The sequence below is a fragment of the Meriones unguiculatus genome, chromosome X, assembly GCF_030254825.1.
Source record: "Meriones unguiculatus strain TT.TT164.6M chromosome X, Bangor_MerUng_6.1, whole genome shotgun sequence".
NCBI lineage: Eukaryota > Metazoa > Chordata > Mammalia > Rodentia > Muridae > Meriones > Meriones unguiculatus.
The window spans coordinates 28,889,513-28,991,227 of NC_083369.1; the positions used below are offsets into that span (position 1 = coordinate 28,889,513).

Genomic DNA, 101,715 nt, shown 5'->3' on the forward strand with positions numbered 1-101,715 from the left:
CAGAGTAGCCTGGAACTTATTATGTATACCAGGCTGGTCTTGAATTCACAGACATGCCTACCTCAGCTTCCTATGCCAGGCAAAATCAAGTAATTAAAAAAAAATCCTGGGAATTGAACCTAGGTCTTAGAACTCCTGTGTACTGGCAAGCCCTCTGCCAGTGAGCTGTAACTCCAGGTCTTCATAATTACTTTCTCCCTCCACTCCCCTGTCCCCTTCCTCCTCCCTCCCCTCCCTCCCTTCTCTCTCCTGCTGTTTCTTTCCTCTCTCCCAGCTTTTATAATATCTATCATTTTATCTATGTTGGCGCTGGGAGCCAAACCTAGGGCTATGACCACTAGTGCTCAGAAAAAAAAAAAAGCCATGAAATTGTTAATGTTTGTGAATGTTGAAGTTTCGGCAGTTCGCTTCACTTAGCTTCACATTTTCCTAAGGAAAAATGTAAATCCAGGATAAGTAAGTAGCAACCCACCTCTAGCACAATTCTACGAAGCGTTCCTTTGGGGAAGCGGCACAATCCGGAAAATCCGGTTCCAATCCTTACTTCTGTGTATTGTGACCTGTGACCCGAGGGCAAAAGTCATGCGGCCTCAGAACTTCTTTCTTATTGGAGGAAAATCCGCCGCTGTTACCCCAGCAACCTGAAGGGTGTTTGTTTGTTTGTTTGTTTGTTTGTTTGTTTGTGCCGTTTGGGTGGACCAATCACAAACAGTGAAGTGGCGCTCCTTAGTCTCAGGTCTGGAAGGACGGCCCACTCTCTCCGGTGTTTTTCTTTTCAGCTTCCGGAAGGATCTGTAGGTCGCGGAGCTGGCCAAGTCACTTTCCTGCGACTGATATATTTGTTTCCGGCCCATGGAGCCCGGCTGGGCGGCGAGGCTGTCCGCGCCCCGTGCTGGCACCCCTGCCGCCTTGTCGGACACGGACAGCGACGAGGACTCTGCCCGAGGAGGCCCGTTTTCTTTAATGGGCTTCCTGTTCGGCAACATCAACGGAGCAGGGCAGCTGGAGGGCGAAAGCGTCCTGGATGATGTGAGACGCGGGCGTGGGCCTGAGGCGGAGGGCGGCGGCGCTTGGGACGTCGGGTGGAAGAGTCCAGGCTGTTTGCGAAACTGTAGTAGTAGAGGGCGTTTCAGCCCGTTCTGGGTGCAGGGGTTCAGCCTTCTCTTGGGTTTGGGGACTACTGGAGAGAGAGGCGGGCTCAACTCTGAGGAAGAACCGGGAGAAAAGAGGAAAACGGTTAAGTGCCGGTCATTTATCCTGAGGGTTTGTTTGAACGTAACATTCTACTTGCCTGGTTGGAAAACTAAGATTTAAACCTCGTAGAGTTCTCAGAACCGCTACTGGGTAAGATCCTTCTTGACGACTTTTGGAACTCTTGCTTTTCTGGCTTTTGCTGATGTGGAGTGGCTGAAAAAAGCCAGGACTATGGATGAAACCTGTGTTGTTTGGATTTGATCTACATGGAGTTTAGTGGGTTTCCTATGCAATATTTTGATGTGGTGTTCCTTTGAGCACATTGTGGAATAATTTCTTAAATGGATTAGTGACTTTATTATGAGCAAGGGAAATAGACCTTGTGTAGGACCTTCAGGTTTAGTTGTTACTTTCAAGTCTTGTGTTGTCCCTTTTCCAGGAGTGTAAGAAACATCTTGCAGGCTTGGGGGCTTTAGGTCTGGGCAGCCTGATCACTGAACTCACCGCGAATGAAGAATTGGCTGGGACTGGTGGTGCCTTGAAGGTGAAGTATGGAGCATGGAGAGTATTGTGGGTATTGTGGAGCATGGGAGTATTAGGGTCAGGGGAGGAGGCTAGCAATTGTACACTTACTTTTAAGTGAGGATTAGCTAAAAAAAAAAAAAGTATAATTACTTGCCTTTTCTCATCTCCGTTTTTTTATCCATAGGGTGGATTAGAAGTAGAGAAGATGCTGTGGACTATTCAGACATCAGCGAGGTGGCAGAAGATGAAAGCCGAAGATATCAGCAGACAATGGGGAGCTTGCAACCCCTTTGCCGAGGTCTCTCAACATAGCTCTGCTTGTTCTGGAACTCACTGTGTATGCCATATGGTCTCAAGCTGGCAGAGATCCTCCTGCCTGTTTCTCAAGGGCTGGGATTAAAGATGCCCAGCATTCTTTAATGTTGTAAATTTGTGGGGTAGTGCATTTTCCTCCTGTATAAGTCTGTTTTGGCTCTGACTTCTATAATTGATTTCTGCCATTGTTTTTGACTGCCCATACATTTGCTCTGCTTGCTATTCCCATTGTCAGTTCAGTTCCAAGTAGCAGGTATCCTCTTTCACCAAACGCAGGCTTTCAGTTTTGTAATGTTCAGCCTCAAATTGTTGATTAATGACAAGGGTGGTGATGATTTCTTCTCATCTGATATATTTAAGTGCCTGCAGGTTTGAGATAATGTTCTTAGATTCTCTTCAAAGTTAGAGGTTAGAACAACCTCAGTCTTTGCCATTAAAGAGGTTATAGATTAAGAAGGATTGAATTTACAATCTCCTGTCAGTCGGCAAACGTATTTTGGCTCAAAACATTCCACTACTAATTCTGTTTGTTTGCTTTCAAGACAGGGTTTCCCTGTGTAGCCCTGGCTGTCCTGGAACTTGCTCTGTAGACCAGGCTGGCCTTGAAGTTAGAGAGCTCCACTTGCCTCCGAGTGCTGGGGTAAAAGTCATGTGCTACTTTGTCCTGCTGTGGAGCAGATTTTTGAAAGGAGAAACAGGTTTAGTGGAGATCACCCAGCATTTCTGTTTTGTTTTGTTTTGGGATAGGATCTCACGTGTCACAAGCTGGCCTCAAGCTTCGTATACAGCTGAGAATGACTTGAAGGGTTGGTCCTCCTGCTCCTGTGTCCTTTGTCTTGGGATTAAAGACATAGTGACTCAGACATTTGGTGTAAAGATATGACTTGTCTAGAGAGTTGAGAAAATGAGAGATAAAGTAATGGGATGTGGTGACTGTAACCAGCACTCTAGAGGCAGAGACAGGTGGATCTCTGTAAGTTAGAGATCAACCTGGTGGTCTACAATAGTGAGTTCCAGGACAGCCAGAGCTACACAGGGAAACCCTGACTTGAAAACAAACAAACAAAAAAGTAATGGGGAAATTAGCCATTGTTGTTTTGAGACAGGGTAGGGTCTCATTGTGTAGCTAGAGTGCCTGGAGTGCTTACTATGTAGACAGACTGGCCTTGACATCACAGAGATCTATTTGCTTCTGCCTCCCATGTGTTGGGATTAAACATATTTGAGTATTGGGATTTAGCAGGCTTTTTTTGTTTATTTGTTTTTTGTTTTAAGACATCAGAAATAATACTGCTAAGTAGCAAAAACCAAAGGTAAAACAAATTTTGTAACTTTTTATATATACATTATTTGAGATTTGATGCCATAATGAGGTGCTAGCCAGCATGATTGTTAAATAATGTAATAGAATGGAAAGAACAGATTTCAGGGTCAGAATGCTAAAGGTTCTAATCCCAACTCCATATCACATTTATTATCTGACACTTGAATTTGTCATTTTCAGTAATCACCCAGTTTTCTTCTGTAATCCATAAAATTGTTAGTGCTTTTTGGGAATATAAGTTTTTGGTCACATGATGGGAAAGCATCTAGTAACCTCCCTTACCCCCATACACAGCCCCCACCAGCAAAGGAGCCTTGATAATCTGACTGGAAAGGTTCCTTTAGGCAACCAAGTTGTGGTAAAATTATAGAAATAAGGTGAGTCAGGGCAAAATACACCTATTTAGATTAAAATTAGGGTGGGGAGCAGAGATAGGTGGATTTGGCCCAGGTTCTATTTTTTGTTATTTTAAAAATTACATTTATTTGTGTGTGGAAGCACATGATCCAACGCACAGCTTAAAATAATCAGTTCTTTCCTTCTACCATGTGGGCCCTGGGGATCAAACTCAGGTTGTTAGGATTAGTGGTAGGTGCTTTTACCCACTGAGCCATCTTGCCAGCTCCCTTTGGGGTTTTTGATTGCTGTCTGGAGCCATTATGTTATATACTTTAGACCAGCCTTGAACTTGGTATGTAGTTAAGGATGGCCTTGAACACTAATCATCCAACCTCTCACTCCCAAGCGTTGAGATTACAGGCATGCTCCACCATACTGGCTGGTAAGCGTGATTGTTGAAAAAGGTATTATTTAAAACAAAAGAATATTCGGGCAGGCAAGGTAGTGCATGCCTGTAATCCCGATATTTAAGCTACAGAAGACTTTGTATCAAAACATTAAATACAGAATATGGTGTGCTGGAGAGATGACTCAGCAGTTAAGAGGTCTTTCAGAGGTTCTAAGATTGATTTCCAGCAACCACATGTCAACTTACAACCATCTATAATGGGATCCAAGGCCCTCTTCTGGTGTGCAGATGTACATGCAGAAAAGCACCCATATACATAAAACATATTAACAGACCTTTGCCCAGTTGTGGTAGTGTTCATCTTTAATCCACAGCAGTTGGGAGGCAGAGGCAGGTGGATCTCTGAATTCAGGGCCACCATCATGTACAGAGCAAGTTCCAAGACAGTGAGGACTATATAGAAACCTTGTCTTGAAAAAGCAAAACAAGAGGCTGGAGAGATGGATCAGTGGTTAAGAGCACTAGCTGCACTTCCAAATGGACCCGGGTTCAATTCCCAGCAACCACATGGAAGCTCACAAGTATCCATAACTCCAGTCCCATGTGTTCTGACACCTTCTTGCCAACACACAGAGAATTAAATTATATAAATTATTTTTTAAAAGAACATAACAAAATATATTGTTTAGGACCAATTACTGAATATGGCCAGTAGTTTAAAACACTTGATAAGAGTGATCAGCTGCCAATGATAGACAGAAAAAGTATATTAAGGACTTGGGAACTGTGAAGAAAAATCTAGATTTTGTTTGTTTAATTTCTTTTTAAACTGGGAAGGAATATTCAACTACATTGAACAATGGAAGACAAAACCCAGTATGATAAGTAAAACATTTCAAACAGTTCCTGGAAGCTCTCATACCCCGTGTAAGAAAGGAAAGTTTGGCTATAACATATCTTTCCGAAGGCAGAAGGTACATCCTCTGTATTGTTTTGTTGATTTGTTTGTTTGTATTTAGAGATGGGTTCTTACTATGTGGCCCTGGTTAGCCTCAGTCTCAGTTCTACCTGCTTCTGCCTCCTTAATGCTGAGGTTAAAGGCAAATGGCACACACACACACACACACACACACACACGACTGTTTTGTGTATTCTTAAAGGGTACATAGTACTTCTGTGGTGCTTTGAATTCTTGAGTGTTGAAGGGAGCTCCAGGGTATATTATATGGCATTCTTCATACTAAGGAGATAACCTTGGTTTTACCAGATTATGATGAAGATTACTCTGATGCTGACTGTGAAGATATTGATTGCAAGTTGATGCCTTCCAGGACCAGTGAAGAAAGAGATGAACCAAGATGGTGTTACTAGTGGTAAGTAAAAACTGTCTCCTTTTAGGAAAGAGTTCTATTCATAAAATCAGGCTTTTGGCATGTTTAAGGGGCTTAAAATATGTTAGAAAAGGATGGTACTTATAGAAAAAATATATAGCGTTAAATGCTGATACTGAATAGAAATTTTCCTTTTAAAATGTTCCGTAACAGACAGTCAAGAAATAATAAATTAACTCAGTGCTTCTCAAATTAGGCTGCTCATCACAGTTACCTAGATACCTGGTTCTTCTGCAGTGTTTGATTCAGAAGAGTTTCCCAAGAATCTTTTTTAAGACATGGTCTTACTATGAAGCCCCTCACTGGAGTTTTGTATAATAGGCGAGACTTCCTTCAAACCTGTAGTAGCAATCCTTGTATTTCTGCCTTCTTAGTGCTGGGATTACATGTACGAGCTACCACATTCTTTGATCCACCAAGACTTTCTGGTGCAACTGAATTATATACTTGTACTTGGAAATTATGTGTTTTGAAAAAAGAAAAAGCGTTTAATGTGGGCATGGTAGTGGACACTTATGTTCCCAGGACTCTGAAGGCAGGAGGATGACTGCTAGTTTGAGGCTACCTAGGACTATGTAACAAAGCACTGTCTCAAAAATGGAGCAACCTTCTGGAATGCAGAATCACTTATATTCAGAAATTTCAAAGATTGATAAGGTCTTGAGCTGTCGTTTCACCATTCTTATCCCTGTAATGGTATTAATCCTGTCATAGGTCAGACAATAGGGAAAGAACATTTTTTTTTTTTTTATACAGAGCCTCACTGTATTGCTGGCTGGCCTTGAACTCACAGAGATTTGCTTGCCTCTACTTCCTGAGTGCTGGGATCAAAGGTGTGTGCCACCATGCCCAGCCTTGTTCTTTATTTTGAGGCTATGTTAACCTAAATTCTCTAGTTGGAACTTTGAGCCATTTTCTGTAGTTTTTAGAGTAAATGTTATTTAACTTTGTATATAGAATTCATTTTCTGTTATTCTGTGTGCTTTCAATATTCTCCATCCTATAGATCTCTGAACTCTTAGCTGAACATAACAGGGCCTGATTAATGTGAAGTATTAACATCATTTTGCTATTGATCACAGTATTGGGCACAGTCTTGGTCATTTATGGAAAGTAGTAAATGTAGTATAGTGTTTGTTTTCTCTTGTCACAACCCTGGGTTACCAGGTCCAAGGTGAGTTGGGGATGGCGGGAAATAACAAGTTGGATGAGTTTTCTGGCCTGCATACTAGCAGTGTGATTGCTTGGGGTTATATCCCCTGCACAGGGCCATGCATAGTATCTTAGAAAGGGTTGTTGGCTGAATTTGAGGAAATGTGTTCACAGTTCCATACCAAAGGGTTTTCTCTTCCTTTTGCAGTGTCTGAAGATGGAGAAGGCATTATCTTGCCTTCCATCATTGCCCCTTCCACTTTGGCCTCAGAGAAAGTGGACTTCAGTAGTTCCTCTGACTCAGAATCTGAGATGGGAGCTCAGGAAACAACACAGGCAGAATCTAAGGATGGAAAGCTGACGTTACCATTGGCTGGGATTATGCAACATGATGCCACCAAGCTGTTGCCAAATGTCACAGAACTTTTTCCAGAATTTAGTCCTGGAAAGGTACTTTGCATGGAGAATGTCCATAATGAAAACTGACTTTTTCCAGATTCCAAGTTTTGTTGTTATAGTGCTGAATATACAGTGCTTGAGAGTTAATGATATCCTTACTTAGTGGCAGATAATTGTTTATGTAGGAACTTTTTACGCTGTATAAGGTCATTTGTAAAGTTGTATGTATTCATGGGAAATGGGGCTTAGAATGTTTGCATTAAAACCCGTCCTGTTAAAAAAACCAAAAAAAAATACTGTCCTCTTACCAAACATGATTGTGAATTCATTTAATCTCAACTTGAGAGGTAGAGGCAGGTGGGTCTCTTGAGTTGTAGGCCAGTTTGGTCAACATAGTGAGTTCCAGGATAGCCAAGGCTGTTAAAGAGTCCTGTATTAAACAATAGCAACAACAACAAAGTTGTCCTGTTAGCAGCTGCTGAGATGGTTCATTGGTTAAGGGCACTTGCATGCATACCTAAGGGTCTTCCCAGATTCCACAAATTGCTCAGAGAACCAACTCTAGATACTTGTTCTCTGACCTCCACACCTGTATTATGGCATGTACACCTGTACATGCATACACACACACACACACACACACACAAATTCATGACTAAAAATATAAATTTCCTGTTAGAACAAAAAAGGAGACCAAGTGTCATAGTTATTGTTCTATTGCCATGAAGAGACATGATGACCAAAGCTTTCATTGGATGCTTCCAGTTTCAGAGGGTTAATCCATGAACATTATGGCAGGGAGCACAGTGGCATCTAAGCAGTAGCTGAGAGCTTATGTCTGGATCTGCAAGCAGAGAGAGCTTGAGACTGGGTCTGGCCTGGATTTCTGAAACCTCAAAGCCCACCCCCTGTGACACACCTTCTCCAATAAGGCCATACCCTTTAATCCTTCTCAAACAGTTTCACTAATTGGGAACACAACATTCAAATATATGACTCTGTGGGGACCATTCTCTTTCAGACCATCACATCAAACCTGAAAGTGTAGACCTTTGATCCCAGCAACTAGGGAGCTAAGACAGGAGGATCATAAGTTCAAGGCTTCCTGGGCTTCAGAGTGAGTTCAGGAACAATCTGGGCAGCTTAGTGCGACCCTGTCTTAAGAAGATGAAGACTAGCCAGGGATGGTGGTGCATGCCTTTAAATGCAGGTGGAGGCAAGTAGATCTCCGAGTCTGAGGCCAGCCTGTTCTACACAGAAAGTTCCAGGCCAAGGTTTCATATTGAGACCCTGTCTCAGAAAACAAAAAGGAAACAAAGCTAAGGATTGGGAATGTAGCTCAGTGGTAGAATGCAAATCCCTAGGTTCATATCCCAGTACAGCCCTCCCCTCAAAAGGAAAAAGAAAAAGAAGAAGAAATTATTCTATTCAGGTACAACACTTTTGTGGTTTTACTTTAACATTCCTTCATTTTCTTTCCTGCAACTGAATAGATCACTTGATAGTCTTTCAGATAGTGAATCTCTGACATAATAGTATATTCTCTGACATAATAGTATATAATAGTGTTACCCTTTTTACGGCTTTTTGGACCAGGGAAGAATATCCCATTTGTTTGCAGGAGTGCTCAGAGAAAGAGGAAAAAGAAGCACCGTGAACTTATAATACAGGAAGAGCAGACCCAGGAGGAGTGCTCAGTAGAATTAGAAGTCAACCAGAAATCTCTGTGGAAATATGAATATGCTTCACCTCTCCCCCCAGAGCAATGTCTCTCTGATGATGAAGTAGGCAAAGTAGACATGGGTTTAATGTGTACAAGGGGACACATAGAAAGCTCTCTAGTTTATGTCAAAGTTGGAACTAACACTTTCACATGAGTTCTTTGTTAATTTTCAATGAATAATTATGAATTAAATCCAGTGGTCTCACCTTCCCTGTTCTAACGGATAGTATTTGGTGAATAGGTCAATGCATGGTAAGGGTGATACATTGCTGAATACAAAGCTATGACTCATGGACAGAGCATGCCATGATGTTTTTTCATAGTCTAACATCAGGTTAAAATTCCTGTTCAGGAATCATCCTTGTGGTTCTCCTAAATCACCTTATAATTGTTAATTCTCTGTAGCCTCAGGTCATTTGCTACAGGGAACCCTAACTACATCTTTGACTCTGTTACAGATCACAATGATGGCTCCTGTGGAATCCAAGTTTTCCCAGTCAACTGGAGACACCGATAAAATGATGGATACCAAACCGAGAGTGGCAGAATGGCATTATGGACCTGCCCGGTTGTGGTATGATATGCTAGGAGTCCCTGAAAATGGCAGTGGGTTTGACTATGGCTTCAAAATGAGGAAGACTGAACATGAACCTACAAAAAAATGTGGCCTGGTGAAGGTAATCAACTCTGGTATATGAGAGAGGAATTAGTGTGCTTCGGGTTCTATCATTTTTTTCTTTTTTTTGTTATATATATATATATATACAATATTTATATATAATATAAAATATTTTAATATATAATATATTTAATATATAATATAATATATTAATTAATATATTATATTCACATATTATATTATTATATATATTATATATATAATTTTTCATATTAATCATAGGTTATTCACTTTGTATCCCAGCTGTATCCTGCTCCCTCATTCCCTCCCAATTCTACCCTCCCTCCCTTATCTCCTCCCTGCCCCTTTCGAAGTCCACTGATAGGGGAGGACCTCCTCCCCTTCTAGGATTCTGTCATTTTTAGAAACTTCTCAGCTGGGAACTTCTTGGGTAGAATCTTTAGTAGTAGGTTTACGACTACTAAATCATCTTATAACTAGTCCCTATGTCAAGGATTCTGTTTTTGAAATGGGAGCTGTTCCAAAGTAAGAGTTGGAGAGGGGACAGATACTTTTTCAGTATCAGGTAATTTGCACAAGTAAAACATCACTTTTTTTCCCTTGCTGGAGATTGCAGGGTCTTACACATGCTGGGCAAGCACTCTACGGCTGGGCTAAATTGCCAATCCTTGGCTTTTGAAACAAGGTTCCACTGTGTATCCTGCGATGACCTCAAACTTGGAATTCTGTTAGTTTTACAAGTGCTAGTGCTGCAAGTATTGGACACTAAGCCTGGAAAAGCACCACTTGAGATATCTCATGAATCATTTAGGCTCTGCATTGTGGACTTTGACCAGTACTGGTTGATTCATTATTCTTTCTACTTGTACAGAAATTAAGAAAACCTGAGGAAAGCAATGGTGCTGATCTTCTGGCAGATGAAAACTTCCTAATGGTGACACAACTACATTGGGAAGATGATATCATCTGGGATGGGGAGGATGTGAAGCACAAAGTAACAAAACCTCAGCGTGCAAGTTTGGCAGGCTGGCTTCCTTCCAGTATGACTAGGAATGCTATGGCTTACAATGTTCAGCAAGGTGTGTCTCTGTGCTGGCAGTACCTAGCACACAGTTCTTCATCTCATTCATCATAACTAATCCTAGTTACTCTCTTTTAGGCTGCTGAGGGATAGTGAAATCCTTTAAATTTCATCCCTGATTTTTTTTAAATTGTTCATATAGGCAATTTATCATTTTATAATTTTTTTCTACCAGGTTAAAATAAAGAATACTGTTTTTAGCTGGGCAGTTGCTGGCGCACGCCTTTAATCCCAGCACTAGGGAGACAGAGGCAGGGTGATCTCTGAGAGTTTGAGGCCATCCTGGGCTACAGAGTGAGTTCTGGGATAGCCAGGGCTACAAAGAGAAACCCTGCACTGAAAACCCAACCAACAAACCAATCAAACAAAATCAACCTTCCACCATCACCTCCCCACGCCCCCCCAACACAAACTGTGTGTAACAAACTGTGTTTAACAGAGTCAGAAAGGAAAATTCTCACATTCTAAAGGTTATTAGTTATATTAACTTTCTGATATTTTGTTTTCTGAATGTATATGGTTAAGCTTAGGTACTTGATTCATGTTGAGACAAGGTCCTGCTTTATATATGGAGCTCACTGTGTAGCCCAGGCTGTCCTTAATCTCACCATCTTCCCAAATACTACGATTACAGGTATTTATTGCCATGCCTGGTGTGATTCAGTGTAATAATGCTGTTTTGTTGTTTTGTTTTTTGTTTTTGTTTTTGATCTGGTTGCTATATAAACCAAACTGGCCTGGAACTCACAGAGATCCATCTGACTCTGTCTCCTGAGTGCTGTGGTGGTGGTGGTTTTTGAGATAGGGTCTTGCCTATCTTGAATACAGATTAGCATCAAATTTGCTGTAGTCTTTTTACTTCAGCCCCACAAGTGCTGGGATTACATGTGTAAGCCACCACATCCCACCATATATACTGTGGTTTTTCTCTTGCTTTTGTTGTTTTTTATTATTAAATTTTCATTTTTTATATTTATTACAGTGTATTCACTTTGTATCCCAGCTGTAGCTCCCTTCTTCAGCCCTCCCAATCCCATCTTTCCTCCCACTCATCTCCTCCCATGCCCCTCTCGAAGTCTTCTGATAGGGGAGTCCTCTTCTCCTTCCATCTGACCCTGGCTTATCAGTTCTCATCAGGACTGGCTGCATTGTCCTCCTCTGTGACCTGGTAAGGCTGCTCCCCACTCTGGGGGAGGTGATCAAAGAGCCAGCCAATGAGTTCATTTGAGAGACAGGCCCTGTTCTCCTTATTTGGGAACCCATTTGGAGACTGAGTTGTCATGGGCTACATCTGTGTAGGGGTTCTAGGTTATTTCCATGCATGGTACTTGGTTGGAGTATAAGTCTCAGAAAAGACCCCTGTGCCAAGATATTTTGGTTCTGTTGTTCTTCTTGTGGAGCTCCTGTTGTCTCTATGTCTTACTGTCTCCTCCTTCTTTCATAAGATTCCCTGTACTCTGCCCAAAGTTTGGTTATGAGTCTCAGCGTCTGCTTTGATACACTGCTGGGTACAGTCTTTCAGAGGCCCTCTGTGGTAGGCTCCTGTTCTGTTTCCTGTTTTGTTCTTCTTTCAGTGTCCATCACATTTGTCATTGATCATCTTACCTAGGGTCCTCCTTCCTGCTTAGTTTCTTTAGTTGTACAGATTTTAGTATGTTTTTCTTAAATTATATGTCCAATATCCAGTTATAAGTGAGTATATACCGGGTGTGTCTTCTTCTGGGATACCTCACTCAGGATGATCTTTTCTAGATCCCACCAATTGCCTGAAAATTTAATGATTTTTCTTGTTTTTAATTACTGAGTAGTATTCCATTGTGTAAATATACTACAGTTTCTGAATCCATTCCTCAGTTGAGGGACATCTGGGTTTTTTTTCCAGGTTCTGGATATTATGAATAAAGCTGCTATGAAAATGATTGAACAAATGTCCTTGTTGTACACTAGAGCATATTTTGGATATATGCCTAGTAGTGGTATAGCTGGATCTTGAGTTAGCACTATTCCTAATTTTCTGAGAAAGTGCCAGATTGATTTCTAAAGTGGTTGTAGAAGTTTACATTTCCATCAGCAGTAGAGGAGGGTTCCCCTTTCTCCACATCCTCTCCAGCATGTATTGTCACTTGAGTTTTTTATCTTAGCCATTCTGATGGGTGTAAGATGAAATCTTAGGGTCATTTTGATTTGCATCTCCCTGATGTCTAAGGACGGTACACATTTCTGTGTTTCTCTGCCATTCTATATTATTCTACAGAGAATTCTTTGTTTAGGTCTGTATCTCATTTTTTAATTGGATTACTTGATTTGCTGCTTTTAAATTCTTTAGTTCTTTATGTATTCTGGATAGTAACCCTTTGTCAGATATAGGGTTGGTGAAGATACTTTCCCAGTCTGTAGGCTGTCGTTTTGTTCTGATGTTGTTGTTTTTTGAGACAAGTCCTCACTGTGTAGTCCTGGTTGTCCTGAAACTTAGAGAGATCTGCCTGCCACTCCATCCCAAGTGCTGGGATTAAAGGTGTGTGACACTGTGCCTTGTTGATTTTCTTTTAACATATGTAAGGTTTCAAAGTCGTGTATGTAAATGTTAGTGACATGGGAAACATTCATTATTTACGAATTTTCAGAAGAAAAATGGTTTTAAATATCTCCATGTTAGCTATGTCAGAACTATCAGTCAGACATGAAAGCACTTTTTTTAAGTCCTTGGCAATCTCTAAATTTTTCTTGGTGATCTTGCTAACCCTTTGACCAACACTGAGGTCAGAGGGACATATTAAAAAGTAACCTTTATTTTTTGGATTTCTGAGACAGGATTTCACTCTGTATCCTTTGCTGGCCTTGTATTTGCCAGGCATGTACTTCAACTGAAAGTATTCCTTCTGAAATATCAGCCTCTTGAGTATATGTGATAACATTAAATTCCAGAAAACATTTAAAATGGAAAGAAAACAATATTTGAACCAGGCTATTTGGTATTCCATTTCTAAAAATGAAAAACTTAGAACTGTGTAAACAAAACTCTGACTAAAAATATTTTAAAACATTTGCAATTGTTCCTTTCGTTTCTTCAGTTTTCTTTATATCGTTCTGTATTCTCCATACTTTCTCTGTTACCCTGGAATCATTTCACAATTCACACCACACACCATCACCCAACAATTGACTTTTTTTTTTTTTTGAGACATTTTCACTATATATAGCTCTGGCTGTCCTGGAACTCACTCTCTACCTCTTGAGTGCCGGGATTATACATATATACCACCACAGCCAACTCAAAAACTGCCCACACTTTCCAGGTCTATTCCACAGAGAAACTCTGTCTAGAAAAAAATAAACAAACAAAAAAACCCATAATTTTGTTTTGGTTTTTCGAGACAGGATTCTCTCTGTATCCCTGGCTGTCTTTAAACTCTGTAGACCAAGGTGGCCTTGAACTCAGAGATCCACTGCATCTGCCTCCCAAATGCTGGGATTAAAGGTGTGTGCTGCTACCACCTAGTTAAAAATGCCTTAAATTTTAAAATTGTGTGAAAGGTTGTTTCTCCTTATTTGTAGTTAAATTCTTTATGGGTTGCATAGTTTCTTGAGACAAAGTCTCACTGTGCATCAGTGGCTGCCCTCCCCCTGTCTCTGCTTGGCAAGTTCTAAGGTTAAATGAGAATGCTACCATGTCCAAGTCAGTTACATTGTATTTGCCATGGACCGGGCGCAGTTGGGCTCCTGTTGTCCACAGGAGAACAAGGCTTTGGACAGGAAGACACAGTTTCTGCGAAGAATTGACAGACAGAGACACCTTGATGGTTTTGACTCTGCTGCAACTTTACTGAAATCAAGCTAGTATTTTTATAATGATTTCACAAAAGGCACCTTAAAATTGGAATACTTCCCAGAACATTCAGACTTTACCAAAGGATAAAAAGTTTATGTTTTAACATAGGGCAGTGCCCACAATAAATCTTTGCCTAGAAACTTTCTGATCAACGCAAACAAGAAACAAAAGCCTCTAACTATGGTTTCATTATCACTGACTAGTGAAGAGGAAAGTCAGGAGCTGTAATAGTCCTGAGCCAAGTCGAATACCTGCCAAAGTCTAAACACACCTTTGTCAACCATTCTCCCTTATGTCCTGCTAAAGATTTATGATCTTCCCTAGGAACAAGACACTGAAGGGAGGGGAAACTCCCGCCAGCTGCACCTCTCATGCTACTTTTTCTTAAGAAGGAGCCTATTATTATTTCACTATTCTTAACGCCTATTAATACTAAATCTAATTCATTACCTTTCTTAAACTTATTATTTTTATTAAAGCCTTTAACAATCTACTAATAATAAATTTTTTTATATAATTAGTTGTGCTGTTTTAGGAGTCACAGAGAAAGATCAAAGAATTTATTATTCCAGCCCCAGAGCCACAACTGAAAAAGCGTAGAAATCTCAGAATATGTCTCTTTTCCAAGTGGGATGAGTCTGCCAGGGACCTTCCAGGGGGCCAATTTCCGGAGAAAGCATATCCCCCGCCCTGTAGCTTATGCTACTATGGCGACACTGGTGTGGGTGTTGGCAGTATTCTTTTTGTTGTTGTTGTTTGTGTGTGTGTGTGTGTGTGTGTGTGTGTGTGTGTGTGTGTTTGAGACAGTGTTTCTTCGTGTAGCCATGGTTGTCCTGGAACTAACTCTGTAGACCAGAGTGATGGGATTACAGGTGTGCACCACTGCATTCTCTCTCTCTCTCTCTCTCTCTCTCTCTCTCTCTGTTAGACACACACACACATATACACACACAAAGTCTTGCTGCAAATCACTTGCTGGCCTCCCTCTGTCCCTGCTTCCCAAATTGTAGGATTAGAGGAGATGGCTTCCACACTCAATTCAAGTACATACTATTTTTGATACAAGATCTTGATGTGTAGCCAGTCAACCCTTAAGTTCACAATCATTGTCTCAGTCTCCTGAGTGCATAGTATTTGTGTTTTATGCATAATGTTCTTAGAAATGCATTTTCCTTACTTAACTAATAATTTCTTAATTTGCTAATATTTTTAAAACCAGTATTTATCACCATAGTTTTTTTAATAATTTGTTTATTGTTTATTTTTGTGCATTGGAGTTTTGCCTGCATGTATGTCTGTGTGATTCCCCTGAATTCCCTGAATCTGGAGTAAGTGTTGTACGCTACCATGTGGGTGTTAGAAATTGAACCTCGGTCCTCTGGAAAAAATAATCTAGTGCTGTTAACTGCTGAGCCATCTCTCTAGTCTCTCACCATAATTATTTGGCTAGTCCCATATTAAGAAGACTGTTTAAGTTTAAACTATTACAACAATATTGTAATGGACATTTTGTCAACAGTGGTTTCTGTCAGGTGAGATATACATGATCTCTAGTAGATTCCTTTTGAATGTTATATGAATAACTGCACTAATTAGTTCTTTTTCTTTTTGCTAGAATCATGACTGAAAGGAGCATTAATGTTTTGTTTGTTAACTCTTCTGTCTATTGACCGTTTTGTCTTCCTATTTGGCCAGGTTTTGTAGCCACATTGGATGATGATAAACCTTGGTACTCCATTTTCCCCATTGATAATGAAGATCTGGTGTATAGACGTTGGGAGGATAATATCATTTGGGATGCTCAGGCCATGCCTAGGATTTTGGAGCTTCCTGTCTTGGCACTTGATCCCAATGATGGAAACTTGGTTTTTGGGTATGTTGGTGGCAGAAGCCAGTGTTCTCTTATCTTTGACATCATACTAAATTAATGTCAAAGGGCAAGAGGAAATAAAAATGTTAGAGAAGGCAAAAACTAGGAACTGTTAGGTGATGATTTTTTAAAAGCAGAGCTGTAGCTGCCAGTTTCTAGTGTTTGCCTATTGTTTATGAAAAACCCAATCAGGAATGTTGAAATTTGTATCTCTTAAGACATCGGGCATAGCTGGGCAGTGGTGGCAAACACCTAAAATCCCAACACTTGGGAGGCAGAGGCAGGTGGATCCCGGAGTTTGAGGCCTGCCTTATCTACATAGTAATTTCTAGGACACCCAGGACTACACAGATGAACTGTCTCAAAACCCACCAAACAAAAGATGTCAGACATGTAGTTTAGCTGAAACAAATTGCCAAGTAAAAGTAGTCTGGAAGTGAAGTGAGAGATCTACTTAGAAACTCCAAAAATATCAGTGGGAAAGGTGAATTTTCGCTGGACCTGGTAGCATGGGTCCCAGTTACTTAGGAGGCCAAGGCAAGAAGACTCTTAAGTTCAAGGCTACAGAGTGTGTTCTAGGGCAGGTTTGGCAACTTAGTGAGATTCTGTCTAAAACTAATGCAAAAAGATGTCAAGAGGGCTGGAGATAAAGATCAGTTGTAGAGTCCTTGCCTAGCCTGTGTTATACCTTAGTTTTAATAGTTAGTATTACACAGAAGGGGTGGGGAAGAGGGGGCAAGAAGAAGGGAAGAAGAAGAAGAGAAGGAAGAGGAAGAAAGAAAGAAAATGAGCCTTTAGGGATAGCAAGGAAGAGGAGGAAAGAAAATGAGCATTCAAGGATAGTAATTGCAAAGTCATTTCTTATTATAGCCTCAGAGATCCCTGATGAGAAGGAAGAAGCTACTTTTGATTCCCCTTCCAAGGAGAGTAAGAAAGAATCATCTCTAAAGAAGAGTCGAATTCTCTTAGGAAAAACAGGAGTCATCAAGGAAGAGCCACAGCAGGTTGGCGAAAAGAAAAGGACTTGGTGTTTAGAAGAACAAAGAAAGGTATTAGGAAAGGGTAGTCTGATGATGCTTATTTGATCTGCCATTAGAACATGTCTCAGCCAGAAGTGAAAGATCCATGGAATCTCTCCAATGATGAGTATTACTATCCCAAGCAACAAGGTCTTCAAGGTACTTTTGGAGGGAATATCATCCAGGTACAAAGAGCTGCTTTGTTTGATGGGGGATATGGGTAGATACTGCCTGGGAAGGAATAGGTATTTGCTTTTAACTCTTCTGCTTCCTGTTTAGCACTCAATTCCAGCTATAGAATTATGGCAGCCCTTCTTTCCCACCCACATAGGACCCATGAAACTCTGAAAGTTCCATCACCCACCTCTAAAATAGTACTCCTTTGGTGCATTATCTCAGCCAGGACCACCACACTCAGTCCAGCCTTTGCTGAAGCACATCAAGAAGAAGGCAAAGGTAAAATTGACTTCTGGTTAGAAGAAAAGGTCTATAAGATAATTGGGGTACAAATTGGGGGACTATACTGGAATTAGATTATATTAGGGAATTGTTTTCTCAGATGTAATACAGTTTTATTTTGGTTATTCAGAAGAATGTCCTTATTCTTAGAAGATACATATGGTTATACTTAAGGCTAAAATATTGCAGCTTTCAAAACTGGTTTACTAAAATCTGTAGAAAATTTACAGATAAGTAGGGAAAATGTTCAATTAGTGAGATAAAAGATATTCAGAGTACTAGTCTTTGAACTTTAATGAAATTGAAAAAATGACATGCAAAGAATGTTTTGGTTTTGTCTCAGATTGGATGATAACAATGTGTGTAGTTAATTTTCTTGCGGGAAATAGGCTGTATTGTCTTCATTCTGGACAGATGAGAGAAAAAGTGAGGCAAGCCTCAGGTGGTGGAGGGATGTTTTTTATGCGCACACCTCAGGACCTCACAGGCAAAGATGGAGACCTCATTCTTGCAGAATACAGTGAGGAAAATGGACCATCAATGATGCAAGTTGGCATGGCAACTAAGATAAAAAAAAAACTACTAGAAATGAGTGAGACTGTACTCAAATAATTTTTTACTTTTTTCCCCCTCTATTCCTATTATTCTTAGGTTTTGTCTTTTTATGTTGTCTTGGATTTCTTGGACGGTTTGTGCTAGGAATTTTTAGATTTAGCATTTTCTTTGATGGATACATTGATTTCTTCCATTGCATCTTCCACACCTGAGATTCTTTCTTCTATCTTTTGTAGTCTGTTGGTTATGCTTACCTCTGTAGTTGCTGTTTTCTTCCCTAAGTTCTTTCTCTCCACAATTTCCTCCATTTGTGTTTTCTTTAATTTTTCTAATTCTGTCTTCAGATCTTGAATCTTTTGTTGATTTCCTTCATCTAACTATATTTTACTTCAATTCCTTTACCTGTTTGTTTGAACATTCCTCTGTTTCTTTTATTTCTTTCAGTGACTAAAGTATTACCTCTCTGAAGGCCACAAAGTGTTTGGCTGCATCTTCCTGTGTTTCTTTACGGATGGCCATACTCTGTTTGTCTTTACCTTCCTCTTATTCTTTACTCATTCATTTCTTTCCTCCATTAAGCTCTTCATAAGCATAGATGTAAGGTCATCTTCTTGTGATAAGGTGTCCAGGGCTGCTTGCTCCTGGATAACTGGGTTCTGGAAATGCCATATGTCTTTGGCTTTTGTTGGTTGTGATTTTATGCTGGCCTCTACCCTTCTGTCTGTCTCAGGTGTTGGCTGTTTGTTTCTGGTACTTCCTGGAATCCTGGGGGTGGGGAGAATCCCCTTAGTAGAAAGATGGTTGTTCCTGAAGGAGGCCTCCTCAGCTTTTGGGGTATCATCACCAAATGGCCAGTGCTTCTCAGGAATTGCCACAGCTCACCTCAGACATATGGACCTGTGTGGTAACTGTGGTCATTGGTACTCAGGGTGGCTCTCCTCTCACCAGGAGAAATCCTAGAGACAACTTCCTTGCCACTAGGCTACTTGCTCTGAATTTAGTGAGATGCTGCTGCTCCTTTTACTCTGTGTTTGCTTGGCGCAGCCCTCTTGAAGAAGCAGTAAGCCCCACGGTTTGGTCTGTTTAGCCTTGGTGCAGTGTCTGGAGCTGAACTCATAGATCCCAGGCTTCTGTAGGTCTGAGATTGGAGCTCTGTGCCCTAGTACCCAAGTAGTAATCAGTAGGAGGTGAGCACAGCACTCATGCATATAGCAGGAGGCTAGAATCTGGAGCCTGGAAGAGCCCAGAAACTTATTTGGAGCTGGGTGTGGTGAGGTTGGACCTGTTATTTCCCCAACTGTGGAGTTTCCTTTCCACAGGGATTCCCAGTCTGTTGTGTTTTGGGGGCCACAGTTTAGTCTGGGATGGTGATCAGAACACACAGGTATGTGGCTCTGGGCTGGCAACCCAGCTCCTGCCGGAACCCAGGAACTCTTCCAGGTTTAGCTGGGTGACCTGAGAATGGACACAATTGCTTCCCACACTGTGGCGTTTCCTCTCACCTGGGAAACACAATCATTGGTGTTTTAGGGCCCAGAGTTCAATCTGGTGGTCACAGTGCAGTCACTGCTGTCCTGTTCATCAGACGCAGTGTCCTCTTGGTGCTGCCATCTTGCATCTCCCACTGGCACACTCCTTTAACTCCAGCAAAAGTCAGCTAATCTCTGAGTTCGAGGCCAGCCTACCTGGTCTACAGAGTGAGTTCCAGGAAAACCAGGGCTGCTGTCGGTGGTGCCAGCTTGTAATCCCTGTACTAGAAAGTCACAAGCAGGAGGACACAATTTTGAATAGAGCCTTGGCTATAAAGTAAGACCATGTCTCAAAAATGAAAAAAAGAAAAAGAAAAAAAGCACACCAGGGTGTCTACATAGAATTAATGTAGGTTATGACTATTTTAAATTCTTTTTCTGAAATTAGTATGCTTGAGGGGCTACGGATGTTGTTCAGTGGTAGTGGTAGAGTGTATATGTAGCTTGTTCAAGGCCCTGGGTTGGTATCTACCACTGCTACAAGTGGTACATTTTGATGATAATTAGTTGTGGCCGTTGGGAATACTGAGCCCTACTTGAATGTTAGAGTCTTGCCTAGATAAAGTGCTACTTTTTGTGCTTTCTTCTGAAGGTTATAGTAGGGTCCTTTAGTAATAGCTTTGAAAAAGAATTATGGAAGTCCACAAATGATGTGGAACTGCCTAACTCCAGAACTGCCTAAGTTTCCCCCTAACCCCCGTTTCATTTCTTATGCTAATCTTTTCCTTTTTTCTTTCTTCTTTCTTTCTTTCTTTCTTTCTTTCTTTCTTTTTCTCTCTCTTTCTTTCTTTTTCTCTCTCTTTCTTTCTCTCTTTCTTTCTTTCTCTTTTTCTCTCTTTCTCTCTCTTTCTTTCATTCATTCAACAGGGACTTACTCTGTAGTCTAGAAGCAGCTGTGAACTTGGCATATGGACAAGTCTGGCCTTGAACTTGTAGCAATCCTCCTGGTTTAGTCTCCCAAGTGATAGGATTACAGGTGTGATAGGATTTAAGTGTGTGGCAGTGTCCATAGCAACCTTAATAAAGCATTCCTTTATTCTTACATCTTGTTTATTTATTTCACTGTTACTATTGCTAGCTCATGTGTGCTGCAAAGTTCCTTTTTTAATCATTTCCTTCTAGGTTTGTGGGGGCAGGTAGTGCTGGAGGATTAAACCTAGAGCCTTGTGTACGGAAAGCAATTGATCTACTACAGAGTCACACCCTTAGCCCCTCTCAGCAGATTCTGATTATAGTTGGCTTGCCTGTTACTGTACTTTTCTTTGAGGTTTCTTGTGGTTGGTTTTTAACCAGCCCATCTCCTTTAGTGACAACATTTATAGATTTTTTTCTTTCTTTACACTGTGTATGTGTATGAGTGTGTAGATACATGTGCACACAGAAGGCAGCTGGATTTTCCCTTTTGTGGTTCTTCAAAATATCACACAAATTGCCCTGATAGTCTTTGAGGGATTTGTAAACTTCTGTCTAAAACTTGAGAAGCCATGTCCCCATCATCTGCACTGTCCTCTGCATTATCTTCAGAGTTTCCATAGAACAGCTGCTTAGACTCTGAGCGCTCAGGAGCTTTCCCAGTCCAATGTTCCAAACCCTTTTTACAATCCTCCAAAAAAACACATAGTCAGGTATGTCACAGCCATAGCTTATGATCCTGGTGCCTGTTTCTGTCTTAAGATTTCTGTTGCTGTGATACAGTACCATGATATACTAGGATTTACATGGTGCAAAGAGAGAATTGACTCATGCAAGCTGTCCACTTGGCTTATACTCTGTTAACATACATGTGCTCTCTTGTGTACATGTACACACATATAGACAATGTAAATAAATGAAAAATGTAATTAAAATTGGAAGATTATTTACTATCTTTGGTAATTCCATCTACAATGAATGATTAGAATTTAATTTCTCAGTCAGGTGGTGGTGGCTCATACCTTAAGTGCCAGCACTTAAGTGACAGAGGCAGGTGTATCTCTGAGTTGGAGGCCAATCTGGTCTACAGAGCTAGTTCCAGGATAGCCAGGACTGTACACAGAATCTTTGTCTCAAAACCACCCACCAAAAAAAGCATTTAAAATTTCCACCAGTGTTCATTATTAGGATTTTTAAAAAGGGATTTTTTTTTAATTCTGAATTTGTTGTTCTGTCTCTGTGAGGGAACTGGATCACTTGGAACTGGAGGTACAGAAAGTTGTGAGCTGCCGTGTGGGTGTTGGGAATTGAACTTGGGTCCCCTGGAAAATCAGCAAGTACTCTTAACCGCTGAGCCATCCCTCCAACACTCATTATTAGGATTTTAAAACAATTTACCTTTAAGCTGTGGGGTGGTGATGACAACTTTAATCCCATCATCCAAAAAGCAGAGGCAGGTGGATCTCTCTGAGTTTAAGACCAGCCTGGTCTACAGACTAAGTTCCACGATAGCCAGGGCTGTTACACAGAGAAATCCTGTTACGAAAAAACAAAAAAAATATTATTTGGGTATGCATGCATGTGAGTTCACCTGTGGAGATAGAAGAGGATATGTCTGATTCCTTGCATCTAAAATTATGGGTATTTGTGAGCTGTCAGATGTGGGTGATGAGATTAGAACTCCAGGCCTCAGAATAGAGCAGCACTCGCTTTTAACTACTTAGCCATCTCTCTACCTCTCTTAGGACTTTTTGGTGGTGGGAGATGCCTCTCTTTTGATTCAAAGCCTATAACAGTTAATCCCTATCTAGCTTCTACTTTTATCTCAAATATTTCTTATAACTGCACTTCTATGGTTTTGTTTGTTGTATCCTCTTAGCATACATACTTTGCTTCATTGATTTTTTTTTAATTAATCAGCTAATGTATAAGAAAGTCTTCTGAAGGCAGGTATGCTGGTACCATGCCTGTAATCCTAATTTCAACAGTCTGAGTGATACAGGAGAATTGTCTTGATTTTGAATCTCTCTGGGCTTCAGTAGGACCACATCTTTCTAAATTATTTCATCATCACCTCTTGTGTGTGAGACTGTAGTTTAGGAGAATATTACTGTGTTAATTATGAAGCTCTTCAAAACAGACCTATGGAATATAGACAATTTTAAGTGTCCTGCACTGCACAGCTAAGAAAACTTAAGCTCAGAAACTTTGACTTGTGTGATTTCATACAGTGACTGGCAAAGGCTGTTTGTTCTGAATCTAAACTGTTTGTGTCAAGAACTCTCTCATATAGCCTGTGTTGCCTCAGACTTGCTATGTAGCCATCATGGATGACCTTGAACTCCTGATCCTCTTGCTTCTACTTTGCAAATGCTAGGATTATAGCTATGTGTCGTAACACCTTTCCTCCAGTACCATTAATTAGTGTGTGTGTGTGTGTGTGTGTGTGTGTGTGTGTGTGCGTGTGTGTGTGTGTGTGTGTGTGCGCGCATGCTTGCTATCTGCATGGGAAGAAGCCAGAGGTCAATGTTGGTATCTTCCTGTATTACTCTCTACCTTATGTTTTGAGATGGCATCATCTCTCATAGATCCAAGAGTTCACAGTTCTGCTTAGGCTAGCAGGCTTATAGGATCTTCTTGTCTCCACAGTTCCTCTTTCTTCCACCACCAGAATAATAACCCTCTGTGCTCAGTTTTTTTACGTGACTGCTGGGGATGTAAACTCATGTTCTTATACTTGTACAATAAGCGCTTGACCCACTAAATCATCTCTCAGCCCCATTTTTTTTCTTTTTTGTGGGAGGGGTTTCCTCACGCAACCAGGCTGGTCTCAAATTTACTGTATAGTCAAAGCTGGCTTTGAGGCCTAATCTTCCTGGCTTTCATAACAAAGTCTGGCATTACAGAATATACCATTATGCCAGGCTTTGACTCATTTCTTTCTTGAGAGACAATCTCCTACCATAGCTCAGGCTGAGCTGGAACTTACTATGTAGCTCAGGATGGCCTTGATCCTCCTGCCTTCCCTCCCGCCCCCAAATGGTGGATTTCAAGCATACATTTCCATTCCTGGCTCTGTTTTTAAAGTTTTTCTTGTTGACTGTTAGATTCTAAAAGACAATGGGTAGAAGAAAAATTTTTAAAAAATCTTGTTTTTTATCTTCCATTTAATTTGCTTATTTTGTTGTACAGACTTTAGATCAAAGATATAGATCAAAGTAAATTCTTTCCATTTTCAATAGTTGGCTGAATTTTCTAGAGCTTCTCTGTAAATGACTTTTGGATTTACTTTCATTAGGCATTTAAGAACAACCTTTTTCCTGCTCCAATTTATCTTCATAAAATGCCAGAGAATGACTTCCTGATCATTCAAACAAGGCAGGACTACTATATTTGAGAATTAGTGGATATTTTTGTGGTGGGCCAGCAGTGTCCCTTGTTTGAAGCTCCTGGTCCTAACTCCAAAAGGGCCAATACACATATCCAAGACTTTCTGCAGGTAAGGTTAGAGTTGGTCTAAGATGCCTGTGCTAATAGAAAGATGAAAACACATCTGAGCTTAGTTTGGGGAAGGGACCCTGGTGAGGACTTTTATCCTTTATCTAGTAAAATGTTTTTGGCTCATTAGATGGGTTTTTATTTATTGCCTGTTTTGGAAGAGTAAAGATAGGCCACGGAGGATCCAGATGGAAGATATAAAGAAAGCCTTTTCATTGCATTCAGAAAGCAACATCCAGAAGAGGCTAAAGCTCTGTGCTGACTTCAGACATACAGGTCATCAGTGTGACTGTGTATCTTCTCTGATGCGCTCATAATCCCAAAGATTGACAACTTTCAGTTAAAAGAAATTATAGCTAATAGAATAGAAATTAATGGCTGTCAAAATGAGAAGGCTTTTTTGATAATTTGATGATAATTGGTTACTAATAAAGTCCATGTGAGTATTTGCATATCTTACATAAGATGTAAGAAGCCTTGCAGCAGGGGGTTTGTTGAATAGTATATAGGACACTAGTTGGTTCAGTGTCTGTTTACTATACTATTGCTTTTGGGTGTTTAGAATTCAGAACAGTTTCCCTGTATCTTTTCCAGGGATGGATTCAAACTGGTGGGTGCTGAAGTCTGATTTTCGTTTACCAATGGAAGAGGAGATCAGAGCTATGGTATCCCCAGAACAGTGCTGTGCTTATTATAGCATGAGAGCTGCAGAGCAGAGACTAAAGGTGAGCCTCTTCTTCTTAGAGACTGCTTATGTCCATATTTGTTTTCAGAGAGATAGAATAGAATACTGTAGAGATGATAGTTACTAGATTATTTCCAATTAGTCAACAATTTAAACTGTATGAGGTACTTTCTGTCACCATAGATTCTAAGGAAAGCTACAGTGCAGGTAAATGCCAATGTGAGGCTCATTGAGGGACTTAAGTCATAGTGCCTTGTCTTAGAAATGATCAGGTTCTTTCTGGGACCATGGATTCTAAGGAAAGATACATCGTAGCTAAATGCCAGTGTGAAGCTCATTGAGGGACTTAAGTCATAGTGCCTTTTCTTAGAAATGATCAGCTCATTCAAATGAGTTATACCTCTTTTGTAAAACAAGCAGGGAAAGGTCTTTTCAGATTCCCTGGTAGATGAGAGCTGGAAGTATGGGTTAGAGATGCACAGCATATGAGTCTCTCTTAGTTAGGGTTTCTGTTGCTGTGAAGAGACACCACGACCATGGTTAGTCTTACAAAGGAAAACATTTACCTGGAGTTGGCTTACAGTTTCAGAGGTTTAGTCCATATCATCATGACAGGAAGCATGACAACATGCAGGCAGACATGGTGCTAAAGAGGTGGCCGGAAGTTCTATATCCAGGTTGGCAGGCAGCAGGAAGAGACTGTGACACTGGTGCTGGCTTCAGCATTTGAGACCTCAAAGCCCACTTGCACTGACACACTTCTTCCAACAAGGTCACACCTACTCTAGCAAGGCCACATCTCCCAGTAGTGCCACTCCCTCTGAGCCTATGGGGGCCATTTTCATTGAGGCAACTACAAAGCCAAAACAGAAAAAGTACAACTGAAAAATTCTGTAGTTAGGATTTTAGTTTGTTTGCTTTTTAAATGGACCCTAACTATCTACACGTCCACATAAGTTCCTTGAAAACTTTTTTATAAGTGATGGAGAGATGGTTCAGTGGTTAAGAGCACTGACTGCTTTTCCAGAGGATCCAGGTTCCATTCCCAACACCCACATGGTAGCTCACAACTGTCTGTAACTCCAGTTCCAGGGATCCAACACAGACACATATGCAGGTAAAACACCAATTCACATAAAATAAAATATAAATTATTTAAAAGGAGATTCTAGAGAAAACAAACTGTTGCTTGAACCCAGGGCCTTGAACATGGTAGGCAAGCACTCGACCACTGAACTATATCCCTAGTGTGTCAGAATTCCTTGAAATTTGGCATATTTTCTGGTAGCTCAAGGATGCATAACTGTAACACATACATTATGAATTACAGAATCCATTTTCCATACAGAAGATGGTCTGGTTTTTTATACATTTGATAATCAGTGAAACTGTTTCTAGAAAAAAAAAAAAAGAACCTGTTTTTTTTTTTTTTTTTTCCGTTGAATTTCTTTATGCAGAGAATTGTCCTCTTTCAGGATGCTGGCTATGGAGAGAAGTCCTTTCTTGGTCCTGAGGAAGAAAATGAAGATGATTTCCAGATGAAGATTGATTATGAAGTAGGACTTTACTATTTTTTTTTCTGAGACAGAATATTTCTTTGTTAGACAGTCTGGCCTGAAATTTTAAATCTTCTACCACTGCCTCCCAAGTTTCGAGAGTACAGACACAACACCATGCCAGGAAACGCTTGTTTTTATCTTTAATTGTATATATGGGAGTCTGTGTGTGAGTGTGTGCACATAAGTAAGTGAATGTAGGTGCCTATGGAAGACCAGAGACAGTGGTTTCTCTGTAGGTAGAGTTGGTTGTAAGCTACCTGACATGGGCATTGGGAAGTGAAACCAAGTCCTCTGAAAAAACAGCAAGCTTTCTTAATCTCTAAGCCATCTCTCCAGCCCCTGTTTTCTCTCTGTGTCTGTCTCTGTCCCTCTTTTGTTTCTCACTCTCTTTCTTTCCTCCCTACCTCCTTCTCTCCCTCCCCCTCTCTCTCTTTCTCTCTTTTTGTGACAGGATTCTTGCTGGTTTATAATTCACTATGTAGACCAGACTCGCTTAGAATTCACAAAGATCTGCCTGCCTCTGGCTCCTAAGTGCTGGGATTAAAGGTGTTTACCACTCACTACACCTGGATCTGCATTTTTTCTTAATTCAAAGAAGATTTTTAAAGATTTTTTTATTTGAGTGTACCTGTGTACATAGTCCAAAAAGGGGATCATATAGATCCTGTAGAGCTGTAGTTATGGGCTTTTGAGGACAGGAGGCTTGTTATGTGGGTGCTTGGATCCAATATCTAGTCTTTATGATTGTACAGCAAATGCTTTTAATCACTGAGCCATCTCTCTGGCCCTCAGTACCCACTTTTATTACTGCTTCTCATTATCTCTTTTAAAATGAAGGTTTGTAGCTTGTGAGATAGCTCACATCTGTAATCCTAGCACTCTGGAAACAGGAAGATCAGATATTCAAGGTTGAGCCCTAATACATAGAGAGTTTCAGGCCAAACTGGGATAGAGACCCTACTATAAAATAAATATGAATAAGGAAGCCATTTGAATAATTGAACAGTCAAATGCTGTTGTCCTTCTAACTATGGGCATCATGAATGTGGGTACAACACTACAAACGGAAGTTCTAGGGATAATGGACTGAAGAACCTCTCTGTTCCACATAGTTCTTATTCTCGTTGCACTCGGACTCTATTTAATACCATGATTTAAGTACCAGAGAAGAGAGCTGAGTGATGGATGGCTGCTGAATTTAAGTTGATATTTGGATAATTTAAGAAACCATGAACATGATCAGGGTAATTATTCTACCGGTTTAAGGTAGTAGCTAGGCATGAACCAATGTTTCCCAGAACACTGAGACTCCTTTTCTTTATATCAGGTTTGTACTGCTCCTTGGAATACTACAAGGGCTTTCATTTCTGCCATGAATGGCAAATGTCTCCTGGAGGTGACTAGAGTAGCAGATCCTACAGGCTGTGGTGAAGGGTTCTCCTATGTGAAGATTCCAAACAAACCAACACAGCAGAAGGTGAGAGTCTTAGGATTGCTAGAAATCAAAAGGGGAAGGAAGGAGATTTGGACAGTAGAGGTGAATAGAGTGGAGGGCCTGGAATTGCTTCATTTGCCAGAATGGAATAGACGCTTACTGTTACGAGTTCACCTTCACATTTTCACTTGTTTTGTTTGAGATAGGATGATAAGGAGCGTCAGCCAGTGAAAAAGACAGTCACGGGAACAGATGTAGACCTTCGTCGCCTGTCTCTGAAAAACGTCAAGCAAATTTCTTCGTAAATTTGGTGTGCCTGAGGAGGAGGTGAGTGTAGATGAGGGAAACTCTGAGTAAGAGTCTTTGTATAGAGACAAAAAGGGTAGGAAGGTGTTGTACAGGTTCATCTGGGGTTTATACACGGGGTAGATCTCCTACATACTTGACCAAAACTTTCTAAACTTCATTTAGGTTCTGTGTTTTTGCCTATATTTCTAACCGTGGCACTGTTGTGTCCTTTTACATCCCTGAATGACTTACTTATGTGAAGCTTTGTGTTTTTCTCAGATTAAAAAGTTGTCCCACTGGGAAGTTATTGATGTAGTACGCACAGTGCCAACAGAACAGGCTCGCTCTGGAGAGGGCCCCATGAGCAAATTTGCCCGTGGATCAAGGTTTTCTATGGCTGAGCATCAAGAGCGTTACAAAGAGGAATGTCAGCGCATCTTTGACTTACAAAACAAGTACGCTGATTCAGTAGTATAGAAAGTTTAAGGTGGAAAGGGGAGGTTTCGTGGACATGTTTTGTTTTGAACTAATGGTCTTATACATGCAAGATAAATACTTTACCACTACACTCTGTCTACAACTCCCAGGGACTATGTTTCCATTTAGGGATGACGTCTTATTATGTAGCCCTGCTGATCTGGAACCTCCTGCTATGTAGGATAGGCTGGCCTCAAACATTTGGTGATCCTCCTGTATCTATCTCCTAAATTCTGGGCCACAGGTATTCATTCTCTACCAGATGCTATATAATGAAGATGTCACCTAAAAATGTAACTAGGTAGTGTTGGGCATCTAAAGTATCACGCACTGTCTGTAATAATGCTGCCAGAGTACGTGATACTGTTTTTAAAGACAAAGCTTCACTATTTAACTCTGGCTGCCCTGGAACTCACTATGGAGACCCAGCTGGCCCGGAACCAATCACCTGGCGTTTTATCTCCTGAGTTCTGGGATTAAAGGCATGGACTACCATGCACAACTTTTTCTTAAAGCTTTTTTTTTTTTTCAGGTAGGGGTTTTCTAGGTAACTTATATTGGTTTCAAATCATTGGCAGTCAACTTGCCTTTGCCTTCTGAGTCCTGGGATTAAAGGAATGTGCCACCACACCTGCTAAACCTCCTGTTTTCAAAGTAATTTACCAAGAATGTTGAATGTCAGGAAATGCTAAACTTGAGCTCTTGGTTCTGTGATGGTTCCTGTGTCCTACTTGAGCTGGGCCTAGTTGTTTTAAGTGTGGTGATGGGTATATTGTTTCTCTGGTGACTTAGTTATGAAAGAATAGTAATGTGCTATTAAAATGATCCGTGAATGTAAATGTTGTGGTATGCTGGAGAGCTGAGCAGTGCTTGGGAGGCTGACGTAGGAATAATAACACAATTTAAGGCATACTTGCAGATGGGGTGAGAGATAGAGCAAACAGTGAGAGTCTCTTTCAAGAAAATAAACAAAAATGGCCTGTGTGCCAGCTTTTCTCCAGGAATTCTGAAAAAGCTACTGCAATTTTGCAAATCTCTGAAATGTCTAGAAAGACATAGTTTTTCTGTTATGAGTTCCATGTCTTTGGGGATATACCCATTCTGAGTATATCATTTTAAGGTTGAATTCTCAGTTTTCTACTAAATCCTCCTTCTTTGTACATTCGTATTTCCCCCTGATCTTTAATATTTTTCCTCTCTTGCCAGGGTTTTGTCATCAACTGAAGTCTTATCCACAGACACAGACAGCAGCTCAGCTGAAGACAGTGACTTTGAGGAAATGGGAAAGAACATAGAGCACATGCTGCAGAACAAGAAAACAAGCTCTCAGCTATCTCGGGAGCAGGAGGAGCAGGAACGGAAGGAACTCCAGCGGATGCTACTGGGTGAGGGGCTGCTCAGACAAGAAAAGGATCAAAAATGGAGCTTGGGTACCTGCAGGCTATAACTGAGTCCAAGCTGGAGACAAAGTAGGGAATGAGTATAGAGAAACCTGTAGATGAGGTGGTAACATTTCTACAAACTGGACTGCAGTCTGTGGGAGCAGACCAGGGTGTGTGTTCTTGTAGCTAGTAACAACTCTGTTTTTAGTAGAAGCGTAGTTTTGTGGTCTCCATTCAACCCCAAGAAGTGGCCATTTGGGTGTTAGGGGGAATGTTTTGGAAAAAAAATTTTTTTTAGTCCTTGCAGCAGCAGGCTCAGCAGCAGCAGTAAACAGTCAGAGAGATGATGAGACACCTTCGGTGACTAGCCTTAACTCTTCTGCCACTGGCCGCTGTTTCAAAATTTATCGAACATTTCGAGAGGAAGAGGGAAAAATATATGTTCGTTCTGAGACAGTCCGAAAACCAGCTGTTATTGATGCTTATATGCGCATACAGACCACAAAAGATGAAGAATTCATGTGAGTTTGATGTGCTGCTTTTGAGTGTGGAAGGGAAAATGATGATGGAGACACAGTATGTGCGTGAGCTGTAGTGATAGGAATACACACTGTTATCCCTCAAACCTGCTGTACATTAGGACCTTCTTGCCTTTAGATCTTTGGATTTGAACAGAGCCAAATCTCTGGGAAAATAACCATGTTTGCTATCTCTGGATTATGGCGGTTTGGCTTTGCAAAAGTCATCTCTATAATGGGGGGATTCAGCAGAAGGAGCACGGATTCTAGACCAGTCTGGGTTGTAAAACATTGTCTCAAAATCAACAGCAAAACCTTTATTCAGGGCTTTGACTGAGAAATATTACTCTATACATGTGGGGGACTGACTAGCAAGGAAGATGAAGTTTATCTCACTTCAGCCTGGGTGAATTACTCATGTTCTGAGTTGGGAGCTTTCAGGACAGTCATCTTAATTTAGGTTGCTTATGATCCCGTATTTTTTTCTGTTCTTTAGTCAAAACTTTGCCCTTTTTGATGAGCAACATTGAGAAGAGATGCAAAAAGAACGTCGCAGGATTCAAGAGCAATTGAGGAGACTTAAACGGAACCAGGAAAAGGAGAAGCTGAATGGTCCTCCTGAGAAAAAGCCCAAAAAAATGAAGGAAAGTCCTGACTTAAAAGTAAGTAGAGTAATACGGGCCAATCAGATTATGTCAGAGGCAGTCCCTCTTCCCATTACTATGTAACCCACTTGGACACTGAACTGCCATGGGCTACATCTGTGCAGGGGTTCTAGGTTATCTCCATGAATAGTCCTTGGTTGGAGTATGAGTCTCTGGGAAGTTCCCTGTGTTCAAATTTTCTTGTTCTGTTGCTCTCCTTGTGGAGACCCTGTCCTCTCCAGCTCTTACTATTTTCCACTTCTTACATAAAATTCCATTCACTCTGCCCAACAGTTGCCCATCAGGCTCAGCATCTGCTTTGATAGTCTGCAGGGCAGAGGCTTTCAGAGGCCCTCTGTGGTAGGTTCCTAGTTTGTTTCCTGTTTTTTCTTCTGGCTTTCAGAAGCCCTCTGTAAAAGGTTCCTAGGTTGTTTCCTGTTTTCTTCTTCTTGTGATGTCCATCCTCTTTGCCTTTCAGGATGGGGATTGACCATTTTAGTTAGGGTGCTCTCTCTTGCTTAGTTTCTTTAGATGCACAGAATTTAGTGGGTTTGTCCTATGTTGTATATCTATATGAGTGAGTATATACCCTGTGTGTCTTTTGCTTCTGGGACAACTCACTCAGGATAATCCTTTCCAGGTCCCACCATTTACCTGCAAATTTCATGATTTCCTTATTTTTCATTACTGAGTAATACTCCATTGTGTAGATGTACCACAATTTCTGCATCCATTCTTCAGTTGAGGGGCATCTGAGTTGTTTCCAGCTTCTGGCTATTTTATAAATAAAGCTGCTACAAACATGGTTGAGCAAAAGTCCTTTTTGTGTACTTGCGCCTCTTTTGGATATATGCCTAGGTGTGGTATGGCTGGATCTTGGGGAAGCGCTATTCCTAGTTGTCTGAGAAAGTGCCAGATTGATTTCCAGAGTGGTTGTACAAGTTTACATTCCCACTAGCAGTGGAGGAGGGTTCCCCTTTCTCCACAACCTCTCCAGCATGTGTTGTCACTTGAGTTTTTGATCTTGGCCATTCTCATGGGTGTAAGGTGAAATCTCAGGGTTGTTTTGATTTGCATTTCCCTAATAGCTAATGAGGTTGAGCATTTCTTTAAATGATTCTCTGCCATTCGATATTCCTCTACAGAGAATTCTCTGTTTAGCTCTATTCCCCATTTTTTAAGTGGATTACTTGGTTTGCTGCTTTTCAGCTTCTTTAGTTCTTTATACATAGTGAGTTTTAAACCAGCCTAGGATACATGCAACTCTTTCTCTTTGTCTTTCTTTCTTTCTTTCTTTCTTTCTTTCTTTCTTTCTTTCTTTCTGTCTCTCTCTCTCTCTCTCTCTCTCTCTCTCTCTCCTCTCTCTCTCCTTCTTTCTTTTTCTTACATTTTTATTATTATCATTTATTACAATTTATTCAATTTGTATCCAGGCTGTGGCCCCCCTCCCTCATCTCAGCAGATGAGATCTCACCCTCCAGCCCTCTTCTCCACTGATGCCCCTCCTGTAGTGCACTGCTAGGGGAGGTCCTCCTCCCCTTCTATTTGACCCTATCCTATCAGGTTTAATCAGTACTGGTTGCATTGTCCTTCTATCTGGCCTGGCAAGGCTGCACACCCAGGGAGAGGTGATCAGAGAGCCTATCACTGATTTCATGCCAGAAACAGCTCCTGTTCCCCTTACTAAGGAACCCACTTGGCAAATCAGTCTATGCGGTACATCTGAACAGGTGTTTTAGATCCCTTCCATGCTTTGTCCTTGGTAGGGGTATCACTCTCTGCAGGGCCCCAGGGCTCAGTTTTATTGGCTCCTTTGGTCTGGAGCTCCCCTCCAGATCTCCTTTCATAAGACTCCCTGCACTCTGCCCAAAGTTTGGCAATGATTCTCAGCCCCTACTTTGATACCTCAATTAGTAGAGTCTTTCAGAGGCCCTCTGTGGTAGTCTCCTGTCCTGTTCCCTGTCTTCTCCTGCTTCCAATATCTATCACGGTTGTCCTTCTGAGTGAGGATTGAGCATCTTCCCTAGGGTCTTCCTTGTTGTGTAGCTTCTTTAGGAGTGTAGGTTTTAATATGTTTATCCTGTATTATGTGGCTAATATCCACTTATGAGTGAGTATATACCATGTTTGTCTTTCTGCTTCTGGATTACTTCACTCGAGATGATCTTTTCTAGTTCCCACCATTTGCCTGCAGATTTCATGATTTCCTTGTTTTTAATAACTGAGTAGTATTCCATTGTGTGAGTGTACCACAATTTCTGTATCCATTCTTCAACTGAGGGGCATCTGGGCTATTTCCAGCTTCTGGCTATTATGCATAGACCTGCTACGAACGTGGTTGAACAAATGTCCTTGTTATATACTTGAGCATATTTGGATATATGACTAGGAGTAGTGTAGCTGGATCTTGAGATAGCACTATTGATTTCCAAAGTAGTTGTACAAGTTTACACTCTCACCAGCAATGTAGGAGGGTCCCCCTTTCTCCACATCCTCTCCAGCATGTGTAGTCACTTGATTTTTTTTTTATCTTAGCCATTCTGAAGGGTGTAACGTAAACTCTCAGGGTTGTTTTGATTTGCATCTCCCTGATGACTAAGGACGTTGAGCATTTCTTTAAGTGTTTCTCTGCCATTCGATATTCCTCTATTAAGAATTCTCTAACTCTGTACCACATTTATTAATTGGATTACTTGGTTTGTTGGTGTTTAACTTTTTAAGTTATTTACATATTCTGGATATTAGCCCTCTGTCAGGTATAGTGTTGGTGAAGATCCTTTCCCAGGTCGTTTTGTTCTGACAACAATGTACTTTGCTTTACAAAAGCTATTCCATTTCATGATGTCCCATTTATTGATTGTTGCTCTTAGAGCCTGTGTTGTTGTTCTGTTCAGGAAGTTGTCTCCTGTGCCAATGAGCTCAAGGCTCTTCTCCAATTTTTCTTCTAACAGGTTTAGTGTGTCTAGTTTTATGTTGAGGTCTTTGATCCACGTAGGCTTTAATGTTGTTCAGGGTGATAAATATGGATCTATTTGCATTTTTTCTACATGTAGATATCCATTTAGACCAGCAACATTTGTTGAAGATGCTGTCTTTTTTCCATTGTATGCTTTTGGCTTCTTTGTCAGAAATCAGGTGTCCATAACTGTGTGGGTTTATTTCTGGGTCTTCTGTTCAATTCTATTGATCCACCATTCTCTTTCTATGCCAGTACCATGCAGTTTTTATTAATGATGCTCTATAGTACAGTTTGAAATCAGGGATGGAGATACCTCCAGAAGATCTTTGTAGATTATTGTATAGGTTTGTTTTTTGTAGATTATTGTATAGGTTTGTTTTAGCATTTTTCTGTCGTTGTTGTTTTCCCATATGAAGTTGAGAATTGTTCTTTCAAGTTCTCTAAAGAATTGTGTTGTTATTTTGATGGAGATTGCATTGAATCTGTAGATGGCAGGATGGTCATTTTCACCATGTTAATCCTACTGATCCATGAGAATGGGATATCTTTCCACCTTCTGGTATCTTCCTCGATTTCTTTCTTCAGAGACCTGAAGTTTTTGTTTTGTTTTGTTTTGTTTTGTTTTTTTATACAGGGCTTTTACATGCTTGGTTAGAATCACACCAAGATACTTTATGTTATTAGTGGCTATTGTGAAGGATGTTGTTTCCTTAATTTCTTTCTAATCCCTTTTGTCATATATAGGAGGTATATGATATTTTTGTGTTATTTTCTATCCAGCCACTTTGCTGGAGGCGTTTATTAGCTGAAGGGGTTCTCTAGTAGAATTTTTGAGGTCACTCATGTATATTATCATATTATCTGCGAATAGTGAAACTTTGACTTCTTCCTTTCCGATTTGTATTCCCTTGATCTCCTTTAGTTGTCTTATTGCTCTAGCTCGAACTTCAAGTACTATGTTGAAGAGATATGGAGAGAGTGGGTAGCCTTGCCTTATCCCTGATTTCAGTGGGATTGATTTAAGTTTCTCTCCATTTAGTTTGTTGTTGGCTATAGGCTTGCTGTATATTGCCTTTACTATGTTTAGGTATGTGCCTTGTATCCCTGATCTCTCCAGAATGTGTGTTGGATTTTGTCAAATTCTTTTTCTGCACTTAAGATGATCATATGGGATTTTTTTTTCTTCTGCTTGTTTATGTGGTGGATTATACTCATGGATTTCTATATATTGAACCACCCCTGCATACCTGGGATGAAACCTACTTGGTCATGGTGGATGATATCTTTGATGTGTTCTTGTATTCAGTTTGTGAGTATTTTATTGAGTATTTTTGCATCAATGCTCATAAGAGGATAGGTCTGAAATTCTCCTTTTTTGTTGGGTCTTTGTGTGGTTTAGGTATCAAGGTGACTGTAGCTTCATAGAATGAGTTTTGTTATGTTCCTTCTGTTTCAGTTTTGTGTAATATTTTGAAGTGTTGGCATCAGCTCATCTTTAATGGTCTGGTGCAATTCTGTGCTGAATCCATCAGGCCCTGGGTTTTGTTTGTTTGGTTTTTTGTTTTGTTTTAGTTTGTTTTTTGACAGGGAGACTTTGATAACATCTATTTCCTTGGGGGATACAGGACTGTTAATCTATTTAACTGATCTTGGTTTAGCTTTGGTAAATGAAATCTATCAAGAAAAGTGTCTGCTTAATTTAGATTTTCAAATTTTGTTGCGTATACGCTTTTGAAGTAAGACCTAATGATTCTTTATAGTGTCTATTATGTCTGTTATATCCACCTTTTCATTTCTGATTTTGCTGATTTGGATAGTTTCTCTCTGCCTTTTAGTTAGTTTGGATAAGGGTTTGTCTATCTTGTTGATTTTTCTCAAAGAACCAGCTCTTGGTTTCATTGATTCTTTGAATTGTTTTATTTCTTTCTAATTTATTGATTAGAGCCCTGAGTTTGATTATATTGAATGGTCTACTCCTCTTGGGTGTTTCTGCTTGTTTTTCTTGGGCTTTTAAGTGTGCTGTTAGTTGCACCTCTGATATGTCTCAAACTTCTTTCTGAAGGCAGTTAGTGCTATGAGCTTTCCTCTTAGCACCGTTTTCATTGTGTCCCATAAATTTGGGTAAGTTACGCCTTCATTTTCATTCAATTTTAGGAAGTCTCCAATTTCTTTTTTTTTTATTTCTTCCCTGACCCAGCTGTCATTCAGTAGAGAGTTGTTTAGTTTCCATATATGTGTAGGCTTTTTGTTATATCTGTTGTTGTTGTTGAGGTCTAGTTTTAGGCCATGGTGGTTTGATAAGATAAGATACAATGGATTATGTCAATCTTCTTGTATCTGTTGATAAATAAAAAAGGGAAAGACTGGTATGTCTACCTAACTTAGTTTCTAGGCTGGTGCCTGGTACATTTTTGGGTCCTTTAGTAAATGTGTTAAGTGTTGGAAACATGTGGCACCTTTGAGCTGCCATTTATAATGGTCATTTCTTATCCGTCGGTAGGGCCAAAACACTCACTGACTCTGATTTCTCAATCCATGCTGCATCTCTGTGATGAAAAAACTCAAAGAGGTAAGAATTAAAGATAAGACAAAGTAGTGGGCATAGTGATATGCACCTATAATCCTACCACTTGGGAATTGGAGATAGGAGGATTGGTAGCTTAAAATTATCCTCAGGTACTTATGGAGTTTAAAATCAGCCTAAGGTACATGGGACTTTGACTCAAAAAATCAAAGTAAGAAAATTTTAAAAAATGAGAAATGCTGTGGTATATGAAGGGGAAGAATAGTGGAGTTTAAGAACTAGAATATTTAATAGAAAGAACAGTATCTGAGGGAATGACAAATCTCTGGTGTATTTGAGGGTAGAGATATAGATATTATATAGACACTATCTTCTGTAAATGGGAAAGCCAAGTCCAATGAGGAAAATTACTTTCTCTGGAATTGTGCAGGATTAAGATCTAGAAGCTAGTCACTTTAGGAAGGATGATGGAAAATTATTTCCCCGGAGATCTCCTGTTGCTTACATTACAGTTCATTGCTATACCAGAAAAGCATATTAAAAAAAATTTTTTTTGAGCTACTGCCTAATCTAGCTTAGGCCGGCATGGAACTCACTGTGTCTAATAGTTGGCCTTAAATTCATGATGCTCCTTCCCCCCTCAGCTTCCTGAGTTCTAGGATTATAGGTCTGTCTGAGCTACCAGGCCTAGGGACAGTTTAATTTTTAAAAAGTAATCTAAAAAAGTTAAAGGATAATGTTTTGGGCTGTTTTTGGTTTGTTTGTTTTCTTTCTCTGTGTGTTAGAAACTGAACCAGGGTCTTGCCTCAGTACGTAAGTACTTTACCACTAAGTTACATCCTCAGGCTCTCTATAAACCCCTGTTCTTACCAGAGAAGGTCGTGGACCCTTCTAGGTTTGTAAACTCCAGGTAATAACTAAACTTGATATTGACATAGATATTTCACCAAAGAAAACATGACTGATAAACATGGAAAACTTTCTCAACTTGGTTGACATAAATTTCATGTTTAAGCCACAGTTAGCTGAGCATTGTAATACATACCTGTAATTGTAGCACTTGAGAGTCAGAGGCAGGGTGAACACAAGTTCTGGGCCAGCCTGGGCTACACATTGAGACCCTGTCTCAAAATTAACAAAACACCCTCTCCCATTTAGATTTCTCTTTGTGTCTGTTAGAAGGCTAAAGTCCTGTATCCAGTATGGAAATTCAGTATTGGTACACAGTGGAGGTGGAGATTCAGAAATCCAAGGTAATCTGTGCCAACATTTCAAGTTCAAGGTTAGCCTGTGACTTAGGAGACCCTGTCTTTAAAAGAGAAGAGAGAGAGAGAGAGAGAGAGAGAGAGAGAGAGAGAGAGAGAGAGGCTACTGAGACTAAGGATTGAAGATACAGGCAATGAGAATACAGAAGTTTTCATAGTATATAGACTAAAATGAAATTATTGGATTAAGTTTCCTTACATAGAACTGGAGAGATGGCTCACAATTTAAGAACATGAGCTGTTCTTCTAAAGGTCCTGAATTCAATTCCCAGTAACCACATGGTGGCTTGTAACCATCTATAGTGAGATCTGGTGCCCTCTTCTGGTGTGCAGGCAGAACACTGTATACATAATAAATAAATAAACCTTTTAAAAAGAAGTTTCTTTATATAAGTCACTGATCAAGCTGGGTTTATATACTGAATGTAAAGGCAGCCTGGAATTAATCAGATACATGCTCTATTAGAAATGCAAACAAAAAGAGCCATTAAGTAATAGTAATGTTCTGTAGTCTCAGTATTCATTTTGTAGAGAAGACAATGTTATAAAAGCCAAATTTGCCAAAGATAATTCTTATTGTTACTAAACTAGAGATGTCTTGGGCTTTCTATTCTTGTTATTATACAAGAAAAGAATGTAGAATACTGTATTTTCTGACATATCTGTTTGTGATTCTTTAGCTAAAGTATCATTTATCTAGATTGGCCTAAAATTGAATAGTAGAAAATTCAAAAGTAAATTTTTATGGGCTGAAGTCATACACAACTATCTGGACTTTAAACTATATTTAGCTTTTTTTGGTGATAACACTTTAGGAAAACTGCCTTCATTTTGCTTTGTTTCATTTCAGAAAGAGGATAAGTTGGCACGTTTAGAGAAAGCTATCAACCCTTTGCTTGATGATGATGACCAAGTAGTATTTTCTTTTATTCTGGATAACATTCTCACTCAGAACATGGTGGCAGTTCCAGATGTAAGTAAATTTCATGCCAAATATTGTACAGATAGTCCTAAGGGACAGAAAGAAGTATATAGATTAAGGGTTAAGTATATAGATTAAGGCATTAACAGATTCTCTATAATAGTGTATGTCATAGGAACTGGTGTGTAGTTTTAAATATCAACCTTTTGCTGTATGAATTCATTAACATTGAAAGCAAAGATGCCAAGTGTCTTTGAATATTAAGAGATTCTTACTTCCTTTTGTCAGTATTTGTATTTACATTCTCTTGAATAGCCTGGGAGGGAGAAGCTGTCAACTAATAGTATGTTCTTGATGTAGAAATGCTCCTATACAAATAACATTTCCAACATTTTTTATTACATTTATTTATGTATGCACATGGGGGAGTATGGCTGCGTGGTGTGTGTGGTCAGAACAACTTGGTTAGGTGTGGTGATAAAACCTTTCATCCCAGTACTTGGGAGGCAGAAAGTGGGTACCTACACAGTAAGGCCTTGTCTTTAAAAAGGAACAGTCAGGGGCTAGAGAGATGGCTCAGTGGTTAAGAGCACTTGAATACTTTTCCAGAGGTCCTGAGTTCAATTCCAAGCAACAACATGGTGACTCCCAACCATCTATATTGAAATCTAATGCCCTCTGCTGGCATATAGGTGCACATGCAGATAGACGATTCATACACATAAATAAATTAAAATATTTCAAACAAAGAAATAAAAAAACAAAAAACCTTGGGGATTTCGGCCTCCCTTCTATCCTCTGGCTTCTGGCAATTAAATTCAGGTCACTGGGCTTCTTGGTTAGCATCTCTACTCACTAGGGCATCTTGCCTGTTCACAGACAACACTTTGGTAATTACTCAATGTTTGTTGTCCTTTTTGTTTTCTTTTCTTCAAGTTTTATGGCAAGACTATCATCTATCCTACTGGTTCTTTTGGCTATTTTGCGATACTGGTCCCCCCAGAAATTCTGAATTAAATTTTCTGTTGCATATAGTCATAGTGTTCTGTCTACAGTGCTGTTGTAAAATTCCTAGGTGGAATAACAGAATAAGGAATTTTATTCTATTTTTGCAAAACTTAGTCTTTAACACACAAACAAAAAAGACTTTATTTGTAAGTTTAGAGGATGGAGTCTTACTTTATCAGGCTGTAATAATCCTTAATGAGCTCTTTAAATGGCAGACAATTCTCTGTGTGGATATGTATTTCTGTGGAATGAGTCTATAGTTTTTAGCATCAATATTTGTAACTCAATGAAAATTGGGACTTTCTGGTATAAGTAATGGTTTTCATTTGACTTTCCATGCTTTCTTTTTACTAGTCTTGGCCATTCCATCACCCAGTTAATACATTTGTTCAAGATTATTACAAAGTGATTGTCAGTCCAGTGGACTTGGAGACTATACGTAAGGTAAGTGATCTTTATAATCAATGCCTTTTAATAATCAATGCTTATGTATAGATAGCCAAGTACCTGATTGTTTTTTTTTATTATAGAATATCTTCAAGCACAAGTACCAGAGTCGACAGAGCTTTCTAGATGATGTAAACCTGATTCTGGCCAACAGTGTTAAGTACAATGGTGGGTATTAATTTATTTCTCTTTCATTAGTCTTAACTATCCAGTATTAATTTGCATTATTAACATTTTAAGGCTTAAGCAGCTTTGAGTAGCGATAGCTAAATCAAGTAACTAACTTTACTTCATAAATTCTGTGTTTACATTTATCTTTTTGTTGCAAGGGTGGGAATGCTGTTCAGGTATGCTTTTAGAAGTTAGAGGACAACTAACAGAGAGTTGGTTCTCTGTTTCCACTATGTGGGTTCCGGGGACTGAACCTAGGTTGTCAGGTTTGGCGCTGATCCATTGAATCTGCTCTCAGTTCAGTTATTGCTTTTTTAAAGTAGGCACATATTTTAGTGTGTGTGTGTTGTAAGAATCACTATTAAGCTTTTAATCATGGAAATCAATCTATGCTTCCTTTAGGAATTGTAGAAAGCATAGGAAAATGAGGCATTGATAAAACTCAAGTGGATGTTTCTTGTCCTTTTAGACATCATTGTGTTTCTGTAAGATTAGAGAAGTTACATCCCAACCCTACATGGAACTGAGGCTGAACTGTGTAGCTGGCTATAGACCATGGCAAACATTGGTGTATGGAATTTTGCTCAGCACCTAAACTGATGCAATAATATGTGCTAAACTCTTTGCTAGCTGCTTAATCTTCTGATAGGAAGGATGGTCTCTGTGTTTAAGTACTTCATACTTCATTTGATAGCTTGTCAAGGGCTATAATAGAAGGATATACAAAGTGCATTAGAGAGAAAACAATACTTTAATCTTAGGGCTAGGAAAGGCTTCATAAGTAGTAAAAGTTAAAAGTTTTTGTTAGCCAGGTGTGGTGGTGCAAGTCTGTAATCCCAGCACTTGGGGAGGGAGAGGCAGGCAGATCTCTGTGAGTTTGAGAACAGCCTGGTCTACAAAGTGAGTCTAGGACAGCCAAGGCTACACAGAAACCCTGTCTCAGAAAAAAATAAAATAAAAATAAATAAAAACACAGAAACAATAAAAGTTTTTGTTTTTGAGTCATGGTCTCATATATCCCAGGCTGACCTTGAACCTGATGTAGACTTGAGGATGACCCTGTATTCATCTTCCTGCTTCCACTTTTCAAGTTTGTGTAGCATCAAGCATGGCTCAGTTAAAAAAGAGAGAGAGAGAGAAAGAAAGACAGTCTCACTAGGTAGCTCTGGCTGGCCTGGAACTCACTATGTAGAGACCACAAAGCCCCACCTGCCTCTGCCTCTGCCTCTGCCTCTGCCTCTGCCTCTGCCTCTGCCTCTGCCTCTGCCACTGCCTCTCTGCATTCTCTGCCTCTGCTAGGATTAAAGACACATGCAAAATCACATTCCACCCAAAAATTTATTGTAATTAAAAAACCTGTTTTAGGGCTGGGCATGGTAACACATGCCGTGGTGGCAGGGGCAGGTAGATCTCTGTGAGTTCAAGGCCAACCTGGTCTACAAAGTGAGTCTAGGACAACCAGGCCTGTGTTATGCAGGGAAACTGTGTCTTGAAAATAATTTTTAAAACATCTTTAAACATTTATATTTTAATAATGTAAATGTGGGGGTATGTATATGTAAGCCCCTGTGGAGGCCAGAGAGGAGCATCAACTCCCTTGGTGCTGGAGTTATAGGTGGTTGTGCGCTGCTTAACATGGGTGCTGGGAACAGAACTCAGGACTTCTCCAAGAGCAGCAGATGCTCTTCGCCATTTGAATCAACTTTCCAGCCTCAAGAACTTATTTTTGACCTGAGTCTAAGGGGTATTGACCATCACGGCTAGTTATGGAGCACTTACTATGCTGAACAGATAGTCAAGAGGAGAAGGATGATGAAGTTCCAGATAGAGAGCCAAATGCAAAAATACACAGAAATGCTTTAGATGAGGACATATAAGTAAGTTTGGCTTGAGTATAGAGTGGTGGCTACGTTTGTTTATAAAATGAGACAGTGTGGGTAAGACCCAAGTTGAAAGGCCTAAGAATAACAATAAACTAGTTGGAGGGGAGACGGATACACAGTTTTAATAAACACTATTTAGGAAGTTATCCAAGTAAATGAAGTGGAGCTGAATAAGATTTGGAGATCAGTAAAGAAACTCTTAACAATAACCATGTTGAAAAACAAACAAAACAGACTGGAGAGATGGCCCAGAGGTTAAGAGCACTGGCTGCTCTTCCAGAGGTCCAGAGTTCAATTCCCAGCAACCACATGGTGGCTCCCAACCATCTATAATGAGATTTGGTGCCCTCTTCTGGCGTGCAGATGTACATGCAGGCAATTTTGTATACATAATAAATAAATAAATAAATCAGGAAGGAAGGAAGAAAGAGGAAGGAAAGAAAGAAAAAGACAAAACCTAACTACCTGAACAGCTAAGAAACTGCAAGAAGGCCTGGCATGGTTGCACACGTCTGTAATCCTAGTACTCAGAAAGCAGTGGCAGGCATATCCTTGTGAATTCAAGGGTAGCCTGGTCTACATGGTAAATTCCAGGATAGCCAGGGCTCCAAAGAGATACCCTGTCTCAAAAATAAAAACAAAACAAAACAAAAAAGAAAGTCAAGCGGTGGTGGCGTATGCCTTTAATCTCAACACTTGGAAGGGAGAGGCAAGCAGATCTTTGTAAATTTGAGGTCAGTCTTGTCTAAGAGCTAGTTCCAGGACACCAGGGCTACACGGAGAAACCATGTCTCAAAAAGGTAAAACCAAACAAAAAGAAACAATAAGAATGAATGTTGGGGCTGACTACAGATAAAGCAGAATTGATACCTTTATAATTGGACCAGAGTTGACTCCTTCATATACTACTTCTGTGTGTGTGTTTGTTTCTTTGTTTTTAAGTGGGACATTAGAGTCAAACTGTTTCATTAAAGAAAGCCTTGTGGGCCATGTATGATGACTCTCACCTTTATTTGTAGCATTGAGGTATTGCAGACAATCAGATTACAGGTCTCTTTGAGTTCTACATAGAGTTCCAGGCCAGCCAGGATTACACAGTGAGACCCTGTCTCAAAAGCAAATATCAAAATATCCAAAAATGCTGGAGATTATAACCTAGGATATGTCTAGGTAGGATGGAGGTATGAACTATTTGACATGAAATTTTGCAGTGATTTTTATTTTGGGACTTACATTTTAAAACTATTTTTTTGAGATAAGGTGAGGATTTTACTGTATTGCCCAGACTGGCCTGCAACTCTTGACTTGAATGATCCTTCTGCCTCAGCTCCCCAATAGCTGAGTCAGTGGTTACACACTCTTATTTTAATTTTCCATTTGATTTTATGTCCTTTATTCATAATACCACATTATATACAAGACTATTTCCATAAAATTTCAAATTTTCATTCTCTCTTGATACTCATATTTCTTTGAATATGTACTATTTCTCCCATGCTTTCATTTCCCATTCATGTTTCACTTTCTTAGAGCTTTTTCTTTTGTTTTGTTTTGGGGATGGTCTTGCTATGTTGCTCAGGGTAGCCTCAGACTTGGTCATCATCCTCCCTCAGCTTCCTCAGTTCTAGGATTGTAGATTCATATGCCACTGCACCCAGCTTTTTATTGCAGTATAGCCTCTGCTATGCCAAGTAGATCCACTATGTGGACAAGGTCACATAATTGCCCTAGACAGTAAGTAGTTTGCAGTCTCTATCTTGATCTTGTTCCAAGAGTTAGTCATTTCCCTGAAACTATTCTGATGACAACTGTCCTCCGCCTTAAGCCTTTTCAGATTCCTTTGCTGAATATTCTTATTCATATACTTCAACTTTGTTTTTACTAATTTATATTATTTTATTTTATGTGTGTTGATGTTTTGCCTGCATGTATATCTGTGTAAGAGTGATGGATCCAGGCTGGAGAGATAGCTCAATGGTTAAGAGAACTGGCTGCTCTTCCAGAGGTCTTCAATTCAATTCCCAGCACTCATACGGTGGCTCACAACCATCTGTAATGAAATCTGATTCCCTCTTCTGGTGTGCATGAAAACAGAGCACTCATATGCATCAAATGAATAAATAAAGTAGAAAAAAGTCTTTTAAAAAGGAAAAGAGTGTTGGATCCTGGAGCTTCAGACAGTTGTAAGCTGCCATGCAGGTGCTGGGAATTGAACTGGGTCCATCTGGAAGAGCAGTCAGGTGCTCTTAACCATTGAGCCACTTCTCTAGCCCCTACCTATCTTCACTTTTCCTGACAGGGTTTCTCTGTGAATAGCCCTGGTTGCCCTGGAACTATCTCTGTAGAGCAGGCTGACCTGGAATTCACAGAGACCCTTCTGCCTGTGTCTCCCAAGTGCTGGCATTAAAGGTGTGTGCCATGACCACCACCACTGGGCTTCTATCATCTCTTTCTTGATGACACTCTATTTTACACAAAGATTTATGTCTCCAACCACCTGCTCAAAATATTCTTTTTTAAAAAATCATAACTACATGTCTGTGTACCATGTACATGCATTCTCTACAAAAGCCAGAAGAGGACATCAGATTCTCTAAGACTGGAGAGAGATAGTTATGAGCTGCCATGTGGATGCAGGTCCTCTGCCAGAGAAGCCAATGCTCTTCATCATTGAGCCACTTCTCCAACTTCATAAAATAAATATTAGAAAGAAAGATCAAAAGTGCCAAAGATGAAGGCACAGTACTTGGAAAGTGAGGTGATGCTATAGAATGTGGAGGAAGAAATATCCATTTCAAGTATAAGAGAGCTACTAAAGTCAAGTCTGGGGAGTTGGTTAGCAATTAGTGTTTCATTATTGATTGAATTGAATGTTGAGCATAGTGTTCCTTGTCATTCTTTATCAGTGGTTCCTTTACCTACACTTTTGTAGCACTGTAAGCTTTATTGAAAATTGAAGTTTGGGCTGGGCATAGTGGCAATATACCTTAATCCCAGCACACTATGAGTAGAGGCAGGAGGATCTCTGAGAGTTTGGGGCCAGCATAATGCTGAGTTCCAGGCCAGGGCAGCTCGAGTTACATGGTGATATTCTGTCTCACTGTATATTCATGGCTACCTGGAATTTCCTTTGTAGATCACTGTACCTGGCTAGGAGGAATTTCCTATGTAGATCGCTGTACCTGCCTTACACTAAGTGCTTAAACATGAATATATAGCTGGGCAGTGGTGGCACATGCCTTTAATCCCAGCACTTGGGAGGCAGAGGCAGGAGGATCTCTGTGAGTTCAAGGTCAGCCTGATCAACAGATCAAAGTCCTAGGACATCCAGGGCTACACAGAGAAACCCTGTATCAGAAAGATAATATTTAAAGCAAGGCATAATGTTGCATGCCTGTAGTCCTAGCTACTAAAATACTTTGGAGTTTGGGACCAACCTGGACAATATGATAAAGACCCTGTCTCAAGAAAATCAATCAGAAAAAGTATTTTGGAGCCTACACATTACTATTTTTGTAATTCTAGAGATTTGAGATGAGAAAAGTATTGAGATAGTTCATTTGAAAGGTTTAAAAGAAAAAGGCAAGGTAAATCCTGATCTACATAGTAAGATCCAGGCCAGCAAGGACTATATCTAGGACCCTGTCTCAAATTATAAAAGCAACAAACCTTAATCGTAATAGCCTCTTTTAAAATTTTGCCAAGTATGTTTGTTTGTTGGAAAGATGTTGTTATCAAGAAATGAAAATCCTTACTCAGGATGATCTTTTCTAGTTCCCACCATTTGTCTGCAAAATTCATGATTTCCTTGTTTTTAATTGCTGAGTAGTATTCCATTGTGTAGATGTACCACAATTTCTCTATCCATTCCTCAGTTGAGGAATATCTGGGTTGTTTCCAGATTCTGGCTATTATGAATAAAGCTGCTACAAACATGGTTTAGCAAAAGCCCTTGTTGTATACTGTGCATATTTTGGATATATGCCTAGGAGTGCTGTAGCTACATCTTGAGGAAGCACTATTCCTAATTGTGTGAGAAAGTGCCAGGTTGATTTCTAAAGTGGTTGTACAAGTTTACATTCCCACCAGCAGTGGAGGAGGGTTCCCCTTTCTCCACAACCTCTCCAACACGTGTTGTCACATGAGTTTTTTATCTTAGCCATTCTGATGGGTGTAAGGTGAAATCTCAGGGTTGTTCTGATTTGCATCTTCCTGGTGACTAAGGAGGTTGAGCATTTCTTTAAGTGTTTCTCTCCCATTTGATATTCCTCTGAACTATCATCCTGAGTGAGGTATCCCAGAAGCAGAAAGACACACATGGTATATACTCACTTATAAGTGGATATTAGACATATAATATAGGATAAATATACTAAAATCTGTACACCTAAAGAAGCTAAGCAAGAAGGGGTACCCTGGGTATTATGATCAATCTGCACTCAGAAAGGCAAATAGGACGTACATTGGAAGAGGGAGGGAACAGGGAAGAGGACAGAAGCCTTGCACAGAGGGCCTCTGAAAGACTCTAACACAGCGAGGTGTCAAAGCAGAAGCTGAGACTCATAGTCAAACTTTGGGCAGAATGCAGAGAATCTCATGAAAGAAGGGGAAGATAGATAGACCTCAAGGGGACAGGAGTTCCACAAGGAGAGCAACAGAAACAAAATCCTTGTAGGCATAAGAACCAGTATACAGAAACTGGTGTTATATTAGCTCAATTTAAGGGGGCCTGTAGCCTATGTGCAACCTTGATTTGTCTATATCATTACATAACCATCACATGAAAGCTTGATGAATCTAAGTCTGGATATAAATTCTGTCCCTTAAAAGTGTGTGCGTGTGTGTGTGTGTGTGTGTGTGTGTGTGTGTGTGTGTGTTCATTTATGTGCCTATTTGCAGGCACAGAGACTAGAAGGCATTGGGTGTCCTTTTCTCTCATTCTCTGCGTATTCCTTTAAGGCAGGTTCTCTTCTTGAACTTGCACCTTGGTCTTGTTAGGCACGAAGCCAGCAAGCTCCAGCAATCCTGTCTCTGTTTTGCTCAGGTCTGCTGTTACTGATGTTTGGATACTCAGCTTATTATGCATATGCTGGGATCTGACTCTAGTCTTCATGATTGCAGAACAAATGTTCTTTACCACTGAGCCATCTCTCTGGGTCTGCAATACATTTTTATTAAGACAGATGGTGGTGGCGGCATTGCACTCCTTTAATCCCAGCATTCTGGAGGCAGAGGCAGGCGGATCTCTGACTTTGAAACCAGCCTGGTCTACAGAGTGAGTTCCAGGATAGCCAGGGCTACACAGAAAAACCCTTTCTCGGGAGTGGCAGTGGTGGAGGTGTGGGTGGAGTCTCACTCTATAGGTTGGGTAGGAACTTGTAACACTCCTCCTGCCTCAACCTCCCAAGTGCTAGAATTACAGGCATGAGCCACCATGTCTGGCTTGTTGAGGACCTTTGTAGTCTCTTTTCCATCAGCTTTTTGAGTATTAAGCTACTGGTCGATTAGAACTAGGAGAACAAAAATCCAGAAACAAGCTGTTTCATTGTGGGTGTTGGGGAAGAAGGTAGGTGAGATAGTATCTTGCTGTTATAGGTTGTACTGGCCTCCTGCTTCAGCCTCTCTAATACTGAGATAAATGGGCAAGGCCACTACACTGTTCTTAATTATGTGTGTCCTTAATATTTTGATGATTCTTCCTGGTTTATTTGTGTCTGGCATAAGGATACATCTATTATTATTGGGGTTTTTTTGTTGTTGTTATTTTGTTTGGTTTTGTTTTTTGAGATGGTGTTTCTCTCTATAGCCCTGGCTGTGCTAGAATTTTCTCTGTAGGCCAGGCTGGCCTCAAACTCAGAGGTCTGCCTACCCCTGCCGCCCAAGTGCTGGGATTTAAGGTATGCACCACCATCACCCAGTGTAGTTTTTATTTTGCGTCTTTATGTGTCTGTGGCGAAAGTTGAACTAGGGCCTTGCACATGCCAGAAAAGTACTCCACCAGCAAACTATATCCCCAGTTCTGTCTGATTTTTTTTTCTAAAGATTTTGCTGTGTGTGGTGATGGATACCTTTAATCCCGGGACTTGGAAAGCAGAGATATGAGGATCTTTGTGCGTTGGAGGCCAGCCTGGTCTACATAACAAATTTCAGGATAGACAAGACTGCTTAGAGAGACACTGTCTGAAAAAATAAAATAGAATGTTTTTATTTGTGTAGTGGTGTGTGTGTGTGAGATAAAGAGAGAGAAAGAGAGAATTAATATGGGTGCCCTCGGGGGCCAAAAGAGGACATTGAATCTCTTAGAACAGTTGTCTGTGAGTCACCTAATGTGGGTGATTAGATCAGAACTCAGGTCCTCTTCAAGAGCAAAAAGTATTCTTAACTGCTGAGCCATCTCCAGCCCATGGATCTTAGAAATATGATACAAGGTCTCTAAGGTTTACATGCCAGACTGAAATTTAACTGTAGTCCAGGTTAGCTTTGAGTTCATACCCTCCCTTCCCAGCACTGAGATGCAGGCATACATACAGTATCATGCCTGGCTCCATTTCACATATTTAGAGAACAGATAGTATATACCTAGATGTTTTACTTGAGAAGGAATTGTTGTCTCTGGGTTTATTTTATGTGTATGAATGTTTTGGTCTCGTGTCTTTCTCTGCACCACGTGCATACCTGGCACCCAGTGTGGTCATGCATGCCTGTAATCTCAGGGCTCAGGAGGAAAAGGCAGGCAGATCTCTGTGAGTTCCAAGGGCAGCCTGGGCTACATAGGGAGAGCCTGTCTCTAAACAATAAATGAAAGATAAAAAGAGGAGCTGCTACTCAGTTCCAGGCCATTGGTGTCCTGGAAGATGTTGACCCTTTGTTTTGCCAAATCTTAATTGTTGTGGTTTTTTAGACATGGTCTCACCATGTAGTTTTGGGTGGCCTGGGATTCACTATATATCTTCCTACCTCTGCCTCCTAAGTGTTTGGATTAAGGTATGTGCCACTATGCCTGGCAGTAACTTGTCTTTTAATTTTTAAGAAACATATAACCATTGGGTCCTTATCTGAAATCATGTTGTAAATGTTGTGCATTAAGTAGGTTTTTAAAGTTTTCATGAATATATAAAACATATCCTAGAAAAGTGCACATAGCAGCTGGAGACATATCTTAGTTGATAGAGGGTTTGCCTAGCATGCATAAAGCTCTGGGTTCAATCTCCAGGAAAACAAAACTGGGCATGGTGGTGCAGGCCTGTGGTTTTAACATTAACTACATGTTCATTTATCTTAAAGAAATATTTATTTATTCATTCATTTGTCATTGTGACAGTGTATCACTGTATAGCCCTGACTGGCATGGAAGTATGTAAGCCACGCTAGCCTTGAATATACATAGATCCACCTGCCTCTACCTCTAGAGTACTGGAATTAAAGAAATGTGCCAACACATCTTGTTTAAGAGATTATTATTTTATATATGATATAGTCTGGCTTAAAAAGTAGTAGTTATTTTTCAAGCAGTCTTTCTATTTTAGAGTAGTTCTAGGTCCACAGCATAATTGATACAAGCTACAGAGTTCCAGTGCACTCCCTACTCCCACTGTCAGCATCCTTACTTCAAAGTGGTACAATAGTTGCATTAATAGATGAGCCTCCATTCACAACTCCATATCACCCTGCAACTATAGTTCACATACGTTTTCTTGTTTGTTTATTTGAGGGAGGGTCTCTTTATGTATCCCAGGGAAGCTTAGAGCTATTGTGTAAAGGAAGATAGAGTGGTGCATGCTGACAGTCCCAGCACTCAGGAGGTGGAGACCAAGGGGATCATGAGCTTGAAGCCAGTCCAGAGCACACAATGAGATCTTGAATCCAAAATAATTAGAGAAGAGTCAGGAAAATGGAAATATAAATGAAGTAAGATAGTTGTTTAAGCTGGTTAATTGGGGTAAGAATTAGTCTGATTTTATATTTTAAAAAGTTTTTCCAATTAAAGCTAGGTGTGGTGGCAAAGGCAGTGAGATCTCTGTGAATTTGAGGCCAGCCAGGTCTACGTAATGAGTTCCAGGACAACCAGAGCTACATAGTGAGACCTTGCCTCAAAAAAGAAAAAGAAAAAGAAAGCCAGGCACGTTGGCACACCCTGGTAATCCCATCACTCTGGGTGGAAGAGGCAGTCTGATCTCTGTGAGTTGGAGACCAGCCTAGTCTGCAAAGTGAGAGAAAGAGAGAGACAGAGGGAGAGAGAGAGAAAGGGAAGAAATAAAGAGAGAGAGAAAGGAAAGAAAAGGAAGGAAGGAAGGAAGGAAGGAAGGAAGGAAGGAAGGAAGGAAGGAAGGAAGGAAGGAAGGAAGGGAGGGAGGGAAGGAAGGAAGAAAGGAAAGAAAAGAAAAGAAAAGAAAAAGAAAAAAAGACAATGAAAAAAACCCAAAAATCAAATGACAATTTTTATTTATGAATTCAAGCAGAATTTTAAGTTCAAGATATAACATAGGTTTTCTGAATCATAAATAACAATATACTATTGGGTAACAAAGTCTAAAATTCTTGTTTTTAAATTGCAATGTATGAGACTGGAGAGATGTCTCAATGATTAATAACACTGGCTGCTCTTACAGAGGACCTAGGTTGACTTTCCAGCACATACTGTAACTCTAGTTCAACAGCCTTTTCTGGCCTCTTAGGACACCAGGCATGCATATGGTGTGCAGAAATACACATGGACAAGACACCCACATACACAACATAGAAATAAACATTAGCAGCCAGGTGCGGTGGTACATACCTTTAATCCCAGCACTCAGGGAGTTAGAAGCAGGTAGATCTCTATGATTTCAAGGCCAGTGTGGTCTATAAAGTGAGTCCAGGACAGCCAAGGCTACACAAAGAAACCCTGTCTCAAAAAAAAAATTTAGCCAGGTGATAATATTTTAAACTGCAGAGGCAGGCATATCTCTGTGAGTTTGAGGCCAATATGGTCTACATAGCTAGTCCCAGGACAGCCAGGGCTACACAGAGAAACCCTGTCTCAAAAATAAATAAATCATCCTTAATAATTATTTTAATAAATAATAAATGTTTTAAATCAGAATGTTATAGAAATGTAAATTTCTTGAATTTATAAAGGTAATGACATTCTACTTGTTTCATAGGGCCTGAGAGTCAATATACAAAGACTGCTCAGGAGATTGTGAACGTTTGTTACCAGACATTAACCGAGGTAGGTGCAGCTTCCTGAAACCTTTCTGTTGTGTCCTTCAGTTTGAAGTTTTCCCTGACTACCCTGTTTTCTTTCAAATATAAGATTCCACTTTCTACCCTCATTCCATCATTTCCATCTCTGCTTTGTTTAGGTTATCAGCTGTGTTCTGCTACTAGAATAGAAACACTATCAAGACAGCGATATTTTTTCTATCTATATTCTTACTCTATCTGTGCATACACCATACTTTCAACACTCAGGGTATTTTGCTGTTATCTATTTGAACCCTATCATTATACTTTTTTGGATATTTTTTTAAAGTTTATTTATTCACTTTATATTCCATTCTCAGCCCCTCACTTCTCCCACTCCTCTCCACCCTATTCTCCCTTTTTTCCTTCCTCGTCTCAGAAAAGGGGAGCACACACTCCCATTTCAGTCCACCCTAGTATTTCAAGTCTCATCAGGACTAAGTGCATCCTCTTCCACTGAGGCTAGGCAAGGCACCCCAATAGGGAGAAATGATCCAAGAGCAGGCAACAGGGTCCATGTCAGAAATATCCCCTGCTCCACCTGCTAGGGGACCCCCATGATGATCAAGCTGTCCATCAGTTACTTATATGTAGGGGGCCTAGGTTTAGACCTGCATGCTCTTCAGTTGGTTCTTCAGTCTCTGTAAGTCCCTGTGGTCTTGGGTTAGTTGGTCTTCTTATGGAGTTCTTATCCCCTCTGGGTCCTTCTAGCCTTACATCCACACTTCCACAAGGCTCCCCGAGCTCTGCCCCATGTTTGGCTGTGAGTCTCAGTATTTGTTTCTCTCCATTGCAAAGTGGAGCTTCTCAGAGGACAGTTATGTTAGTCTACTCTCTGCAAGCATAGCAGAGTGTCATTAATAGTGTCAGGGTTTGGCTCTCACCTATCAGGTAGGCCTCAGGTTGGGCCAGTCATTGGTTGGACATTGCCTGTCTCTGCTCCCTCTTTATTCCTACACATCTTGTAGACAGGATAAATGTTGGGTCAAAGCTTTTGTGGGTCGTTTGGTGTGCTCCTGCCTGACTAGAATGTGGCCACTTCAGTCTCCATGACCCTCACTACTTGGAGTCTCAGCTAGAGTCACCCCCATATCCTCCCAGGAGCCCACCCTGTCGCAGGTCTCCAACTTGTCTCACACATGGCCCACCCTGGGTTTCCCTTCTGTCTCCCAGCCCTGTCACCTCCCGCCCCTGCTCTTCCCTCATTTAATCCCTACTCTCTATACCCTCCCCACACCATCTCCCACCCAGTTCCCCATTCATCCACTTCCACTGTCTATTCTACTTCCCCTTAGTGAGATTAAAGTAACCTCCTCTGTGCCCTCCTTGTTACTTTTTTGGGTCTGTGGATTGTAGTACAGTTATCCTGTACTATATGCCTAAAATCTGCTTATAAGTGAGTACATACCATGTGTAAGATAGTGGTTATTTAAAGATCTATTGATTCATATATTTTATGAATAGGAGTGTTCTATCTTCATGTACACCAGAAGAGAGAATCAGATTCCATTACTATTGGTTATAGGCCACCATATGATTGCGGGAAATTGAACTCAGGGCCACTGGAAGGGCAGTAAGTGCTCTTAACCGTTGAGCCATTTCTCCAGCCCCGAAGACAGATTTTTGACTGTGTTTTGTTTATTTTTGTATGCCCTGTACCTGAATATTGAATGAATTCATTACTTTTGTTTCTCAATACGATGAACATTTCACTCAACTTGAGAAAGATATTTGTACAGCTAAAGAAGCAGCTTTGGAGGAAGCAGAATTAGAAAGCCTGGACCCAGTGACTCCAGGACCTTATACACCTCAGGTAAGCCAAAGGATTAGGAATTTCTTACAATTTTCTTATGGTTTGAGAAATTGGGAGCATGTTCAAGGATATGTTTACTGAGATACTGTTCTTCTCTGTCTTTCCTCTTCATATACCTTTCTTGTGCTTTCTTGTCTTCTCAAGGGCTAAGGTGAGTGAGGACCCTGGGTCCCCGTGGCCTTGTTGAATCCAGAAGAGGCAACTATGGGATGAATGAGTTGGGTGGTTGTTTATACTCTGTGAGAACACCAGATTCTTGACTGCTATAGCCAGAGGCATCCTCTAGGTCTCCAGTTGTTTTGTTGGTAAATTTTGGGGTTCTAGGACATCCCTAGAATGTAGGCTGCTCAGCTACAGATGGGGCCATATTGTTCTTGTGTCTTCTAGATAGCTGATTGCCCATTACTTTAGAAGTCTGTCAGCATAGCTCTCATCACTCCATTTCCAGAATTAATTCACTTTCATACTAAATGGAGATTGTTTTAAGTTTATTTGTTAGAAGACTAGAAAGCAGGCTGAATAAGAAACTTTTAGTTTTTTTCTGGTCTGATGGACCCTTTTTGAGTGTTTCTTCTATATTACAGTCTTAGAAAGTTGGCATATTTGAAGAACAGACTTTAAATGGAATATTAACAGGTCCTTGGTTTCTATATTGAAGACATAGTGATGGCGTGCAAAGGACATGAGATTTGATGTAAAACAGGTCTGGGTATGAGTCTTACCTCTGCTACTGTCTAGTAGTTTTGTGATATTGGGAAATTTAACGTTTCAATTCCCATTTTGGTAAGATGTTCTTTCCAACCTTAAATGGGTTAATTTGCATGCCACACAACAGGCATCCAGGAAATATTTGTTTCCTTTTTCGTATGAAGGATGTTTTTGTAAAGTTTTCAGAGGCTCTTTCAAATTTAACTGAATACTTTAATGCAGAATGTTTCTATTTCTGATAGGATTATTTTTCATTCTACCAGGTTTCACTCTGAACTTCAGTGCAGCATACGTGATCTCTCTTGGATTTTTGCTGTCTCTGTGTCTCATTCATACACTTTCCCTATCTATCTTTTCTCTCTCCTTCATTCCAAAACATAGGTTACTGAGGGGCCAGGTATAAAGAACCCTCAGATGCTTCTTTAAGGTCGAGAACAAGGAAAGGATCTTGGAGTTGTATGGGCACATTGGGTGATTGATGTTACCCAGGAAGGCCTTGTTTGCTAATAGACTTACAGTTTGCACAAGGTACTTTCTGGTAAGTTAGAGCTTGGGTACTAGCCATCTTCCTCCAGTAGAATATAACCACCAAGTGGTATGTGCTTTTCTCAGGTCTTGGATAGTCATAAACTCAGACCATTGGTAGATCAAACTTTGTCCTTCCTGAGCAATAGCTGCTTTTGGTGTAGTTAGTGAGGTTCCTATGGAGAGTATGGTATGGATAGCACTGCTTCATTCTTTTCAGTTCACACTCTCATCATTCCCTTCACCTATGTGTATAAACTTTAAGATAGGCCAACTCATTGCCTGTTAACTCAAGGAAGATAGATTCCCCATGTGTGACCACCCTTACTCATTACTATATAAAATCGAAACATTATTAGAAAGTTTCTATGTAAGATTATTCTGTCAAGCCAGGTGTGGTGGTTCATGCCAATGATCCCAGCACCCTGGAAAGAAGGCAGAGGCAGGCCGATCTCTGTGAATTTGAGACCAGCCTGGTCTACAAAGTAAGTCTAGACAACCAAGGCTATATAGAGAAACCCTGTCTCAAAAACCTACAAAAAAAAAAAAATCAAAAAAACCAATAATCTGTCATAATACTGTTTTGATTGTATGGAAGCACAGCAGTAATCGTGTTAGTTTTCAACTTCCAAATGGTGTCAGTCACTAATGTATTTGTATCTGGTTATCTCTGCTGAGCTTGCACTGAGTTCAATACTTTCAAGTTATTCATTTTACAGTTTCCCACAATCCTCTTTTCATACTATATTTTAAAATTTGGAGGAAGTTTATCTGTGTGCTAATGTTTTGGAATCTGTTTTGCCTTTATTCTGGAAACTCTGATTTTCTCAGTTAATCTTGTTTTCATGCTTGTTTACAGAGCAGCACATATGTGGTTGTGCATTTATTTCTTTGAGACGGGGTCTAGCTTTGTGGTCCAAACTGGCCTTAATTTTGTGTTCTTCCTGATTGAACTTTTCTGGTGCTTGGAATAAAGGCTTGTTCTACTGTTCTTTGCTCATGAGCAAGTTTATTATTTTTTAATCAAAGTATTACTATGGTTAGGGACTATTAGAAGATGGGGCTGGAGAGATGGTTCAGTCAGTTAAGAATGCTTGCTACTCTTTCAGAAGACCTGACTTTGGTTTCCAGCAGCCACGTTTTGTGGCTTGCCGTCTTAACTCCACATCTAGAGATTCTGACACCTTTTTCTGGCCTCTACATACACTGTACTCACATGCACAAACTCACACTCAGACATTCACATATATACATGATTGTTTTACGGCAAGGTTTTTCTGTGTAGCCTTGGCTGTCCTGGAACTCACTGTGGAGATCAGGGTGTCTTCAAACTCACAGGGATCCTCCTGCCTCTGCCTCCCAGTGCTGGGATTAAAGGCGTGCACCACCATGGCAGGACCACGTAAGGTTTTGTTTTTTTTTTTAAGATTTATTTGTTTGTTCGTTTATTTATTTATTTATTTATTATTTCTACAATATTCTGCCTGCATGTGTGCCTGCTAGCCAGAAGGCATCAGATCTCATCATAGATGGTTGAGAACCACCTTGTAGTTGCTGGGAGTTGAACTCAGGGCCTTTACAAGAAAAGCCAGATCTCTTAACCTCTGAGTCATTACTCTAGTCCCATCCAACCACATAATTTTTAAAAATTAATATATAAAATCCTTTTTAAAAGAAAATTTTAATAAATAAATAACAGGTATGGTGCTTCTTCTCAATTCCATCTTTGATAACATTCACCACTGAATATTTTGAGGTTTTCCATATATCTGGTATTTGTGTTTATCTCTGTAAATATACTTTAAAGTAAAATTGATGAATATTATTTTTCTTATTATCATCACTTCAATAATGATTTACCTAGTCCCTCTTTTGATTGATTAGAATCCATTTGCTAAATCTCTGCTCTTTTCAGGGATGATAAGAGGAAAGCTCTCATTTATTGAGTACCAGGTATAGAGTACACATAGCTCTTAATTCTCACTGCAACCATGTGAGGTAGATATTATATCCATGTCTCACAGTTCATGAAAACAGGGTGGTTAATTATGGCAGAGCCAAGACTCAATCCATGGCTGTTTACTCCAAAGCCCATGATTTTCTTTCCTATATCATTTTGCTCTGAAGCATTGTCTACAAGCTCATGAACTGTCAAACCATTCCATTCTCTTGTTGAAATTTAAATTCCTTTATCCAGTTTCCTTACATGTCTCTAAGTCAGTAAAACTATTACTAATATGAATCCCTGAGCTTAAAAACAGCAAGGCAAGGCTTAGAAGAAGAAAGTAGGTTACTGAGCATTGGGGCTGTTACTTCATAAAATTGTTCCTAAGCTTTATGCATTTCTACTTAATTTTTGAACATATAAGCTAGATGCCAGTCCGCTAGAGTATATTATTCATAGGAGTCTAAAGAATTGTCTACAGAGTTATACCAGCCTGTGTTTCCTCTTTTACTGGGTTGTCTTGCATGTCCCTTTTCTTCAGTGAATGTTATAAAGAATTCTTTGTATTTCTTCTAGCCTTTTCCTTGGTAGAAGCTAAGTTCTATCTTTTATGCCACAGCCTCCTGACTTGTATGATAACAGCACATCTCTCAGTGTTTCTCAAGATACTTCTATTTATCAAGATTAGTGCAATGTGTCTGTCTTTGATATTCTCAGTGCTATTTCAGAAAAGCAGTTAATGCAGGTAGGATGTTATTTTTCTTTGCAAGATAGGTGGTCTGCCTGGTGGGTGAATGTGGAGGGCTGGGCTGATACCGTGCATACACGAAGGATAGCTGTATCCTTTAGCCCTGCAAACAAGGCTTTGAAATGTGGCTTAAGCACAAGAGACCTTCAGGGAAAGTATTTGAGGCATCAGAGCAGCCTAATATGTGACTGACTAGAAAGGCCAGCTGCCATCAGAGACAGGGTTCACAACCACTGGTGTCCTGTTTTGTGGTATAAACGAAATTAAAATATGCATAATTTTAAGTATACTTTTCTAGAACTATCAAAACATAATTCTCAGCTAAAACTATACATACTCTGAAGGTTTCATAAGAGAGTACAAAATCCAGAAGGAATTTCTATCTCAAAAGTTTGTGTTATAAAGGAAACATTTCCTTCTGATGACGGTTAAGAGTATACCAAAAACTTTCCTGTTCTTTAGTTTGTCTTGCCCTATCTGTTATTTCCACAGAATGACTGGGAAAATGCACATGCCTTGGGCTGTGTAAACATCCTGCTCTAGCAGTGGAGGTGGCATGGATATCAGGGCAGTACATCTGTACTGTGTAAAGAACCCTTGGTTAACTCCTACAGGCACATCCCTCAATGATGCGCTATTTGTGTACCTTACTCAGATTCTACAGGGCCAGGATAGGCTAGGTGAGGAAGACTCTGGTGGAGATATTGAAGGGTATGAGGAGGAGGAGGAGAAGGAGGAGGAGGATGGGAAACCTAAGTCTCTAGCCCCTATGAGTATGCTTACAGAAAGCTTATGGTTACATTATACATTTATATGATAGGAGCCCTAGTCATGGAGGGCAGGCCAAATTCCAAGGTGATATCATAGTCTTTCTATAGTGAGTCTCATTCTGACTTTAATCCTTGAAATGAGCTAGACAAATCCATTCACTACAATTATTTAATTCTTGTGAGGCAGTAAATGGGATGTGGGGGAAAGAAGGTATGCTGGTCTCTTAGTGACTGGACTGCCACCTGGACTTGTTTAGGAAGGGGAAGACAGAGATGGTGGTCTTGCAGATGAAGAGGAAGGAACTGTACCAAAACCCCAAGGCAGTGTCTTGTATGAAGATTTGTTCATGTCTGAAGGAGAAGATGATGAGGAAGGTGCTGGGAGTGATGTAGAAGAATATAACCCTTTCTTTGGTGAGTCTTGCTCCTTTACTTATGTTTTATATACCTTAGTGTTGTATCTCAGGACTGAATAGGAAATTGTTTGCTATTTATCATGTGCTACTATAAAAAAGTTATCTCTTTTATTGGAGTCCTAGTCATAGACCCAAGAGTACTGAACACACATTCATTGGATGATCATGTCCATTAGCCTTAGGAGAAGTGAAGATGAACAACCATATGGTGACTCACAGCCATCTCTAGTGAGGTCTGGTGCCCTCTTCTGGCATGCAGGCAGAACACTGTGTACATAATAAATAAATAAATAAATCTTTTTAAAATATAATTTTATTACAATTTATTCACTTTGTATCCCAGCTGTAGCCCTACCCTTGTCTCCTCCCCCCCACCCTCCCTCCCTAATCTCCTCCCATATCCCTTCCCCATTCCACTGATAATGGAGGACCTCCTCCCCTTCCATCTGACCCTAGCCTATCAGGTCTCATGAGGACTCTCTCATAGTCTTCCTCTATGGCCTGGCCATGCTGCTTTCCCCTCAGGTGGAGGTGATCAAAGAGCCGGCCATTGAGTTCATGTCAGATACAGCCCCTGCTCCCCATATTAGGGAACTTGGATACTGAACTGCCAGGGGCTACCTCTGTACAGGGGGTCCAAGTTATCTCCATGAATGGTCCTTGGTTTGAGTATCAATTTCAGAAAAAAACCCTAAGCACAGATTTCTTGCTTCTGTTGGTCTCCTTATGGAGCTCCTGTCCACTCCAGGTCTTTCTGTCTCCTTCTTCTTTCATAAGATTCCCTACACTCTGCCCAAAGTTTGGCTATGAGTCTCAGCATCTGCTTTGATACCCTGCTGGGTAGAGTCTTTCAGAGGTTCTCTGTAGTAGGCTCCTGTCTCCTTCCTTAAATAAATCTTAAGAAAAAAGAATTCCCTTTTTTTTTCTCTAGGTCTTGTTTTGGTTTTGCTATTTTGAACATACTATCTCATACATGCTAGGCACTGTAGCTCTGTTACATACCCCTAGTCCATCAATCTTATATGATTCAACCACAATGTGGGCTCTGGCAGATTGTCTTACCATGGAAAAGAGCAACATTCATAATCTGAATTGTGGTACCCACCAGTGGTTTTCTCTTTATTGTGAAACTGAAGTTTTATGTATGAGTTATTTAGCATGGTCTCAAAATTGTTGTTTTCCTCATTGCTTTAATATTATTATGGACTCTGGATTTTTACAAATTTTATGTCTTTCAATTCCTTGCAGTTATTAGCTTTATTTTTATTTCTTTGTACACATAGACACATACACAATATATGTATGTTTTTGAAATAAATTTTCACTATGTACCGACCGGCTGTCCTGGAACTCATGATCTTCCTGCCTCAGAGTTTACAGGCATGTTCCCCTACATTGACTTAGGATCTTAAATTTAAGGCAAGGCAGGTGTGGTGGTGTATGCCTAAGAAGAGGCAGGTGGACCTTTGAATTTGAGGCCAGCCTGGTGTGCATGGTGTGAGATCCAGGCCAGTAAAACCCTGTGCCTCCCTCCCAAACTTGGGCTATGTATTTCAGTCTTCTCTAAAACAAACAAAACCTCTGGGTGTGGTGTTGCTCACCTATGCACACTTTCAAGGTAGAGGTAGGAAGATAGGGATTAAAGATAATCCTCAGCTGTAGGATGAGTTCAAAGCAGCCAAGGCTACGTAAGACACTGTCTCTAACAAACAAACAAACAAAAACAAAAAGGAAGAGAAAATAACATCAAATTGGAAGTTAGATTACTTTTAAGGGCATAGGGAAAAGATAACAGTGGTACTCAGTTGAATTTGGGAGTTAAGTCTGATAAATAATAGAATTTCCATGAGGAAAGAAGAAAAACAGAAAGGATGGGAAAATGATGTTGGTTTTAAATATGTTGTATTTACTGCACAGGCAGTCCATCTTGCCAGCAAATGGATAAAATCTTTTATTTATTCATCCTGCAATAATTTATCACAAGGAAAACACAAGTAAAATATGGGATTCCTTCCTTCAAGGACTTCTGCCTATCAGGAACTATGAAACAGGCTAACAGGCAGTAGTAGTGTATCATGAGGGACATGACAGGCAACTATAGGGTTCCTCTGGGGCATGGAGGAGGGTGGGGAGGGAAGCTGATTAAAGAAGGAAACTGAGTCAAATCTGAACAATAGTTCTATAGGGTAAGAAGCATAAGGTATCCCAGAGGCTCAGAATGGCATTGTGACAACCCAGAGGTATGAGATACTGTATAACTACTTATTTATTTACTTTACATACCCCTCCCTGTCCCCTACTTCCCCTCCACCCCAGTCTGCTGTTTCTCTTGAGAAAAAGGAGGCTGCCCACAGATATCAACCAGCCCTGGCTTAGGAAGTTACAGTAAAACTAGGCACATCCTCTCCTATTGAGGCTAGATGAGGCAGCCCAGTAGAGGGGGGAAAGGATTCCAGAAGCAGGCAACAGAGTCAAGACAGCCTCCGCTCCTGCTGTTAGGAGTCCCAAGCTACACAACTCTTACATGTGCGAAAGGCCTAGGTCAGTTCCATCTAAGCTTCCTGGCTGATGGTTCAGACTCTGTGAGCCCCTATGGGACACATTTAAAGAATACAAGTAGACCAGAGCTCTTTATTGATCCATGTGGTGGAAATGACTCGAAAAAGTAATTAAGAATTTTTCAAAAAGTAGTTAAGAACCAAATTGTGAAGGGCCCAAATGTTGTGGGAAGACATTGAGTGAGAAGAATGTTTGATCTGCTCTGTGTTTTTGAAAGATTGCTCTATGTGCCCTAAAACACAAAGATGTGTTTTAGGATAAAAGATGTGAGCTAGCAAAACACACACACACACACACACACACACACACACACACACACAAAGATGTGAGCTAGCCAGGTGCTATAGCACACACCTTTAATCCCAGCACTTGGGAGACAGAGGCATGTAGATCTCTGTGAGTTTGAGGGAGGCCAGCCTGGTCTATGAAGCCAGTCCAGGATAGCCAGGGCTACACAGAAAAACCTTGTCACAAACAAAACAAAAAACAACTAAAGAAAAAAAAACAACGAAAGAAGATTGTGAGCTAAGAAATTCATAAATTCAAATGGCTAATAACTATATTTTATAGCTTCTCTAATAATCAAGTAAGTATGGTAAACAATGTGATATAGCTTCTTACCTATCAAGTTGTTGACCATTTTTGGAAAGGATATAAGGAAAAAAGACATTCCCAAATGGTGGGTAATATTTACATAGTTAGGGTGTGTGGGAGAGAAATAGAACAGTTTTATCACTATAAAAAAAAATTCTTTCAATGTGTACCCCCTTTGGTTCTAAAATACCACATTTAGGAAATTGTCTTATGTGAACACTTTTTTGGGGGGGTCAGGAACACACTTTATTTTCCCAACCATGGAGGAGCCATGGCATGAGAGTTATGCAGTTATGTCATAGATACATTTGCATGAATCACTTTGTATTTGGACCATAAGAACCCTATTGCTGAGGCATAACAGGAGAGTAATCTTTCCCTCCTTACCCTAATCTCCAACCTTTATATCACTTTTTAAAAATTTTTGTTTATTCATTTTTATATTAATTATAGTATATTTACTTTGTATCCCAGCTGTAGCCCCCTCCCTCATCCTCTCCCAATCCCACCCTCCCTCCCTCATCTCCTCCCTGCCCCTCTCCAAGTCCACTGATAGGAGCGACCTCCTCCCCTTCCATCTGACCCTAGGTCTCATCAGGACTGTCTGTCTTTATGGAACATTGCTGATTTTATGGATTGATCATCTTGGAGATTTGCCTGTGTTTAATTATGCCATTAGTTTATTAGAACCCATGTATTATTTTTAAATCTTAGAACAATCCATTTACGTGGCACCATTAATTAGGTAGCTGATTTGGGTTCGGGAAAGCATATGCAGCTTTCACTCCTTCCAGCAGTTACCAGTTGGGAAATGTATTATATTTTTTAATTTTAATTTTAATTTTTTGTATTAATTACAGTGGATTCACTTTGTATCCCAGCTGTAGCCCCCTCCCTTATTCCCTCCCAATCCCACCCTCCCTCCCTCATCTCCTCCCTACCCTTCTCCAAGTCCACTGATAGAGGAGGTCCTCTTCCCTTTCCATTTGACCCTAGCTTATCAGGTATCATCAGGACTAGTTGCATTAGTTTCTTCTGTGGCATGGTAAGGCTTCTTGCCCCTCTGGGGAAGGTGATCAAAGAGCAGGCCAATCAGTTCATGTCAGAGACAGTCCCTTGTTCTCCTTACTTAGGAAGCCCTCTTGAATACTGAACTGCCATGGGCTATATCTGAGCAGGGGTTCTAGGTTAGCAGGGGTTGTAGGTTAGTTCCATGCATGGTCCATGGTTGGAGTATGAGCCTCAGGAAAGAACTCTGGGCCCAGATATTTTGGTTCTGTTGCTCTCTTTGTGGAGTTCTTATCCCCTCCAGGTCATAGACAGATGTGATGGTACAAACCCTTTAACCTAGCACTCTAGGAGGCTGATCACTATGAGTTCTGGGGCAGCCTGGTCTACAAAGCCAGTTCCAGGATTGCCAGATCTACAATTGGAGAACCTGTCTCGAGCAAACGTAAAAGATGTACAAAGATTTTATCACAGCTCTTTGTTTCTTCCATTAAAAAAAAATACTTATTTACTATTTATTTACAGTGTTCTGACTACACATATGCCTGCAACACCAGGAGAGGCACCAGATCTCATTGTAGATGGTTATGAGCCATCATGTGGTTGGTGGGAATTGAACTCAGGACCTCTGGAAGAGCAGCCTAGTGATTCTAACCTCTGAGCCATCTTTCCAGCCCTGGCTCATTTTTTTCCAATAGTGAGAGAAATCAGAAACAGCTAAATGTATTAGTGAGAGCTATTAAATAAGTCATGTTATAGCCATATATCAGAATAGCATGCAGCTGTTAACTCTGGCACATTAATCATTGCACTTGGGAGGATGAGACAGGAGAATCACAAATTAGAGGCTAGACTGAACTGACTATTGAGACTATGTCTCAAAAAAATAAATAAATAAAACCACCCAGAGAATAATGCTGTAGACTGTATTGACACAGAAGGGTGTTTATTATAGCCAATTTCTAAAGAATAAACACTTTACTTTTATTTTTTCAAGTTTGTTCAATTAATTATTTGTGTATTTCAAGACTGGTTTCTCTGTGTAACCCTGGCTTTCCTGGAACTTGTTATGTAGACCTGACTAGTCTCAAACTTGGAGATCCACCTGTCCTTACTCCCGAGGGCTGGGATTAAAGCATGTGCCACTACTCCTGGCAAGCATTTTATTTCTAAATATGAAATATTTAGTATCTAAAATGCATAGAATAAATAGGTCATATGTAGGAATATTATTTCTGCATGGTAGAGACAATGCTGATCCCCCCTTTTTTTCTAGTGTATGTACTATTTTTTTAACAGTGAATGTGCATTTGTGACTTTTTTTCAGAAATAAAATTGGAATAAATGGAATATAGAATACTCTCGCAGGAGTGTGAAGAATTAATTGAAGGAGCTCGATAATAGGGCTGTGAAGACTTATTTCAGTAATGCAGGCCAGGCAAGTTAACACAGGACTAAGCGATAGCAGACAGCAGGAATAGAAAAGAGATAATAGATTCAAGTACGTTAGAGAGATTATTCAGGACTGCTGAACAATTTTGGATACATAGGTGAGTGGAACCAAGTACCAGTGAAACATTGGGGCTTGACAACATTTGTGGTCATGTAGCAGGTGTTGGTCAATGTCGGGAAGTTTATTTCAAGTTCTCATGTATATAGAACGGGATCATTTTTTTTCTTAGGGGCACATGAAACAATCAAGAACCTATTATTTTAGTGTCCATGGGGAGGGGTTGAAATGGGCTCATTCCCTGACAGTGCAAAGCATGCAAATGATCAGTTGGGGGTTGATGCCCAAGCTTGAGATGTTGTTTCTCTTCTCAGTTATGGGAGCTATGAGGAGCCTGATCCTAAGTCGATTACCCAGGATATAAGCTTCAGCGGCATCAGGGGTATGAAGTATCAGAGGAGGAAGAAGATGAGGAAGAGCAACGTTCTGGGCCCAGCGTCCTAAGTCAGGTTCACCTGTCAGAGGACGAGGAGGACAGCGAGGATTTCCACTCCATTGCTGGAGACAGTGACTTGGACTCTGATGAATGAGGCTTCCTTTAAGCCTCTTCAGTCAGCCCAGGTCAGTTACCTTCCCCCCAGCTTGTTTATATGTGTATAGGGGCTAATAATGACATTACAAGATTCACACCTTAGCTTCAGTAATGAATAAAATAGTAATCATTTCTCCAAATTCTGGAGCAGCAAGTACTTTCTCCTAACCACTACCAAGAAGAGAGAGCAGACTCACTCTTCCCCACTTACACTCCTTTAATGACATTTATTTCTCCTGGTTAAAATCATGGCACCACTTCACTTTCTAATTTGCAGGATGGAATAGATGAAAACTCTTCTAGGATAGAGAATTAGATACTAATAGGCTGGCTGTGTGCCACATTTAAAATACAACCATATTGGACAGACTGCTTACTCATGTATGACTTACTTGGATATACAATGCCTTGTTCCTAAACGGATTACAGGGGCATGGCTATAAATTCTGAAACAACCTATGTATTCCAAAAGATAGGTGGCCATGTGCCTGTGCTCTCCCCACCCTAGGAAAAATTAGGAAGGTGGTGAGTTCCTTAGGGCAAAGACTGTGTTTTGTCTCTTTTTATGCTTAGGATATTGTTCAGTGCAAAGTAGCTACTCAGTAAATGTTCTTAAAATCATGGAATCCCACTGGGCAGTGGTGGGGCATGCCTTTGATCCCAGCACTTCGGAGGCAGAAGCAGGCAAATGTCTTTGAGTTCAAGGCCAGCCTCGTCTACAGAGCAAGTTTCAGGAGTACACAAAGAAACACTGTCTCTAAAATAAAATAAAGAAAGGAAAAGAAATCATGAAATCCCAACAGATATGTTACTTAGAACTCTTTTAGATCCTTGGAGTGCAAAGATTAAATCAAGTTGGGGCAGGGAGATGTAAACCATGTTAGTAAATCATGGAACTGTTAGACAAGCACATTTAAGAAGATAGCTGTAAAGTATAAAGAAAAAATTAAGAGATCATGTGTGGAAAAGCAGAGAGGTCCTCTAGAAGCCCCCTGAAAAGTTGGTTGCTGAGAATCTATTGGTAGGAATGTACCAGCTCAAAAAGTCCAGCAGGGTGTTAACATGAAGGAGAAAATTCACAGTCTAGGTATGACAGAATGTGTTCCTTGTTTGTTTGTGCCAGCCTTGTTTCAAAAAGGATGCTGGAGTGAATAGACATGACACCAGAATACAGAGAGGAAGCATATCTTCAACAGCTTTGCATTTGAGCCAGGCATGGTAGTGCACACCTTTAGTCCCAGCACTCAAGAGGCAGAGGCAGGCTGATCTCTGAGGGCAAGGCCAGCCTGTTCTACAGAGTGAGTTCCAGGACAGCCAGGGCTGTTAAACAGAGAAAATCTGTCTCAAAAATGCCTAAAAAAAGGAAAGAGAGAAATAGAGAGAGATTTGTATTTGATACCAGGGAATGAATTTTATATTTAAGAAAATGAATGCATTATAATCTTGAGTGCATTAGAATTGTTTCAGAAATTTTCTGAATGTTGAGGGAAGACAGAAATTGAGTCAAACAATATATTTGTATGTGCAAAAGAAGAGCTATGGAAGAATATACGTGAATTTTTCACAGTGATAACCTCTGGGGGATGGGAGTGGAGAGGCAGTGGTTCATTTGGAAGTTAAGTGTTCTACTTTTATTCCTGTATCATTTGAATTTTATAGTATGTATTATTTTTGCAATAAAACAGTAGTGTGGAGAGTGGTTTGGAGGGAGACCAAATGTAACTCAAGCTATGGGAAGGTGGAACCTAAAGTACGGTGGTACCTTTGAAATGGGGAGATGGTGGTGGATTTGAGACATCTTCAGAAAGATCAATAGGACTTCATTACCAATTGGCACTTGGGATGGACAAAGGAAGACTGGAAAGGGTTTCTAGAATTTTGACTTGGGAGATTACATAGGTACATGATATTCATTTTTATATTGCCCATTTTTTAAACTTATTTTATCTTTCATTAAAATATAATTGCATCATTTCTGCTCTCCATCTCCTTTCTCTAACCCTTCCCAACCCTCCTTCTCTCAAATTTATGGCCTGTTTGTATTGCACCACTTCCTTCTATAAAGCAGATTGAGACATAGCTAGGTGTGGTGGCACATGCCTCTCTTTGATCCCAGGCAGATCTCTGGATTTGAGGCCAGCCTGGTATGCAGAGCAAGTTCCAGGATAGCCAGGGCTACACAGAGAAACCCTGACTGTTGCAGGATATTTGATCAGACTGTGAACCCTGAGACTGGTATTTTCTGTAAAAACCTGTTTTTAATTGTGGTGTGGCTCGCCTTAGCACACACCTTTAATCCAAGTGCTTTCTGCTTGAATATTGTAAACAGGATTAAATAGGACAATCATAGGTCAAGAGGCTGAGCAAGCAACCAGTTGATGGGAAGTAAACATACGATTATTAAGAAAAAAATCCATAGAGAGGAAGGAGTCAAGAGGATGGATAGAGAGACACACAGGAAGCAGAAAGGAGGGACATTCACTTTGAAAGTGATTGTTTGAGACTGTGTAGGAGAGGGGCCATTCCTTCTAGAAGGTCAGCTGTTTGTTTTCTCTGCTTCTGAGCTAGCAGGCTTTCACCTCAGCATATGGCTCCTGAATGTTGGTAAAATCAAACAATCGAGATTTTATTGTAAAAACCCCTGAACTGAAAAACCAAAAAAAAAAAAAGAGGGGGGTTTAAAAACTAATAGAGAACATATAGTTTCTGATTACAAGGACCTTAAGATCCAGAATGGAAGATTTAGAAATACCAGTGTATTAAAAAGGGGTCCCTAGGGTTCATGAGATAGTGATCGCCTAGAAAAGACAAGGCACTGGGTTCAATCTTGAGCACCAAATAAATAAAATGTAATGGCATATGTCCGTAATCCTGGATCTTGGAGGTAAAAGCAGAAAGAGCAGAAGTTCTGAGAGGAAGACAGGATGAAAGTATGCTTATGTAAGGCTAGAAGGGAAAGCTCTATAGGAAGGTTTAGAAAAAGTAAGGAATTATTTGTTGGAAATAGAAAAGGGTTGTTAGCTATCATAGAGAAAATTCTGATGTAGCTCCTGAGAGGTCTCTTTCCCTCTGTGGACTAGGTAGGGTCATCTTTGTGACAAAAGTAGAAATGGTATGGGAGTTTGAAGTATTAAAGTAGTTAGGGAGATACTGAGGAACTAGACAGAAGATGTCCTTGGGGATTGGAGGGATGGCTCAGCAGTGAAGAGTATGTATTGCGCTTGAAGAAGACCCAAGGTATGCCTGGTATCCATCTGAAGCTTTGAGCACCCACATTCATGGGCACACCCACATGCAGGATCTTACAATTAAAAACTTTTTAAAGAAAAATGGCTTCTTTATTTTCTGTATTTATTTTTAAGAGAAAATTTTATTAAAAATAGATCCTTTTCTCAAACAATATGTCCTGCTTATATTTTCTCTCCCTCTACTCCTCCCAGTGCCTCCCCACTTCTCCTCCCATTTGGATTCACCCCATTTGTGTCTCTCATTAGCAAATAACAGGTGTGCTGGATAAATGGCTCAGAGGTTAAGAGTACTAGCTGCTCTTCCAAATGTCCTGAGTTCAATTCCAGCAATCACACGGTGGCTCACAACCATCCATAATGAGATCTGGTGCCCTCTTATGGCATGCAGGAAGAACTATGTATACATAATAAATAAATAAATATTAAAACTTTATATATAAAAAAATAAAACAGGCTTCTGAGATAACAAAATGTAACAAAATATGGTATTAATAATTCACATGAAAGTTGGACAAAGAAAATCAACAGAAGGAAAAACTACACAGTTGTTAATAAGGAAAATACATATACTAGTGTGGAAAGATATCCTTGAAAATATGTCATAAAATAGGCGGGGTTTGATTTCATTTAAGGAGCAAAGGAGGATATTAGTCTATGCTCATGTACTTAGAGAGTATAAAAATTAATGAGCAATATACCCTTTGAACTGCTGACACCTCAGATTGAGATGGAATGGGCAGGGTTCATTCTTGACTCTAAACCTTTCTGTTTAAGTTTTAATTTGTTGGGTGGGGTGGCAGGGGGAGAGGGATGGAGTCTTGTAGGTAAAAAGTCACATGGAGGCCAGAGATTAATACCAGGTTTTTTCACCTAATCATGCCCCACTATTATTTTTCTGAGACAAGGCACCTCAGTGAACTGGAAGCTCACTGATTTAGCTAGACTAGGTGGCCAAAAATTTCACTGATCTCCCTGTCTCTACCCTATTTTCCACTATCATTTCAGTTAAAGGCATTCTGCACAGTGCCTAGCTTTTTTACCAGCCAGGTTGTCAGAGAGTAAAAGTGATTGCTGATAAGCCTGAGGACCTAAATCAATCTCTGACACCTACATGGTAGGAAAAAACTGCTCCCCAAAGTTATCTCTGACCTCCACATGCATGGTCTGGTATGCATGCTCATTCACACGTGAGCAAGAAAGAGAACACCAGTGAAATAAACATGGGTTATCAGGACCCAAACTAAGGCCCTCATGATGGCAAGAGCTTTTACTGCCAGAGCTATCTCCCCAGCACTATTCTGTTTGCTTGCTTGTTTCTTTTGTTTGTTTTTTAAGATAAATCTTTACAGGGTAACCCAGGCTGGCTTCAAAATTGCTTTGTATTCCGGCTAGTCTGATTTGGTTTTGTTTTGTAGTTTTTGGTTTGGTTTTGCTTTTGCTTTTTGGGAGAGTGTTTCTGTCTATCCTAGACCTTGCTCTGCAGACCAAGCTAGGCTTGAACTCATTTCTACCTGTTCTGCAGTGCTGGGATTAAAGGAATGTACCTCCACACCTAGCAACAGTATTTTGTTGTTGTTGTTGTTGTTTTGTGTTTGTGTATGTGATGTTATGTGTGAGCACAAGCATACTACTCCTGTGTGAAGGTCAGAGGACATCTTTGTGGAAAGAGTTGTCCCTCTCTTTCCACATTGGTGTGTGTTCTGGAGAATGAAGTCAGATTGTCTGGTTTGCTCATTAAATGTTTTAGCCAAGGAGCCATCTCGCCATCTTACTGGTTTTCTTGTAAAGATTTTTGTGATGATAACCAAGAATAAGGGGATCTAGAGCTGGCTAGAGCTCCATCAGAGAGTTAATGTACATTAATATACAAGAGAAGTACTGTGTAATTTTATTTTAGTATCTTTGGGCTTGAGGAGAGATAGGAACTTTGTTTATAGCATTAGGCTATCCTGGAACAAACCAAATAGCCAAAGCTGCCCTCAAACTTTCAATAATCTTCCTGCTAATCCTAAATGCTAGGATTACAGATATTTGCCACCAGGGTTAGATCAGTGATTGGTTATTACAATTTATTCACTTTCTATCACAGCTGTAGCCCCTCCCCCATCCCCTCCCAATCCCACCCTCCCTTCCTCTTCTCCTCCCATGCCCCTCCCCCAGTTCACTAATAGGGGAGATCCTCCTCCCCTTCTGAACCTAGCCTATCAGGTCTCATCAGGACTGGCTGCATTGTCTTCCTCTGTGGCCTGGTACTCTCCCCAGAGGGAGGGGATCAAAGAAACACCCCTGCTCCCCTTACTAGGGAATCCACTTGGAGGCTGAGCTGCCGTGGGCTACATCTGAGCAAGGGGTCTAGGTTATCTCCATGCATGGTCCTTGGTTGGAGTATCAGTCTTTGCAAAGACCCCTGGACCCAGATTTTTTGGTTCTTTTGGTCTCCTTGTGGCACTCCTGGCCCCTTCAGGTCTTTCTAACTCCCCCTTCTTTCATAAGATTCCCTGTACTCTGCCCAGAGTTTGGCTATGAGTCTCAGCATCTGCTTTAATACCCTGCTGGGTAGAGTCTTTCAGAGGCCCTCTGTGGTAGGCTCCTGGCCTGTTCCCTGTTTTATCCTGCTTCCGATGTCTATCCCATTTGCTTTCCAAGGATTAAGCAACTTCTCTAGGGTCCTTCTACTTGTTTAAGTTCTTTAGGAGTATAGATTTTAGTATGATTATCCTATATTATATGACTATTATTTATTCACTTATGAGTGAGTATATACCATGTATGTCTTTCTGCTTCTGGGTTACCTCACTCAGGATGATCTTTTCTAGTTCCCACCAATTGCTTGTTAAATTCATGATTTCCTTGTTTTTAATTGCTGAATTGTATTCCATTGTGTAGATGTACCACAATATCTACATCCATTCCTTCATTTAGGGACATCTGAGTTGTTTCCAGATTCTGGCTGTTATGAATAAAGCTACAAACATGGTGAGCAAATGTCCTTGTTGTATACTTGTGCATATTTTGGATATATGCCTAGGAGTGGTATAGCTGAATCTTGATGTGTTCCTATTCCTAATTTTCTCAAAAAGCACCAGATTGATTTCCAAAGTGGTTATACAAGTTTACATTCCCACCAGCAATAAAGGGAGGATTCCCTTTCTCCATATCCTCTCCAGCATGTATTGTCACTTGAGTTATTTATCTTAGCCATTTGGATGGGTGTAAGGTGAAATCCCAGGGTCTTTTTGATTTGCATCTCCCTGATGACTAAGGATGTTGAGCATTTCTTTAAGTGTTTCTCCTCCATTCAGTATTCCTCTATTGAGAATTCTGTTTAGCGCTATACCCCATGTTTTAATTAGATTATTTAATATGTTGGTGTTTAACTTTTTGAGTTCTTTATATATTCCAGATATTAGCAAAGAATTAGGGTTGGTAAAGTTCCTTTTCCATTCTGTAGGCTGTCATTTTGTTCTGATGACATTATCCTTTGCTTTTCAGTTTCATGAGGTCCCATTTATTGACTGTTGACCTTAGAGCCTGTGCTGTTTGTGTTCTCTTCAGTAAGTTGTGTCCTATGCCAATGAGGTCAAGGCTCTTCCCTTCTTTTTCTTCTAACAGGTTTAGTGTGTCTAGTTTTATGTTGAGGTCTTTGATCCGCTTGGACTTTAGTTTTGTGCAGGGTGAGAAATATGGATCTATTTGCATTTCTCTACATGTAGACCTCCATTTAGACCAGCACCATTTGTTGAAGATGCTGTCTTTTTTCCATTGTATGGTTTTGGCTTCTATGTCAAAAATTAATTATCCACAGGTTTATGGTTTATTCCTAGGTCTTCTGTTTGATTCTATTAATCTACCAGTCTGTTTCTATGCCAGTACCATGCAGTTCTTATTACTGTTGCTCAGTAGTACAACTTGAGATCAGGGATGGAGATATCTCCAGAAGATCTTCTATAGTACAGGATTATATTAGTAATTCTGGATTTTTTAAATTTTTCCATATGAATTGTTCTTTCATGTTCTCTAAAGAATTGTGTTATTATTTTGATGGGGATTGCATTGAATTTGTAGATTGCTTTTGGCAGGATGGCCATTTTGACTATGTTAATCCTACCAATCCATGATCATGGGAGATCTTTCCATCTTCTGATGTCTTCTTCAATTTCTTTCTTCAGAGGCTTGAAGTTTTTTTCGAGTATTTCACTTGCTTGGTTAGAGTGACACCAAAGTACTTTATGTTATTTGTGGCTATTGTGAAGGGTGTTGTTTCCCTAATTTCTTTCTCAGCCCTTTTGTCTTTTGTATACAGGAGGGCTACTGATTTTTTTTGAGTTAATTTTTTATTCAGCCATTCTGCTAAAGGTGTTTATCAGCTGCAGGAGTTCCCTGGTAGAATTTTTGGGGTCTCTCAGGTATACTATCATATGATCTGTGAATAGTGATACTTCAACGTCTTCCTTTCCGATTTGTATCCTCTTGATCTCCTTTAGTTGTCTTATTGCTCTAGCTAGGACTTCAAATACTATGTTGAAGAGATACAGAGAGAGTAGGTAGCTTTGCCTTATCCCTGATTTCAGTGGGATTAATTGAAGTTTCTTTCCGTTTAGTTTAATCTTGGCTATTGGTTTGCTGTATACTGTCTTTACTTTGTTTACATGTGTACCTTTTATCCCTGATCTCTCCAAGACCTTAAACATGAATGGGTGTTAGATTTTGTCAAAATCTTTTTTTTTTTTTTTTTTTTTTTTTTTATCTAAGGAGATGATCATGTGGTTTTTCTCCTTCAGTTTGTTTATATGGTGGATTACATTGATGGATTTCCACCCCTGCATGCCTGGGATGAAGCCTGTTTGGTCATGGTGGATGATATCTTTTATGTGTTCTTGGATTCAGTTTGCAAGTATTTTATTGAGTATTTTTGTATCAATGTTCCTGAGAGAGATAGGTCTGAAGTTCTCTTTTTTTTTGTTGGGACTTTGTGTGATTTAGGTATCAAAGTTACTGTGGCCTCATAGAATGAGTTTGCTAATGTTCCTTCTGTTCCTATTTTGTGGACTTGTTTGAAGAGTATTGGAGTTAGCTCTTCTTCAAAGGTCTGGTAGAATTATGTGCTGAAACCATCTGGCCCTGTGCTTTTTTTTTGGAGGGGAGACTTTTGTTGACAGCTTTTGTTTCCTTGGGCGATATAGGACTATTTAATCTATTTACCTGATCTTGATTTAATTTTGATAAATGAAATCTATCAAGAATATTGTTCATTTCATTTAGATTTCCAAATTTTGTGGCATATAGACTTTTGTAGTAAGACCTAATATTTTCCTCAGTGTTGTTATGTCCCTCTTTTCATTTCTGATTTTGCTGATTTGGATAGTTTCTTTCTGCCTTTTAGTTAGTTTGGCTAAAGTTTTGTCTATCTTGTTGATTTTCTCAAAGAGCCAGCTCTTGGTTTCCTTGATTCTTTAAATTGTTTTCTTTGTTTTTAATTCATTGATTTCAGCTCTGAGTTTGATTATTTCTAATCATCTTCGCCTCTTGGGTGTGTCTACTTCCTTTTTCCCCCCCTAGGGCTTGTAGGTATACCATTAAGTTGCTTGTACAAGATGTCTCAAACTTCTTTCGGAAGGTACTCTTAGCACTGTTTTCATTGTTTCCCATGAATCTAGGTAAGTTGTGCCTTCATTTTTATTGAATTTTAGGAAGTCTCTTATTTCTTTCTTTGTTTCTTCCCTGACCCAGATGTCACTGAGTAGAAAGTTCTTTAGTTTCCATGTGTATGTAGACTTTTTGTTATTTCTGTTGTTGTTTGAGGTCTAGTTTTAGGCCATGATGGTCTGATAGGATACAAGGGATTATTTCAATCTTCTTGTATCTGTTAAGGCTTGCTTTGTGCCTGACTATATGGTCAATTTTTGAGAAGGTTCCATGAGGTGCTGAAAAGAAGGTATACTCTTTTGAGTTTGAATGAAAAGCTCTGTAGACATCCATTAGGTCCATTTTGTTTAGGTCCATTAGGTCCATTCTGTAAGTGTCATTGTTTTCTTATTTCGTTTCTGTCTATATGGTCTGTCCCTTGGTGAGAGTGGAGTGTTGAAGTCTCCCAGTATTAAGGTGTTGGGATCAATGTGTGATTTAAACATTAATAATGTTTCGTTTATAAATGCAGGTGCTCTTGTATTTGGGGCATAGATTTTCAGGATGATTATGTCCTCATGGTGGATTTTTCCTTTGATGAGAATAAATTGCCCCTCCTTATCTTTTTTGATTATTTTTGGTTGAAACTCTATTTTATTACATATTAGGATAGCTACTGCAGCTTGTTTTCTGGGTCTGTTTGCTTGAAAACCCCTTTTCCAGCCTTTTACTCTGAGGTAGTTTTTATCTTTGTTGCAGAGGTGTGTTTCTTGGATGCAACAGAATGTTGTATCCTGTTTCTGCAACCAATCTGTTAGTCTGTATCTCTTTATTAGAGAGTTGAGTCAGTTGATTTTTGATATATAATAGTGACCAATGAATGTTAGTTCCTTTTATTGTGGAGTTGGAGGTGATAGTGTGTTTGTGTCCTTGTTTTCATTTGACTTTTTTGTTGTAAAGTTATTTATTTCCTGTTTTTTCTTGGGTGTAGAATGGAGTTTTAGAATGGAGTTTTCCTTCTATTATCTTCTGTAGGACTAGGTTGCTGTGTTGATACTGTTTAAGTTTAGTTTTGTCATGGAATATTTTGTTTTCTCCATCTATGTTGATTAAAAGCTTTGCTGGGTATAGTAGTCTGGGTTGGCATCTGTGGTGTCTTAGAGTCTGTATGACGTCTGTCCAGGCCATTCTGGCTTTCATAGTTTCTGTTGATAAGGCTGGTGTGATTCTGATAGGTCTACTTTCATATGTTACTTGGCCTTTTCCCTTGCAACTTTTAATATTTTTCTTTGTTCTGTAGATTTATTGTTTTTACTATTACATGACGTAAGGGGTTTCTTTTCTGGTCTAGTCTATTTGGTGTTCTGCAAACCTCTTGTATGTTTACAGACATCTCTTAAGTTTAGAAAATTTTCCTCTATTATTTTCTTGAAAATATTTTCTGGAACATGGAGCCTGGACTCTTCTTTTACCTCTATTCCTATTATTCTTAGATTTCGTCCTTTTATGGCATCCTTGATTTCTTGGATGTTTTATGTTTCGGACTTTTCCGATTTTAATTTATTTTTGTGAGAGATGTATCAAGTTCTGCAATTTTATCTTTAGCACTTGAGATTAAGTCTTCTGTTTTTTGTATTTTGTTGGTGATGCTTACTAATGTGGTTCTTGATCTCTTCTCTAGGTTCTCCAGCTCCAGGCTTTTCTCTGTTTGTGTTTTCTTTATTGATTCTAATTCTGTTTTCATGTCTTGCACCATTTCCTTCATCTCTTTAAATGTGGATTACTGTCTTTCCATGATGACCTCAAATTTTTTTGTTCGTTTCCTCTCTCTGTGCCTCTATTTGTGCCTGTATTTGTTTGGCTGTATTTTCCTGTATTTCTTTGAGAGCTTTGTTCATTTCCTCTTTTTGTACCTCTAATAACTATATAAGCATAGACTTTAGATCATTTTCTTTTGAAAAGGATGAATTAAAATATCCATTAATTTTTGGGGGTTGCTGGTGAAGCCATGATGTCCTGATTTTTGTTGGGTATGTTCTTACACTGACCTCTGGCCATCTGCTTATCTATAACCTTAGCTGTGTGTTCCAGGAGTCTGTACTTCAGACTGGGTCCATCTGTCTCTGGTTTTTCTTCAGGAAGATGACAGAGGTTCACTGGTTCAAGAGTGGATGTTGGTATTTCAGCTGTAGCTAAGGGAAGAAGGTTGCAAGCGCATGTACACAAGCATGAGAGGTTACATGGAACTGTGCCTTGGAGGACAGGGTGCTAGTGCATGTAGATGCCTGGAAGGGTAGAGGGTAAGTAAAAGTTGTGGTGCTAATGTGGATCGCAGTGTGCATGTGCAGGTGTAGTGAATGCCTCAGTGGCCCACAGGCCTGTAGTACTATACTGTCCTCCAGGCCCTCAGATCTGCTTAGGTTGTAGCAGTTTGGCTCCAGCCTGGACTCTACTGGGAGACCCACAGAACAGGGGCTTCAATCTTGAGAATGCTGTCCCAAGGATCCCTATGTTGCCCACAGTGGGGGTGTGGGTGGGAGGGATCTGATGTGTGGCTGCTAGTGTAGAGCCCCTGGATCTGGGGCTCTGTATGCACCCCCTTGAAGGCACACTCACTCACTGGTAGGCCTATGCAGAAAGCATAGGTATCCCACTGATTCTCAAGGTTCTCTACTGTCAGATCTGGGCCTGCAGGGGCAAATTGAAAGTGTAGGAAATCTGTCAGTGGTGTCCACTGTTTGGCTGTCTTGCAGGGAAGCCTGTAGTTGGGGCCACCTCTCAGTTATGGAGCACAGAGGCTTGTGTTTGGGGCAGTAGCTGCCTGCCGTAGCAGCCAGACAGGGACTCCTGTTCTTGGAGCCACCTCCTCTGTCTCAGTCACCAAGGAGGTAGGCTCATACTCTTGCTGCCTCTGCCATCTCAGTCACCGAGCAGGGAGGCTTGTGCTTAGGGCAGCAGCAGCGAGCACAGCAGCAGCCACTGCCTCAGCAGTCAAGCAGGGAGGCCTGTGCCTGGATTCAGACTGTCCCAGGTCACGGGTTGTCCCCTCTAGTCCAGGAAGCCTCAATATCAATGTTCTGGCTTCAGCCACCCCTCCACTCACCAGTTTCAGAGTTTTGGATCTTCTGACCCTCAGGTATGGTGTACACTGGTCGCTGCCATTTAACAGTGTTCATGTTAAATGGTACCAGTATATTTCTGCATTTTTTTTCTCCAGAGGGTCTTAGCAACACAGTTTGTTATGGTATAGAAGTAGAAAATACATTATGTGCCAGGCTAGGTAGTACACTTCTTTGATCCCAGCACCCAGGAGGCAGAGGCAGGTGGTTCTCAGCGTTCAATGCCAGCCAGGGCTACAGACTAACACTCTGTCAAAAAAATAGTGTGGGGATCTGGTTATAAGAGTTGGGTTGGAGAAGAGCCCCTGGTGGCTCCTGCCTTAATTCAGCACTTGGAAGGCTGTCTGAAGCAAGATTACAGTTTCACCTGTTATTTTGACTGTTTTTGAGATAAGGTTTCACTATGTAGCTCTGGCTGTCCTAGAGCTTACTATGTTGATCAGGCTGGCCTCAAACTCCCAGAGATCCTCTTGCTTCTGCCTCAAGAGTTCTGGGATTAAAGCAGTGCACCAATTTTATTTTAGTTATATATGAGTATTTTGTTTGCATGTATTTAAGTGTACCTGGTGCCTGCAGGGGGCAAAAGAGGGTATCAGATTCCCTGTACCTGGAGTTATGGATGGTTGTAAGCTACCCTGTGGGTGATGGGAACCAAAGCAATGCCCTCTGCAAGTGCAATAAATTCTCTTAACCACTGAGCCATCTCTTTAGCCTAGTTTTTTATTGCCTTCCACCTTGATATGGGTTCTGGAGAATGAACTTGGGTTGTCCAGCTTGCTCTTTAAGTGTTTTAAGCCAGTTTGCCATCCTTACTGGTTTTCTTGTTGCGACTTTTTTTTTTTTTTTCTTCAAATGATTCCTGAGGATAAGGGGAGTGATGGCAGTTTTGAGGCCATCCTGGTCTGTATTAACAATATCCTGTCTCAAAAAAATTTTAAATGATTTTCTATGTTTTTTTTTTTTTTAGATTTTCTATGTTTTTATGTATATATGCACGATAGTGTAGAGGGGTGTGTGGACATGTGTGTGTTTAAAAGGACAACTTGCAGGAGTCTCTCCTATCACATCGGTCCAGGGATCCCACTCAAGTTGTCAGACTTGGCTGCATGCACCTTTACCTAGAACGATCTTGCTTTCCTCTCTCCCCAAAATAAATTTATTTTCAAAAGTGTTGTGAAAGAATGTGGAATGAAGGTGCTAGTTTAATGGTCAGAGAGGGCTTTGTTGTGCAGCCATCACTGGCAGTGTTAAAGCACTGTTTACAATTAGAAGATGTAGGGCTGGTGTAGACCAATGCTCATCCATAGAATGTTTTCACTAGTATATGTGAAGCCCTGGATCCCATCTCCAGTACTGGGAAAACAACTTATGAAATTATGATAAGCAATAAAATAAACCCTTAAAATTATCCAGAGAAGTTCATACACTTAGAGTACTTGGAGTCATTCTGTTCTTATTTTTCCATGTTTTGTTTTGTTTGAGACAGGAGTTCATGTGTCTGAGGCTGGCCTTGAACCCCCAGTTCCTCCTGCTTTCACCTTCCAAGAGCTGTGATGACAGTTGTATACCAAAATTCCTGGCTTGGAGTCATTCTATTCTCAACGTGAAAAAAAAAAATTTAAGATTTATTTAAGTCAGGGGTTGTGGCACACCCAGCACCCAGGAGACAGAGGCAGGTGGACTCTTGAGTTTGAGGCCAGCCTGGTCTAGATAGTGAGATTTGGGTCAACCAGAACTATAGAGAGAGACATTGTCTCAAAAAATACAAAGAAAGAAAGGGGAAGGAGAGAGAAAGAGAGAGCAGTGGGGAGAAAGAAAGAGAGAGAGAGAAAAAAAGAGAAAGAAAGAAAGAAAGAAAGAAAGAAAGAAAGAAAGAAAGAAAGAAAGAAAGAAAGAAAGAAAGAGAGAAAGAAAGAGAGAGATGAATGGAAGGAAGATGAGAGAGAAAGAAAGAAAAGTGGAGTAAAGAAGGTGAAGAAACACTTGCTGTTCTTGTAGAGGTCTTAGGTTTGGATCCTAGCACCCACATGGCAGCTCACAGCTGTCTCTAATTCTAGTTCCAGGGGATCTGACACCCTCTGGCCTCCACGGGCAGCAGACAGGAATGCAGTGCACATACACACATGCAAGCAAAACACTTAAACATAGGAAATACAGCCTCGTGTAGTAACACATGCCTGTAATCCTAGCACTCCTGACATCCTTATTTCAATAGGAGTTTGGAGGAGGCAGAGGCTGTCAGATCTCTGAGTTGACAGTCCAGCCAGGCTGGCCAGGAGAGAGCCTGTCTTAAAACTGTTCTTTTTAAAAGCCATGGAACTTGCCTTGCCTGCAGCCATGTCCCTGGAGGGAAGATCCTCTCATCTCACGCTGACCTTCTGCAAATCCTCCAGGCTTTGGTTTATCATCTGTAAATGTAGGGTGATAAGATCATTGTAAACTTGAGTGCCCAAGGCACTTTGCTTCCAGTGTGTAGTCCCAGCCACTTGGAAGGCTGAGTGGATTCTGGAGTGTTTGGATCTAGGATGAAACCAGCCCAGACAGCATGGGAAATCTTGTCTCAAAAAGGAAAAAAAAAAAAAAAGTACATCATGCAGTACTTAGAATAATGTTTGGTATACAGATTTTCTTTTCTTTTTCTTTTTTTTTTCTTTTTTTTTTTTTTTTTTTTGAGACAGGGTCTCTCTGTATAGGCCCAGGCTGTCCTGGAACTCGCTTTGTAGACCAGGTGGAACAACTTTTAAAAATACAAAATACATATACAAATCAAACATTTACTGGTAATAAGTCACAAACTTTTTTAAGGTCTTATAACCCAAGGTCAAGGCCAACACACACACATGCACTAAAAAGTTTTACATTTTATTTTTGAGATTATAATACAGTCCCAATTTTTCTCCCTTCCATTTCCTCCCTTTAAACTCTACAATAAAGGAAGAAAGAAAACTTACATATTGCAAATCTGGGACTTAGGTCCTGGAAAGACAGTTCAGCAGTTAAGAGCACTTTTATACTGCCCTACTGAGGATGTGGGGTTTGGTTCCCAGCAACCATATCAGATGGCTCACCATTGCTTATAACTCGCTTCTGAGGGGACCTGACACCCTCTCTGGCTTCCAAGACCACCTATGTGTATGTGGTGTACATAAACTCATGAAGACACATATATATGCATGAATAAATTAATTTTTTTTAAATTTCAGGCTTACTTTTGAAAGGACCAGGCCTGACTCCCTCCCCCAAAAGTCATCAGTCTCAGAAACAAGGCCATAAAATTCTCTCCCCAAGAAATAGCATGAGGATAACCACAAGAATGGGAAGGCATCTTATCTCAGGGTGGGGCATCTGTGCTGGGCAGCCTACTGACCCTAACATTCCTGAGGTCTATAGATAGCTCACTCAATGTTATGTTAGTTAGCCAATCACTCTGTAACACCCTTGCCCTTGCTGAATGTCATCCAATCGTGTAACTGCTAAACTGGGAATTCCAGGTTCTTGCTCAAACCCCAAATGAAAACCCTGCTATGCAGCTGCTTGGGCCTCTTCTCTCTGATCCACAGTGTTGGTGATGGTGGAGAGACTGAGCTTAAGCCCGAATAAAGCTCTTTGCTCTTGCATATGTGGTCTGGCTCCTGGTGGTCTTTGGGGACCCTAACATCTGGGAATAACATTTGGTTGCTGGTCTGGCATCCTTAAGACCTCCTAGGACTCCTGGCACGAGGAGCTGAACACCAGCCTGTAAGTGAGTGGTCTGTTTGTGTCTCTCCTTGTTTGTCTGTGTCTCAGAGATACTGTTTTATGTTTTGTGTTTCTTTGTATTTATATTATTGTTTCTGATGTCTACTTTCTTTGTTTTTGGTTTCTTCTTGCAAAAGGAGTTGGAACTGGCCCTTGGAATTAGCGGAAGCTCTGGCAGAAAATGTTCTTGCCACTTCTTTGGAGCAGTTCTCATTGGTTTTGGGTTTTGGTTTCCTTTTGCAAAAGAGTTGGAATTGGCCCTTAGGATTAGGGAAGGAGCTGTAAATCCCTTGGCCTGAGGTGTGGAAGATGTTCTTGCCACCTCTCAGGGACAATCCCAGTTCTCATTGGTTTTGGTTTGGCGGAAGCTCTCAAATTGGTTCTTTGGTTCTGATCCAGCAAGCAGTACCACTGCAATTCTCTGGTCGACCAAGTTTTCTCTGGGAACATCTGTGTCTGTTCATGAATGTCCTTGTTCTTATCATTTTATGATGGGTCTTCTTGAATTGATCTAACCATAGGTAAAATTCTTGTTTAGTTCTAGGCCAACAGAGCTGCTGGTCTTGGCAGCTCAAGCACAAGCCGCAGGTCCCTGGCAGGGTGACTCAAATCATGGTCTATAAGCTCTGTTTCTCTAGCCTTTAGCTCTGAGTGGGAAGGAGCCTGCTGGGAAGGCAGGCAGGCCAGCAACATTGACTGAAGGTGTACAAGCCTGGCTTCTGGGAGGAAAAATGATGGCCACTTCACTTCTGGGGGTCATCATGAGAGGGCAGAGGGCAAGGAGGCATACCAAGGGCTGGCTGCAGTGGGTGGCTTCCCATGTAACACTGCTAGCAAGTAACAAAGTGCCTGAAATTACAGCCAGAGGAAATAAGGAAAGTTTTGTCTGTTTTAGATGTATGTGTATGGCCATTACATGTTTCTGACTGATCTTAAATGATTAATATGTTCTGTATGTCTTGGTTATAAATTAACAGTTATCAGATATGTTTAAAGTTTAAATTCAAACTCTTGTTTAAAACGTATATGTACGCATGTGTGTTTATAACATCTATAGAAACACAGATTTTTTTTTTAAATAGCAACCATGTGATTTGACTCTGCCGTCTTGAAATTGCCACATGGTGTGCCATAGGACAAAAAAAAAAAATTACAGAACCTCATAGTCTTAATGAATTCTGTTTATCATCCTATATGAGCATAACACTATGACTGAGAAGGTCATATGCCTTAGGAGGGCACCCTACAATGTCAAATTTCCTTCTTTTTTTTCCTTTAGTCTCATTTTTTATTTGTTTGTTTGGAGACAGGGTTTCTCTCTATAGCCCTGACTATCCTGGACCAGGCTGGCCTCAAATTTACAGAGATCTGCCTGCCTCGACCTCCCAAGTGCTGGGATTAAAGGTGTGCACCACCACGCCCATCTTGAAACTGCTTTTTAATATTAATGGTTAAAACACTAGATTTGTGTTGCTCTCAATTTGGGTCTGAGAAATGTCTTTTTGCAGTGAGTAATGGTTAATGCAGAGACTCAAGACTGGGCAAAGTGGCAAGCATAGGTAACAGTGAGTGCTCAGCTATGGTTGAATCATCTTTATCAATCAACTGCTATCCAAGGCTCAGGGAACACTTTGGAAGAGGGGCCAGAGAGAATGTAAAAGCTTGTAGACAGGGAGAGTGCTGTAAAATGTTGACCTCTGTTGACATAGCTGTTGCACACATGAACTCACAGTTCATGATCACTTGCACAAGACCAAACCAGTCAAAATTCCAGAATGGATAGAAGAAGGGCCCTTTATGCCACACCCTTTTGGCAGTTGACGTGTGCTGAGGGAAGGAGAGTTTCTCACCTTTGTAGATGTGGCTCCTGGGAGGTGCTCATGCCCCAGTTGATGGTTGCATAGCCATGTACATATAGGCAGCACTGATTTGACTAGGGGGGTTATTAATAACAAAAATAAAAGAATATGTGATGTTGGGAAGGAGATGGATTTGGTGGGGATGGGTCGCTAGGGGAAGCTAGAGGGAGATAGTGGTGGATGGATATGATCAAAATATATTGTATATATGTGTGGAAGTTTTAAAGAATAAATATAATTTTATTTTATTTTGTTTTTTCAAGACAGGGTTTCTCTGTGTAATAGCCTTGGCTTTCCTGGAACTCTCTTTGTAGACCAGGCTGGCCTCAACCTCACAGAGATCTGCTCTGGGATTAAAGGCCCCACGTCTGAGTTTACTTTTTTTTTTTATTTTTGAGATTATAATATAATTACAACATTTCTCTCTTCTCTTTTTCCCTCTGTGATTATCAACCTTGGGTAGTGACCTCATTTGGGGTTGAATGACCCTTTGACGGGTTTTGTGGATGTTTTGGTTCATGAGAGGTTAGTTGGGAGAGAGGACACAGACCCCTTATTTCACCTGGCTGTTTAGGATCGATGGATTCTTTTGGGGCTATCCCAATCTTTGTCAGTAGCAAACGAGCTGCTGCATTGAAACATTTCTCTGTCTCTAGTCTCTCCAAACTATCACACCTTCTCTGTCTGGGCTCTCATATTTATATTCCTCAGAGTCCTAGACAACGGCCCTCTCTGTGCTGCATGAAGCAGGCAGGACATTACCGGTTGGCAAAGACCATGCCCCATAGAAAGCAGTTATCAGCTTTGGACAAACTAAAGCCCAGACTAAAATCCCATACTTGGGATTAAAACAAAAACATATTTAAAAACAAAAGCATAACAGAGTTTTTGAAAAAATCAAAACTTCCATTATAAGAGAGAGGAAGTTTAGCAGGAGAGTAATAGAGGGACACATTGCAGAGAGAATTCAGGTGAATACCAAATGAACCAGAGAATGAGAAGGAGCCAGGAGATTAGAGCAGATTTGGATCTGGGATCTGAGAGTGAGGCTTTGAAGTCTCAAAGAAATGAGCTATTTCCAGTGTACTCTCTGCTTCCCATTTGTGGGTCAGGATGTGACTTCTCAGCTGCTGCATTGCCATACCTGCCTGGCTGGTGTGTACTCCCTGGCTGGTAATTGATTCCTATCCTTCTGATATTATAAGCCCCAAATAAAACCACCTACCTTCTTTCCTTCCTTCCTTCTTTCCTTTCTTCCTTCCTGTTGTGAGACAGGGTTTTGCTGTGTAACAGCCCTGGCTGTCCTGGAATCACTTTGTAGAACAGGATGGCCTTAATCTCTAGAGATCTGCCTGCCTCTGCCTCCTGACTGCTGGGATTAAAGGCATGCACTACCACACCTGGCCCCTAAACCCTTCTTTCTATAATTTGCCTTGGTCATAGTGCTTTATCACAGTGATAGAAAAGTTATCAATTGTTGGAAGAACCCTGCTGTTGGTGGTTGCAGTCCTCCTTGCCTGCATAGCCATTCTGAGCTTGGCAGGACCTCCTACTCTGCCTGGCTTTATCTGGAGAGTCTTTCGACATAGATGCCCTTACCCACATTTGATATATGACTTTTGACCTAGCTCTCTGCTAGCTCTGCTCTCCCTGTGCCTATAGGATAATTAGTTAATGGGTTTCTGTTCATATGATAGGAGTGAGTTGTTTAATGCTATTCAAGCATCCTTGAAGTGCCTAGTTCTAACCAATTATGTACACCTATCCTGGAAGCCCCCTATCCACTCCCTAAGGAGTATATAGCCTTCATTCTCCCGAATTAAAGTTGAAGTAGCTCCCTGAAGTGATTCCCAGAGTGATCATTGTCCATTGTGCTCATGGCCTTACAAGCCCCGTGTCTCTCCTTCTGCTTCTCCTTACTTCATAGGCTGGTGGCCAACAGCCTCTAGGGAGGAGAACCACAACCAATGTACCTGATGATTTGAGTTCATTTCCTGGGACTTACATGGAGTAAAGAGAAAGGCAACTCCTATAGATTGTCCTTTGATTTACACATATGCATCATGGCATATGCATATCCATACATATTCACACACATACACACAGCACACATAAACATAAAACTAACAAAAGGAAAGATCTGTGGATGTTGCTTAGTGGTAGAGACCCTTCTTAGCATGTCCAATGACTAACACTGATCTGCAGTACTGAAAAATAATGGCAGGGAAGTGGTAATTGGTACAAACAGGAAGGGTAAGAATCAAATGACTGGAAGATAAAAATAACCGGACTCCAGGACTGCCTGGTTACATGTGTCTCTGGAGAGTTGAGAATAAGTTTCCTGTTTCATGATGAGTTCTACATTTGTCACAGCTGTTTGTTGACAGCAACAAAGATAAAGGCTGATTAGGCAGAAAAGACATTTTTAAAAAGAGTGTGAGTGGGCTCCCAGAATGCAAGAAGATGCGGAAGGTCAGTTTTCAGGAAGAAAGTCCCCAAACATTGCAGAAGTGGCAGGATGGATGACACACATTCGCCCACACAAAGGACAGCAGGAAACTGCTTCCATTGCTGCAAGAAGTCATCCTTGAATACACTGGAAATTCCCTGACTGAAGAAGATAAAAGAAGGGGAAGAATGAGGAGGACAGAAGAAGTTCCACAAAGAGTAGTTTCCTTGTATTGGTGTGTGTGCGCACATATGTGCATGCATATATGTGTATGATTCCATTTGAAGCATGACTCTTTCTGGCATCCGGAGAACTAATACAGATGTTTAGCAGATGGTAGGATATTTGACATTCTTAGCATTCAGGTAGCAGGTAAGACAAGAATGTGCTATGGGTCAGAGCTAGCATGACAAGTGTGATGGGAAGACAGAAAAGAGAATCCTGAGTTTGGGAAGAAAACTTGCCTGGAATTCTCCTTGCCCGTGTACTAAGCCTTTAGTTGCTTACCTTCATAGATATATTTCACTTTTTTTTTTCTAAGACAGGGTTTCTCTGTGTAGCTTTGGTTGTCCTGGACTCGCTTTGTAGCTTGTCCTTGAACTCATAGAAATATGCCTGCCTCTGCCTCCCTGAGTGCTGGGATTACAGATGTGCACCATGGTGCCTGGCTCACATTTCACTCTTTATGTAGTGTAAGAACATCTCTAGTCCTGTTTCACTTTCATGAACCATAGGCATAACATCTCTAGTCCTGTTTCTATTGATTTCTTCAGATCTAAAGGAATACCTGTGATGGTTAACCTTTATTGTCAACTTGACTAGATTTAGATCTCCCTAGGAGGGGGTGGAGAGGTAGCTTAGCAGATAGGAGGACTTAGCTCTTGCAGAGGACTCAGTTTGGGTTTCTAGTACCCATATCAGGCAGCTCACATCTTCATGTTACTCCAGGTCTAGGGGATCCAATATCCTCTGTTGGACTCCTGTGCAGCTGCATTCACACATGCACATACCCACAGAGACACAAGTGCATGCATACACACAACATGCACAATTATATATAAAATAATTTTTTAAAAAAGAATCACCTAGGAGGCACACATCTGGGCTTGCCATGAATTTGTTTCCAGAGAGAGTTAACGTATTAAAAAAGACCCTTCATGAACATGGACAGCATTCATCTAATGGGATGGTGTTGTAGATATAAACATGTTTTTGTTTTAATACCAGGTGTGGGATGTGGGACTGATTCAGATAGTCCACAGCAGCAAACTATTTACGTTGTCCGGCTCTGAAACAAGCTCTTTGCCAGCTGCAGACAGTTTGACTCTGAGGACTCTGGAGAGAGAATAAATGCCAGAGCCCATCGAGTGGAGACTGGAGAAAGAAGAATGCTACTTCTGCATTCCCCTTGAAGCTCCTGGTTGCTATTGTGAGACAAGAAGTTGGAGATCTCCTGAAATGAGGACTGGGCTGGCTCCCACAAACCTGAAGACCCCAACCACCAGGAAGCATCTAAGAAAGAACTATGGCTCCTCTCCCACTAACCCTTTCTCTCTCTTACCTGGTGTTGGGGTGTCAGAAGGGATTGGCATGGAGTAGGGAGAAAGAGATATAATAAATATAAATAAAAGTTTTTTTAAAGTACTCCAACAAGATGGAGTCCCAGACTAAATAATAAAAGGACAAAATGAGCTGATGATGAAGCTCAGTTGACCTAACATGCACAAAGGCTTTTTGATCCCCAAGAAGTATGGTAGTGCACATCTGTAATCCCTGCACCAGGGAAATGGAAGCAGACGAATAGGAATTCAAGGCCAGCCTAAGCTACATGAGACCCTTTCTCAAAAAGGGGACATGGCTCAATGTGGCTCAAAGTGCCTGCTCTGCAAGCATGAAGATTAGATACAGATCTCCAGAAACCATGTAAAAAGCCAGGTGGCCATGGTGATTATCTATCATCCCAGTGTGTGGGAAGTGAAAACAAGATCCCTAGAGCAAGGTGGAGAATAATGGAGGAAGACACCCTACATCAACCTTGGCCTCTATGCACGTATGTACATGCAAAAGCTAGATATGGCTTGAGCTCCTGTAAACACAGCCCTGGGGAGGTAGAAACAGGAGATTACCAGGACTTGCTGTCCATCCATTCTAGCTGAATTGGTGATCTCCAGGAGGTTCAGTGAGAGACACTGTCTGAAAAGAAATGAATGAATAAACAAATAAGGAGGAGGGCAATTGAAAAGAGCATCTGACATGGACCTCTACACACAATCATACCCACACACATGCACCCCCCGCCACAAAGATGTGCAGGCATATATATATATATGAAAAAGAAAAAAGAGAGAAAGAAAAGAAAGAAGGAAGGAAGAAAGAAAGAGAAAGAAAGAAAGAAGAAAGAGAAACAAGAAGCTAGAGTACCAGCACCCATCCCTCTGCTTCCTGATTGGCAGTTGCTTCATGCTGCTGCTGCCGTAGCTGGCCTCTTCTCACCACTACACCTTCCCCAACACGATGGACAGTATCTTCAAACTGTGAGCCAAATAGACTTTTATTTCCTTAGGTTGCTTTTGTCAGAAATTTTTGTTGAAGCAACAACAACAAAAAGGACTAACACAAATTAAAAACTGGCCAGGTGTGCTGGCACACATCTTTAATTCTAGCACCTAAGAGGCAGAGGCAGAGGCAGGCAGATCTCTAAGCCTGGTCAATATAGCCACTTCTAGGTTACCCAAAGCTATACAGTGAGACCCTGTATCAACAAAACAAAATAAAAAAAAATCCACCATGAAACAACACACAAACAAAACAGTGAAACTCTCCAAATGGTTATAGTAAGTTCTAGGTCCTTAGATGCCAGAAAATCTTCAGCAATGTTTCCTTAGGTGTTCACACTCTAGAGGGGCTGAAGCTACACCATGAGGACAGCTATAACTGTAAAAGCCTGGGACTTAAGTCTTTTGGAAAGGTATGTTTAAAATAATAATAATAAACAACCAAGAACAAGGATCCTTTCAATCTTATCTTCAAGCAGAGCACCATATTTCTCTCTCTCTCTCTCTCTCTCTCTCTCTCTCTCTCTCTCTCTCTCTCTTTTTTCTTTTTTCCTAAGGGAGCAGTGTGGCTGTCTTTTCTAGAAAACAGAGAAAATTGTCCTCTATCTCTCATATGGACTAAAAATTGTGACTCAGTTTTCATCTTCACTGGGCACATGCCTTTAATCCCAGCATTTGGGAGGCAGAAGCAGATGGGTCTCTGTGGGTTTGAGGCCAGCCTGGAAAAAGAAACTAAACTAAACTTAAAATAAAGCAAAATAAAATAAAAAGCATGTTATTCCTTCTCTAAATGTTGTGTGTGTGTGTGTGTGTGTGTGTGTGTGTACATAAGTGCAGATGCCCAAGGAGGCCAGAAGAAGGCATCAGAGTACCTGGAGCTAGAGTTACAGGCAGTTGTTAGCTGCCCTATGTGGGTTCTGGGAACTGAATTCAGATCCTCTGCAAGAATAGAATGTGTTGTTAACCACTGACCCTTCTCTCTTTCCAGGCCCTTGGCTGAATATTTGATACTGCAGAATGTAAAGCATCTCCTGCTGAAGCACTGTTTATATAAATAAATACATACTACAAAATGGCAGCAGTATGTTTAAGGCAATTTGAGAAATTGTTAGAAATTCTATCCTAAGCTAAAATTTATTTAACAATCTGTTTATGAAACTTAAATTGAAGAGTTTAAGTTAGCCTGAATATAACTCCATTTTGAAATAAAGATTTTGACTGGGAACTGAATTCAGGTACCTGGAAATATCACAGGATGTACACCTGGCAGAAAACAAAGTTAACACTCCTAGCAACAGCCTCCAGGAAATATCACAGAATAAATGGCTTTGTAGAAAATAGAGACAATCTCCCAGGCAATAATCAGTGAAAATCAGTTGGGAATCGGGTGGGAAAATTCTCCCCAATGTTTCAGATATAGTTTAAAAGAATAGCCAATGTGATCATATGTCTTAGGCCATTGTGCCTCAGAGAGGCATATGCCTTAGACAATTGTACCTCAGGGAAGGTCACCTCACCCCTCTAAATTTTACCTGATCCTGTAACGTCAAAGCATGAACCCCCCTGCTTGCTGTCATGGAAACCCCCTAATCACAGTCTTTCCCTTTAAAAACCCTGCTCACTCGGGTCTTGAGGTCCCACTTCTCTACTGCTGCGTCAGTGAGACTTGGATCCCAAGTTTGATCTCTCTCATAAAGCTCTCTTGCAATTGCATCGAGTCGTCTCCTGGTGGTTTCTGAGGGTCTTGTGAACCTGGCATTACAAAATTAGCAACTCAAACAGCAGTTTTTAAAACCAAACTTTCTAACACAAAGCAACCCAATAATAAGCTAATCTGATAGGTACTGAGGAATGACGAATAAAAACAGTAATTAAACCATTGTGCTTATATAAGAGAAGAAAACTTTGTACAACACTGCCATAACATAGGGTAGTTTTGGGGGGGTTGGTTTGGGGGAAGGGCTGAGACTGAGAAATTGTCATCTTCACAAATAATGAGATCCATGGCCCTAAATCCATGACCTTGGATTAGAGCAAAGAGGAAGATTGTGGGTCAGGTCCACTCTTTGCCTAAGGAGAGGGGAGTGAAGACTATGACTTTCTTAAGTGTGGCCAGGAGCGCAGGAGGCCTGGGGAAGTTCTGGAGGGCAGCACTGGACAATGATGGGGCCTGGCCTTTGAGCCTGTGGCCTGGAGGAGCAAGAGGTGAAGCTTCACCTCCTATGGCCATGAACTTAGTGAACAAATGAATATACTGCCCGCTCTCTTGAAACCCAGGCAAATGGTGCAGATCATGCTGGAGAAGAGAATACTTAGTTTTACAAATACATCTGCTTCAGGGGGTGTGCTTTTCTCTTTGTTGTTGATTTATTTTTGTTGTTGTTTCTTTGTTTAAAAAATAGGTTTCTTTTTTTTCTTTTTGGTTTTTTTGAGACAGGGTTTCTCTGTGTAACTTTGGCTGTCCTGGACTCACTTTGTAGACCGGGGTGGCACCAACTCACAGTGATCTGCCTGCCTCTGCCTCCCTGAGCCCTGGGATTACAGGCCACTGCATCCACCATGCCTAGCTTTAGTTTTCATTTCTTTTCCTTTCATTTTGTTTCAAAAAACAAGGTCTCGTGTTAGCTCAGGCTGGCCTTAAGTTTCTTCTGTAGCAGAGGCTGGTGTTGAAGTCCTGATCCTCCTGCCTACACCTCTCAAGTTCTAGGATTACAAGTGTGTGCCACCACACTCATCCTCAGCTATGATTCTTATTGGGCATAGAAAATAGAATGTTCTCCAGTGTTATGATCAGAAAAACTCCTCTCATTTTGTGTATTCTTTGTCCAAATGAGTGGCAGAAGGCAGCCTAGACTGAACCTGTTCCACTCATGGGCCTTGAGAGCACTGGCACCAGCATACAGAAGACTGAGTTCTTAACTCCAGACCTTCCTCTTCTTCTGAATGACTGATATTATCCCAGGTATCCGTCTGAGCCAGGACAGGCTAGGAAGTGACCACCATGCTCACAGTAACACTCAGCAGCTACTCTCAGAATGTATTGTTCAAAGTGGACTACAGATAGCCATGTGAGCTAGTGCTTCTTCCAGTGGGCTGAGTTCACTAGGCCAACTGTTTTTCACACAGGGGTTAACTGGAGTTAAAGATCATTGTCAGCCACCATGTGTGTGCTGTGAACCAAAGCCAAGTCCTCTGGAAGAACAAGTGTTCTTAAACATTTTGCCCTCTAATCCTCAATGTTTTCTTCTTTTGTAGAGACAGGCTTTTTCTACTATATTCTGGCTGTCCTAGAACTCAATATGTGGACCATGCTAGCCTCAAACTAACAGAGATCCACTAACAGAGATTAAAGGCAGAGGAATTGAAGGCTACTACACCCTGCATTGCTCAATATCTTTTTAAAAATATTTATTTAACATGCATTGGTGTTTTGTGTGCATATATGTTTGTGTGAGAGCACCAGATCCCCTGAAACTGGAGTTATAGACAGTTGTGAGCTGCCATATGGGTGCTGGGAATTGAACCTGGGTCTTCTGGAAGAGCAGTCAGTGCTATTAAGCACTGAGCCATCTCTCCAGCCCCAATGCACAGTATCTTAATGTCAATAATTTACAAACAAAATATTTGTATTAAATGTTATATAGCAGTTTTAACACTTTGAATATCAATTTATGCAATTTTTCTAGTAAAAAGTATTTTAGAAAATGCTCCATAGTAATGACTTGAACAGCTATTCAAGAAACAAAGATCACAGACAATGTCTTTTTTCATTAGGAGGAAACTGTGGATATTTATGTCCAAAATTAATTGCATTAATTAATTAATTCCATTTTGAAATTTAAAATTACTGCATGAACTGACACTAAAGAAACAGAGGAGGGGGCTGGAAAGATGGTTCAGCAGTTAAGAGCACTGCTCTTCCAGAGGGCCAGGGCTTCAAGTCCCAGCACCCACACACACAATTGCTCAACAACTGTCTGTAACTCCAGGATCCAACATCCTCACACAGACATACATGTAGGCAAAACATCAATGCACACAAAATAAAAACAATAAAAATAATATTTTTAAAGGAAAGAATGAAGGAATGAATGAACAAAAGAAAGGAAGGAAGGAAGGAGAAGCCCGGCATGTTGGCAAACATCTCTGGTCCCAGCACTCAGGGACATAAAGGAAGGTGGATCTCTGTGAGTCCAGGACAGCTAAGTCTACATAGAGAAACCCTGTCTTGGAAAAAAGCGAAATGAAACAAAAAAGAAAAGAGAAAGAAGCAGAGGAAGACCATGTGGTGGTGGTGGTGGTACACACCTTTAGTCTGAGCAATTGGAGGCAGAGCAGATGGATCTCTTAGTTTGGGCCTAGCCTGTTTTATAGAGTGAGATTCAGGCCAGCCAGAGCTACAGAGAAACCCTGTTTTGCAACATACATAATGGTTGTGTGCACACACGTTGTACACACACACACATACACACATACAAGGAAAGAGCTAGACAGGTGGCTTAGTGGTTAAGAAGAGAACACTGGCTATTCTTGCAAAGAACCCAGATTCAGTTCCCAGCACCCACATGGCAGCCCACAACTGTCTGTAACTTCCAGGATATGTGATGCCTTTTTCTGGCATCTAGGGACATTGCACATGGTATACAGATATACATATAGGCAAACACCCATACACACAAAATAATAAAATCATACTTAAAAAAAAAAAGAACCCCAAAAGAAAGACTAGGTATCGTAATCTAGACATGTAATCCAAGAACTAGGGAGGTAGAGGCAGAAGAATCAGAAGTTCAGAGCAAATCAAGTTTGGGGATAGTTTGAGTGCATGGAAATCACATCTCAAAAAACATTAAAAAAATGAAAGAAAAGACTTTGTTGAGCAGTCTAGGATGGAGGGGCTCGGCATTCTAGCTTGAGGAAAAGATAGGGAAAAGGCACAGGTGGATGTGTGAAGTAGCCCGATCTTTTTAGAGAAATACAATCTACATAAGTACAGGAGATGGGGCAGCAGAAGTGGCTGTGTTAGTAGGAGGAGCTGGCATATGGAGTGCCTTGTGCATGAAACTAGATGATGTACCACCACCGAGGGCTTTTATGCAGGATATTGGCTTCCTGCATCTTATGTGGCCTAAGGTAAAGTGTGGAAGACCAATCAGGTAATAGTGGTGCCCAGAGATAGAGAGCATTGTAGTTGGTGAAGACCACAGGGAGCAGCACTGAGATGGAGGCACAGGCTGAATTCCAGAGCTACTTTGATCCCCATCACATATTCTTCTGGCCCCATACCCTTTAACCTATTTTCAGCATGCAACAGAAGGCATGGTATGTTTTTCCTTTCCACTGATGGTATTTTATGGTCCAGTTTTTTACCTCAGAAGAGCTGTTAGGTTCTTTAGGAATTGGGTCTCTGTTACTAATACTTTCAGTCTACTCATACAAGGACAAATGTCAAAGATCTTCAGGTGGTAGCTGGGCGGTGATACACACCTTTAATTCCAGTACTTGGAGGCAGAGGCAGGCTGCCTCTGCTGTTCCAGGACAGCCAGAGCTACCTTGTCTCAAAAAGAAAAAAAAAAAAAAAACAACAGAAAAAAATAAAAGTAAAAAGATTTTTGGGGTCAGGTAATATAATTTTCTGAACTTACTTTTAGGGCTGGGTGATGATGGTGCATGCTTTTAATCCCAGCACTCGGGAGGCAGAGACAGGCAGCTCTCTGAAATAGAGGCCAGCTTGGTCTATATAGTGAGTTTCAGGACAGTCAGGACTATGTAGAGAGACACTGTCACAAAAATAGATAGATAGATAGATAGATAGATAGATAGATAGATAGATAGATAGATAGATAGATAGAGTTCCATATATGGCAAATAGTTTAGTGGTAGATGTGCTTGCCATCAAGACTGATTGGCTAAATTCGATCCCCTAGATTCACATGGTGGAAGAAGAGAGCTAATTGCCTCAGGTTGTCCTTTGACCTCCACAGTTAAGTCCTGGCATGCATGTGTCCTCTGCCTCCACCCCACCCCCATCCCCATATATGCAGTTACCTATGATCACACAAAGTAAATAAATAATGTAATAAAAAAGAAAGTTGAACTTGGTATATGACACTGTGTGACTGCCTTTCCCCAAACTGGTGAGCATTCCCCCTCTATTCTCAGAGTTACTTATTGCCGTTTATGGGTAGGCAGAATTCTAGGACAGTACCCGTAGTGCCACCCAGCCTGTGCATACATGTTCTCCCAGTTACTTAGTCAAACACTGATGAAGGAACTGTTGTGAAGAGATGGTGTAGAAGGCATCAAGAGTCAATTGGATGAGTTAATTTTTTTTTTTTATGTGTGTGGAGTATTATTTTGCCTGCATGTATGCTTGTGCACTACTTGTGTTCCTAGTACCTGCTGAAGCCAGAAGATGGTACAAGACCGCCTAGAACTGGAGTTATAGATAGTTGTGAGCTGCCATGTGGGTTCTGGGAGTTGAATCCTGGGTCCTCTAAAATGGCAGAGGACTTTTAACTGTTAAGCTATCTCTCCAGCCCCGACTTGGGTGATTTATAAGATGAGGTTATGGAGACATAAACATGTAAATACTGGGGCTAGGAATAGCTCAGTTGTTACAAGTTGTGTGCCTAGCATTGGTGAAGCCCTCTTCAATCCCTGAATTATGTAAAGCCTAGTATAGTAACACGTGCCTGTAATCTCAGGAGGCAGGAGGTCCAAAAACTAACTCTGTCTCTCTGTCTCTCTCTTTCCTTGTGTGTGTGTGGGAGAGTTGGGGGGGTGCTGTGTGTGTGCAGTACATAACAAATAATAATAATAATAATAATAATAATAATAAACCCAGTAAGTAGAAGGATCATTATAGGGTGCTGTGAAGGCAGATATTTATTTGACAGAATGTCACTATATAGGCTGGCCTCAAAATTTGGGGAATCTTTTTCTTTCTGCCTCTTGACTACTGGAATTATTGCTTGGCACCACCCCTAGCTTGGAGGGGATTTGTTGTTGTTTGTTTTTTGGGGTGGAGTCTCATATAGCTCAGACTGGCCGTGAATGTGATACACAGCCAAAACCAGAGTTGATGATTTGAACTTCTGACTGAGTGCTGGAATTATAGGCATGCAATCCCATTGTTTAAGGCAGTGCATGAACGGAAACCAGGACTCTGTGCACTCTACCAACTGAGCTACATCCTTAGCCATTGGAGCTGTTTTTTTTTTTTTTTTTTTTAATGGGTCTGTTTCCATTTGTTCTGGAGATGTTACATAAAAATATGAACACGTCTAACACACTTTTCAAATTTAAATTTTAAAATTTATTACTGATTTTAGAGGTATGTGAGAGAGAGAGAGGTGAGACAGACAAGCATGTGAGATAGTTTATCTTGGGAGTCAGTTTGGTGTTTGATTTGCACATCTGCCTTGTTTTAATGCACTTGGCCTTCTAGCTCCTTCACCAATGCGTATTATACACATATACCCCCTCCAAATAATGCAACCTAACAACCTCAGGATTCTTGGAACCCTGATCTGCATCAGGCCACTGATACTCCATATCTCTAAACAATAGCATAAGTTTTCCTACCCCTATTAACAATGAAATTCTCTTTTGTTGTCATTGGGTTTTTTTTGTTTGTTTGTTTAGTTTTTTTGAGGCAGGGTTTCTCTGTGTAGCTCTGGCTGTCCTGGAACTTGCTCTGTAGACCAGCTGGCCTCTAACTCACAAAAATCTGTCTGCCTCCTGAGTGCTGGAACTAAAGGCAAGACCACACCTGGATAAAATTTAGGTAGTTTCTCTTCAAATATATCCAGGCAAGAAGAATAAAAAAGCTAATCCAGCCTGAACTACTTTTGGGTGCTTGTGCAGTAACACAAAACTGTGTCCTTTAAGAACTGTTTAGGGGAGAAGCCCCTATTTACCATCTGTCTTAGTATTATTTCTGTTGCTTTGACAGAGTTAAAAAGAAGCCAAGCTAATCCCAGCACTTCAGAGGCAGTGACCAGCAGATCTCTGTATGTTCAAGGCCATCCTGATCTACATTACGTTCCAGGACAGCCAGGATTATACAGAGGGACTCTGTTTCAAAAACAAAATACTGACAAAGGCAATTAAAGGGGGGGGGGGGTGTATTTTCAGTTTACAATCCCAGGTAGCAGTCTACCATTGTGGTGAGGAAGTCAAGGTAGGAACTTCGAACAGCTATTCCACCATGTTCATAGTCAAGAGCAGAAAGAAATGAATGTACATGTGTTGTCTTGCTTGCTCAGCTTGGTTTCTCCCTTTGCATATAGTGTAGGACCTGACCTTTCTGTATCAACTAGCTTAACTAAGACAGTCATGCACACCCACAGGCCAACCCAATGTGAACAGTCTCTCATGGAGATTCTTCACAGGTGATTGTAGGTTTTGTCAAGTTGGCAAAGCAATCACGTTATCTTCTGCCTACACATAATTGGACATGCATATCAAGGTAGACAATAACCCAAATTGCACCCCCATCCAGTAACCAGCCCCTTCGTACTTTAGACCCCAGAAAAACAGATTTCAGGCTTGGAGCTCTTATATAGAATCTTGCACTGTAGCTTTGCTTTGAATTACTATGTTTCTTTTGCAAGTGTGTGTGAGTTCTGATTTTCAGTTCTTTGGATAAGAGGGTAACAACCTGAAAACTGCCCTAGATCAGACCTCGTGTGTGTGTGTGTGTGTGTGTGTGTGTGTGTGTGTGATTGCTGGATGAGGGACAGGTGCCTGCACCATGGTGCTTGCAGAAGTCAGAGGGTAATTTGTGAACCCCAATTCTCTTCTTTCAATGTGGGTTCTGAGAACCCAACTCTGGTCATCAGATTTGCATGGCAACAGCTTTTACCCAAATGAGCCATTTCTTAGGCCCTTAACTGTGTACACTTTAAAAGGTTAAGATGCCAGGAGTGATGGCACATGCCTTTAATCCCAGAAGGTAGAGTGAGGCAGATCTCTATGTAGACCAGCATGGTCTACTTAGTGAGCTCCAAGCCAACCAAGACTACATATTGAGACCCTGCCTCAAAACACAAACAAACAAACAAACAAAAATGGTTAAGGTGGTCTGGTAAGATGGCTCAGGTAGTAAAGGCTGTATTGGCTAAAGCCGTGGTTTGAGTTTCATTCCCTGGGGGATCCACATGGTGAAAGGAGACAAACAACTCCCCAAAGTTTTCCTCTGACCTATACAAACATATTGTGGCAAATGTGCCCCCTTTCCCTCATAAATAGATGACATAATTTAAAATGCTTAAGACAGGTGTGGTGGTACAGGCCTTTCATCCCAGAAGGAGCAGAAGCAGAAGCAGGCTGATGGCTATGTGTCCAAGGCCAGCTTGATCTACATAGTGAATTATAGGACAGCTAGGGCTATAAGGTGAGACTCTGCCTCAGGAAAAAAAAAAGGATTTGTTTTGGGTGTGGAAAAATACTCAGCAGTTAATAGAGAGCACAAACTGCCCTTGAGAGGACTGCAAGTTGGAAGAACCAAGTTCGATTCTCAACACACACAAAGTGGTTCATTAGCACCTGTAACTCTAGCTCTAAGGGAATCTTGACACAGTTAGGCACGTACACACACACATACACACAATTAAAAATAAAACTAAATCTTAAAACATTTAAAAAATGGTTAGGATGGTAATTTTTCTGTTTCTATGATTTACTTTTTTTTTTTGAAAGTTTGCATGGTCCTCTCCCAAGATATGATAAGAAGGTGGGCTGGTTCTTAAACAAACAAACCAAAAGAATAAGCATCAGAATCCCTGAGACACCCTAAAAATTAGAAGTTACAAATACACCAAAGATAGACCTGAACCTTTTTCTTTAAATAATCAGAGAATAACTGCAAGAGACATATAATGACCGCCCCCCTTTTCTCCTAGCTCAGGTGTGGAAAAAAAAAAAAAAAAAAAAAAATATATATATATATATATATATATATACATGAAAATTAAAATTTTTGGTTTTAAAGCTAGAATTCAAGTTTGGCTATTCAATCTTAATTTTGTAAGTGGATTAATTTCCAAGCACAACATAAAAGAGGCAGTATTGTCAGACGTACAATTAAAGTATTAGAACAGACAGACAACAATGAAAAGAGAAGTAGGCTTCTGGTAGAAAATTTCTTTTGTTGCCAGTAAATAGGACCACCTGAGAGTGTTTCAAACTCTTCAGTTAAGGGCTATCCAAATTAATTGCTAGGAATACTAAATAGCTTTTGGAAAAATCAGCCATGGCCATGCAGCTGTAGCATCTGCTTGTCCTCACACTGAGGGCTGCTGGAGAATAAAGCAGAACCCACAGTGTTGTGCTTTTGTTTTTAATTATTTTTTTTATCCCATTTCATGGAAGCCAGTCTCTTTGCAGTCTTTTTTGTTGGGATTTGGGAGTGAGGGGGTGGGAGGAATTGGACAGGGAGAAAGGGTGGAAAGAATGATCTCAGAGTTATTTTTTTCCATTTGAAAAGGAAACATTTTTCTTTAAAATTTGGCAAGGCCTCCTGAAGTGCTAAATTGCAAGGCTGCTGCTTTTGAAAATAACAACTGCTGGGTGTGATTGTCCTCCTGATGACTGATTCAGAGAAAAAAAAAAAAAGATTCCAAATTACTAGATTAAAAAGAAACAAGGACTATCTTTAAATTTTTTTATCTATGTATTTCCTTTTTGTTTTTTAAAAAATATTATGTGTATGTGAGTGTGCATGTGGAATCAGGTGTTCATGAAGGCTGAAGGAGTTGGATCCCATGGAGGTGGTGCTACACAGATGATTGTGAGCCAACTGTTGTGGGTGCCGGGAATTGAATTCTGGTCCTCTGGAAAAGCAGTACATGCTCGTAATCACTGAGCCATCTTTTCACCAAACAGAATCTCATTGTGTAGCCCAGGCTAAAATTTGCTATATAGATCAGGTTACCCTTGAACTCACAGAGCCTGTATTTGCCTCCTGGGTGCAGGTATTAAAGGTATGCACCACATGGCCTTATTTACTTCTTTTCGAGGCAAGATCTCACAGTATAGCTCAGGCTAACCTGGGATCCCTTCCATCAACCCCTCAGCCTATAGAGTGGCTAGGCTACAGGCATACCCCACTGAACCCAGCTATCTAAAAGTTTCTTTGAGTGTTAATTTCTGCTGTTTTTCTGCATTCAGCTCTTTTGTTTCAGTTTAATAGCACAAAAGGCAACAATTTCTAGCTTGTTGACGTAAACTTTTGCTATTTTTTTTGAGACACCGCTTACTTAAACATGTTCCCTCCCCCCCCCTTGCCTGGATCTCAATCTCAATAGAATGTCAGGGTGGCCTTGAACTTGTAGTTCTGTCTCTTTGTCCTTTAATGCTGGGATCACAGATCTTATGATACTGACAAGATTTTAAAATGTAAAGCTACTTTCAAAAGTGCACAAAATATAGATGAAAATGAAAGCAACATTTAAATGTTTGAGTAAGCAGTGTCTCAAAAATACTTAGGAGACAGAGGCATGGGCAATATTATTATTATTATTATTATTATTGTTATTAATATTAATAAGACCAGTTCTGTCATGTTGCCCATGCTGGAATCTAACTCTATTCATAGCCAAAAAAGGCCTTGAACTCCTCATCTTCCTGCCTCTGTCTAAGTACTGGGTTTGCAAACAGGTACGATCCTGCTCTATTTTATTTATTTGTTTATTTATTTTTGCTTGTCAAGATAGAGTTCCTTCTTGTAGCCCTGGCTGTCCTAGAACTCACTCTGTAGACCAGGCTGGTCTCCCTCAACTCACAGAGATCCACCTGCCTCTGCCTCCCAAGCGCTGGGATTAATAAAGGCATGTTCCACAACTGCCTGACTACATTCTGTTTATTAAAAACAGGTGGTGGTGGCATGAGTCTTTTTGTGTTTTTTTTTTTTCTAGACACAGTTTCTCTGTGTGGCCTTGGTTGTCCTGGAACTCACTCTGTAGACCAGGCTGGCCTAAAACTCACAGAGATTCACCTGCTTCTACCTTCCAGAGTACTGGGACTAAAGGTGTGTGCCACCACCGACAGGCTGGTGGCATGACTTTACCCTCAATAGATGGGAGGGTCTCTGTGAGTTTGAGGTTTGCATAGCAAGTTCCAGAACAGCCAGAAAACCCTGTCTCAAAATAAACAAATACAGGCTACTTAAAGAGACAATATTTAGTTTGAAATTTTTTTATTCAGCTTCTAGTTGGATACCCATGAAATGGGCTTTCAATGAATAAAAAAAAAAAAAAATCATGGTGGAGGATCAAAGGACTAGGAGGCTGGATAAAAGAGAATCTAGTGATCCTTATTGCTTGTTTTGCATGTTCATGAATGATATTTCATACTTCTATTATACCATAAGACTTTCCTTCTTAAAGAAACAAAGCAGTTGGCTGGGTACAGTGGCACACATCTTTAACCCCAGCGCTCAGAAGACAGAGGTACGTGGATCTCTGTGAGTTCAAGGCCAGCTTGGATCTACAGAGTGAGTTCCAAGAAAACAAAAGTTACATTAAGAGACCTTGTCTCAAAACACACAAAAAAAAAAAAAAACAAACAAAAAACCCCAAAGACCTAAATCAACATTAAGGCAATGTGTCCTTCGAGAAATTGATTAAATTTTCACATATATAGCTGAAATAGTTACAGCAGCAAAGGATTTTTATAGCACTAAAAATTTTTTAACTGTGCTTTAAATTCTTTTTCTTGATAACAAAGTGCAAGGTGCAGTGTTTTTGTAATCTCTCAGCAATGCTAGAAAATCTTTCACTTTGTTTGGTAAGGCAGTTTTGGAAATAAGTCTATTAGGATATGGTGACATAATGCAAATGGCACATGAACAGTGGTAATAATTGGATTGGTCAATCTAACAGAGGAAATTGCACATTCAGATGAAGTAGATCTTGAATAACAAAAGGCTCTATTTTCAGAGCTCCTTGTTGAATGCTCAATTAGATCAACCAATTGTCCTCTGCATCTGGTTGTTCATAAAAGCCAAATCTGCCCTTGAGTGTTCTATTCTACTGTGAAGTGTTTACCATGGACAGGAAAGCTCAAGCTTAAAAAATAAGGGTCATCAGAGACACCCAGAAAGAACAACAAAAGAACTATCTAGCACCTGTGCTATTGTCCTTTTAATTTTCTAGTGTGATTTGTACCCACTATCATCCTTATTTTCTGAAAGCCCCTCTGGAAGGTGTCTCGTGTCATATGATCACCACTCTCCACTGAAGCTACAGGAAAAGAGTCAGGATCAAAATCAAAAGGATCGCACACACTTTCAGACACACAGACTCTGGGCTGGAGAACCCGCAGAGCCTCTTTGGGTTTGATTATTCTACATTGGCGGTAGCAATGGGTAAACTAGTGGGATGGCATGACTCATGCCAGGGCTCTGCAATGAAAGTCTTGTTGGTGCCAATAAATATATCACGATTCTCTTCTTAGGGAAGAGTTTGCTCCCACTTGAAAGGAATCAGAAAGAGAACTGAGCAGACAATAGCATCTTATCTATAAGCACAGAAAATAGTACCACAGGCACATAGCCATAAGGAGAAGATGTATGTCTCTATTTTGAAATTCTGAGCTCTTCAGTGGATTTATGTATTTAGTTTTTTTTTTTTTTCTTTTTTTTTTTTTTCCTCTTTGCAAACAGCTTCAGGCTGTAGACTGTGAACATCTTTTTGGAACAATGTTAATTGGTAGACCTGGATTGGTTTTTTAATACATTGAAGTAGCCCTTCGTGGAGGCAGGAGCAAAACCTCAACCTCCCAAGAGGTGGGATTCTAGGCCTGAAGGACCAAGATAAGGTTCAGAATTGCTTTCATTTTGATGTGCATTTTTATAGAGTTTATAGGTCAAGAAACCAAGTGATGTTTAAAGAGGTAAGTGGACCTAATTGGTTTTTGAACCCTGGTGTCTTTATTGTTCTTGCATCTTTAAAGACTACTGGTGGAGTAGAGGAAAAGTGCCTCCCTAGGCAGAACTCAGGAGGGCACCTTCCCCAGGTTTCTCTGCTTTTGTTCTGCAGAAAGTTACCTTTCATAATAGATCCATAAGGCTTTCACAGTTACAGCTGTGTTTTTTTCCCCTTTTCACTGTTATTTTTCCAGCTGGTCACTGTGTGCAACACTGCAGCCACCAAATAAGAAAATGTAATTTCCCCAATTCATTGCTTAATGATGGTTACACTTCCAGAAAATCAGTTCGTTTTTCTTTAATCTTATGCCAATTAAAAAAAAAAAATAGGTGAAGCCAGTGAGATGGTTCAGTGGGTAAAGATGCTTGCTGTACAAGCCTGGTGGCCTGAGTTCAATCCCCAAACGTGTAGAGCATTCCGCAACGTTTTCCTTTGACTTCCACACACACTGCATGCACAGTGTGGTACACTTGCCTACACACATCATTCATACACACAACAGTAA

General features: G+C 40.5%; 1 protein-coding gene across 1 annotated transcript; it reads left to right on the plus strand.

Moving 5' to 3' along the window:
* Positions 1–573: 573 nt before the first annotated feature.
* LOC110543121 (transcription initiation factor TFIID subunit 1-like) lies at positions 574–87,761 on the plus strand. The gene is given in 30 exon segments (XM_060375511.1): positions 574–1,029; positions 1,634–1,736; positions 1,892–2,017; positions 5,374–5,431; positions 5,433–5,479; positions 6,858–7,099; positions 8,605–8,832; positions 9,230–9,448; positions 10,283–10,490; positions 16,017–16,202; positions 17,062–17,195; positions 17,288–17,395; positions 17,456–17,666; positions 24,758–24,888; positions 26,324–26,404; positions 27,735–27,884; positions 28,049–28,138; positions 28,140–28,169; positions 28,410–28,585; positions 29,814–29,992; positions 30,297–30,510; positions 31,004–31,169; positions 38,600–38,872; positions 40,184–40,273; positions 40,360–40,444; positions 51,474–51,541; positions 53,279–53,368; positions 57,166–57,291; positions 58,322–58,478; positions 85,949–87,761. Coding segments are annotated over 30 exon segments (4,218 nt in total). The 5' UTR covers positions 574–852; the 3' UTR covers positions 86,014–87,761.
* Positions 87,762–101,715: the final 13,954 nt, after the last annotated feature.